At 36.8% G+C, this 115,265-nt stretch overlaps 7 protein-coding genes and 1 non-coding gene across 21 annotated transcripts; 3 read left to right on the forward strand and 5 right to left on the reverse strand.

Moving 5' to 3' along the window:
* Positions 1-15,527: 15,527 nt before the first annotated feature.
* LOC124220348 (E3 ubiquitin-protein ligase RNF34) lies at positions 15,528-19,692 on the reverse strand. 4 transcript variants are annotated; one of them, XM_069136607.1, is made up of 8 exons: positions 19,441-19,692; positions 19,215-19,299; positions 18,510-18,702; positions 18,308-18,404; positions 18,137-18,199; positions 17,676-17,973; positions 17,354-17,534; positions 15,528-17,054 (listed from the first exon to the last, which is right to left on the reverse strand). In XM_069136607.1, the coding sequence occupies exons 1-8, from the start codon at positions 19,464-19,466 to the stop codon at positions 16,879-16,881; spliced, it is 1,119 nt and encodes a 372-aa protein (XP_068992708.1). In that variant the 5' UTR covers positions 19,467-19,692; the 3' UTR covers positions 15,528-16,878. The 4 variants fall into 4 exon arrangements, with proteins under 4 accessions (XP_068992708.1, XP_046485041.1, XP_046485042.2 ...); XM_046629085.2 differs by having other exon boundaries at positions 15,528-15,793; positions 16,866-17,054; positions 18,137-18,404; positions 19,441-19,691; XM_046629086.2 differs by having other exon boundaries at positions 18,137-18,404; positions 19,392-19,684.
* A 1,632-nt stretch (positions 19,693-21,324) lies between these two features.
* Xbp1 (X box binding protein 1) lies at positions 21,325-25,997 on the forward strand. Its single transcript, XM_046629089.2, is given in 4 exon segments — positions 21,325-21,816; positions 22,276-22,486; positions 22,489-22,779; positions 23,385-25,997. Coding segments are annotated over 4 exon segments (1,401 nt in total). The 5' UTR covers positions 21,325-21,562; the 3' UTR covers positions 24,030-25,997.
* On the reverse strand, positions 24,608-72,630 carry Pax (Paxillin). Of its 6 annotated transcripts, none has more exons than XM_046629078.2 (10): positions 72,490-72,630; positions 42,489-42,637; positions 32,322-32,499; positions 31,017-31,149; positions 30,522-30,726; positions 29,013-29,327; positions 28,744-28,917; positions 28,434-28,664; positions 25,922-26,042; positions 24,608-25,842 (listed from the first exon to the last, which is right to left on the reverse strand). In XM_046629078.2, exons 1-10 carry the CDS (start codon positions 72,500-72,502, stop codon positions 25,697-25,699), a joined length of 1,665 nt encoding a protein of 554 aa, XP_046485034.1. In that variant the 5' UTR covers positions 72,503-72,630; the 3' UTR covers positions 24,608-25,696. The 6 variants fall into 6 exon arrangements, with proteins under 6 accessions (XP_046485034.1, XP_046485031.1, XP_046485035.1 ...); XM_046629075.2 differs by lacking the exon at positions 72,490-72,630 and adding an exon at positions 67,535-68,048; XM_046629079.1 differs by lacking the exon at positions 72,490-72,630 and adding an exon at positions 55,116-55,137.
* A 584-nt stretch (positions 72,631-73,214) lies between these two features.
* LOC124220347 (RING-type E3 ubiquitin-protein ligase PPIL2) lies at positions 73,215-77,606 on the reverse strand. Its single transcript, XM_046629082.1, has 9 exons — positions 77,464-77,606; positions 76,389-76,755; positions 75,835-76,000; positions 75,230-75,378; positions 74,886-75,009; positions 74,652-74,800; positions 74,418-74,569; positions 73,986-74,324; positions 73,215-73,502 (listed from the first exon to the last, which is right to left on the reverse strand). The coding sequence occupies exons 1-9, from the start codon at positions 77,493-77,495 to the stop codon at positions 73,415-73,417; spliced, it is 1,566 nt and encodes a 521-aa protein (XP_046485038.1). The 5' UTR covers positions 77,496-77,606; the 3' UTR covers positions 73,215-73,414.
* Positions 77,607-78,362: 756 nt separating this feature from the next.
* Ubc2 (ubiquitin conjugating enzyme 2) lies at positions 78,363-85,499 on the forward strand. 5 transcript variants are annotated; one of them, XM_046625823.2, is made up of 7 exons: positions 78,363-78,801; positions 79,000-79,045; positions 80,953-81,084; positions 81,191-81,241; positions 81,612-81,744; positions 82,175-82,322; positions 82,682-85,499. In XM_046625823.2, the coding sequence occupies exons 3-7, from the start codon at positions 80,954-80,956 to the stop codon at positions 82,777-82,779; spliced, it is 561 nt and encodes a 186-aa protein (XP_046481779.1). In that variant the 5' UTR covers positions 78,363-78,801; positions 79,000-79,045; position 80,953; the 3' UTR covers positions 82,780-85,499. The 5 variants fall into 5 exon arrangements, with proteins under 5 accessions (XP_046481779.1, XP_046481776.1, XP_046481778.1 ...); XM_046625820.2 differs by lacking the exon at positions 79,000-79,045 and having other exon boundaries at positions 78,364-78,801; XM_046625822.2 differs by lacking the exons at positions 78,363-78,801; positions 79,000-79,045 and adding an exon at positions 79,085-79,245.
* On the reverse strand, positions 82,440-94,595 carry LOC124218905 (CD63 antigen). Of its 2 annotated transcripts, none has more exons than XM_046625818.2 (6): positions 94,145-94,595; positions 93,516-93,704; positions 91,502-91,672; positions 88,677-88,895; positions 88,491-88,552; positions 82,440-82,458 (listed from the first exon to the last, which is right to left on the reverse strand). In XM_046625818.2, the coding sequence occupies exons 1-6, from the start codon at positions 94,205-94,207 to the stop codon at positions 82,455-82,457; spliced, it is 708 nt and encodes a 235-aa protein (XP_046481774.1). In that variant the 5' UTR covers positions 94,208-94,595; the 3' UTR covers positions 82,440-82,454. The 2 variants fall into 2 exon arrangements, with proteins under 2 accessions (XP_046481774.1, XP_046481773.1); XM_046625817.2 differs by lacking the exon at positions 82,440-82,458 and adding an exon at positions 84,603-86,974 and having other exon boundaries at positions 94,145-94,594.
* A 9,476-nt stretch (positions 94,596-104,071) lies between these two features.
* On the forward strand, positions 104,072-113,707 carry LOC124220122 (CD63 antigen-like). Its single transcript, XM_046628585.2, has 5 exons — positions 104,072-104,495; positions 109,777-109,965; positions 110,805-110,975; positions 111,881-112,117; positions 113,236-113,707. The coding sequence occupies exons 1-5, from the start codon at positions 104,418-104,420 to the stop codon at positions 113,299-113,301; spliced, it is 741 nt and encodes a 246-aa protein (XP_046484541.1). The 5' UTR covers positions 104,072-104,417; the 3' UTR covers positions 113,302-113,707.
* On the reverse strand, positions 105,726-105,807 carry TRNAS-UGA (transfer RNA serine (anticodon UGA)). Its single transcript has one exon. It is a non-coding gene; the product is annotated as a tRNA-Ser (tRNA).
* Positions 113,708-115,265: the final 1,558 nt, after the last annotated feature.

Genomic DNA, 115,265 nt, shown 5'->3' on the forward strand with positions numbered 1-115,265 from the left:
CAGCAGGTGATTTTTCACTCGCCATTTGTCTCCCGTTCGTCCCACGCTCCTCTCGCTCCATTTTCTGAGTTCCTCTGGGTCCAATTGTTCGAGAGAGGGTCATACAAATCAATTCTAAGACGAAAGATTTTTTGGTCAAAAAAAAAGGAAGGTTAACCCCTTTGTATTTTTGGCAAAAATTTTCGCGATTTCGAAAGGTGCTTGAATAAATTCTTTCTGGCACTATTCCGACGTAATTTTGCGAGAGAAACCGATTGGGCGCAGTCCCAATACGCTGCGATCAACGCATCAAAAGTTACAGCCAAAAAACGTAAACCTGTGTTTTCGACATCTTTCAGCAGGTGCTTTTTCGCTCGCCATTTGTCTCCCGTTGGTCCCACGCTCCTCTCGATCCATTTTCTAAGTTCCTCTGGGTCCAATTGTTCGAGAAAGGGTCATACAAATCAATTCTGAGACGAAATTTTTTTTGGTCAAAAAAAAAGGAAGGTTAACCCCTTTGTATTTTTGACAACAATTTTCGCGAACTCGAAAGGCGCTTGAATAAATTTTTTCTGGCACTATTCCGACGTAATTTTACGAGAGAAACCGATTGGGCGCAGTCCCAATACGCTGCGATCAACGCATCAAAAGTTACAGCCAAAAAACGTTAACCTGTGTTTTCGACATTTTTCAGCAGGTGATTTTTCGCTCGCCATTTGACTCCCGTTGGTCCCACGCTCCTCTCGCTCCATTTTCTGAGTTCCTCTGGGTCTGATTGTTCGAGAAAGGGTCATACAAATCAATTCTGAGACGAAAGATTTTTTGGTCAAAAAAAAAGGAAGGTTAACCCCTTTGTATTTTTGGCGGAAATTTTCGCGAATTCGAAAGGTGCTTGAATAAATTCTTTCTGGCACTATTCCGACGTAATTTTGCGAGAGAAACCGATTGGGCGCAGTCCCAATACGCTGCGATCAACGCATCAAAAGTTACAGCCAAAAAACGTAAGCCTGTGTTTTCGAGATTTTTCAGCAGGTGATTTTTCGCTCGCCATCTGTCTCCCGTTGGTCCCACGCTCTTTTCGCTGGGTTTTCTGAGTTCCTGAGGGTCTAATTAGTCGGGTAAGGGTCAGACAAATCAATTCTAAGACGGCAGATTTTTTGGTCAGAAAAAAGGGAAGGTTAACCCCTTTGTATTTTTGGCGAAAATTTTCGCGAATTCGAAAGGTGCTTGTTTAAATTCTTTCTGGCACTATTCCGACGTAATTTTGCCAGAGAAACCGATTGAGCGCAGTCCCAATACGCTGCGATTAACGCATCAAAAGTTACAGCCAAAAAACGTAAACCCGTGTTTCCGAGATTTTTTTGCAGGTGATTTTTCGCTCGCCATTTGACTCTCGTTGGTTCCACGCACCTCTCGCTCCATTTTCTGAGTTCCTCTGGGTCCAATTGTTCGAGGAAGGGTCATACAAATCAATTCTGAGACGAAATTTTTTTTGGTCAAAAAAAAAGGAAGGTTAACCCCTTTGTATTTTTGGCGGAAATTTTCGCGAACTCAAAAGGTGCTTGAATAAATTCTTTCTGGCACTATTCCGACGTAATTTTGCGAGAGAAATCGATAGGGCGCAGTCCCAATACGCTGCGATGAACGCATCAGAAGTTACAGCCAAAAAACGTAAACCCGTGTTTCCGAGATTTTTTAGCAGGTGATTTTTCGCTCGCCATTTGTCTCCCGTTGGTCCCACGCACCTCTCGCTCCATTTTCTGAGTTCCTCTGGGTCCAATTGTTCGAGAAAGGGTCATACAAATCAATTCTGAGACGAAATTTTTTTTGGTCAAAAAAAAAGGAAGGTTAACCCCTTTGTATTTTTGACAACAATTTTCGCGAACTCGAAAGGCGCTTGAATAAATTTTTTCTGGCACTATTCCGACGTAATTTTACGAGAGAAACCGATTGGGCGCAGTCCCAATACGCTGCGATCAACGCATCAAAAGTTACAGCCAAAAAACGTAAGCCTGTGTTTTCGAGATTTTTCAGCAGGTGATTTTTCGCTCGCCATCTGTCTCCCGTTGGTCCCACGCTCTTTTCGCTGGGTTTTCTGAGTTCCTGAGGGTCTAATTAGTCGGGTAAGGGTCAGACAAATCAATTCTAAGACGGCAGATTTTTTGGTCAGAAAAAAGGGAAGGTTAACCCCTTTGTATTTTTGGCGAAAATTTTCGCGAATTCGAAAGGTGCTTGTTTAAATTCTTTCTGGTACTATTCCGACGTAATTTTGCCAGAGAAACCGATTGAGCGCAGTCCCAATACGCTGCGATTAACGCATCAAAAGTTACAGCCAAAAAACGTAAACCTGTGTTTTCGACATTTTTCAGCAGGTGATTTTTCGCTCGCCATTTGACTCCCGTTGGTCCCACACTCCTCTCGCTCCATTTTCTAAGTTCCTCTGGGTCCAATTGTTCGAGAAAGGGTCATACAAATCAATTCTGAGACGAAATTTTTTTTGGTCAAAAAAAAAGGAAGGTTAACCCCTTTGTATTTTTGACAACAATTTTCGCGAACTCGAAAGGTGCTTGAATAAATTCTTTCTGGCACTATTCCGACGTAATTTTGCGAGAGAAATCGATAGGGCGCAGTCCCAATACGCTGCGATGAACGCATCAGAAGTTACAGCCAAAAAACGTAAGCCCGTGTTTCCGAGATTTTTTAGCAGGTGATTTTTCGCTCGCCATTTGACTCTCGTTGGTCCCACGCACCTCTCGCTCCATTTTCTGAGTTCCTCTGGGTCCAATTGTTCGAGAAAGGGTCATACAAATCAATTCTGAGACGAAATTTTTTTTGGTCAAAAAAAAAGGAAGGTTAACCCCTTTGTATTTTTCGCAAAAATTTTCGCGATTTCGAAAGGTGCTTGAATAAATTCTTTCTGGCACTATTCCGACGGAATTTTGCGAAGGAAACCGATTGGGCGCAGTCTCAATACGCTGCGATCAACGCATCAAAAGTTACAGCCAAAAAACGTAAACCTGTGTTTTCGACATCTTTCAGCAGGTGATTTTTCGCTGGCCATTTGTCTCCCGTTGGTCCCACGCACCTCTCGCTCCATTTTCTGAGTTCCTCTGGGTCCAATTGTTCGAGAAAGGGTCATACAAATCAATTCTGAGACGAAATTTTTTTTGGTCAAAAAAAAAGGAAGGTTAACCCCTTTGTATTTTTGACAACAATTTTCGCGAACTCGAAAGGTGCTTGAATAAATTCTTTCTGGCACTATTCCGACGTAATTTTGCGAGAGAAATCGATAGGGCGCAGTCCCAATACGCTGCGATGAACGCATCAGAAGTTACAGCCAAAAAACGTAAACCCGTGTTTCCGAGATTTTTTTGCAGGTGATTTTTCGCTCGCCATTTGACTCTCGTTGGTTCCACGCACCTCTCGCTCCATTTTCTGAGTTCCTCTGGGTCCAATTGTTCGAGGAAGGGTCATACAAATCAATTCTGAGACGAAATTTTTTTTGGTCAAAAAAAAAGGAAGGTTAACCCCTTTGTATTTTTGGCGGAAATTTTCGCGAACTCAAAAGGTGCTTGAATAAATTCTTTCTGGCACTATTCCGACGTAATTTTGCGAGAGAAATCGATAGGGCGCAGTCCCAATACGCTGCGATGAACGCATCAGAAGTTACAGCCAAAAAACGTAAACCCGTGTTTCCGAGATTTTTTAGCAGGTGATTTTTCGCTCGCCATTTGTCTCCCGTTGGTCCCACGCACCTCTCGCTCCATTTTCTGAGTTCCTCTGGGTCCAATTGTTCGAGAAAGGGTCATACAAATCAATTCTGAGACGAAATTTTTTTTGGTCAAAAAAAAAGGAAGGTTAACCCCTTTGTATTTTTGACAACAATTTTCGCGAACTCGAAAGGCGCTTGAATAAATTTTTTCTGGCACTATTCCGACGTAATTTTACGAGAGAAACCGATTGGGCGCAGTCCCAATACGCTGCGATCAACGCATCAAAAGTTACAGCCAAAAAACGTAAGCCTGTGTTTTCGAGATTTTTCAGCAGGTGATTTTTCGCTCGCCATCTGTCTCCCGTTGGTCCCACGCTCTTTTCGCTGGGTTTTCTGAGTTCCTGAGGGTCTAATTAGTCGGGTAAGGGTCAGACAAATCAATTCTAAGACGGCAGATTTTTTGGTCAGAAAAAAGGGAAGGTTAACCCCTTTGTATTTTTGGCGAAAATTTTCGCGAATTCGAAAGGTGCTTGTTTAAATTCTTTCTGGTACTATTCCGACGTAATTTTGCCAGAGAAACCGATTGAGCGCAGTCCCAATACGCTGCGATTAACGCATCAAAAGTTACAGCCAAAAAACGTAAACCTGTGTTTTCGACATTTTTCAGCAGGTGATTTTTCGCTCGCCATTTGACTCCCGTTGGTCCCACACTCCTCTCGCTCCATTTTCTAAGTTCCTCTGGGTCCAATTGTTCGAGAAAGGGTCATACAAATCAATTCTGAGACGAAATTTTTTTTGGTCAAAAAAAAAGGAAGGTTAACCCCTTTGTATTTTTGACAACAATTTTCGCGAACTCGAAAGGTGCTTGAATAAATTCTTTCTGGCACTATTCCGACGTAATTTTGCGAGAGAAATCGATAGGGCGCAGTCCCAATACGCTGCGATGAACGCATCAGAAGTTACAGCCAAAAAACGTAAGCCCGTGTTTCCGAGATTTTTTAGCAGGTGATTTTTCGCTCGCCATTTGACTCTCGTTGGTCCCACGCACCTCTCGCTCCATTTTCTGAGTTCCTCTGGGTCCAATTGTTCGAGAAAGGGTCATACAAATCAATTCTGAGACGAAATTTTTTTTGGTCAAAAAAAAAGGAAGGTTAACCCCTTTGTATTTTTCGCAAAAATTTTCGCGATTTCGAAAGGTGCTTGAATAAATTCTTTCTGGCACTATTCCGACGGAATTTTGCGAAGGAAACCGATTGGGCGCAGTCTCAATACGCTGCGATCAACGCATCAAAAGTTACAGCCAAAAAACGTAAACCTGTGTTTTCGACATCTTTCAGCAGGTGATTTTTCGCTGGCCATTTGTCTCCCGTTGGTCCCACGCACCTCTCGCTCCATTTTCTGAGTTCCTCTGGGTCCAATTGTTCGAGAAAGGGTCATACAAATCAATTCTGAGACGAAATTTTTTTTGGTCAAAAAAAAAGGAAGGTTAACCCCTTTGTATTTTTGACAACAATTTTCGCGAACTCGAAAGGTGCTTGAATAAATTCTTTCTGGCACTATTCCGACGTAATTTTGCGAGAGAAATCGATAGGGCGCAGTCCCAATACGCTGCGATGAACGCATCAGAAGTTACAGCCAAAAAACGTAAACCCGTGTTTCCGAGATTTTTTTGCAGGTGATTTTTCGCTCGCCATTTGACTCTCGTTGGTTCCACGCACCTCTCGCTCCATTTTCTGAGTTCCTCTGGGTCCAATTGTTCGAGGAAGGGTCATACAAATCAATTCTGAGACGAAATTTTTTTTGGTCAAAAAAAAAGGAAGGTTAACCCCTTTGTATTTTTGGCGGAAATTTTCGCGAACTCGAAAGGTGCTTGAATAAATTTTTTCTGGCACTATTCCGACGTAATTTTACGAGAGAAATCGATTGGGCGCAGTCCCAATACGCTGCGATGAACGCATCAAAAGTTACAGCCAAAAAACGTAAACCTGTGTTTTCGACATCTTTCAGCAGGTGCGTTTTCGCTCGCCATTTGTCTCCCGTTGGTCCCACGCTCCTCTCGCTCCATTTTCTAAGTTTCTCTGGGTACAATTGTTCGAGAAAGGGTCATACAAATCAATTCTAAGACGGAAGACTTTTTGGTCAGAAAAAAGGGAAGGTTAACCCCTTTGTATTTTTGGCGAAAATTTTCGCGAATTTGAAAGGTGCTTGAATAAATTCTTTCTGGCACTATTCCGACGTAATTTTGCGAGAGAAATCGATTGGGCGCAGTCTTAATACGCTGCGATGAACGCATCAAAAGTTACAGCCAAAAAACGTAAACCTGTGTTTTCGACATTTTTCAGCAGGTGATTTTTCGCTCGCCATCTGTCTCCCGTTGGTCCCACGCTCTTTTCGCTGGGTTTTCTGAGTTCCTGAGGGTCTAATTAGTCGGGTAAGGGTCAGACAAATCAATTCTAAGACGGAAAATTTTTTGGTCAGAAAAAAGGGAAGGTTAACCCCTTTGTATTCTTGGCGAAAATTTTCGCGAATTCGAAAGGTGCTTGTTTAAATTCTTTCTGGCACTATTCCGACGTAATTTCGCCAGAGAAACCGATTGAGCGCAGTCCCAATACGCTGCGATTAACGCATCAAAAGTTACAGCCAAAAAACGTAAACCTGTGTTTTCGACATTTTTCAGCAGGTGATTTTTCGCTCGACATTTGACTCCCGTTGGTCCCACACTCCTCTCGCTCCATTTTCTAAGTTCCTCTGGGTCCAATTGTTCGAGAAAGGGTCATACAAATCAATTCTAAGACGAAAGATTTTTTGGTCAAAAAAAAAGGAAGGTTAACCCCTTTGTATTTTTGGCGAAAATTTTCGCGAATTCGAAAGGTGCTTGTTCAAATTCTTTCTGGCACTGTTCCGACGTAATTTTGCGAGAGAAACCGATTGGGCGCAGTCTCAATACGCTGCGATCAACGCATCAAAAGTTACAGCCAAAAAACGTAAACCTGTGTTTTCGACATTTTTCAGCAGGTGATTTTTCGCTCGACATTTGACTCCCGTTGGTCCCACACTCCTCTCGCTCCATTTTCTAAGTTCCTCTGGGTCCAATTGTTCGAGAAAGGGTCATACAAATCAATTCTGAGACGAAATTTTTTTTGGTCAAAAAAAAAGGAAGGTTAACCCCTTTGTATTTTTCGCAAAAATTTTCGCGATTTCGAAAGGTGCTTGAATAAATTCTTTCTGGCACTATTCCGACGTAATTTTGCGAGAGAAACCGATTGGGCGCAGTCTCAATACGCTGCGATCAACGCATCAAAAGTTACAGCCAAAAAACGTAAACCTGTGTTTTCGACATCTTTCAGCAGGTGATTTTTCGCTGGCCATTTGTCTCCCGTTGGTCCCACGCACCTCTCGCTCCATTTTCTGAGTTCCTCTGGGTCCAATTGTTCGAGAAAGGGTCATACAAATCAATTCTGAGACGAAATTTTTTTTGGTCAAAAAAAAAGGAAGGTTAACCCCTTTGTATTTTTGACAACAATTTTCGCGAACTCGAAAGGTGCTTGAATAAATTCTTTCTGGCACTATTCCGACGTAATTTTGCGAGAGAAATCGATTGGGCGCAGTCTTAATACGCTGCGATGAACGCATCAAAAGTTACAGCCAAAAAACGTAAACCTGTGTTTTCGACATTTTTCAGCAGGTGATTTTTCGCTCGCCATTTGTCTCCCGTTGGTCCCACGCTCCTCTCGCTCCATTTTCTAAGTTCCTCTGGGTCCAATTGTTCGAGGAAGGGTCATACAAATCAATTCTAAGACGAAAGATTTTTTGGTCAAAAAAAAAGGAAGGTTAACCCCTCTGTATTTTTAGCGAAAATTTTCGCGAATTTGAAAGGTGCTTGAATAAATTTTTTCTGGCACTATTCCGACGTAATTTTGCGAGAGAAATCGATTGGGCGCAGTCCCAATACGCTGCGATGAACGCATCAAAAGTTACAGCCAAAAAACGTAAACCTGTGTTTTCGACATCTTTCAGCAGGTGCGTTTTCGCTCGCCATTTGTCTCCCGTTGGTCCCACGCTCCTCTCGCTCCATTTTCTAAGTTTCTCTGGGTACAATTGTTCGAGAAAGGGTCATACAAATCAATTCTAAGACGGAAGACTTTTTGGTCAGAAAAAAGGGAAGGTTAACCCCTTTGTATTTTTGGCGAAAATTTTCGCGAATTTGAAAGGTGCTTGAATAAATTCTTTCTGGCACTATTCCGACGTAATTTTGCGAGAGAAATCGATTGGGCGCAGTCTTAATACGCTGCGATGAACGCATCAAAAGTTACAGCCAAAAAACGTAAACCTGTGTTTTCGACATTTTTCAGCAGGTGATTTTTCGCTCGCCATCTGTCTCCCGTTGGTCCCACGCTCTTTTCGCTGGGTTTTCTGAGTTCCTGAGGGTCTAATTAGTCGGGTAAGGGTCAGACAAATCAATTCTAAGACGGAAAATTTTTTGGTCAGAAAAAAGGGAAGGTTAACCCCTTTGTATTCTTGGCGAAAATTTTCGCGAATTCGAAAGGTGCTTGTTTAAATTCTTTCTTGCACTATTCCGACGTAATTTCGCCAGAGAAACCGATTGAGCGCAGTCCCAATACGCTGCGATTAACGCATCAAAAGTTACAGCCAAAAAACGTAAACCTGTGTTTTCGACATTTTTCAGCAGGTGATTTTTCGCTCGACATTTGACTCCCGTTGGTCCCACACTCCTCTCGCTCCATTTTCTAAGTTCCTCTGGGTCCAATTGTTCGAGAAAGGGTCATACAAATCAATTCTAAGACGAAAGATTTTTTGGTCAAAAAAAAAGGAAGAATAACCCCGTTGTATTTTTGGCGAAAATTTTCGCGAATTCGAAAGTCGCTTGTTCAAATTCTTTCTGGCACTGTTCCGACGTAATTTTGCGAGAGAAACCGATTGGGCGCAGTCCCAATACGCTGCGATCAACGCATCAAAAGTTACAGCCAAAAAACGTAAACCTGTGTTTTCGACATCTTTCAGCAGGTGCTTTTTCGCTCGCCATTTGTCTCCCGTTGGTCCCACACTCCTCTCGCTCCATTTTCTAAGTTCCTCTGGGTCCAATTGTTCGAGAAAGGGTCATACAAATCAATTCTAAGACGAAAGATTTTTTGGTCAAAAAAAAAGGAAGGTTTAACCCCTTTGTATTTTTGGCGAAAATTTTCGCGAATTTGAAAGGTGCTTGAATAAATTCTTTCTGGCACTATTCCGACGTAATTTTGCGAGAGAAACCGATTGGGCGCAGTCCCAATACGCTGCGATCAACGCATCAAAAGTTACAGCCAAAAAACGTAAACCTGTGTTTTCGACATTTTTCAGCAGGTGATTTTTCGCTCGCCATTTGTCTACCGTTGGTCCCACGCTCCTCTCGCTCCATTTTCTAAGTTCCTCTGGGTCCAATTGTTCGAGAAAGGGTCATACAAATCAATTCTATGACGAAAGATTTTTTGGTCGAAAAAAAAGGAAGGTTAACCCCTTTGTATTTTTGGCAAAAATTTTCGCGATTTCGAAAGGTGCTTTAATAAATTCTTTCTGGCACTATTCCGACGTAATTTTGCGAGAGAAACCGATCGGGCGCAGTCCTAATACGCTGCGAGCACCGGATCGAAAGTTACAGCTTGAAAACGCCATATTTTCATTGTTGCATCTTTGGCGTTGGTCCCACGCTCCTTCTTGTGTGTTTTTTGAGATCTTACAAGTCCAATTAATCTCAAAAAAATAAAAAAATTACGTTGTACCGTACATCAGTTGCGTTAATTTACTTGCGGCTGCAGTGGCATGATTATTATTTTTACTGTCACTAATATCAATGTTATGCTGACTGTTGTTATTGGAATGTCGGTTCATCCGTGTCGGTAAACACCCGTTTATTTTATTCAACTTTTATATTTAGCATTTCACTGCGAATTCTCACTATGATATAATGTACACATTTAATAACCGTGAATATAGAAAATATAAAATCAATAATAAGAATTGTATCAATGACATATGTATGTGTTACTGCATAATTTATAAACAAATACGTACCACAGTTGAATATAGTCTAGAATATAATTTATATACTATTTATAAACCACATACATTATGACATGGAGTTTGTGAATTAGGCTTAGGAGTATCAATAAAAATACTTGAATTACATATTATGCATGGTTATGATCACCCATAAATTTTTTTACACCTTCGTACTCAACGAGGTGTATCCTTGATTAACAACGAAATCCCTATACTTTCAGTCAGAATTAGGCGAATTGGAGGAATTTCAGCGTGTAACTGCTCCTGGTATCCGGAGAATACCTGTACCGAGGAGGTCGCTTGAAAACCTCCAGTTAGAGTAAGGCAAATCGAAACTATTTAAGCGAAAAATTACTCCTGGTATCAGGGGCGTATCTGAGCCAAGGAGGTCGATAAAAGGCAGGGACAACTTGATTGACAGCATGCGATGTACAAGAAATTCTTTTTAATTGTTTCTTCTTCATTTTTGCGACATGACTGCCGCGACGTTTGAAATACTAATTTCTGGTGTCCCCACAATCTAATTAGTCTTGACCCTACCCTGTCCTGCCCTGCCCTGCCCTACCCTACCCTACCCCACCCTAACCTACCCTACCCTACCCTATCCCGTCCTACCCTACTCCTACTTTTCCTACCTCTATTCCTACTTCTACTCCAACTCCTACCCCTACTCCTACTTCTACATCTCCTAATTCTACTCCTACTTCTACTCCAACTCCTACTGCAACACCTACTGCAACACCTAACACGTCAAATTCTACACCCACTCCTACTCCTACTCCCATTCTTAATCTTACTACTTCTGCCTACCACGCCTTACTACCTTCGACCACCTCCGTCCTCCTCGTATACCTAGTCCTCCTCCTCCTCTTCGTCCTCGTCCTCTTCGTCCTCCTTTACCGCCTTCTCCTACTTCTCCACCCACCTTCTATTACCGCCAGCCACCGCCAACCACCTCCAACGACCATCGATTACCACCTCGGGTTATACCTTAAACAGTAATACATAGTCTCAGTATAAGAACACTTCAAAAGTATTGTGTAAGGATTAATATGAATAATTTAATAATCAATAATATAATAAATTCTATTAGCGCATTCATAGCTACCGAATTTGTGCTTGCGCGAAAAATGAATTGAAATAATTTATTGTAATGATGACAAGTTTCAATAATTTTAGATAAAATATAATAACAGTTGCCATGAAATATTATAAAAATGTTTTACTCACTATGCACACATCCTCTTTCTCCTCGTCTTCCTCGTCCTACTCGTCGTCCTCCTCCTCGTCCGCCTCGATCACACGCAACCACCCCTAACCACCTCCGACGACCTCCAACCACCGCCAACCACCTGAAACGACCATCGCGAACCACCTTGGGTTATACCTCGAATACTGATAAATATTTTCAGTAAAAATTGGAACACATCAAAAATTTCATGTAACGATTAATATAATTTTTTTTATCGACAGATTTGACCAAGAAGATTATGAGAAAATTATAAAAAATTATAGAAATTTTATCAGCGCATCGATAGCTACTGAGTTTGGGCTCGCGCGAAAAATGAATTGAAGTAATTTATTGTAAACATGATAAGTTCAACCAGAACTACGGAAAATTAGTCCGGATGGTCAAAAGTCACCAGGTCAAGGACCTGGACAGCCAGAACTACGGAGCGCCCCTCCTGGAAGTCAAGTTTCACCAGGTAGCGGACCTGGAGCGCAAGAACCACGGAGCGCTTGTCCTGGAAGTCAAATTTCACCAGGTAACGGACCTGGAGCTCAGAAACCACAGAGCGCTCCTCCTGTAAGTCGAGTTTCACCAGGTTGCGGACCTAGAACGCAGAAATCACGAAGCGCTCCTTCTGGAAGTCGAGTTTCGTCAAGTAGCGTACCTTGAGGGCAGAAACTACGCAGCGTTTGTCCTGGAACTTGAGTTGCACCAGAAAGCGGACCCGAAGCGCAGGATCCAGGGCGTAGAGAACCCGGTACTCGAAATTCGCGGAGAGCGATTCTCACCCGTCCGCTCTATTGCGCGGTTGTTTCCAGAATGAGGAATTCGGCTAGCTGATTTTAGATCGATTAAGTCAGGAGAAACAAAAATTTTGGGGGACGTCGCTTTCTGAACATCCGAAAATCCAAACTTTGGTTTCGAACTTTAATACTATGTATGATATATGATGTATGATGTACGATGATACGATATGATGTATAATGATTTTAGTTTTCACATTTCAGACAAGAAATAAATACACACTTCATCTTTCCTGCCGATTCCAGACTCAAGCGGCTAGGCCCTTCGATGGTCAGCCTTTGACTAAGGATATATTCTTCAGTTAACGGGCCAGCTAATAACGCTGCCGTTGTGCGACGGTTGGATGATGAAAATTTTTGCTCGTACTTTTCAAATGTGTGTTAAAATACATTCGAAGTTGTAAGAAGCTTCGTTTCATCTCTCCCTATCAAAAACACAAAAATCGCCGACAATCACCTTTTTCGGTCTTTAAATCAGGACACTGCGTTAAATACTGTCTCATATACGGAGCATCCATTTTATCTCGGTTAAAATTAGCGCATCCGTGATGCATTACAGTCGCTCTGAATTTCTTCAATACGAATACTTTTCGAAAAACGATTCTGCTTCTCTACCCAACGTAGATACTTCACTTGCGACTAGCTAAAACAGCGTTTCAATTTTGTGCCTACGAAAATTCAAGATCGAGAGAGCAAATGAAAAGTCGTTGGAATAATTATGAACATTATTGTTATGTAATGGTGGTCGGAGATAGTAGGAGGTGGTAGGGGGTGGTAGAAGGTGGAAGGGGGTGGTAGGAGTTGCTAGGGGGTTGTAGGAGGTGGTGGGAGGTGGTCGGAGATGGCAGGAGGTAGTAGGGGGTGATAGGAGGCGGTAGAAGGTGGGCGGAGATGGTAGGTGTTTGGAGGTGGTTGGAGGTGATCGGAGATGGTCGAGGACGACCATGATGACGCGGACGACGGGCGGGGGGGGGACACAATCAACTACAAACGATACTGAAGCGACTAGGACGTTTGTCGTGAATTCCCAAGGAACTACAAACGAAAAAATCGGCACTACAAACGATTACAAACGATTCTGAAGCGAGTAGGACGTTTGTAGTTAATTTTTCAGTAACTACAAACGAACAAAATGGTACTACAAAGAACTACAAACGATTCTGAAGCGAGTAGGACGTTTATAGTAAATTTTGCAGGAACTGCAAACGAAAAAATCAGTACTAGAAACGAAAAAAATGGTACTACAAACAACTTCAAACGTTTCCGAAGCGAGTCGGACGTTTGTAGTAAATTTTGGAGGAATTTTAAACGAAAGAAATTGTACTACAAATAACTACAAAAGATTTCGAAACATTAGTTGACAGCAGGGCCACAGAAATTCTAGCTATAAAAAAAAAAAACGCGTGTGTGTCAGCTCCGACGCACGACTGGAGCTTACTCCTTACGAACGATAATTATTATACATATCGAATAGAAAAAGAAAGTAAATGAACGCATCTTCCAAAATGATAAGAGAAACAAAACATATATCTAATTATTCGGATTATTTATATTACTTCAAAAATTTCCCAATTTTGAGTGCATATTCGTAATAAGTGACCGCAAAAACCCCCGAGTACCAACTTTCGTTCCCGTCAACCGACTTTTTACATTTTCGGTCCGCCATATTGGATCCGTCATCTGGAATTTCTAACTTTTGAGTATGGATTCGTAATTAGCGACTCCGAAAACTTTCGAGTGCCAACTTTCGCTTTCGTCAAGCGACTTTTTGCGTTTTGGTCTGCCATATTGGATCCGCCATCTCGAATTTCTAACTTTTAAGTGCAGATCCGTAATTAGCGACCCCGAAAACCCCCGAGTACCAACTTTCGCTTTCGTCAAACGACTTCTGCGTTTTGGTCCGCCATCTTGAATTTTTAACTTTTGAGTGCGGATTCCTAATCAGCGACCCTGAAAGCCTCCGAGTACCAACTTTCGCACTTGTCAAACGACTTTTTGCGTTTTGGTCCGCCATATTGGATCCGCCACCTGCAATTTCTAACAATTGAGTGCGGATTCGTAATCAGCGACCCTGAAAACTCCCGAGTACCAACTTTCGCTCTCGTCAAACGACTTTTTGCGTTTTGGTCCGCCATATTGAATCCGCCATCTTGAATTTTCAAATTTTGAGTGCAGCTTCGTGATCAGCGACCCCAAAAACCCTCGAGTACAAAATTCAAGTTGATAGTAAGTAAGGAAAAATGTGTGCCGCTAAGGGTTAATATAAGTAATATAAAATATTATATAAATATAAAATATGTATATTGAATCAATTAATCAAAAATAATAAAAACACTAAATAAAAGATCTAGTTGTTCGTATTTGAAATGTATATTATTCATAAATGTAAACGATAAGCTTACCAATTAACCGCATCCATGTGTTTTCGGATTCTTCTTCATTATCATCTAAATCAGTTTCTTCCATATTTTCAAATATTTTGATGTGATAACGTCACGTCTTATAAATTCATACGCAGGCACACAACACACACGTACAAATTTACGCACACATTCAACTCTCAGACCAGAGGTAGTGGACTATACAGTGAGACTACGAAGCACCGCACGAAGCGGAGACCCCGAGTATAGGATACGCTGTGTAATGCATTCCATCTCATTCTTTTGCACGTTCAATATATATGTTTGTCTCTTTCTATAACGCCTCAAGTTTTCGTGTTACACTTGATTTTACTCCTCATATAATTTCCGTACCGGGCCCTATAACTCAAATCGTTTCTTAAGGAGTAAACTCCAAAATGTATCCTTTCCTTTTCACTACAAACGAGAATATCTTCACTATAATCAACTACAAACGATTCTGTACGGAAATCTACCGATAAATTCGATTTTTTTCAAAATGGGGTGCTGACATTTTTTCAACCCCATATATTTTATTTTTGGCACTACTACCAACGAAATCATTGCTACTACAAACAACTACGTACAAAAACCTACAAGAATCAACAAAAAATAGTTAGGTTTTTTCAAGTCGGGTGCTAAGTTCACATAGGTGACCTTGAGCGCAGAAACTACGGAGCGCTTGTCCCTGAAGTCGAGTTTTAGCAGGTAGCGAACCAGAAGTGCAGGAACCATGCAACGCTTGTCCCTGAAGCCGTGTTTCTCTAGGTAGTGGACCTTAAGCGCAGAAACTACGCAGCGCTTGTCCTGGAACTCGATTTACACGAGGAAGCGGACCCGGAGCGCAGGATCCAGGAGGTAGAGAACCCGTTACACTAAATCTACGGAGCGCGATTCTCACACGTCTTCTCTACTGCGCGGTTGTTTCCAGACTGAGGAATTCAGCTAGCTGATTTTCGTCGTCGTCGATTACTATAGTCGAGAGAAAAAAATTTGGGTGACGTCACTTTCTGAATATCTGAACATCTAAACTCTAGTTTCGAACTTTAATACAATTAACGTCAGGCCTGAATATGATTGGCTGTAAAACGAGCATCGATCGAAAGACTGGGTACCAAGGCTGTGCTGGCCATCCTGAGTAAAAAAAAAAGATTGAAATTCGATCTGTTTTCGGAACGCCAAAGGTATGGATACCCCTTAGAGCATTTTACTATAGATGGTGTAAATGGATAACCGTAGTTCCAAAACCAGCATTTAATTTTGAATTTTTATCCTCAATTGCTGTCTTTCATCTAACACGTGAGTCAGGATTACAACGATAGCTTATTCAAAATTAATTACATTCATATGCTTATAAGAATATATTTGCATAAGATAATTGAAATCAATACATTTGGTAAAGTGCTTGTACTTGTTCTAAAAAGTAGCCACCGTTTTGTTGGCAATGAATCGGCAGGATTATACGTATTTCATATATTCAGCATAACCATACTCACATTATCGCAAAAATGCTATTTCTAATTACCATGAGCAAAATACTTAATAATTCTTCGAAGTTAGAATTCCATTTGATCCAGAAATATTCCAGATACGGTCAACTGCAAGTACTTTTCTGGAATATATCGAATAAGCATGACACAATCTGTGATACAGATTTTAAGATACATATTTTTTCATTTAACTAACGCCATTCCCTTTGGTCGTAAGTGAATCTCTAGTGCGCAGCTTTTTTATTTAAAAAATCATAAAAACATTCTAAATCCAAGTGAATAATAATAATTAGATGATAGCATAGAGGTTCTGTTCAATCATGAAGAACGTTAAAACTTATTCTAAGACAATTGTAATGTGGGCTTGAAAATTATATTTGCAGTCCCTCGTGTGTTTCTCATAAGAAAATTTTCAACACGACGATTCATAAGATACATTAAATTCATATTTTACGTAAAACCTTTCTCCACAGCGGATAATATCTTACACTTCAAGCTGACAGTAATATTCGGGATACGGTCACTACCCATCGATATTGATTATCTTGGGCACATTGTGATTTATTTTACACTACCTACTTCTGTACAAATATGTAGACTGAATTTGTTAAGATAAAATCGTTGTAAATTTATTAACTCCTATACCAATAAGGTCTCAATAAGGCAAGGAAATTTTAGTGTAAATAATTATTTAAAATATATAACATAGCGAGGTATATGAATCAGCTGTGCTGAATATTCCCATACCTTACCATTGTATGTTAATTTTTCTGATGGAATAATAAAAGATTATCCGTTAATTTTGAGTACGATTTCTCTCTAAATTGAATGGCTCCAAAAGGTAATTTTTGAGTTACAAATATGAAAGGGACAAATAATAAATCATTGCATTGAAACGAACAAAATAAATGCTAGTTTAGACATAGGAATGATGATTTTTTGTTTCCTATACACGTATAAACAGTATAAAGTAAGATATCAAGCACTGCTGATCTGAATGTTGATCAATATTTACGACTTTATCATTATAGCTTGACTAAACACGGATAGATTCTTATTTTCTGTACAAACATTTCTTCTAATGAATTAACAAGTGGCGTTGTAAGCTGATTGGAGACATAGTGATACTCAATAAAAAATTGCTACCGAATCTCTAGTATATGTAGTACTATAAAACGTTTAATAATAAATTACCATCACGTAATTTTCAGGGCATGAAAGTTCGTACAACACGAATCACGTACTGTCTGCAAATTGGACATTCTGACAGCTGTTTTCCACAGTTGAGGCATGTTGCCATATGACCACATTCAAGCATTACACATTCGATGGGAGCATCCATGCATATTTTACATATGTCTTTAAATGGTAATTTTTCCAGATCTGTGAATGAATATTATTCAATTAAAGGATCAATTTTAATTTATTTGCATGATTAGTTTTGATCTACGATTGAGTTATTCTTATGAAAAACCTTATTTATGCAAAACTAAAAGATCACTTTTTAATATGTGTACGTCTGCCCGTAGTGTAAAGTCTGATATACCTTAAAATTAAATTGTCTTGCATTTTTAATGAATTACTAAAAACACATTTCATAACCATACGGGACTGAATTTTTGTTGCTCCATAATTGCCCCTCAGATTTAAGGATAAATCCGAATCTTTAAAGGTTTCCTTACCCTCTCTAGATTTAACGTGGTGATGCCAGAGTCCTGAAGCTTTTTCCAATAATTCACCTCGCTCGATACAGCCTTTGTAATCAACTCTGTTTGTACTTAGCAAGTCTTTCAGTTGCTTTACATTCAAAGCTTCAAGTTCAGCTATGTCAGTTATATCGGATAACTTAACTGCGCCTGTGTGCTAAAGAAAAAAATATAGATATATTATGCGAATACAAATATTGATGGTAAAAACTGCCTAAACTTTCAGTAAACTTAATTCAGACATAATATTTTATTATCGGATAGCAACTAAGTGAAGTTTGGAGAGCGATCAACTTACGCTGTACAATTCCTTGACCATATCAGAGCGTTTCTCAAGATCAGCAGCAGCGTTTTCATCATGTTCAGTAATTAGAGGTTCTGGCCCACTAGCTTGACTATTTTCACTATCAGAGAGCTCTTCAATTTCAATGTTTCTAGGTGATACACCAACGGATGTTGCATTTTCTGTCTCCGGACAGCTAATGATTGGTGTTGCCTCCTCACTTGATGTCTGTGCATTCTGTCTAGTTTGGCTATCATTGCTATTAGATGGACTAGGTCTTGGATTTGGTACAGAATTGGAATGATTGAAGGAACTGTATTGAAGGAAAGAAAGAAAAGTAAAAATGATTAAATAGTGTTAAATATTGTTCGATCAGTTCTGTCCTCTCTCCTGATAAGTTGCTTGGTAATTTTGTCATTGATGCAGCATCAATTAACATTGAGCAGCTAATGAATTTTACTCTAGAGTAGTCTTACCTGCTTAAAGTAGGTTCGTTGTCTCTTTGAGTCTGACTTGGATATTCTTGGGGCCTATTCGTCCTAGAATTAGTTGGTGCATTATTTGTAAAGCTTTGTGGCCTTGATGTACTGCTGAGTAGGTCTGCAGCACCAATAGTTGAAGCGAATTCGCGAAAGATATGCATATACCGATTATCCTCAGGATTGGACCCTGTTCTCTGATTGCTTGAGGCGCTGTCAGTCGCGTTTGCATGCTGTATAATAAGATTAACTAAATCTTCTTTTTCTAAAAGCAAATGACCAAAAACAGAGTGTGTGAACAAAGTTAATGCATTAGTTTTCACAAGCAGTAAAAACATTTTCCAAAGTCATTGAAGATGAATTTTCTCACCAACGCAGCCTCGAGTTGAAATTTTCTTGGCCATTAAATAGCGATGCAAATCTTTCGATCGCATTTCGAGTAAATTACTTCGTATCACAGGCCTTTGGGATAAAAGACGACATTTTTCACAGTTTAATCTCCTGTCCGCGGATCTTGTCATACAATTTGTGCAGTAGTAACGTAAGCAGTCAGTACATTGTTTCTGGAAATCAATTAAAAGGAAATGTAAAAGTCATCCTGGCTGATGTAGAACCCTCAACTTCCTATAAATTATTCAAACTATCGAAATTGACAGTTGTACTTTTTTTATCATGCATGACTTTGACCCGTCGCTGATAATCATTCTTCAGGTGGCCTGAGAATTGCAAATATTTATTGCAAAATTTTCTAGCTTCTACATTGCAGCAGGCGTATGCTTGTGTGGAGTAGATATAAAAGGAAAAAAAACATTTTACATTCGACAGATACCTACACGCAATAACAATTGCCGCTTCGGTAGTATCAAAATTTGGTTGTAAGTTGAAGTTTCGGGAGAAATTGTGCATTAACGAAAATAGCAATTGTTTATATCGACGAATGATATTCTTCTGCATTCGTGTATTCCCGGTATTGAAGTTTATTACATGAATAAGGGATTATAGAAGGTTATGTTTAATCGTTATTATTATTTGATTGGAACAGTATTAATTCAATATTGACGCAATATGTACTTACTTTTCTTTTGAATAAATTGAATTTTGTAGCACACCCTTCACAAGCCATTTTCCAGAAGGTTCCCTTCATATAAAGTACGGAACATCTAACGTAAATTGTAATATTCTAGGTTACGATCAAAGTCCTAACTTCGATGACCGAATGCCAGTTATTTGCACGCATAAAAAAGTTCCTCACTTTAGAATCCGTGTAGTATGAGTATTCAACACAGCTCGTGAACATTTACCTTGTAAATAATTTTGACCATGACATTTCTTTCTTCAATATACTTACGATATACCATACATACTATACAATATGTTTTTTTAATTTTGTTAACGCTATTTCAACAGTCAATATCAAATACGATCCGCCTATGTGACGATGTATATATGTATGTATGCGTATAGCTATCGCATGCGAATGCACCCATCGAGCATACATAGTTATGTTACATACATACGTAAGTACATACTTGTAACAAGGATAAAAAATGTTCGCTAAGAAAATCATACCGTCTTATAATTCTCGAATACACGCTGCTATCGCAGCCGGATGTGTTGAGCACTGATTATATTAGTGGTATGGAGTGAATATACTTATGTAGAGTATATTCGAAAAATGGTTAAAACAAGATTTGTACAGAAATAACGGATCGGTGAAAAAGTTTTTTGTTTTTGACCCACACTTTGATTCGAAAACCTATTACAGTTGATTTATGGAGTATTTGTTTGCTAGTGAAATACACTATTAAAATTGATCAATTAATTGAAGTTTGAACGACAGTAACCCAAATGGTATTGCCAGATGGAACAAGCTTTTGGATTTCCGTACTATTTGAGATATACGCCTTTATACTAACATTTGAAATAGTGATGTGGTTTTTTCAAAATTATTAAGAGGATGCCTTGATCGATTTCGACATTTTCGTATGTATCTCCAAATATCGAAGTCCACGTATCTCAAATGCGAAAAAGGCTTAACAACTCCAATCTATACGCAATTTTGAACAAAAACACTCCAATACATTTACCTTATTTGACGTAGAAATAAAGAAATGGCACGGATACTACGAAATCGCAATAGTAAATTCGTAGAATTCATGCCATTTCTTTATTTCTGTGCTGGATGAAAAGCTTTGAAGTGTTTTTGTAGCTCTTTGTCTCGTTTGAGATGTTACGTGGACTTCGATATTTAGAGATATATACATCAACTTCGAAATTGACCAGGACACTCGTTTAGCAGTCAACGTTATTGAATAAAATGTCTCAAAGGATAACAATTCTGGCTTCTAATTCTCGTCCAATAACGGAAAAAGATTATTTTAATCGACAAGAATCTTAGTTCAAATTTAAATATAGTGACAATTTTTGAATTTTTACTTTTAGAATTGTAGGCCGACAATTATACCTATTTACGCACAAGTCATTTATGTATATTTTTATATCTACACTAATATTATAAAGAGGAAAGATTTGATTTTTTGTTTGTTTGTTTGTTTGTTTGAAATGAATGGACTCCGAAATTACTGGACCGATTTAAAAAATTCTTTCACCGTTAGCAAGCTACACTATTCCCGAGTGACATAGGCTATGTTTCATTTTCAAAAAAATTAGGGATGCTTACTAAAACTTGAATAATCTAACCCAAGTTGTAAAAAAATAAACAAAAAACTTCCTTCAATCGCGTGCGCTGCGAAATGATAGAACAAAATGATGTATTACAATTTTTCAGGACAACTCACTGTAAACATTGTGTATTTTCTTTTATTATATTATTATGTGCCCGTGCGAAGCCGGGATGGGCTGCTAGTGTAGAAATAAATATTCAATTCATGAGCGTGGATAAGTTCGCATTGGTTCCGGAAGAAAACCGTAGAGATATGACCACTGAAATATGGATGTGACAATAGCTGCAAAGCATAGAGTTTGATAGTTTTTGTTGTTTTATAGTTTGTGGGTGGAAGGGGGCACCATGCCAACCATGTCAACCTTACGGTTAGACGATTGGTGGCAGCTTTTGAGTGTGTCCATGACGTCATTGGTTACTCGGTAACGTTCGACGAATCAAAAATGACCACATACGAGTTCCCCGCGCTAAAGCCAATCGGAATCCAACAGTACGTTGATACGTCTTCTCGTACATTCTACCCGCTGGACTCTTGTGCAATCTGTTGCAGATAGTTGAATTTTTGCATCAGCCCGAGAAAGTTTAGCGTAGGTCGTAGCTTTCTTCATCGTATCGTGTAATGTGCGAACGACATTTACCGCCTGACATCACGAGAGTGCTGACACGAAGGTGTGGCGAAGACTGCTGATAATACCGATTTGTCATTATTTTAAACCTTGCTCTCGTATCAATGGCAGAATATGAGCGTGTTGAAAAGTATCATTATAACTGTGCCTAAGGGTCTGTCAAAGACTCCAGGTTTTTCAACGCAAAAATTAAATTTTACAACGTCCCTGCTCACCGAGAATAACGCGAATAAGATCAACAATCGGAAAATGTCTACTACCGAGGATGACGCAGCGTTAGACGGTTCCATTATTGAACAAGAAATTTGTTTTCGTGGAAAGAAACGGCGTCTCGATCATCTTACGTGGGAAGAAAAAATTCAACGAAAGTAAGAAACAAATTTCATTACATTCTAGTAGCGAAAACTTTACTTATCCATGTTGCGTATTTCGAATTTAATTAATTCTTTCCGATTCTCTTTAGCTTCTCTCATAATCTGAAATTGCTGAATTTGTTATTCGTTGAGGATCATTCATACTTTTTATGGAATGGTACTCTTTCCTTTAGAGATCCAATACCATTGAAACATGATGCAGTGGTAAAAGTTATGGTGTGCATCGTCGTATTTAATTATCAGGCTCGTTCGATACCATATGTTGCATTGTAATTTACTCAACGCGATGAAATAAACACCTGATAGCTTGCAAAAATCGTCCGTACATTGATATTTGCACAATTTACCTACAGAGTTGATCCGTTTACTATGTTTTCATTGGCACATTGATAGTTAGTAACATACACTGGCACTAGCATTAACAAAATTCCCATTGTTACTTGTTTATTACAGAAAGTTGAAGAACAGAGTAGCAGCTCAAACATCCCGCGATCGTAAAAGAGCAAAGCTTGATGAGCTTGAAGAAACAGTAAGAGTTCTCAGAGATAGAAACGAAACCCTTGCCCAAGAGTGTTCGGCATTAAAGTCGCAGAATGAGGTGCTTACAGTTGAAAATACTTCACTGAGGAGAGACTTAGAGTCGAGAACAACCACAGGAGAACAGCACTGTTCAAAGTGTCAGAGCAGTGTCAGTTGTGTTGCCCCCATGCAGGGATCTGCAGTATCCCCCGAATACCCTCTGCCGCAGGGTGGGGCAACCGAACTGGCACCAGTTCTGACCCTGACACAACCAGCCGCAACCCTGTGGAGGATTCTGACCCTCTACCTCCTCTCGAAGAATTGTTTGCAGACCTCCAAGGAGACGATTACATCGAGAGACTTGAAGAACTGGCCGAAAGCCTTCTGCGAGAGGTTACCGCCGAAGTGGAAGCAAATGCTAATCAATCAAGTGAACAAGTGAGTAATCGGTTGATTGCTTCAATACTATCAAACGATGATATGCATATAAGTTCAGGCAAATTTTTATTTATTGTCCAGGGCTTATCACTTTTGATAGATAACATGCACTAGTCAGAAATTTTGCTAAACTATTAGTGCCTTGTTTACTGTAGTGAAATCTCATGTAATTCTATATAGCTCCTTAAATTGCTTGTATATGCAACCTTATTGGAGATCCCTGAAAAATGAATGACTAAAATTTATTGCATATCTTACAAATTCAATGTAAAATCCATCGTAATTGCATGCTACTGAATGAAATTTAATTTCAATATTACACAACGATAATAATTTGGATTTGGAGTGAACAAATATATTTTGTGCAATCTTAAAAGCCACATCAAATTCTGTAGTAAAAGTACTGGGACAAAATGAAATCTTAACGTACGTGCGAAATGATACCAAAGTGATTATTCCTGGAGATTGTATTGTTATTTGATAACTCTCTGCCTTGGGGAATGTGAAGCCTACTGGTGAATTTATATGCGTATACATTGAATATGTGTATGTATGAACCCTCAGTGGTTTCTCGACTAATTATATAAAATTAATTTCTCTTGAAGGTCAACCTCGCAAGGGATGCCCCCCAAGAATCTAGCGATACAACAAGAGTGGTGGGGCAGGCATCAGAAAATGTGGAAGCCGATAGAACTGGTCGAAGCATAGATGAAGCCTCTTCCACACCTGTTCAATATTCTGGCCCAAGCACAACTACTACATTTTGTACTCGCACGCATGATGACACTGTCAATCCTACACATTACGAAAATTACGTTAAAGTTAAGGAAGAGCCAAATATAAATGACATGGATACAGTCTACGGTACTTACGACGAATCAACCAATTGCATAACAATTATATATCCAGGAGATGACAAGGATGGTATTGAAATTCAAGAAAGCGTCCAAGAAGTAACATCAGAAGTTATACACCCCGAAAAAGATTCAACATATTTTAGGCCCAGCCATTCGTTTGGTGGTCATTTATCGCCCCCTTACATGTCTGCAGATTCTATGTCTCCAGCAAGTCTTCATTCTGATGATATAGACATGGGGGAACCCTTAAACAAATTAGATCCAAATTTATCAGACGGGGGATATGAGTCTCATGGATCTCCAAATACAGAAACAATTAATTCCAATACTACGGCAGCCCTCACAGACCTCTGGCACGAAAGCTTTTCCGAATTATTTCCAAGTTTAGCATGAAATCGTGTGCTGCAGGCTGCAAGGCACTGAAGTACCGACTGCATCTGACTCATATCTGTGATATAAAATAATTTAATTTGTAGCGCAATTGGGACAAATTATGTTGACTTTGTAGATATTCTCTCATCATGGCATTAATAGTTTTTCTAATATTAATTTTAGTATTAAACTGTACATATGTGTACATCACACAATCGTGTTGCGTGTAAATAACTCAATATTTATCATCTTTGGCATCTTTGTACGCGGTGTGTTTAAAAATGTACCTAGGTATTTAAACCATGTCATTTTTATTAATAGCACTTTATGGTGTCTTAATATTATTATTATTATGTAAATTAAATGTTTATTAACTAATTTTCATTACTTGTAACTTGTCAACTACGCGTATTATGTAAAATGCAATATGTTGAGCAAAGGTGCGCAGAATAAATGCTGATCACGGTCATGTAAGTTTTTTTTGTTATTAAATCTCACATACTATATCAATAGATATCTAATGATGTTACTAAATAGTGTATACTCATAAATATTTGTATAATTACAATTTGGTGGTAAAAAAACGGGTAAAATTCGTATAATGATCTATTACCATACAATTTATTACCACACGATTTATATGGAAGAACTGGAGTATTGGTGCAAACTTTAACGAGTACGGAAAAATGTTTTTTGTGATTGGGTTGCACATAGAAAAAGAAACTTGAGTTATAATCAAAATAACAAAGATCATGTACCGTATCTTATTCCTGAATTTTACGTTTACGATTTGAATTGCTCAAAATGAATCTAGTATACAATTTCTTAAACTATTTATTTCATTCCTTTATCCTAACCTGGATTAGTTAACAAGTTAATGCGATCTCGTAATACCCAACAGTACACAAGATTTTCAGACGAAGTTAATTAGAAAGATTTAATATCTATATGCAGATATATGCTTTTTGCTATAAAAAACAAAGCAAATCAATAAAGATAGAAATAATAATAATTAGTTATAAATCCAAGAAAAGAAATAGAATGCTAATCAAACCGTTCATAAACTTATTAACTGTACATAAATTGACGTAAATATATATACATATATGCCTACAACAGTAATTCATAGTCGTATATGTAATATAAACTTTGAAAAGAAGAGGTTCCGCTGTAATATAATATTAGCAAAAGGAATTAAAATTTACACGTTCTACTGCAGTGGTTGGAGAGAAAAACATGCAGCGCTCTAAATTCAAATACTTTCAGTGACGTGATTAGTAGTATCATAATAATAATATATCAGTTAGTTATTACTACACCAGCCAGAGCTATAATAATGCAGTACCTCTACTTGTATTAAAATGTTACACAATTATTACAATCAGCTACTGCAGGAGTTGCCAAATATAAAAATTGTATATCAAATGGTAAAATTATTCTGAAGGTGAGCCTTGTCTCATGGTTACATATAACTAAATGTTTGAATAAAATTGTGTTATCCTTGTACGTAATGCATATTCGTCCACCTGTATGGCGAATATAAAATATTACGATAGTATACATATCAAAGATAAAAGACAACTCCTTAGTTTGCTTTTTATGTGGGATAGTCTATCCTGTAGAAGAACATAATGTATGCATGCGTACATGTTATGTGTGTATACATTTTGTATGTTATTAAATTATTTTTAACCGAACAACTTATCAAAGCAGCCATGGCAGTATGGTTTGTCATTTTGTTCTTTGAAGGTTCCTTTATTCAATTGCTTCAGGCAAAACGCGCACACAAAGTGTTCAGGATGGAATTTTCGGAACATCGCAGTTATGCAGCGACCTGGAATCGACAGAACAAAAGAAATTAGAATCCTTTTAGATTAGCATGGGCGCTGATATGAAAATAGGGAAAGACCTACCAGTAATGGGCTTATGGCACCCAGCACATAGGGATCCTCGTTTTGCGTGATAATGAGTTTCGCAGTAAGGTAATCCTTCGTGATCGAAAAATGATCCGCCATGAAACGGTTGTCTACAGTCCTGTAACAAGGCAACGAATTATTTGTAACTGATGTTCCGTTTTTTATTGGTGAATGAATCACTCATCAACTAATTATAAAATTTTCATCAATTCAAATGTTACCAGTACAATTTTTTGAGTACCGGTATATATTATTTTTATATATTATAGATGTATTTGCCATCCTGCTAATTACTGCGATAGACTAACTGTGAATCAGCCTCTCTGGGCTTATTCCGGAAGACTGCTATTTGCTAGTCCAAACTAATGAAAGCTCAGATAGAGACAAAAGTTCAATCTACAAGCAGGTATCTCGTGATTATTATAAAGCATCACTTCTGAAATTATTTCGTTTGGATTAATGTTGGCTGAATGGTACACTTTGCTAAACTCCAAACTGAAACGCCTACATAGGTTGAAGTAAAAGCAGTTTTTCCAGGATGTGGATTGCATCAATTTCTGGGAACCTTTGAAATTTTTAAGAATTGTTGAAAATGAAGCTTCTTCAGGAAAAACCATTAGAGATGCATAAAACCAACTTTCTTTTATCTTCTTTGAAGCATAAAATCAATTTTCAGTTTCCAATATTTGTTTCACCGTTTTCTAAAACTGTCAAATTAGATACGAGAAAATTATATTTGAGTGATACTATTAGTTTAGTTTGAAGAGGCATAATACTCGAACCAAATTCTAATACGAATAAATAGAACTGTGTTTGCTTTCAGTGTATCCAACTACGTGAGACAACTTTCCAAAGATTTAGACTTTTTATCTCTTTATAATACTTCAAAAATCCTGAAAATTATTGTTGTAAAATTGCATTTTCGAGAAATTACTGTTATGTTCATCGATATGCCAAAAATGCACCTATTAAAGAAATAAAAAAAACTATTTACAAAGAACGTGTGAATACTTTTTAAGATATAAACTGACGATTCAGAACGATGACAGAGAAAACGTCAGGTGCATGAAATTTTGTACTCTATTAAGCGCATTTCGTTCAGTGTGGACATTGTACTCAGAATTCGTGTAATAAAAATAAATTCTCTTATTTTCCTGAAGCCAACAAAGTATGTAACAGGCGTGTGAAGACGTGACAAAACATAAAAATAGTATGTTCACATTATGAAATACAAACAATTTCCAGACTCATGAATGTATATCCAAGCGATCTAAATATAGCGACAACTCAATATGCTTGGCCAGAGACCAAAAACTATTGGCAGCAAACTACCCAAAGTGTCTTCGCTCTTCAGCCTATATTTTATTCAATCAGTTATCTCCAACAAGTTGACAACGGTCATCTCTGAACAGGTGCATGCACATGGGTAATTTGACTACAGAATCCTTGTAGTTACATGAATTTTGGTCAAATCGTATAAAATACTACAACATGCTTCCTGCTTATGCAGAATTGACCTAGGCATATTTGACATTGCATTGCTGCTTTGCATTTGCAGCTTCATTATCGATTTCGGTGTTCAATCTGTAAAAACAATCCTAATAAGGATTTTCTGTATCTGCCAAAATTCGAAACTTTTGACCTTTCGCAACACATGGCACACTCAAACTTATGATTAGGTCATGTACAGAAATGGACTCTGATGAATTTGGAATTGGACTGAACTCGTGTCGGCGATATATGACACGAGACGTAACGAGAGTCCACTTGGCTGCTCTGACCTCTAGTGTAGTGTGTGCTTGTTTGTTTTTTTTTATTTTTTTTTTATTATGTTTGTTTTAACATTTTTTATGTTTATTCATAGTTTTGTTTTATACAGTACAAACAATCTCATAATGACAATTATTTACCATATAGGATAATTTAAGAGAATGCAGCAAATGAATGTATTATGCAGATTTTTTTCTCAATTACTCAATGCATCAGAGTATCGTTATATAATGATTTTGGCTTATTTGTAAGAATATCCTAAGCTTGAGTTGTGTGTGCATGTGTTGTGATCAGTGACTAGACCAAAGCGGAGGGTGCAACGATGCTGCAGATTGAATCGTACCTAAACGAAGGTCATCACCTATTTTGGCTGTTCAGGGTTTCAGGGGGACTCCGCATTAGTGGAGTCAAGGGCATATGGGGCCATGGGGGGTGAGCATTGCATATCATTTAATTGGTGATGACCAGCGTTAAGGAAAAAGAGCAAATCTGCGCTAGACTTATGCCTCTTCTTCCTCTTCTTCTTCCTCGTCTTCATCTACTCCAACGCACTTTGGGCATACTGGCTTTCCTTCCATCGCATAGAAGGATTTACCAGAAACTGGCTTCTTGCAATCCTGGAATAATCAATTATACAAAACAACGGAACAAACTCATTTCCAAAATACCACCTGATCTTGTACCTGAAATTATGAAAACATTTGCGAGGATAAAAGTTGTCCAGTGAGATCAAACCTACCCTGCAGACAAAGCAGTCTGGATGCCACTGGCTGTTGAGAGCGGAGATATAATTTTCCATTATCGCGCGATTACATCCACCACATTTGGGTGCAAACATGTCGAAGTAATCTTCGCGGCAATAAGGTTTACCGTCGCGTTCATGGAAACCGTCTTCTCCAAACTGTTTGCCACACTGAGCGCAGAAAAAGTGCTCTGTATGCCACGTTTTCTCCAAGGCAGTTACGCATTTCTAGATCAGAGAAATGAAGAAATTATGGTTTGCACTGAACGTATTTAGGAATTTTGTCAGCTATAAGACGAAATCTTACATCAAGAATTGGGCCATTACAGTAAGCACATCGAGGGGAGAATAAGTTGTGATAATCCGGCTCGCAGTAGGGGTGACCATCTCTCTCGAAAAAGTTACGAGTGCCCAACTCCTGGTTGCAATGGGTGCAAGTAAAGTGCTCCGGATGCCACGTCTTTCCAAGAGCAGTGATCACCTGTGCGTCAATACAAAAAAATTGGATAATTCCCGTTATTTTCCGTATTTTTTCCCAAGTTTAAATTTCTTTAAAATTAAGGTAGGCATTTCCACCTGTCCAACAATGGGCTTTTCGCACGCGTTGCAGCAACCCTTCTGAGTTGTATTTACTCCTTGACGACTCATGTCTGCCTGAAGGTTTCCTAGCATAGAATCTAACTGATTCTGTTTTATTTGAGTTGCAGCTTGGGCGTTATGACTCTCCCCGTGCTGTGGTTGGTAATGATGGGTAGTATGAGTCTCCGAAATATGGATCCTGGTCAGCGGTCCTTCTGCTGGCTGCGGACTCGGTGAGCTCTTGGTAGCTTTATTTGGTTTAGCGTACGGGGAGTCAGTCACCGTCTGATGTTGGTGAGTGCTACCATTAATCTGTAAAAACGAAGAAAACAATGTTTATCAGTCGTTTATTTCGAGCCACAAGAAATATCCACAAGTAAATTGCGAGTAACGGTGTTAACCAAATCTAGAGCAGAACGAATCTGGAAACTAGGCTGTTATGTGGGTGGTGGTTATTAATAGATATATGAGTCTTGTTAATGAGGTCAACTCTTCCTGCAGTATTCCAAGATTGTTTATCCGTAAACGTGGGGAATGTCAAACGATGCAATTAGTCTGATACGTCGAAGCCATAAGATAGGTATTGGTGTGATTAGGTAAAAGTGTAACGGAAGAAAAGTGGCAGAGACCCGCAGGAGATGTCGACCGGTGCGGACGAGCTTGCAAACTGGCAGAAAGCTTCGAGGAGATCGGTGGTTGACTACGACCCCCTCCCTCAATATTTTCCCCCACGCATTTGCCGAAAGAACAAGAAGATCAGAATAAGATGGGCAAACGGAGGGAAGAGAGGAGTGCAGACACTGAGCAATGGGGCTGCTTGGTGGATGGCGGAACGAAAGCTATTTCGGTAACCTGGGGAGCCAAGAATGGGCAGAGGCAACCTCCAAAACACAGGTTTCTGGTACCGCAGGGAATAGGCTTCACTGTCACTGCCGTGTTCCAGCAACACTCGGGAGAGAGGCTCTATGATAACACCACATGTGACGCGATATTTTTACGTATTTTGTGCCAAGTTCAACTGTATACCAGAGTGAATCTTTACACATTCAAAGTTTTTTTTGTTCTCTTCTCGCTGTTCTAATTTTTTTGTAATAGCGTACGCACAATGAAATTGCAACGTAACTGTCATCGATCGTTCCAAAAACTAAACGGATTTCAAAGATTTCATGTAATTCAACAGAACTTGATAAGGTTTCGTCAAGTTTCATCGAATTTCATCGAGATTAGACAGCGCTGCATGTTCATCATCAAGTCACAGCGATGTTTCAAAGCAAAAGAGTTTGTTAGTGAAACTACAATATTCCATATTACTAGTGTCAGTTATTTTAGTTTGTTTAGGTGATATTCTTGATGCATATTGTAAAATATTTCTTCAGGGTTCATGGGAATTCTCAATCCTTGTAATGCTTCAAAAGAGTGATGAAGATTGTATTTAATTTTGTCGAATATCGAAGTTGAACGGATTTTATTGGCTGCCATGAATGATAATTATAGATTTCTACTTACTTTAAACTCAGAAAGTGAGGCCATGAGGTCATCCAATTCCTTGGTGGCATTACTGGCTGCGTGTCCATTTGCTAAGCTTGGATTAGTCTCGGTCCTAGTAACCAAGGATTCTCGCTGATTTTGAGCATATCCTTCGTAGACGGGTTGGATCTCAGTTGATGTCTCTTGGATGGTAACGGTTACTTTACCATCTTGCGGATACTCGCTGTAGCAATTATTTAATTTTCGTATTTTCTAACTAGCCAATTCCATTATTTAAGTTGAGTGAGAAAATCATTAACGTAAACTGAATGATCATTTATTCATATAATAATTTTGAAATCAAATAGTATTCGAAGCATCATCCAATCGAACTACACTATGAAAACTATAGATACAGATAATCAGTTTAGGCATGGTAATTGATAACTTGAGACTATTCGAATGTAAGACTGAAAAAGTATTGCAAGCAGAATTCACCAAACAAAATTGTTAGTCATAAATTCAAGAGCATACCCAGCAGGAACTGCAGTGCTTAGTTCTTCGAGAAGAGAATCTACCGTAGGTCGAGTTGTTGACAGGCTACTCGGTGAGCGTAACATTGGACTATTAGCACCTCCATTTAGTCGCCCAGTCGATCCTATGCTGTCTGAAATTATACAATGGAGATGGTGACATTCTCTGAATGCCGATAGAATGACGTTGTGAGAATAATTATTTGAACTGTCACCAAGTCGTTGAACCTGTGTAATTAATTATTTGATCACTAACTGAGTCAGTCTTTCCTCAAGATATATATGAATGTTTAGCAAAGAGTAGATGTAAAGATCTGTAGTGTTTAGACAGAGCGCAATATTAGCTTCCTCAATTTATTGTTAGTAAATTTTCTAATTTGGCATACGTTGATGCCAATCCTGGGAAGAACAGTCTATACTCCAAGGTCGACAGCGAATGACGTTGAAGCTACTTTAGAATAAATTCGACGCGGATAATAATGGTCCCAAAAATAGAGACAAGAGAAGTCACCTGTCACCACCGGATAACAGTTTATTTTACACATCTGACGCTGATTGGCATATGCAGAATATCATTCTGAAAATTTGAACTTCGCAACCAATTCCTAATCAGTAATCAATTCCATTTTATTACTTGTATTGTAAAAAAACTTTCTTCCAAAAAACTCTGTGGTGATTTTTCTTAAAGATGTTTAGATCCATTTTTCTAATTTCTTCTACAACTCGTCTTTTTCTTGAAAAAATCACACCATTCTATATTCTGATTTGATATTGCATATTCTGCATTGTTCTGTAAATTTGTAGCAATACATTACGAACTGGTTTGTAAATTTCTCAACTTTAAATTCACATCCAGTCAAACAGTGTAATAAACAAAAATACATATTTGAACAAAAACTAAGTTATCAATTAATTATTCGATTCAACTACAACTCACTTGATTCAAATAAAGTTCAATTGAATTAGGTGAATTTCATTTTGAGAAATAGGATAACAACATACTCAAGTCGATATTCTTAATAATTGAAATAATTAAGAATGAAAAAACGACTTAAATTAATTTGACATTACAAGAAAGTAGAGTTTTAGAAAAATAAAATCAGTATTAATTCTAATCTCAGATTGCTTCTGAAAAGATATTGCAAAGCGATGCATAAAAACATTTCGCCAGGGCCAATTGATGGTGAAATCTGTTCCGACGTTGATATACAAGTAAATTGTTGTTGCTGGGACTTGAAAATGAGTTGGAGTTGGCAAAGCAAAGGAGAGACGGGGTGTAAACGCAAATTGAGTGTATGCATCATACCTCTTTCTTGAAGATGCGCATTATAGTGTGCATTGCTAAGATCCTGAAGCAGCGTATCCAGCTCTGAGAGATTATTGTTCAGAGATGGCATCTTTCCACCGTGTGCGGTCTGAGAATGAGGAACATTGCCAGATCTGGTTATCGATTCCTCGATCGCTTCGCGGTTCTGGTAAGTAGGCTGCAATGTAACGTGAATAAAATAATTAACAATGAATTTTAGAAAAGCTGTTATCAGTTAGGAAAGTAAGAGAGTAGAAAAGGGCAGTTAACCAACATTTTTCACAACTTCTTCCTTCTTGCCAAAGATGACATCAGAAACTAGCCAAGTAAAACGCAGGTATTGTTTCAAAGACTTGCGGAAGTTTTAAAAAGACCTTGGAATATAATTATGTAAGGACTTTGAGTGCAGGTTGCATAGATGAAGGCATAAGAATAAAGTTGAAAGATAAAATCAGGAAAATATTTGCCAATAGGGAAGTGTTTGTGCATTATAGACGAAAGAACCAACGGATGTGTTTCAATTAGATATGCCAACATAGGTACTATACCTCCATATGACGTAAATGTTTTTCATAGACTTAAAAGTGGAGCTGTGGAAGGTTTCTTTCAGCTGTGAAATAAATTCTCGTAATTTTTACCTAGCTCCAAGTTTTTAATCATATACAAAAATGACGATCAACGATATGATTTCGTTCAGGTAAAAAATTACATCAAACTTGTTGAGCAATTTTTATAACATGAGTAATAACCATTATTTTCATATACGTGACCATTAATATTTTGCTACGAATCCAGACCCTGCATCATCATCATACAGTATGAACCTTGCACCCAAGTTTCTAGTTGTAACGCCATCATGCGATAAAAGTTATGTTTTCACATGGCTTTGAAACGGTTAATGCGGCGTAGATTTATATGGTAGGTATATGATAATTTTATTTTCCGTAATAAAATGGTATAACACTACATCCGGTCGATGGAAACTGGGTTGCTGAGTTGTCAGGCCAAAAATATCCGACGCAAGCAACATGTCAGCAAACTAACCACATCGTTGAAGTATTAAGCCACGACCCGTTACGTGAGAAACGAAAAATTACGCAAAACTTGCAAAGAGAAAGAGTCGCAGTTTCTTTCACAGTTGACCAAAAAGAGTGACGACCATTTTTATTGCACATCTGTTATTTGTGCAGAATTGTACAAAGACGAGGGAACGAGACCTGAATTTATATTTTAATTGTAAATTTTACAAAAAACGATACGAAAATTGAGCAGCCGAATGCTGATCTATGCGAATCAAAATTGAATTATTTACATCACACAAATATCAGATATCGCTGGAAACATATTTTAGACGAAAATTTTTAAATAATTAATAGGAGAGAAACTGCCAACATTATAAAATTTCACAAAATGCTCTGGACCAGAACGAATGAAAACTTGAACGACTGCCAATTTATATAAATTAGGTAAATTATCAGTCACAATTACTTACGATCCATCGAATTTTAAATAGAAGTCAATAAAATTGATAAAAATTATAAACAAAATTGTTGAAAGATCGATTGTGGCTACAATTTTCGATCGAAACGATATACGTCAAATTTTTTACCGCGGTGAGCGTTCGAAAATAAATTTCAATCGCGGCGTTCTGCGAACTTGAATTTTATCGCATAATGTTGAACTTACAGGTATTGTGAAATATAGTGTATCAGATACATAATGTATGTAGATTTACAAATAAGCTTTTGATCAATTGGGACGGATAGCAAATGAAATTACTCCGTAACCTTATGTGCAAATTTTCCTATGTGCCAAGTTCACTCTGCACTACCTGGTTTTTTGAGTATTACAGTTTACATAATAGGGTATGATTTAACTTAAAACTGTGAATTCGATACAAAACATAAAATGTTGTGAAACAAATCCGACATATGCAACTATCCTTTTTTTCAAATATATCACAGAGTTATATAAGAGCTCGATAACCTGAATTACGATATTCTGATGAAATAAAATCGGGAACAGTGACGTCATTAGTTTGGTTTTTTCCACACATTTTTAGACACTTTATATTGGTTGAAACCCAAGCGTGATCGAATTATCCTATTGACCGAGGAAAAAATGATTTTAATTAACCGTAAGGAAGAAAATTCCTGGAATAGATCAGTTTCCCTAGTTTTTGTTATTGTTGTTTTATTATTTGGAAAATTATCGTTCAAACTATAATTAAGACTCAGTTTTTCCGGGCTAAGAAAGACACGCGTTGATAGCAAAAGCCGAGCAAAATATGAGACACTATACATAGGCATAGCTGTGCAGGATCGTGATGATGAACCTAAAATAACATATACTACACATTATAAAGTGTATAAATTTGCAGAAAATACGGGTGAAAAAAAAACTGATATAAATCATTACATATTTCCCTGCATCAACCGCGGATGAAAAATAGATAGACAAACAAAAAGAAATCGGTTTCGATGATGAAAAGTACAAGATCGGGTGCTGCAGTATACTTAGATGTTCGTTTTTCCAGACGTTTATTGGGTCGAGTGTGGAGCTTGTTTTCGGCCCGATACAGTGCGGCATTTATTTATAGATATAATAATAGTTAATTATATCTTGGTGCCGCGTGTCGTGGTGGTGGGTGATCCACGGCACTTCAATCCTACACATTCGCCGCTCATTCCTGTTCTCTCAAACTTTGCACACGTTCAAAACCGTCACCGGGATTCTGATATACGTATATAGATGATACGTAACGCTATGGCTATATCTCTTCGTCTCTCATAAAATTCAAAAGTTTTTCGGCGTATGTTCGCTAATAACTCCAGAACTACTGTACGGATTTTGATTCTTTTTTTTTCTATGGATAGCTACAACGTCCGGCTATATTTTAGGTTACATTACGTTACAACCAGATAAATAGTTTTCGTGATATAACGATATTTGTCAGCAAAGTCGGAAAGCGATTACACACTGATGAGAACGCTCACTAAACTCTTACACGTAGAGGTAAGTTATGTGAAAGAATTTTCAAGGTCGCGATGATTTCTACAAAAAAAAAAATCCCTAGAACATATGGCTATGTCTTATAGTTTCGGCACCAAAAACATTTGAAAACATCAACGAACGGAATCGCGACAGGCTGCGAGTGTATAATACAAATCAGTTTGAAGATTGTAATGTTATTGTAATGATACATCTTTAGAAAAAGTCGTTATTATGCAAATTCAGGATTACATGATATTTAGCAAACCGTTAAAACAGTAACAAGAAACTTAGACTTTATAGATTTAACTTCTTCAGTTATTCTAAAGGTGCCAAATAATAATTTTTTGTTTCAACCTCTCCACACGTTAACGTTACCAACTTCAGTCTATCCGGGTGAAAATTTCTACTACTACGAAATTTTAGGGAAATTCGAACATTTCGTATTATTTCCTACAAAATTGTAAATATGCATAGTTTTTCATAACGAATTGTTAATTCTCTTTAAAAATTGTATTAGCTTGTAGATTTTTTATTGTAAAAATACAAATTTTCATCAAAATCTACAAGTTTTTATGAGAAACTATGCATAATTACAATCACTTGTACGAAAATTGTACGAGGTGTCCCAATTTCCTTGAAAATTCGTAGAAAATCGTAGAAATTATTTTCACCAGGGTCGTTAATACAACACACAACGTATGTAATACTGCACGTGGAATTTTCCCGCTTTTTCAACCCCCCCCGCGCTTCGCGGGATTTATTTTTCGTAATCCTATTTTCTTAGAAATTTTAAAGTCTGCAGTCTCCAGGCCTGACGCCACGTATGAATCGCTCCGAAAAGGCGGCGGCGGCAGTGGCATCAGACGGCGAAAATACACACACCGCCAGCCAAGACCGAAAAGCCTACGATTCGTTCTCATTCCTCGTTCGCGCGTAAATTCGATTTACAATGCCGTTTTTCTTATTCTTCGGACCTTTGTAAATATACTAGAAACACCGGAGTTTTTCGATACATATGTACAGACCTGTCCTCCACAGTTCAACCTATAGTATTTTTATTGATCGCACCTTTCGTTAGAGTTCTTGCATCGAGAGAAATTTCTATAGTTGATATTACTGTAGAGTTGTTAATTATTATCGTTTTTTATCACAAACGAAAAAAATGATTCTGAATACGAAATGAAAATGAGTTTTGTGGCTATAACTAGAAAATCTAGTATACAATGTGTTACTACAATTTTTGATTATCATCACTTGTACTATATTTTACATTCTACTTATACGTTGCGATGATTTGACGTCAATGCAACAATAAATAACGGATGTTGAGGCCTCGTTTGATTGAAAAAATGTAGGAAACTAAATGAACAGATTCAATGTCGCAATAACCAGAAAACTTACACTAGATAGTTACTTGCATACCAAATTTTCTTCTTCTAATTTAAACAATATTCAAACCGTTGTTGTAGCGACACTTATTTTACTCAACTTTCCAGTAATCGTAACAAATAAAATTTTGTTCAGTATGGGTAATTTGAAATTATCAGTACCCAATGATTATTTTTGCAGTGTGTATGACGATGAAACTGTACGGAGATTTGTAGCTTCCGGCGAAAGAATTAACAGGAAAATTGATACATATGATATATATTTTATCTTAAATCGATGCCTGAAGGGAATTCTCAAATAAATAAATTATTTTCAACGCAAGGTGGTTTCATCGCAACACGAATTGGGAAAACAAACAAGTGTCAGTCAATTGATGCGAATGAGTGTCAAGGCTCTGCAGCAGCGAATACATACACGGAGCAACTGCTGCCGGGGTTCCAGTTTCAAAAATCCACACACGTATCTGCGTCTATTAATAATATCGACTTTTGGCCCCTACTCCGCGATACTCGGATATCTCACGTATATCTATGTATACTATGCCAAAGTTATAATATACGCAAAAGTTCGAATTCTAGGCTACTTTTTTGTCGCGTAACTATAATGAAGCTTTGTGCGGATTGCTGTTATTTGCATACATCGGAATGTATGTCTTGTATTACATTTCCTCGAAATCTATGTATAACACGTTCATAGTATAACGTGGCACTAATGGAGCTTTAAATTTACAGACACTTTTGAGTTTTTACAAAAATATTAAAACAGTTATTTTCGAAATAGTTATATGATTCTGCATTTTTATGATGAAGTCAAATCTACCTTTTCTTCACACTTATCTGTTCTTTAAAAAATAAAAACTGATCGTCGAATACTTCAATCTTCAGATAAATTTTTTTTTTTTCAAATATAGTAACTAATGTTACTGATACTGAAGAAAAAATTGTAGTCATGATTCATTTGAGGCAGTATATAATATATTCAACAGGGGCATCATCGATTGGAGGAAAAACACCAAGACATTTCCTTTTCTTCCCTTGACGACTAGGCGACTTATGCGTAGAACTTCAACTATTTCGTGGTTACGTAATTTTTTAGATGATAGTATCTTATCCGTAATATACGATTACTTCAAGTATGAAAATTTTTTTTAAGTATAAAAGAATTCTTATCAAAAATATTCGGATTGCAATCATAAATATAAAGATATTTCGAATAATCTTGGTCTTTTTTTAAATTAACGTTTTTGTGAACGGATGATAAAGTTGGAGCCAAAATTAAATTGAAGCTTCATTCAACATAGCTTCGAATTCGTATTATAATCGTTATTAGTTGATAATTTATAATATGCGTAATTTAGATTATATCGTTGATTACTTTCTGTATGTGCAGGTACTTTAGCAGAGTTCAGCTGTGCGAGTCTCACGTTCGTCAATGTTGTTTTAAATTTTTCACGTCACAGTACCGGTCAAAATATCAACTTACAAACATGCGCATTCTCAACTGTTTTTCGCAAAAACTTCGAAAAGATAGGAGTGTTTGAAAAGAACATGATTTTCTGGAACACAAAGGAAATTTTCATTCGAAAATTTAGCTCACGATCAGTGTTTATAACACAAGTAATCATGGGAGAAAGAACTTGCATGAGATTTTGTGCTTTCAAATTAAACTCAACATGTTACAGCCGAATCAGTAGAGATCATGCTTTTTTTTTTTTACCGCAAAGAGTAAAAATTCATTTCTTTCACCAGTGGGATTTTCGATTATTTACAGAGATTTTTACGCTTATATTCTCCAGAAATGGTACCTCAAGAACTTGACATCCAAAAATGTTTTCTTTGGATGGTTGAATTTCCGAAGCAAATACTGAAGAGGTGTTACAGATATTGTAATAGAGTTCTGGATAAAAAGAACCCTCAAACATTATATACCAGTTTCCCCCTTGAATCTATGTTAACCCGAAGAAAAAAACAATATATAATGCATACGTATACGCTAATGGTAAGAGAGAGTAAAGAGCGTAGGTGAAGAATAGACTCGCGGAGCCAATTTTAGTTCCAAGTTTTCAACCACGGACGTTTCAGTGTCTAGTTCAAGGAGAATAAACGTTTTTCCGTACGTAAGAAGTAATGATAAGAAAGAAAAAAGAAAACGACACCAATAAGCCGTGGATTCCACATTTTATAAATTTTGAAAGATTAATTTCAATTTCGTCGGCATTATTTTCCACTAAAGTTACAAATATTACGTATAAAATACACAGCGTTGAAACTAACGTTTCTCGGTTGCCTTTATACGCAATCTACAACAGAAACTCTTGATAGAATGCAGGTGGTAATTTTGCGCTTTAAATAATCAAGTGACCTGTTATTGGATATAATTATATAATTTGTCGTAAGACATGGACCGCCAAGTCGTGAGACATGGACAGGTGCATAATAAGTCGTCGCTGCAGAGGGTCAGGTTCTATTAACCTGAGGTCGCGGCTGAGGTGAAACAGTCTTTAAAAACCTCGCGCTCCGTGGGAAATTATATTTATAATCTGCAGGAGTCGTGACCGCGCCCTAAGTATCGGAAGAAAACAGATCCCGCCACCTGACGAAGGCCACGTGTACTTGAAATTTCTTTACCGACCGATCCGTCGACCGTCATTTAAAATAATTCGAAAGAGAACTTGATTGTGTTTCTGTTTTATCGGTCGTTAAAATTGATTGATCGAAGTGGGGGAGTTAAAAAATGTGTAGATTTGAGCAGATCACGAAACTTGTAAGTCGAAAGCAACACACCGTCGGTAAAGTATGGCACACGGAACATCATTACCATTTGAAATTTATATTTTGGTTAACAAAGACGTTTGCTCGTCATTCCTAAAAATGTCGGTGATTTCATCGAACCAGGTTTTCCTAAATTAGAACGTCCAACATTCGTGTATTGAATTCACGAATAAATCATATCAGCACTGCTTTGGGTGTAGTCCTTTCCGGCGGGTTTTCATCTCTGAGTAGGGGAATAAAAATTTTAAGGAGCAAATATCATTCGGATTGAAATACACTTATTCCCAATTATGCGTTGAATATACACAAACAACTAAAAAAAAATCTTGCTGTACTTAATTTAAGTAAGTTATAATTCATTTGTTTTAACAATACCGGACCGAGAGAAAAACAGTGAATTTAAGGAGGTTTATTCTCATACTTGCGTAAACCAACGTGAAAAAAAAATCATTCCTTTCGCTGTGTATGAAAATAATTTATGATGCATTAAATTCATTAAAAATTGCTGTTTTTTTCAAGCAATACATTAGAGTGTCTGTCATCCTGTTTTACCGATGTCGATAACGCGTGTTAATATCGGGCGTGACAATATCGGTGGTCCGCGAACCGGATCGTCAGACATTGCCAAAAATTAACGAATATTGGCCCTTTCCGTTCACGTCAATTTTCTGACACAACTTAACACGACTCTAAGTGATTTCATTGGCCTATTCCGTTAGATCCGAACAATGAAATCACTTGGTGTCGATTTTTGTCAGAAAATTGAGCTAAAAGGAAAGTGCCCATTGAAGCCTGCGAAGTGAGGATAACTAATAATAATTGTTATTCTGAGTAAAAATAACATCGAATAGCTGATTTTCTACTATTTGTAGAAGAAAGTTTCTTAAAATTCCTCCAGAGCTTTCAATTCGGCATGAATGATTTTAAATTGCATTTTATTAATGTGCGCTTGAGAAAGAAAGAAAAATATTCCGATACAAGCGGAGTCAAACTTCTGGTACATACATAAAGTACACCTCTGTCATATGGGTGTCATTTTCTCTCCATTTTTGGTTATACATTACACAGACCTCTTCCGATGACAAAACCTCATTTCAGTGAGCGAGAAATCAACCGAGTACATAAACCAGCTACGTTGAAGCAGAGATACGAGAGTAGGTACTTAAGTAAATGGTAAATACCCGACAGGCATAGAGAGAGAAAGAAAATTATTGAGCGATTCGAATACAAATTATAAATGAACACTGCTCGAGTTTCTCTTGCACCGATTCGATGTTAATTCATTTATTCCTGGATAAATGAAGTATTTCTTTCAATACACTATCAAATTAACAATCTATTTCGACTCAAGCTTACGAAAAAAGGCAAATTTATTTAGAAAATACTACGCAATTTGCATTAGTTTAGACAGTTTTCTTCATTATCACTTATATTCTTACTTTGCAATTTTCATATTGCGCATAATATATTTTTGTACCAAAATACTTTTAACAAAATAGGGAGAAAGTGACAACAATTACGAGCATGGCGAGTATTGAGCATGAGCAACTCAATTTCAACATAAGTAAGATCGATTCGGAATAAGTTACTTGAAAATTGTAAGGTCATATGGGAAGACTTTTCAAGCGTGATTTAACGATGAAATGTACATTGACACGTCATTCAACTCGTTGTTTGAAAAGATTGCATACTTCTAATTGAGATTACGGAATGATACTGGTGAAAAAGAGCGTGAACCTATAACTTTGGCCAAATATTTCATTGGGAATACAAATATATTTGCCTCTAAGCAGTTTTCATTTTTAGCCACAATTTTCAATTTCCCTAGATAATATTTCCAAGAATCCTTATTACTCAACCTGCAGAGTGTTCTCCGATTTAAAATATTTATATTATAGGGTAAATTAGTTATCTCTCCATCACAAAGTGGTTTTCCTTTCGTTAAAATAAAGAACTCAACCGCACCAGAGGAATGACAAATTTTGACATCACGCATTCCATTAATTAACTCATAAGTTTCCACGAATGCGATTCATTCTCTGAATCACCGGGGGGATGACAAAATACGTCGTTACCACCTCGCCGTGGATCTGAGTCTTCGACGGAGTTTATACTCGGTATAACGTTGTACCTACTTGAAGACCGCATGACACACGATATGAGAAGTTTCATTATCGTTTCCGGTGGCGTCTGGCGGGAAGACGCATAATGTATAATGTATAACGACAAGAAAAGCGCAAGCCATATGCACCCTCCTTCCGAAATCTCGAGGACGCGTATAAGACGTTCGGGGACAGATAAGGACTTGGAGTATCGAGCACGCGCCTTCGGTTCTAAAAATAAAACATCATGCAATTGCAATCCAGCGATTGAGCATGCAGACGATACGAGAAAGTCGACTCATCAACATTCTTTCAAATATTCAAAAGTCCATTATTGGGGACAGTAGTTAAGTAATAATTTGTATACTACTAGGGTATTGCCAACGACTGGAGCTTGCAACACAACCTTTGAAATTGGTTCAAATGCATGGCAGCAGTGCCGGATACGAGTGATGACTGATGGAAGACCATTAGAATGAATTTAGAATCATATCAGAAGACATGCAGTGTATATGACAAAGCATTTCGATCATACAGCTAACGACTCTTCTAACCCTTCTGTAAGAATTGAAATTATTCGAAAAGCAGTTCGAACGCGACTGATCATAGCGCGGTGTTCTACCCATACGTAGTTTGTCATAAGTATGCAGGGTAGAGGTGAGGAGAAGTATCACACACGGGTTTACAACTGTCAAAGTGTCCATCAAAAAGCGACAAATAGTGATTCAATAAGTCACCAGACTGGCGCTAATAAGCATTAAAGCTTATACAATCTGATTGGCGTTTTCTTTTAAATGTGGAACTTTAGCTGCGGTAACTCCATCTTAATTTCACTATACTTTACGGACACTTTATATACACGGAGATAGTCCTCCTTATCTCTACCCTCCACAGTCACAAGGCCAACTCACCGACTGTGGCGGCAACGGTGACGTTCGATTATCGTAACCCCTGTAATTGCCGGGATGCGATCTTGCCCCATTGAGTGATCCATAGCCAGGTGTTGTCGCGTTGTTACCATCGGGAGATACCGTGTTCTGTAGATCGGCGAGGAGGGCATCTGGAAGCAACCAAGTTAAACTTTATCTTATGCAAGCATGGTCGAAGATCCGGTTACGTATTATCGTATCGTATAATAAATATAGAGGGGATTGGATAAGGCATGGGTAGAAATCGGGTGCAAGCTTGGCTCTAAGTTCGTTGAGTAAAATAGAATATATAATATGTATATCGACATTACCATTCCTGAAATAATATAATACGGAAATGTATTACATTTTTTTTCAATATCAATAAAACACTGCACGATAAACTTTGCTGATTGCCTCTGCTGATGTTTTTACGTAAAAAGAAAGCAATTTACAAAATTTTTATCAGGTTGCATTTAAAAACTTCAACACAATTAGATACAAAGATGAAATTCACCTACTTCAAGTGTGAATGTGTGAGTAACTCGTAGAGTGGAGAAAGTAATATCTATAATACTCAAATAACAAATTTGAATGCTTAGTTTTATTTTCCATGCTGCAAATCTTCATGAATTACAGCGTCCATATTTGTTGCTGTACATTCATCTGTCCATCAACTTTATATTAAAATCAATTTCATTTCGCGTCAAGAAAAAGAAGAAAGGGATCTTAATTTTTTCAGTAGGTTATTAGTAGGTTATTTTGATTTTTTATGTTTAGATCAATCTGAAAAAATAGTTCAACATAATTGTGCTTGTTCGGCATATGTCAGCGAATAATTCCTTGTTATGCATATTCAAAGAATGTCAGCAGATTGCGTTATAGAAAGCAATGCGTCAAGCTGCAAGCCGCTTGAGAAATTGACATATTAAGGATACTTTTATTGTAAGAATATATTAATCAGCTATTGCAAGATCTTTCAAATAAAATAATATGAAAAAGTTCGCATTTTCTCATTATTTTTCGTAAAATTAAGACTAAAATCCCAGTTTGTTACAATTAGAGGTGAAAATATTTCTATCTCTAATTCAGAATCTATCTAATTGTCATTTTGTTTTCTGTGAAGTAATTATTCAAGTTTAACTTGTACCGAAACCGTCGAAAGAATTGAATGATTTTTTCATTGAGTAAATAAAATACTCAATTACTTACTGCGTAAAACGTACCTTTAACAATTACTTAGGTAATCAGAGCATTTATACTTGTATCATCATATCTGAAAATTGGTATTATTCATATATAGAATAAATTGAAGATACGCTTTTTTTAATTCTTGCAGGTTCATTTTTTTGAATCGCTACATTTGCATTGAGGTTTTATTAGCTTTCTCATAATTATCTCAAGAAAATTTGCGTGCGAGCAATGTAGTAAATAACAATTGTTACGAGGTTAAGAATATGTAAATCACAAAAATATGCAATAATACATTGAACGTCGATATAGTAAAACTTCATTTATACGTTTCTCAAGAGGTATATCATATTTTATAAAATATTAGCATGTTTGTACATGTACAAAAATATACGAAATGTACAGATACATGTACGAAATACGTATCAAATTTGTGGTATTTTGTAAAAAAAATGTTGTAATAAAGAAACAATATCATTTAAATGATTAATCAAAAACTTCATAACTCCGAAGCTAGATGTATCGGAATATTCGATTTAGTCTTGACAATTTTGTTTTACATGTATAATCTTGTGTGAAAATTTAATCAGAATTGATTACGGAACTTTTGAGAAAATGTTGATTTTCGATCTTTGGGCGGTAGACATAGAAAATATTAAAAAGCATGCCTCGAACGAAAAACTGACCTGTGATTAAGAGAAAAATGGGCTAAAGGAGTGTAGCGACAAATGTCACCGTCTAAGTGCAAACCTAACGAAGGACGTAGTACGTAATATTCATTTCTGGGTTTCCAGTGGTTGATTATTTTTTGGAATCAAAACCGGAACGAGTTTCCTTTCTAAGTAAATTTTATATGCAAATGACTAACGACGTAAGTAACAGGAAAAACAAACGATACATTGATCAATAGGCACATAAAATTTTTATAAAAAGAAACTTGTTTCGGTTTGATTACAAAAAAAGACACAGTCAACCACTTGGAAACCATTAATGAACATTACTCAAGCGAAATGCTTCTAGATAATTTGTAGGCAAAAACTGTGAAGATCAAAAACATTTGACGTTGGCATACAAGAATGAAAAACATATAAATAAAATCTTAAATCATCATACTTGAAAATGAAGTTTTGCCAGTGAATGGAGTAAATTCATTTCGAGCAACAATAACGCGTTTCAAAAATACTTCTTCCATAATCTTGCGATGTGGAACGATGCAGTCGAGATATGCACAACATTCTATTCTGTTACGCATTTTGTGGCACGCGCGTGGATCGTACATATCGTGTCCGTGGATTCATACGTATAAGTATATATTCTCTCTTGAATTCCTGACTCCTAATGCAACAAAACTACTACAGAGATCCCGTGCACTGCAATCCGTTATACTCGCGAAGAACATCCTGCCTATAAGTCTATGATTTATACTCATCCTCTGCACCGCGGTATAATGTAAATGCGCTGCAAATGATGATATACTCTGCAGGTACCAACGCTTAAGAGATTTAATTTATTTCGTGGATTAAGAAATAGTATTTATCGCAGATTAAACACGCGTGCAGTTTCCATCCTTGGTAAAGTTTGTCTATTCGGTTTATTCGCACTCTAAGTCGGAAAAAGTGACGTCGCATCACGGACTAATCAACATTCAAGAACCTTGAATTTGCTACTTATTCGAGCATGTATCGATGGTTCAAGTTACCCAATAACCCTTGCGACAAACTGTACCTTTAACCTCAACACCAGAGCGTCGATGACGTCAGCCGCAGCGTCAACCGAGTCGCGACTGCCGTGATTTCTGATCGAAACGTAAGGAATCTGATATAATATTGAAGTTAGTCACGTTGTTGTAACGATTGCATGCGATAAGCAAGTCGTTATTTCGAAATTTCGAATTCCGCTTTCCCTCTGAAATTCAAAAAACCGTACTAGCATATGAAAAGATACTAATCTACTTATTTTGAAAACTTGCCTCCTTTCAAATCATTCCAATAGAGTTTTCAATTGACTGCACTGAATGCATCGAGTGTGAATTTCCCCGGATTTCACTTTTACTATTTGTTGAAAACTGAAGAACTGACATGTAGTACACACTGATTGTGAGTGCAGCCCGTAAAAAACCCTATAAGATCGTAAACTAGTGAATTTTTTGTCAAACCAACGTTACCAAATAGCGTTTTTCACTAGCTGTATTCGGTGTGCATTGAGTGCAATATTCCCAGCTTCGAACGAAAAACAGAAGCGAAATCCTAGGAAAATCGCACTCAGTGGGCACTGCATTTAGCTAGTAAAAAACTCTACTACTTCAACCTTGAAAATCACAAATACGAGAGACGAATGGTCGGGGGATCTTGAGACGAATTGGATTCTCACCGAGGCTTACGAGGTTGCTCGAGGCCCCGTTGCGGGCCCTCTGAGGATCGTAGACCTCGTAAAGGTCGTTACTGTCGGTCGACCTCCTGGCGTAGGCGCACTGACTGTCCATTTTTACGAGGTGAAGAAAACGGTACGCACCAACTTATTTCGCGAGTAAATATCACCGGCAAACCACCTTTGCGTTCGAATGGAGAAAAGGGGGGAGGCTGGATTAGGGTCTAGTAACTGGGTCTTTTCGACTGTGCAATTTATATACTCCAAACGTGCGCGGTAATATATTTGTACAATATTCTGCGCCGTTCGTAGACAGCGGAGTTGAGTGGGACCGACCGACCAACTGACTGACTGACTGTGAATTGCTTGCTCTGACGAGAAGGTCGCCGGTCGGCCGTTCGCCGATTGCGTTGGGACTCTATGGGCTTCCGCGAAGCGTTCCCTCGAGGAGGTGGAGGAAAGGCTGTCGCCTTCTCCGTCGCCCGACGCGGTTCACGGGGGGAGGGGGGTGAGCAGAGGGGGGGGGGGGGGGAAGAGGTGGAAACGTGTAAGCGGCGGAGGACTCGTCGCGACATCGCATCGTCTGGAAAAATGAAGGGGGGGGGGGGACTCCAGCGTGACGAAATTTTTCTGTAATCTCCGGTGCACGACGAACGCGCGCCTCCAGAGCTTCGTTATCTCGGGTCTTTCGCCCCACTTCACGCCGGAATCGCGTTGTCAGTTCCAAAAACTGTTTTATACCTAGTATATTGTACGTATGTATGGGGTAGAGTTGGAACGAAGAAAGGCGGGGATTCATGTTTTGTTGAGGATATTGTGAAGATCGAGGAGACGCTTTTGAAATTCAGGATCAGAATTACCCTGTCGGTCAGTTATTTTTATAAACGATTGATGAAAAATGGAGGTCTTGGTAATAAAAGATATAAAAGAACTAAGGTGATGAAAATTTCAGAATTCTCTTAAGTGAGAGTAAACAAAATGGCGGGGGTGAATGCTATCTACATTTTTTTCATACTTTTTCACGGTTTTGATTCTCAGTTTTAATCAATTCCGACGCCCAGATAGATGGAATAACTATAAAATAAACTTGTAAAATGCGAAAAATATCGAAGTCGCATTTTCAAAATTTATTGCTCTCATCGATTATGTCGCTCTGGTTCTCTCTCTTATTTGAACGGAAATTCATGAACTACCAAGTCTGTAAATTTTATTACTGATAATGCACGTGAAAAATAATATACCTAATAATTTTATTTCATCCGCAAGTATCCGCGATTCATCATTGTATAAGACTTCAGTGTGACTATTTTCTGTACATTTGATACGTTCTGCAGAAAAGATTGATGCGTAGCTGTCAAGAGTACGACGTTCCAACGTAGCTTATTGCATACTTTCGGAACGTGAATGAGCTTTAAGCTTTGGCTAAAAGCCCAGAGGTTAATTTTGTTTAATTTTTTTTGTAACGTTTAGTTTGGTTTTTGCGCGCGTTCAAATCTATTTTATGACTCGTGAATCATTGCGTGAATGGTTTCTAAACCAACGCAGCAGCAATATTGATTACATAGATTGATAAACCGAACGAGATAATAAATTTTCGACCTCTCTGCATACAAATATAATGCATTATATAATATTACATGTCACTTTAAATAGAGTTCACGTACATCTCAGATTTCCTACCAATTAACCAATTGTCACTTGACGACGTGAAATCCCATAACGTATAATCAACGTATAACGTTAATTGTGCTATTTTTACTTACTAATATAACGCTCCCAGCGTTTATGCCGCTCCAGAGTGGCCGAACGGGCAGGCGTAATTGGGGACATCGGTCTCACAGAGGTACTCGTCATTTTCACAATCAGTCAATTTATTACAAAAAAATACACTTCACCGTATACCACTTACAGCTCTGTGTCTATAAAAAAGAGATTTCCGGACGTTGAAAAATCTAATCCAGTGATTCCTATAAGGTAATTATTACCCAAAGTTATTCAGTCCATTTATCCAAGCCCGGTGCTTGATGGCGACTCAATAACAATTTCGACCACATAAGATTTACTGATAACTGAACTATGTAACAAGATTTAATTTCGATTCCAGAATGGAGGCACAATTCAAGCCTGAATGGAAAATCAAAATAAAAAAAATGAATGTTCTAATCACTTAAGAGAATTGTGGCTACCATCATTTCGAGAGTCAACGACTATCCAAGATGTATATTTTTTGAACCCTTAAAATCCCTAATTGAGAAACTTGTAAGACCTCTGTTGTCTGTTGTCCGCAAAATCGATACTGTATATGTCGCGTGATAATCAGAATATCAGATCTAAGCGTGACGTTTCAAAAACTTTTTATTTTCATACACTCCTGCGAACTTAGGCGTGGGCTCAAATCGATCAACTCAAAGGTGACAAATTGGTCACTCGAGTTGCGAGATAAATTCCACGCAGGGTCAAAGATAACCAAGTAAATTTCTTCATTCTCTAAAACGTGTTGAAAATACACTTTCAGAACGATTTTTATTTAGTATTTACGCACATTGAATGTTTCGTTTTTTAATGTATCGTTAAAAACAATTTTATACAGCGTTGAAAAAACTGATTTTTGTAAACAACAAAGCTGTTTTAAATGGATACGCAGCCCTAGTTTCACATATTGGAATCCAAATCCAAAATCGACCCTTGTTAGTGGATTCAAAACACCAAAGAAACGACACTGTAGTGATATCTTTATCAGCATTGATGTTACAGGGGTGAAAAACTACAAAATGCGCGTGTCACGATCACAAGCCAACTCGGCCTGACCCACTGCACGAATCTTTGAAGTAAAATGCCGATAATTGAAGGTGTGCCAGAGATAGATGAAACAAGATAACAGGTCCGATCGATTTACGTAACGGAACACTGGGTCAGGAGAAGGCCGACAAGCAGATCCTACTCAAACCTGACGGACGATGAGGTCAGGTACAGTTAAACACGCAAAAAAGTTACCGCTGAAATTCACATTGCTCGAATATTCCATAGTGGTCCGCCTCGTTTGGTGTTGAAACGCAACATGGTTCGGTGATAAGCGATGTAGAATGGCACTATGGAAGGTGTTAATCCACCTTTAACTGCCTCAGATTAGCAGCTACGAAAATCTCATTCTCTGTCGAGTGACATCAAACAGAGTTAAATTGATCACTAAACAGTGTGAATCACTTCAGAATTCGAGCAATGTGGGATTGGTACCGAGATTTTCTTTAAACGGATCACCTAAACGGATATTGAATGTAAAATCCGAGCAAATGATAGCAAGAAGACGAAGAAGAATAGGAAGAAGCAGCGGAAGCACGGAAATGTTGTCTCGTGTTGGCAAAGCAAACCGACAACTGGGCTACGGGTTGGCCCTGCATCTATGAACTATAAGGCTACTACTACGTATATGCGTGTATTTGGAACGACTACCACACTTTCGTCTACAGCCTAGGGTTTTCACCTAGTTACGTCGTCGTAGCTAATCTGCCAAAAATAAACGCGACCACCGCACTCGGCCCACCCGCTCGACCCTACAGCTTTCTCAGTATTGTGAGCTTTATGTAAGAAAACACCTGAGCTCTGCCTCCGATTGGTTTACACCCATCGTCAGGTATACACGCGCACGTGCGATTCCTTTTTATCAAGAGTTCGGCGATCAGCGGATCCTTTCTTGCTATTTACAAATGTGGAAAACGCAGATTCAAGTATTGTTACGAAGTGTCCGAACACGATGATCGCAAAGACCAGAGATTTTTCAGGATCGATGAAAATTATTTCACTTACTAGCCGATCATCTCCAATTAAGGAATGCCATGCGGAAACGAACAATCACCATAGCCGTAAGATTTAGATTTGAAAAGTTAGTCTGACTTCAGTTGTGAGGGTGTCTAGCTATTCAAAAAAGTAGCCTCTATTGTACGATAGGAGCGCAAATTTCAACGACACAATTTGTCCATCACAGATAGAATTATCTCTTAAATTTGTGGCCTCTTTACATTCCAATATATGCAAATCACTTTGCCATTAAAGAAATACTTACAAAAACAAAAAAATGATCACAGAAAATGTGGCGAATAAGATATGCAAGCACACACTGGAAAACAACCTGAAAGTGATTTGGTAATCGGCATGCTGACTCTACTAACCGCGGGAAGAAGAGATGTACTACCTACACAAATTGGCGCGCTCTCCTAGGTCTATACAGAGTGTCCATGTTTATTTACACTCACGTGCCTAATGGCGGATAGTGACCCATATAATACGAATCTATAAAGGCGTGGCTTTAACATGATCCATGCCTGCAGCCTGTGGTTAATGAACCACTTCAGCAGTTTAGTAATACACGATTTGGCAGTTAAAGGCAATGTCGCGACATAACAACCCTCCTTCGAGTTTTATTCGTAATATATGTATCATGACTTTTATTACAACGTTTCAATGACCGTTCATTTGGAACTAAGTTAAGTCAATCTTACGGTGTTTGGTTTACCGTGGTTAAAACCCATGTTATTTTTCCAGAACAACATTTCAACGTATCCGAAAACATCATTCAAGAGTGATAACCTATAACCCTGATTGAACTGATATAATGTCTCGACTTGTCAAATTATATCTTTTCGTGGACAGTATTGGTTACGTAGTGCCTTATAACCACAATGAGTAAATAAAATATTGAAGAAAAATGACAACTCGAATTTAACAAGTAAACTTTCTAGCAATGCACTTGGGTAACATTCATTGACTGGTCCCGTGAAGTCCAGTTTTGTAAAGGTCAGGGTTTCTAAAACGTCTGTCCTCACAACTCGTTTATGTACGGTTAAAAGTAGAAGAGTAGCTCTGTCCATCCTGCTCTGGGATCAGATCAGTTATCGAAATTTGATGTCTTTCATCCTCCACAATTGTTATAGAATTACCAAACGTTTCTTCTTACTTTTACCACTTTCGAAGTGAAAATTCCTCTACTCCACCTTGCCGTACTAAATAATATGAGCGACGTGTTATACCAACATGAAGTATAAAATGCAAGCAATGCCATGATAAAAAAAAACCTTCCAAGCTCTCTTTTGCCTCTCTCTCACTCTCCTTAAGTTTATTTCTCTTGATAGAGAGGGGCTTCGAGTACTAGGAGAGTGAAAAAAATCAAGCAAGTAATAGTGTATCGCGTAGTGTGATGCGTATACGCGTAGAAGGAGGTTCACAGTAACAGTATACATGCCTTTGGCGTAGGCAGTGGTTCTAGCCATGAAGCGAACTAGGCATATATGGGCTGCGGCCTCGCGAGTTCGAGCCTCGATCACGGAACACGCGACGAGGCAAGGTATATGTGTTGGTATCATCACAAGTAAATCTACTCCACCACCTACTGTATCATCCGCGTTCTAGGCTTACGTTTGTGTACTATTACACGTATAGTGGATGTGGAAAGAGACCGCCGCCTAGGCTATTTATTTCCGACTTGCCCTCCAAGCGAAGAAGAACCATCAGCCGCCTGACGTCACCAGAAATTAACAATACGTTACAGTGACGCGCTAATACGCATCATTCCTAATTGTTCATTGTATGTATGTCATATAAAAAATACTCAGTCATAGAAATTTTCAGAATCTGCGCATAGTTTGATAGAAAATTGGTAATCTATTCGTTTCCATGGCGCTATATGAAGAACTCCTGATGGCCAATGGACTTAATTACGATCTGACAAATACAAAATAATGACCTGTTCTTCCTGCCATGGATTGTTGATTCCTATCATCTAAATTAATGACGTCATGACTGAAAAGCTGTTTTTCCCCATTCGTAAAACTACGCGAAGCTTATCATGCTGTAAGTAGTTATGGTCTCAACTATCCTCCATTTTTCTCCACGTTATTCCCGATGCCAGGAATTATTGAGTAACGATCAAATCTCTTGCGTAATCGTGTAATGGAAGAAAAATTTCATCGGGGAAGATGGAGAAAAAAAAAGATCTTGAATGAGGAAACCGGAAGTGGTTTGCACTGCGACACGTTCTGAAGCTTTTACAAGAAAAATAGACCTCAATAATGGTTTGAAATTCTCGTAAGAACGATTCTTCGGAATAGTGAGAGAAGTAAAATGCGTTCCAGAGTTCTTGGAGTACGGGAACTGACGAACCGAATCACTTAGGTATAAGTACAGTCACACTCGGTACTAAACAGTTTAATCACCCTTCATATGTGTATATGCACTTCACTCAGGTTTTTGTCACTGCAGAATGATAAGTAACGAAGACAGTCGATTTTTCGATTTGTTAATTCTCGCACGGTTTTTGATCGACTGAACCTGGCCCCAGCCTTCTCTGCACACATGACTAACGATTTCAATTCCACCATAACACGTACCTATTACTAATTAGGATGCGTGCCTTCTATATGTTCATACAACCACGCACATCCCACAAGTTCCGTAAATTATTGCTCAATATTCTTGCGCGCCTTTACCGTCTATATACTAGGTGTACAGGTTTACCTTGGATTATTTGCACGAAATTGATTACAAGTTACGTAGGTATAATACTTCGTGGCGTATGAGCCCTTCAAATACCAGATTATAATTCTGATTTGGAAAGAGTTCTTGAGCAAATCAAATTAAACATGTCATTTACTCTGGTATTGCAACCGAAGCTTATTTCGCGCATGTTGTCATACTTGGTATTCATTGAGTCGCTCGAGTATTTAGGAATTTGGATTGACCGAAAATGGCAGAGTAGAAATGAATAGTTATTAGGCCATTCCCGCGGTATGGAAAGAGCGAATACCTCAGCGATCATTTTAGGTTTCACTTATAAGTACGAGTCACGGTCTCTCTGTCACTATTTAGAAAATGAAAACCTACATACCAGCTTATCACTGAATTACGTTGAAGTTTGTGCTGTAAGTCAAATTTTTGATACAGTTAAGCTTGATAAAAGTTAGTTGAGTATGCTTTTAAGTTCTACAACGTCGTTGATAAAAACGATAGTCACTTTAGCACTCTAGGACTCGAAATCCGGTAAACTTCAACCTTTTCAGAGTTTGTTTAATTGTAAGTGATAGTCATCGTATACCCGCGAATTATTAAAGGAAACGCGGTAGCCACAATGGATTCATTAAATCAGGAGGTATGTAATAGATTTGGATTGTGTAAATAGTGTGTCTTACATACATAACTCACACAATATAAATGATAGAAACAGTAGAAATGTTTATTTTCACACGATTGCAAGTAAAAAATTTTTTTCCTCGGTACAAAATTGATCTATTTATTGCCTTTGATATTTCTTGTAACGGGAATTAATTTTCACTCGTGAAAAATGGATTTGTTTTTGTGAACGTTATTAAAAAGTGAAAAAAAATGAATTTAGGAGATATTGCTTTGTTCGGTGTTTTTGTTTGATTTTTAATTACAGAAGATTCAAATTTTAATGTTCATTATAAACTATGTGTGCAACATTTTGTTCTGAGAGAGAAAAAAATACTTTTTTTCAACTGTGTCAGATGTACCTACTAAAAATCGGAATTGAGATGAAAACGAAAGGCATTTCATAAGTATTAAATTTGACCTACACTTCATCATTTTTCAGGATCCTCTTTTTCTGAGTATTAAAAATTTCATCCATTTTTTTATTTAAAGGCCAACAAATGTTGTAGTTTCCTGGGTGTATATCCATAATGCATACAATATGCATGCCAAAAATTTACAAATATATTGTACGATTCAATGAGGAAATTTTTTACTCATTATCAGTGCAAAAATTGCGGCATATAAATGTAGATGCGTGACATAAGAGTATGTAGCTATGCAGAATACATGGAAGATTTATTTCCTGTGATATTGTAACACTTCCCTAGCCATATAACAATGAGGGGATATGCGCAAATATCACGATAAGATAAGGAAAAATTGTGAACATTGCATGGCTATATAATCGCGAAGCGAGTACTATGTTGGCATATGTTGCAACTACCACTCAGCCGCGTTGTCGACGATAAAAGAATTTCTACTTAATTCGTCAAACCATCCATGGATTGCAAAATATCGCTTCCACTGATTCCACTTGAGGCATATTTTGACTTCTCGTATTTACCACCGGTTCACAGGCTTTATGACAGACGACATGTAGAAGTACACCTGCGGAGGTTGATTCTGAAACTGAATTAATATCTATCGTGCTGATTTAGGTTGGTACCGTAAATACAAACTGCTAGCGGCAAGCAGGTAGAGGCTTTATTAGTTTTTATTGTGATACCAACCTAAATCAGTACCGTAGACACTATACTTACGTTTTAAAATCAACCTCCGCGGGTGTACATATATACCGAGAGGTTCTCTTGAAAGGACCGGCTCAAAAATCAAGTCAGAAATTGGAACTCATCTAGTTTATAAGCGTAGCCAACTTCGTAAAAATGTTACTAGCACGGTAGGCAGAGTGATCGTGGCGTAGTGGATCGCGACGGCGCCGTGACCAGGCAATTTTTAATACGCGAGAGGTTAGGGTTGATTGTCAGTTGTCAACCGGTCGATTCTAGGGAATTTGTTTTTATCAGGAAAAGTTTACTTCAGACTGCGAGTATGGACGTCAGCCTATCGAAATTCAGCAAGTTGAATCCCGCGCTCTACGAGCAGATCCTTTCAAGAGAACCTCTCGGTATGAGTAACATTGTGTGCCGCATGTATCATCAACTGGGTTGAGTTCGAGGTTGACTTATTTATTTTTATTCTTCTTTGAAGATTTCTTGTTTAAAGCTTACGACTCTTGTTAGATTTTTCTCGTTCGTATTTCAAAATCGACGACAGGAAGTTTCGTATGATGATCATTATTTTTCTTTACTTTTGCAGATTAAAGAGCCAAGGAAACACGGCGACTAGAGGAATCCTAAATGAGGGCTTTCGTGGAAGCTTAAATGATATTAGAATCAATAAGAGGCGGAGCGGAGAACTATACGAGTTTTACCTGAAAATATTTCGAAGAGAACGGAGGGAGGCGGTATATGAAAAATAAATTGCAATCTAGACGACGCATCGGAGTAATAAGGCCACTATATTTAGACTTACCTGTCATGTCTGCGGTATGTGGAAAGAAAACGTACTCTGTAAACACCGAATCAAGTCACAATCAAAGTTATCCAGACTGCACCGTTATTTATAGTAGCACTACGATCGCGGTTAATATAACGATATTAATACGTCGATCGTCAAGGTATAAAAAAAAAAATATCAGAATCTTATTAAACCGCTTGTATTTTCTGAATTTTATGCCAGTTAATGCAATATTGCTTTTATTATAACCGATGGAAAAAAACGAACTCAAAGATATCACTTTATATAAAGTAGAGGAAGAAACTACAAGAACAAAACGGAACGACGTTCAACTCGCAAGGGAATTTTTAACACTTGTATCAAAGTAAGTCTTATCAGCGTCAGAAATCACGCAGTGGGAAAAATGGGGACCGCCGGATGCAAGCGTTCAAAGCGACATCCGCTTTTTGTTTCATTCCAAGAGTGACTAGTACTCGAACAGAACAGCAGGACCGCCCCACTGGCGAATTATGATTCAGAAAATTGCAATTGAAACTACAAGGTAGAAAATAGATGAATTGTGCAACTACTTTGTGCTTGAATTTGTTATTGTGCAAAATTATATTTCGCATCGAAAGAATTTTCATCCCGCCCAATACGCGAATCGTCGGAATAAGAATCTAAAAATAATTGATCGATGAAACACGATTACCGTTATAGCCGTGAAATTTTTCTCTTTTATAATCTGTTGTTTATTCCTCCGCGACGTTCCCACTCTTTCGTTGCTTGCGAAATGGAGTTACAATTGAAAACACAAATACGAAATATTGAGGGGCGTTTTGCGGAGTTGGTGAAGAAAGCAGTGAGACAACTAAGAGAGGATCTAGATCTCAGAGACGGTTATACCAGACCAGAAAAAGCTCTTACGCGTATAACGTGTGGTTTACGCGGGTTAATATTATAGTGACGTCATCGTGCAGCAGGCGTTCTAATCCTAAATCGAGCATCGAGGGGAAATTCTTCTCTCTGTCGTGAGATACGTGCTCTATACAACGTGCGATATATCGGCTCTCTGTTGTATCGACGTTTGCCTTGTGGACTTTGGTACTGTGAGCGTTTCTTCTGTATTGTCCGTGTTCTAGCTTACACTGACCTTTTGTTGTGCGTTATTAAAGTGATGCTTCGTGCTCAACGTTCAATTTCTACGATAGATCTACACTGGATCATAAACTAACTGATATAACTCATATCACCTGTGTGACCATGAGAGCTAATTGTATTGTTTGTATCTCGATACTTACTAAATCTTGGTCCACAAATCTTTCGTCACGTGTACGTAACATTTACACGTGGCTGGGTCACTGAATCTCAATGTCCTCTTAGTGATACTTTCGTTAGGAGTGTTTGATTTGAGACGGGGATAACGCCAACTCATGAGCTGTACGCAAACTGACAAACGTCGCTATGTGACTGCGGAGAACCTTGAGTAACTGTGTAATACCAGCTGAAGAGATCCTATATCTTAGTCCAATCAAAATAGGTCTGAATGAAAAATATTCAGGGTATGGCTGCATATTTGTGTACAGGGATTCTCAACCCTCAGGAACTCTAATAATTTGACGTTTCTTGCGTTTTCCTCAAAAACTACCATGGATACATAAAAAATTACTTGACCATCACGTAGAGCGGAAAATTCTACATCGAATCATGCCCTCACATGTCGGAAACGAAGTCGGATTAACAAATTAAGCAAAAGAAATTATTTCACCGAAATTTCCCAGATACCGTCGATAAGTAGAATTTCTTTTTTCTAAATTTGTTAATCCGACTCCGTTTGCAACATATGAGGACATAATTCGATGTAGAATTTTCCGCTCTACCCGATGGTCAAGTAAATTTTCATCTATCAATAGCAGTTTTTCAGAACGTAAAAACCTAAAATTTTGCGGTTTTCCCGAAACGCCGGCTATGCGATTCAAAAATAACTTCAGATTTGAGTTGCTGAGAGTCGAAAACCCTTATACACAAATATGCAGCCATATCCCGAATATTTTTCATTCAGACCTATTTTGACTGAACTAACTGACCGGTTAAGTCCAATTTGTATTTCGGTCACAAATATTAGCGAGGCTTGACTTTGGGATGGTCGGAGGTCTCGAAAGCGTGTATGCATGTTTCCTAGCGATGGTATGCAATCCGCTCCTACTATCATCACTGATCATTTTCGTAGCGTGGGCTGTAACCAAGGACTGGCAAGACTATCTGCATATCAAGGTATAGCGGTTAGTAAACCGCAGGATTAGATTTATCTTTAATAATGGGAGAGACGATCATATTACTCCCCTTCGGTGCAAATGTGACTGGTTACAAGTATCAAACAGACTACTATACTTCTTCTGTACTCTGACCCACCAAGTTTTAAACATCATCTGAACCCTTGTACCTCCTGTAAACTCTTAGCTGATATAGATCTATCTGTTGGACGCTCACACAGACTTACTAGTAAAACATCTTATACTCATGCGCTTCATATTCCCTTTTCTAGAGCCTCAGCATATCAGAGTTCCCTCGGGATATCTGGTGCACATGCGTGGAATGATCTTCCTAAGGGAATCTCTATCGCATTGTAACCTGAAGAATTCAAACCTAGACTTCTTGCTCACATAAAACAAGTTGAGGCAAAAAAATAATTACTATTCAGATGCAGTAATAAGCAGTAATCTAAGTCAGATTGGTTTTACTATCCCGATTCTTATTATCAAAGTAATTTGTTAGCTTTTATCATACGAGGCGTGTAAAATTTAAATTGTAAATGCACTATGACTGTAACCGCTCGATTGCTACTACTTGAAACCCAATTTCTGTGCGTACGGTATGCGTTTATGGTTCTGTTTATATTTGGGTTGGTTCAATTTATGTTAAAGAATTTCCATGTGATTTTCACTACTGTTTTGTATTTTATTTAACTGCACATTGGTCACTTCACTCTTCCATTTTGTACAAGTTGTAATCAATATTTTATGAGATTTGCATGTTCATATGATTCTGAACGTGTAACACTCGTACGTTTCTGTAGGTACTGTGCTGCTTGCAACAAGCGAAGGTGAATAAATTGAAATCTTCTATCTGTCTGCGTATAGTACGAGTATATTTCCGATAGATCGAGGGTTTAATTAGTTGGGATAAAAATTTCTGCGGCTCTGCTGCAGTGATGTGCATCGAGTTCGATCAATTGTATAAATATATTCAAGAACATCAAACACGAACGGTAATTATTCGAAGTCGACGGTGATATCGAGTGTTCACGTTGTCGTCTATTGCTAGGGTGAATTTTCTACTATTTAATTTTTCATACTTTGGCTTGTAGTGGAAAAGTACAGAAATATTTGGAATTAAGAGAATAAACAAGAAGAAATTATTGTTTCGCAAATTATTTCAATTATTCCAAGCCTTGCAAGTGAATTTAAATGTGGCGCGACGAACGACGGTCTAAATAAAGTCAAAGCCAGTTGACAGCGGTAACAAAAGTGTCAGTAAAGCAAATTTATACCGGCAGTTGGTAAGATAGTTACCGTTCTCTTTATACCTGCTGAATCATCACCGCTCGCGGCGAATAATTACCGTGTGTAGGTATATCAGAATTTTTGTGCGATAAAATAATGCCACCAGCACAGGTATGGTAAAAAAAAAAAAAAAGAAAGTTCAATCGCTTACTGAAAAGATGTGTACTTACATTCGAACAAGATAAAGTGGAAAAAAGAGGGAAGTTTCAACTCGATTCGGAAATTATCGCATGTATAGAACGTCGATAACGCAAGTTTTGCAGATGTTGTAATCGTACCACCAGTTTATTAAAAATTTCAATGTACTAATTAGATACTAACAAGCGACGATTATTGCGTATCAGGTCACGTACGTTATTATAAGACGATAGCTTCTCATAAAATATTTATAAAAACATGTAATTTAAAAATATTATACTTTACACGCATACAACGTGTTTAGTTATTTATTGTCAATGTTGACCCACTGTACTGGTTCTTATGCCGCGTTAATTAATCTGAAAATACCGCGTCATCGAGAGTGGCTATTTATGGACGATATTAAAACTCCGTTTCGTGTAATCCGGTATTTCGCAGAAATATGAGATAGTAAATGTTAACTCGCCAACTTTTTCCACCGAACTCTCGAAGATTCCTTATAATTCACCTTATCCCGATGTGTTGTAATACTTTTGAAAAAAAGTTGCTGCGATTGTTTCAGACTTTCAAAACTAAACGTTTTGGAGATTCATATAAACAGGTGAAACGTTTCCGATAAAAATGGGAAATGTTCATAGCATTTTTATACTATTTGGCGATTGATAGATCCTGATATTTTCCAAGTGTGAAAAATGAAGCAAATGCGCAATTGTAATTGAAATACTTCCTAGCTCACTAGTTTTTGCAGCGATTTTGCAGTTCACAGCGTTCGCTAAGATGCAAAACCGTTGACAAAGACTATAGCCTTAGTTCGTTAAATATCGGAACATGGATAAAAAAATTCATTTAAGAAAGCAAACACAGAAAAGTTTGTGGGAATCGTAATTGTATGACCTAATGATAAAGTTCGATCCCGTATAATCTACTTTATGTTTAATTCCACTAAAACATCACAGTACCAACCTGCATTTTCGTCATTATAACTTCAATTCTTTGACCTCGTATATTTGAAAAGTCACAATTTTCATGTATCATATTATCATGGTTATTCACCAGTGATTTAGAGATAAGAAGTGTAAATGGTCTGCCGGCAAGTTTATAGTGTCAAGGTATATGGGGTAGTAAACGAGCACACGGCGAAGGTTCAATTCCAAACAAGAACATTGGAGCTATGGATGATCAGAGTTGGAGTGTTCCCTTGGTCATGACTCCTCGTGAGTCACGTAAAATATGCTTCCTTTCAGTAAAGCGAATACACACGTCTGTCTGTACGTGTCTAGGTATAATTTCGCAACGATAATCGCAACTCTTTCGAAAAATTTATCCTTATAGGGATGCATCGCGTTATGAGCTCATATACTACGTACATACATACAAATATGGAACGGATTAAAATCCATTGTGAAAGGCCGCGGGTTCACAGTAGGTATTCAACGCTTTATATACCCCGATGACTTGTGTAACTGCGGGTACTTGAGAAATAATCATCGACGAAACTCGTGATGCTGCAGAAAAATTAAATATTAATCTGGGATCCGACGAAGGATATTGGCTGACCAAAAACTGTGATGCTTTTCATACTATTTATTAAGAGATTATAGAGAGTACATTGAGTGATTATTTGAATTTTATTCAGTAGTCAATTTAAAATGAGCATTCATTGGCAGTAATTGGTGTAATATTGTAAAGTTGAAACGTCGTGATGGCAACATGATAAAAAAAAAATGTTCGCATGAATTTGTTAAAAATAGTCTCCTAAACAAGATGAGTCGTGGTATAATAAAATCGAACGAACCTACTATATATTTGACAATTTTCAGGTGATTTGAAATGAAGCATCAATAGCTAAGCTTTTGTTTATAATCCTAGTAATTTATAAAATAAAAAATACTCAACAAAAATTACTGATTTTTGGCGAACCATCCTCCTTGATGGAAAAAAGAAGAAGCAAAAACTATCTTGAAACAGACAAATTCGAATTCAAGTTTTGACAAATATATCATTCGACTTCGTTTTCGTACAGTTTGAATGCTGCGTGAGGAAGATTCGGAGGTAACGAGACGAGCTGCCAAGAGATTTTCACTGTCAGTCATTAGCCGCACGGTATAGCTTCAAAAGTTGGGCAGTTCAAGAGCAAGTTAATTTTGTGAAGAATGTTAACAAGGATCATTGTCAAGTATAGGCGCAGGTGTGACACGTCTGGTGATTGACTAATTATTTCTCAGGTTCGCAAATTATATCATTGTTCGCATTCGAGGTATAGAGAAAAAGAGAGAAAGAGCGGAGAAAATACATGTTTCTAAATATTATAAATAATAAGAAGATTGAAATACGTAAAAAAAATCAATTAATAATGATAGTTCTTTTGATAATTAAATACAAGTTAATCTAGGGTAGCCGCAAATTTTTGGGGAACAAAATTCCATGACGTTTACAGGTTTTCCGGAAGGTAAAACGCAATATTTCTCTGACATTTTTCCAGTGCTAGTAAGTTACTAGATCCTAAATCATACATATATAGTAAAATGCCTCAAGCTTTCGGCTAACTTGTTTTCGGTCCGAAACAAAATGCGACTTCTATTCTATACGAATTATGCGACAACGAATCCCATTTTTTCAGATTAGATGCATCGCCATCAGTCATTAGAAGATAACGCGTATAGAATTGAGCTCAAATTTTGTTTTGGACCGAAACAAGTTAGCCGGAAAGTTAAGGCATTTATGCATTTTACTGTACATTCGGTTCAAATTCAATTCGAATTGAAAAAAATTCTTACCTTCGGAGTAATTAAAGACAACGAGGAGGGCTGTAACGGCGATTTGGTTAGAAGCATAAACGCATACCGGACGACGCAATGATATTGATAAAAAAACGAAAATATCGGTAAACGACAGCTGTATAGGACCACCCACTACTATAACGTACAAAAAAGTTAGTTTAAGCTATTTTTTTCCCCTACGAAAAAAGTAAATTTTTCATCTCAAAAAATCATTTCTATTTCCAATTTATGAAAACTGATACTTGCAGTTTATTCCACGAACAGAAAAAAAAAATTCCCTAACAATTCCACGTTTTCCACGATCCCTTTTAAATCCCTTAAGATTTCCAGGTATTCCACGTTTTTTCAGGTGTGTGACCACCCTGAAGTTGGAACTGAAAACGAGACGGTAAATTACGTCGTTATAATAAACGGAACTGTGGTAAATGGTTTTACATTTCCACATGTAGGTCCTGTATAAATTAATACAGTAAAGTCAGCTTACATAATGCGTATTTAATGAAAGCGTGGGTGTCGACAGATTAATTTGCCCATTTCGTGTTGGCGGTATGGAACAATTGGCACCAATTGGACATTAACGCGCGTAAAGTCTGAGGCCTGTTATAAACGAACGATAAAACATCCTTTGCAGCGTAATGCAGTCGCGAGCGCACAATATAGAGAGTGATTATCTAAGGGTCGAATGGTCCGTCGTCTGCTGGAGTGAAATGCCCATGCGCTAGAATGCAAGTTGTTTGTCAGGGCGACCAACCGTCATGAACGTAACCTCTAAAATTTACACAGTTGTCGCTGGCAGTTGTGCTCAATACCAACAATTTTTAAAAGTTTTGAGGTTATAAACATCGCAGCGACCTGTTATCCGAATTTATGACGGTTGGTCACCCTGACAAACAACTGCTCTCGAATTTTAACGCATGCGCATTATATTGCAGCAGACGACGGACTATTCGGCCGATGGATAATCACTCTGTACAGATTTACTATGTTAAATTGGCATGAGTTGATGACTTACAGAACAGCTGAAAATAAAAACGCATATGTGACGCGTTAAAAAATGTCACTATATCATAATAAGAAGTATCTGTCAGGAAGAAACATTACGAAGATAAGAGTTCCTTAATTTGAAGTATTTTTTTTTTTTTTTTTTTTACTTTGCGTTTCGTTGGGCTAAGAGCTTCTCGAATGATCCGGTATTTATACCAGCTTTTCCTCCATAAATATTTCCGTTTCATGTTAAGAACGTTCATTATACTTCGCGTTAATGGTACCTGCACGCCTGCATTATTATCGACTCTGAAGAACTAGAAAAAAAAAAAAAGACCAACGGAAAACGGAAAGAAAAGCACGACTGTAAGTAGGAACGCTGCTTGAACGTGCGGCAACCGATGATTATTATTTCCGGGAAGGGCTTCAAATCAGGGATGCACAAAATCGAAGCATAATTAACGAACTTCATCCAGCTCATATTTTTCACCACAAAAACTGAGTACACCGATTTTCACGCCATCGTAATTATCAAATTTCTTCCAAATTTCTTTGCAAATACAACACGTATAAGTTCAATTTTTGTTTCCGGATTGTATAATTTTTAATTAATTATCATATAATACTGTTTTACAGTCGAGTATAATATAAGTATAAGAAATATATTACCTAATTTTCTTTTTTTTTTATTTTGTCCTAAGAATATTTAAATTTTTTACGTGTGTTTCTCGGTATAAAACGAATAGAGTTTGTGCATCCCTGCTATGTTGGCAACGGACGGTTTAGATCAACACACGAGCTATACGTAGTGTGCGCGTAGACTAGGTATTTTATTTAACGTTCGAACGAACACCGAAGTAAATAAAGAAGAATAGAAATAACAAGAAGATGAAGAAGACAAAGGGGGGGGATAAGGAAACAAATGAATTTTACGAACTTAATCAACTCACGACCAAGAATACATTCGTTGAGAAGATATTGCAGCTATCGTTCATCATCTCAATTTCGATGGTTAAATTCAGTTTTCAAGCACCTTAAAAGTTCTAGTTGCTATTCGTTTCCTTCGCCATTTCGTTGGATTGCAGTAATTTCTTGCTTTTGTGCCTGCAGTTCCATTTAATCAGACATATCGTTTGTAAGAAATTTGAAAGAACACCTTGTATAAACGTACATTGTTACAGACTTCTTTTGTATTCTTTAAATCATCTTATGCTTGACTGTAAAACACGTTCGTATTTTTTTAAGTTTTGTCTATCGACCTATGCGATAAGCATATTAATTCAGGGGGGAGAGGCAACTGTGAATTAGAAATAGACTTTTAAACGAACAACGGTTTCAGAAGAATGCCCGAAAAAGTAAAAATGCATTTCAGACTCACTATTTACAATGAATGTCGAGTATTAAAATTGTACTTCGTAATTCTTATACATCTTCACAAAGATTTCGATACAATTCGACACATTTTCCAAGTCACTGACTATCACACCCTGTGAATTAATTACCTGCTTATTAGTTTCATTGCTGCTCTCGTATGACAAATTATATATCGATGGGTCCAGGTAAACTAAGCACATACCATTTTCAAATATCCAATGTGACGTATAAAAATGTTTCAGCAACCATTCATAGTAAAATGACTTCCACTTCTAATTGTTTTAACGTTTTTTTTTCGGAAATAGCTTGAAAACAGTAAGATGGAAAAATTGGCCCACCCCGGGTCCAAGCTTGAAAATTTTTATATCTGACACAGGATTTTTCAGAATTTTTTCAAATTTGTAATTTAGGTCAGTCGATACAATCGTTTCAAAAAATTGTAGAAAATTCAAATTTAGTGGGAAAAAAACAACAAATTGAGTACCTTTCAAAGTAAGAACAATCATAGAAAAAATAGCGCGCCAAATCTAAGAGGTCAAGGTTAAAACCCAGGTCGAATTGGCGTGGAATACCCCACATACATACATACACGTAACTGCAGTCCTGATGCCAGAATTGTACGAGGACGTTAACCCTGCACATTGGATCACGTCATTATAGGTAACAACACGTGTTGTGAATGGTACACAACGTTCCGACAACTATATGTATGGAGAATTCCATGCAAAGCCAAGAAACGTCTGATCCTCGTCATTTCTGATTTTGTTGAAAAAAATTTCTGCCATTTGTCCCAACTCTGGATCAGAAGCCTCAATTGTTTACAGATTTTTTATTCAACTGGTGTATTATTTATAAATATTAAGAGTGATTGCAAATTCTCAAAAGACTCATCACAATTTTCCGAATCTCGTGTAAAATTTACATTTATCTACTTTTTTTGTAATAAATGTAAAACGTAAACGAAAATTTCATGTACAGAAGACGAAATAGGGGATAAAAACTTGACGTTCGCAAATTGCGGCAGATGAAAAAAATTAGAACGTTTGGTAAATTGGAACAACAACTTTATGTAACAAAACAATCGAATAATTATAAAATATTCATGTCAAAATAAAAAAATTGTACAATTTAAAAAAAAAAAAAAAAAAAAAGGAAGAAAAATACGAAGAATTATCATAGTTCGATCATTTCACATTTACAAGTAAACATATAAAAACGCAAGTAAAGTGAAACAACCTTAATCTATATAAACGATTGATATGAAACATTTTAAGAATAGAATGGATAGTAAATTTTAGTTCAAAGACGATTTATAAAAATTTTGACAAAGAAACCAAAAAAACTCGAGATTTCTCTGAAAGGTTGTTTTTTATTTTCTCTGCAGTCTCTCTTCCTTTTGAGCGGCGAATAAAGTAAAACTTTTCATTACTTTTTGTACGGTTATCAATTTATTTTTTTTTTCTCACCGATAGAAGTTGACGCGTGAAGCATCGGAAGAAGAAAGTTTGTAAGATTGATCGTCAGAAGTTAGATTGACTCTGACTGATCGTCGCAATGAGGGCTGCGCTACGTATTTCGTAGCTGACTAATTGATCTTCTTTTTCTTCTTCCTCTGCTTCTTCTATTCTCGTTGCAGTGATATACACATACATACAGTGACTATAAATGGTATGTGGAGTGGTCATTTTATATTCACCGAAGCTATTTATCATACGAATTAGCCACGACCTCATCTGGAGAGACTGATCGTCTATTATAATAGATGCGTACAATTATTAATACGCATGATAGAATCGTGACGTAAGGTGTAATCTCTGCAGTATTTATTCAGGCAATGTGCAGATATGTACGTGAATGTACTTATACTTTCAGTTCTTTATTCTAACGGTTCTCGAACATTGTGTAATAAAAACAGTTATAACTATTATTAACCAGATAGTTGATTTGAAAAAATGCACACGCAACGATGAACGTATCTTCGAGAAAATTTCAATGCAGATAAAACGACTGTCGGTAAACAATTTTTTTAGATTTTCATTTGTAAAAAATTTCCAACGAATGACGGTGAAGCGTATTGATTGCGAGCGACGAGATTTCAATTTTTCTTTACAACGAAACGAACATGCTTGATAAGTCCCACGGGATAAACGAATGATTTTTCCTTGCTAGTACAATTGTAATAAATGCAGAGTATTATACCTACAAATAAATTTCATTCAAATATTTAACATGTCAGGATTATACTCGAGATTATGTATTGAAATGAAGATATTAACGCGTTATGGCAAACTATGTAAACACGTGTGAATATTGCCGTATAAGTTGAATGGAACCAGTGAAATGAAGAAAATCACATCTTACGTCAGACCATTTTTACCGAACACGCGTCTTTTTCTTCTACGGAATCGGATCTTCACGTCGCAAACTTTACGACGCGTAGTAAATAGATACGTGTATTCCAAAGGCGACAATAATAATGCAGTGTCGTTCATTCAAAACTAGCTCTATTCTCGACCGACGGAGACTCTATTTCCAGGGTCTTTAAACATATCATATTCCTGTCCACGTGTATTCATATATTTTACGAAAGCTGCATTTCCTTGTAGCTTTGAACGTAGTAAAGAAATACGAGTAAACATACTTTTTTTTTTTTTTTAAATAAAGACATTTACGTAGGCGATATATAATACATGTAGGTAAAATTAAACTTGTCATTTTTATTCTCTTATATACACAAATGTTGGCCGACGGCCAACGGGCTTCTGCTTTAGACTTCCTGAATATCAAATTAGACTATATAACAGTCGTAACTTGTACACAAGGGTGAACATACCGCGGGGTTAATTACCGCAAGCACCGTATTTTATTTTACTGTGTATAAGGATCGATCACTTTTCCTTTTTCTTCAAACTTAACACTCAATCGAATGCCCAAAATTATCATCGGATGTTAAAAATCTTCCTGATCTGTTCGTGACAATTATACGTAGCTATAGTTTCAATGTTGCAAACATGGCATTTGATGATTCGAGATTTAGTAGAAATGAACTGAAATTTAGATATTTTTCCATTTAGAAAGTTTTCAAATTTTCTCACGAATCGGGTTCTCTGATATCTGACCGATGAGAATTACGAACCTGACAAGCAGTAAGAGTATCCATTGAAATCATTCTTATGAACCGCAATAATTTAGTTTCGAGGTAAAAGAGACGAGCAGGTGCTTGCGAAATAGCCAAAATCATTGGAATCTTAAAGGATGCTGCTCACTTATTGTTAGTATGACATTCAATCCACATTGTTCATCCACTTCCAAAAACGAAGGAAGCTGGTGGAACGATTTCGGGAGAACAGTTTCAAGATGAACGTTGAAAGTATTTGAAACAAGGAAACATTGCGATCCCTATATCGAGTAAAACATCACATCGATCCGTCTTGCAAATAATTCGCGATGATTAAATGATACCCTGCACATTTGTATTTTCATAGTTATTTTCACAATAGGTTTCAAGTAAAATCGAACATCTTTATATCGCACCAGCGGACACATCGGATATTCATGCAGCACAATTGAGAGGAAGAGCCAATACAATGTAAACTGAGAACAATGAACGACTTACATCCTGGTGAGGATCCATTTTTTACCGTGATGCGATACGGTTGATAAGTAGCACCCGGTTCCACCTTGCCGTACATCGATCGATCCATGGCCATTATCGGACGATAATATGCGTGTAAAATGACAGAGTCAAAAGCACACAACGCGTGTGATTATCCAGCACACTTTATGAACACCACGAACGCCAACCACTCGTACACTTTATTTCACTATTCAGCTGCACACGCTTTTCGAAAACTGATAAATTGGTTTAAAGTCGTCAAAATATCCGGATGACGCTGCCGTCGGAGGTCCTGGACTCAAACTTTCGGGACAAGGATCAATCAATAAGACATTCTACTCTTGGCGATCGCATTTTGCCGTAAATGGAAAGTGACGATGAAGGAATTGGACTGTCTGGAGAAAGGATTCTCGCTTTGGGAGTGACGCGGTGTCTTCAGCTTCTTCTGTCTAACTTCCAAAGCTTCTTCTCGCGGAATTGGATGGGAAGGATGAGCAGAGCTAGAAGAAGAGTCCGCGTAGGCATGACCAGGTATATTTCAGGCCTACCATCACCCTGTAGCAGATTCCCGCCAACGGTCCAACCCAACGCACGTTGCACCGTGTCACTGGCTACTAGGTATCTCTACTAAAAATACAATCCTTGGCACGTTTGCTACTACGTCCGATGAACGAACGAAACGAACGAAACGAACGAACGAAACGATGGACAAACGAACGGTTTGAGGACTGTCTAGGAATGATAATGCGGAGCTATATATGTATATACTGTTCGTGTTGTTCGGGGTTAGCATGTTACGGTTCTTCATCATTTGCTTCACGTCTCGTTTTGTAGATCGGCGAGCGGATCGATCCGAAAAATGGATCGGCGTGGAGTCGAGGATCGCAATGCTTCTCCTGAAGCTCACGCGACTACGGCCAATGATGATGCCGATGCGGTTCGAGGGGTGGAACTTGTGTCCTGTATGCGGGGCGAGGTTAAAATTCGGAATTTGAAAAATTCGAAAAGTGTGAAAATGAAAAAAATTTAAAAATCTTAAACATCGATATTCTGAAGATTGAAGGTTTTCAGTTCCGTGAATTTCTGGCGTTGTGAAATTTCACCACTTTGATCCGTCTTTGTTTTGGATTTTCGACATTTTTACGTTCGGAATCCTGGGCATTCTGATTTTCGGTTATTCTGATTTTTTACACCCACTCGTTGAGCAAAATTACGCTGTACGAGTATATTTTAATTTTCGGAACTTTTCAAATTTGGAACTTCAAAATCGCCCATATGCGGGTAAGATTTCATAAAAAAAATGTAAAGGTCCAAGTAAATTGCGAAATTCCCGAAATATATTTACCGAAAATAAAAATAATTTAGAGAATAATTTACCAAAAATTATCGAATTGAAATATATTATTCAAATATCTAGTTTCATTTGCCTATATTTAGCGATTGTTTTTTGCAAGCTGATAAAAAAAAATTATGGTCGGGCTCTTGATAGAAATTTTAGAAAAAGATTTTACTCACTCAAATAGTGACCATCTACAATTTCTCATGAAAATTAGTTTGTTGTAAGATCATACGCTTTTCTCTCTCGAAAAAAAAAAAAATTGCCGATGTTCATTTCTCGTTTCTAGAGCGGATATACTAAAATGTCGTGTATTGGACTAAAATATTGAACCTTTATTCGATTGCACAGTCCATATATAGTCGATGAAAATATATGCTAAACGGAATAAAAGGATTCCGCGAAGCTCTATTACAAGGCAATTATGTAAATGAAAAAAGTACTTTTTGTTTTCAACGTGTGTATGTTTTATATTATCTCTATATGTATACGTATTTAAGTGTACTGTATAATAACCTACAGGATTGATATTATCCACTCTATCGTGATAAGAGATGTGAAATTCGCCTATACGTCGAAAAATAAAAATCGATTGTTTTGCGATACATTACATGCAAAAAATCGCGAAAAAAAAACAATATCTATACACATATGGGTGGATGAGGTGTATCAGCCTCCGTTCGTTATTGGTTTTTAGGTTTTGGTACATGCGTTAAAAAAGATTGGTAACACCGGTAGGTGACATTCGTGATCGGTTGTTAAGCTTCCATTTTATGAAGCTGAAGTTGGTAACGTCATTGTAATGGTTCATGTTTCGGATAAAATTATCTCACAATTTCAGGAATATCTGAGATACAGAAAATATATATTTTGGAAATTTGGATACTTCAAAGTCACTATGAAATTGCAAAATAGTGATTTTTCTCCTCTATGTTTCGTTGCGTTAACGTTACTGACTTCAGTCTCTTTCCATTTTTCCCCTATTAAAGATCTCGAGGTGTGAAAGACCGGCGTTTAACATCCCGTGACGAAAAAAATACATCGGTAAGTACATAGGCAGTTCCTCTAACGAATCGGAAACGGTGAAAACTAGGCACGTACGAGTGTATAATTACGTAAAAGTACAATATCGATGAAACTGGTTGATTTTAAAACTGCACACTGCACGTGTTAGGATTTCGGATGCCATGCATGGAAAATAAAGAATAAAGAAATGATTGTGGTATAATCGCCGTTTACGTAACAGAAACTTAAGAGACATTTGGCGTTTTCTCTTGCTTCTTTTCACGTTTTACCGCGGAGATATAAATATACGACGATGCATCGAATACAATGTGATAAATCAAAATATCTGCAATTAAAAGTATCTCACGTCCTTGACAATGACTTTGCAAAACAGCAAATCAAGCGATTTTAACGTAACGGGCAAGAATATGTGATTGCACAAGTAAGCATTGATTATAATCACGATGTGACAAAATTGATACCATATTTTCTGTGTTGGAAAAAAAGCATTCCAATTTATGGAACTGAAAGGATATATAAACGGAAAAATTTAAACCACCGCGTCTGGAAAATATATCACTGAAGACACCGAACTAAAACAATAACGAAGAACTGAAACAAAAATAAGAAAATCCAATCAAGCTGAAGAACGAAGAACGGGCGACGGCAAGAGAAACTTGGTTGAACAACTAAAATTGTTACTTCATGGTTAATGGGGCTTGGATTCCTGGATCGATTTTGTCCTAGATTTCACCGTGAGAGTCCGTTTATCATTTTTAAATATATATATATATATACCTACATAATCGAAACAGTTCGGGATAAGGTACAGATAAGACGCATATAGCCGTGAAAGTATGCGCCGCAGCTATAATGGATTGATTAAAACTTTCAAATTTTAACGATCGGTCAAACGGGTTATATGTGTGCGTCGTCGATGAAAAGTTGTTTAAAATAAAAAGTAAAAACAATCGGATGATACGATTTGAACCTCGCGACGTTATCGACGGTCACTAATTACGTCACGCTAACATTTTCATGTTTATACGCACAAGTACTCGTCGGATTTAAAGATCACGCGCGATTGACAGCTAGCTTCAGAGAAGTCGGGATAAGACTGACGCGAGACCCGCGATGCCATGACCACCCAGATAATAGTTAAGCACTTGATTCCTCCCTCCCTCGGCGATATTTCGTTTGTGTACGTACATACATACACATTAGGTGCGTGTGTCATGTCAGAACGTCCTCGCGTTCGAAAACGATTCTCCTAGCAGGTGGGATACCTCTGCGCGTCCATGGGTATGTATGTTATACACATGTCGAATAAATCATCACGCATGTTTTCATGCCGATCGAGACGCCGAGGAGGCGTTTCGCGATTGTCACTTGTCATCTGTTATTTTCTCATTTACGATACATCACCTGCGAATGACTAATTTTGTTTATTGCGAATTTCTCAAATTCGCATTGTCAAAATGATTGCGGCAAATTGTGCACGTTTCATTATTCCTCATAATAAAACGCCTGCGTTGGGCACTCAGAGTACTGCCGAATCATTGACGGTTATCGAATAATTTTTAAAAACAAATGAGTTGATAAAACAGAAGTCTATAGTATCCCTTGATGAAATGCATCAACTTGCTGTTAGTTTTCGAAGTCCGATCGTATTTTATTTTTACAGAAAACATCATTCGTGTGTGTAAATAAAAAAATCTTCGACATTTTAATTTGTCCAAAAATCCAAAGTAATAAACTTAAATGCGATTACCATCACGATGTATTTCTATGAAAACTCGCTTTTTCGAAACTTTAGGATTATCTGCAATTTAGTAAATCATAATACAAAAGTGGAAGACTCGTATTTTGGAAATTCAACTCCTTAAAAATTATTCTGATATTGAAATATAGTAATGTTTCTTTCAACGCATTGTTGCAGCAACGTTATTAAGTTGAACCTTATAAATTCAACAAAAATGTCATCAATCATTCATCAGGCTGAAGTTAGTAACGTTAACGTTACGAAAGCTTGTGCTAAAAAATCATATAATTATTGGGAAATGTTTAAATTACTTTCAAGGAGTTGGCTTTTCAAAATTAAAGTATTTTTTGTTTATAATGGTTTACTATATCTCGGATATTCCTAAAGATGCGAAGTAACGATTTTTCTTAGACATGCATCGTTACAGTAACGTAAGTAACTTCATACTCATAATCATTCTACAAAAATATTTACAGAGCATAGCTTGCTGTAGCTTACATACTCGTTACGTTGAATTATACTCCAGCAATTTCATGAATCGCTTCTGCATGCTCAACACTAGTAACAGTTCGAAAATTCCCGCCGTATTTAACGAGACGGAGACGCATCAATCAAAATGCGCACTGTAAGGCGATAATGGAATATTTGGTTACATTATGCAATATCGTTTGAATTGCAAACGAGAGAATGTACGAACGTATGTAAATGTTCGTTCGTGTTTAAGGTACCTGGTACAGGACGAATGTAATGAACTCTCGCAAAAACAGAACATGCACACTCCTAAAAATCAGCAAGTGCGACATTTGAGGTTATCTCTGTCACTGTTTATTATTTAAATTAATAAGTACTTACCTAAGTCATCCATAGCTTTGACCAGTTGCCTCGAGGAAATTCCGGGCCACTATTTCACAGGCACTGTTATTAAAAAACTGATTGCAAAAGGCCACAATCCGAAGACGGTACGTCACCGATGACAATATGGAAGGATTTCGATAAGAGACTAGCGGCGAAACATCAAACATGGAGGAGCCCAGCTCTGCCTTTGCCTAATATACATACATAATTGTTTTCTGAGAACGAATTACTCGACTTATGATACTATTATAGAAAATGATGAATGCCGATTTAATGACGCTTGTATGCGATACATGTATTTTACTTCTCCATCCTGATTTATGTGCTTCATCAATTATTACGTATAATAAAAGCATATCTGATTGTATTTTACCAATTGTAGTTTATATTATAAATTAATTCACCGTAATTGGTATACATTTTTTTTCCATCTTTCAATAATGTAGCATGTATAAAACTTGTTTTCAACTATTTCCGTTGGTTATGAAGTGTTTGCAATCAAAAAAAATCCAGACCCCTGAAACAGCATATGCAAACACAGATGACAAAACTGCCTTGAAGCAATCCGAAATACAATACTTCATTTTTGAAAATTTTATTATTTATGAAAATAATCTTCTCGCAAATTTAAAGATGTTAATATGGCCGACAAATATTTTTTGGTGACTATTTTCGATTCAGAAGATTATTTTTGGTTTCAGTTATATTGCAATGTAACAGACTTAGGCAAGCTAACATAACGGATAAATTTCTAGTATTAGAATAAAGCGTTGAGTTTTTTTTTTTTTAATATTATATTTAGTGAGTGGAAAAAAAAATATTTAAAAAATTTGAATATTTTCAACTTTGTGGGCAATATTCAACACTGATAAAACTATACAATTCATGAATATAATTACAATGTATTTTTAAGGATATTCTTTCACCACGCAGAAAAATTTTTAAACGTATAAGATGCATCTTTAATCTTCTTAGGTTTTGGCTCACTGCTCGTGTCTACCTTTTCAGTCCTGCAAAAACCGTACAATTGTAAAGTTCAATAATTACTAGTAAAGATATTTCGATATTATTTGTCAAATGTATTATTTATTATTAGTTATATTAGTATAAGCAAAGAAATTCATTAAATAAAACCGATTGAGAATGATTGTAGGATTTTATAACGCCAGGATATTTTAAGGTTTTCTAAGACTGTTCACCACTATGATTTGATACTGTCAAGAAATTTTAAATTCATATGAAAAATATGTACGATATGGAATAAGTGAAGTATATTGGGTTAATGATATTATTAGTGATCCCTGCTCTATTGCATATTTTGATTTGGTCGGACAAAAGATGCAAAGAAAACTATTGAAACGTAATGAAAACAATAGAAGTTTCTTAGACTTTTATAATTTCCAATATATATTTTTGTACTTTTATCAGTCGATAAATAACATTAAATATGTAGATGAGTTCCTGGTTTTTTAAACACAGGACAAAATACTTACTTTGTTTGTTCGTCATTGAATTGCACATACTTGCCAACACCACTACGATACACTTTGAGTACATTGCCTCCTTCATTTTTGTTTTTAGATTTTTTATTTGATTCTTCTAGTGCTAATCTTTGGATTTCAGCGGCCCGTTCAGCTGCTAATTGTTCATCAGCTTCCTGAAAAGGATCAACAAAGACTTGGGCACGCTGTACGATTATATCTTCAATCGGCCTGTCTTTGTTATCAACTTCAATTTTTTCAATCGCATTCAGCGTGTCTAACCCTCCAACAATTTTACCAAATACTGTGTGCTTCCGATCTAAATGACGGCACGATCGGTAAGTTATGAAACTGTAAAAAAATAAATTTGTTCAAGGTAAATACGTTCGGTGAGTCCAGTGAGTGAAGTACTGAACATTTTGTACTCTTTATCAACAGACTTACAATTGAGATCCATTGGTATTGGGACCAGAATTTGCCATTGACAAAATACCTCGTCCCTGGTGAACTAAATTTGGTTTGAATTCATCTTCGAACGGCTTGCTCCAAATTGACGTCCCGCCATTGCCAGTGTTTGTGGGATCCCCTCCTTGTATCTGCACCGAAAATGAAGCTCCATACATCAATGCTCGTATTATAACTTGAATTTTGCGATGAATATGCATTGTAAAATCATACCATAAAGTTTCGAATAGACCTGTGCAGTTTGGTGCCATCGTAATACCCATCTTGACAATGTTTCATAAAGTTTTCACAAGTTTTCGGAACCACATCGCAGTACAACTCCAAATTTAGGGATCCAAAGTTTGTAATGAACCGTACGTAGCCTGAAAATACCGGCGGAAAAATGTTTGCATGTAAATTGCATTAATTGAAAACTACTACAATATATTCATGTGCACTAAAACTTACCTTTTTTTTTTACCCGTTCATATCGTACTAAATCTTCTTCTACGATCGCTGCTTCATGTGTCGTTTCTCTTGGCATTACAGTCGATGTAAAGCCTGCAGCCACAGCTCCCGTAGAATAATGTGCCTGAAGTAACACAACAATGCAGCCATAAGTATGTTTTCGGCCTTTGAAGATATCTACGTGGTCATGTCAGTCATTACAGCTCCGTATATATTGGTTAACAATTCATCACTGAATAAAGACTTCGAGATGAATTTTGGCCAGGTAAACAAGCTGATATATCGAAAGGTACGTAACGTATGCTATGTAATCGACAAAGGATCATCACTGTCTTCTCTCTTACAGCATTGAACTTGTCCGCTTTATCTTTAGTGGACGTATCTTTAGGCTCCACAGGCTTGAATTCTCTGTTCAACTCCTCCAATATTTCTCTGGTTTCAGAAGATACAGTTTTTAGTTTAGCATTGGGATCCTTGCGCTCCTTTGTTATCTCTGCAGTATATAAAAATAGTATTTATGAGCATCGTCATAAAATTGGCATATCTAAATGATAAAGTATAGAAACTAGAAGCAAATTCACGTGACAAAAAAATTAATTTATGGTCAATTCTGGATTCCACAAACTGTCTTCCAATTATTTTCTTTTTGAGTTCAATATTAAACACATAAATTCTATTAAGCCTATTCTATTTCTATTTGGTAAATACCTATGTCCTTTAATTATTTTGAACAATTGACGTCTCACTGTACAATAAATTAAATTATTACTGAATACAGCAATGCTCTTAATAGTTTGCTGTAAGATCATAAATGTTACAACCGAAGATACCTAGATCATTTGAGCAGTGCTTTCAGTATGCATCAAGTTTTTTGTTCTTTTCATGCTTTACTTATTTCCCATGAGATGGTGTAATATAGTAAGAATTTTTCCACAAAAGAAAATCAAACCTTCGTCTTCCACTCGCAGATTGTTTTTAATATGATGAAAGGTAGACAAATTGAACTTGTTTGCGTTGCTAGGGTCGTGAATAGTGATTAGATCCTTCCGTTCAAAAGGCTGGTCGTTTATCAAGTCCTTCCAATTTCGTGTCTTTATGTTCAACTGCTCAACTGCCTGGAATTAAGAATTCAAGTTACAGACGAAACTTTGCTACCTAGACTAGATAGAACCACATCTGGCAGATATACATTTTTATTTTCATCTCGAACACATTCGTAACGTATTTTGACCTCTTAGGAAGATTTCCATAAAAAATCTTACAAACGTTTAGTGAAATTCTATAATTTTGGTTGATAACAAAATTGATTAACTTAGATATTTCTTTGAAAATCAGTAACTACAACTCGTCGCAATATTCTCAACTGCTGATGGCGGGCATAAACGGATAATTCGCCACCAGCAACATCTGCAACCGACTAATTGAGATTCTATTACACTCATACCTTCAAATAATATTTACAAAGCATATTGCACTGGAAAAATTCCAGTTAGCCTGACATACCTCATAGGAATAAACATTTCCCGTTGTTTTGACGGCCACAATGTGAGAATGTTTAGTGAATACTTTGAAAAGAACAGGGCAGTGATACTCGCCCTCAGCATTTTTATAGAAATTTAATTTAGTCAAAGATTTGGCATCTAGAGGTTTTCCTGTCACTGGATTATGTTTGAACCTCTTAATATAATCCACGATCGCCTGCAGCTCAAACACATTTCCATCCACATCGCAGTACGGATGTTCAAAGGGTTGCAGGCTCACGCAGCAATGATTGTACGGCAAACGACGGAATGTTGTGTCCTCTGTTGATTCTAATGTTCCCGCTTTCTTGCCACCGTACAATGTTGTCCATTCCGTATAGGTCAGGTACCTAAAGTGAACAATTAGATTTAACTTATTCATGTTGCCATGTAAACCCAATATGATTTTTAAACATTTTACATTTATACTATGTCCTTGATTAATTTGACTACCAAATTAAATATAGATGCTAAGATTGTTAGAATCCCCTAAATAATTCAATAGTTTCAGTATTGACTGAATTCCTGCAAGCATTTATGTAAAGGCTTTCTTGTTTTCTGGAAAACCCGACTTGATATCATTCAAATTGCATTAAATTGCATGCAGGACGAAAGTATTAAAATATAGTTGAAAAATTAATAGTCTCCAACTTTATAGTGAAATTTGAATCGGAATTCTTCGGGAGTGTAGATCAAATCCTGCCAGATTTAAGTTGATTGTATATTTTGGTAAGAATGTACGGAAAATGAAGTAATACATTTGTAAAAGGTAGATAACTAGAAATTGAATGAAAGTTCATGTTACGGTGAAGGTTTTGTCAATTTTTGCATATTCATCATCTCTGAAATAAATATAATCAAGTGTTCATAACAATGAGACAAGGTCGTCTCATAAGTTAGGCAGTTTAAGTGAACATCGGGATTGTGAGATCTTTATTACGATGTTAAACTTTAACATGGCCCAAATATTGATTCGACCATAACCTCAAAATTTTAATAGAAGATTATACAATTCACTGCTGATGAAGAAGGTTTTAAAGGGCTTCATAAATACTTACATTTTATCTTTTTGATGCTGTCGCTTCCCCATGGTGATAGTTTCCTTGTTATTCGATCAAAGGGAAAAAGTTTATTATATGTTAACTTGTCAAAATAAAGTCCAATAAGCACACGCGTTCGAAGCGCTCTCTACGACTGTGTCACTTGCTGGAAGCAAAGTCACTCTAGGAACGCTAGTGAAGCGCTTCAAAATTTGGGAAGTGTTTCCGGCAGTGATGTTCAATCCTGGCACTCGATGACTTTGAGAATGGATGGTCGGTAACTGGGAATATAGTTTCCCGAATAAATTGAGAAGGAAAATACTGAATATATTTTCCTTCTCATATTTGATAACTTGATAGGAGTAGCGTAAGTGCTGCCAGACTTAAGGTATAAATATTCAACAGAATTGCCAAAGAAATTAGTTATTATTGGTCAGATACCGACGATTAACAATTTCGCGAACAACACCATCATTTCGGTGTCAAGTGAAACAAAATTGATGTTTAAATTTTTAACGATTCACTTGAAACTGCGGAGCATCCATACTGTCATAGTTTTATGAGCGTGGTCTGTTTTTATATGCAAAATATGCAAAGTCCGTAAATGGAACCGCCATATTTGAGCACGAAGTAGCGCCGATATTCCCGTCGTAGTAAATTTTCTCCCCAAATTTAACGAATAGCTCGATGCTCGATGATTATATTCTTTCCCAATCAACTCGTTGCGAGAGTAAAAATCGGTTTGATAACTCTCCTAAGGAGTAATTGGTAGAATTGTAGAAAGGGCAAGCTCGGTCGGTCAAGAAGAATCATCAAGCCGCGTGTAAGCGACAATAAGCCGTTCGGTTGAGAACAACTGGGCAGCAGCAGTCTTCCGGGGGTCAGTCAGGAGAGGGCGATTCAAATTCTTCCCTTTGTGCGCTTGTGTTTTCTTTGGTTGGTTACAGCAACAGCCAGCAGCAGCAGCGGAGCTTCCGATGAAAATAAAAAATAGTCCATTAGCAAAAACGGGGTAAAGGAGGGTATCGGCGTATGTTTTAGGCTCGTGGTATCTTATGGCAGTGAGCAAATGAGAGCGTGAATTAAATCAGTGATTAATAAAGGTTCAGGACGCCGCGTTGGGTTCGCAGTCGGGTTATTGGGGCGGCCTCCAAGGCCTCAGCCAGAGGAGTCTGAAGACCCGAGCTGCACGTCGCGGCGGTGCAGCACCTCCATTATCCAAATCCGGCGAGCTCTCGCCGTTGTGTTTAACGTTTACCTCGACACCCGGCAAGCATACCGGCGATCAGCCGCCAGTTCCGACCGCCGCTATTTGCTTGTTTGCAAACACGCTGTCCTACGCGTTTCATACACAAGGTACATACTTATTACATATTCCAATGTGATTGTCTCCCCGTGGCTACTGGTCACAGGTTCCCTCGCGTTTGACACCGCGGTTAAAAACACAGTCACCTCTTTTTCGCTCTATGTCTCGATTCCTCTGTTCAGTGGTTTTTGTAATTTATCTTATTTTCTCCTACTCATCATTCTTCATTTTATATATCATTTTTTCAGACTAACTGCAACTGAAAACAAGTCTGTACTGTGTGAGTGCGTTTAGGTAATACATGCACAAATTCGCTCCTGCCTTAATTCCCTTTCGCTAACTTATTTATCTAGTTGGCTTGTCGTTTCTCATGTCAACGTGCTCGATCGCCCGCTCGCAATCAGTGTTGTCCGTTTACTTTGCATTTTGCCATATCTACGATATCTACAATCTGCAGACGTTTTCGATCACCGGACGAACAGCACCGCAAATTCGTGAGCTCACCTCCTAGACGTAGATACATACGTACATACCTAGCATGGGCTTGAATAAAATATTTCCAAGCAGACACACACACGCACGTAATTTCACGATACCTACGGATACCTCGTCCCATTGATATTTGATGTTTTTTTTTTTTTTTTTACGTTGCTCTCACAATTTTGTTATTCGGCTTTTAATTTTCTCAACGTATGTATAGTTCGCTAATCTGCCACTCATCATTCCACCTTGATCCGTTTTGTTACTTTTTATTTACTTAGCTCTCAACACAGAGAACAAGCGAACATTTCATTCACATAATTCTGATTCAAAACTGCCGTCACAATTTACATGCCGCTATTAGCTCCTAGTTTGTGGTTAGAATCTAAAGATCATGTAAGTCTTCCCAACTTTCGTACATCGTTTTTGCTGTTTATATACATTCTTTTTCCTTACGCATTGCATTCTATATATCGCATTAGCAAGTACAGGTGCTCTATATTTCCATGTGCTAAATTTGCATCGTTACGTCTCAAAACAGTTGTTTGCACAATTCGCTCAGTGGTCGTAATATACGCTTCTTAATACTTGATATGTATCAAGGCAACGGCAAGCACAGGTTATCCGAATACTTGTCAAACAATTAACGACCTGCAACACTTTTATCAATGACATACAACATGTTTGGCACCTGCTTTAGAATTAGTCATGAATTGTATATAGTATGTACATTATTTCCTTTATTTTTAAAAGAATCTACCATCGGTATATTCCTGAAGCTCTATTGAATCGCTGTAGGACTAATGTACCCAGCAATATTGGAAATTTCACCCATTTTCTCTAGAAACTTTGTCTAATTTTTCTGAAAAAACGTTTTAATCTTGTTTCAATTTTTTTGCTTGTAGCAATACTTTGATATTGTAATCGCACTTAATTGGTGAGGCTTTATTTCCACGAGCGATCTCATTCTCGATCGATTAAAATGAATTCAATGTTACATTTCTGTGGAATATAAAATGATGGTATTGTATTTAGATTACTTTGGTTGAACTTCGTCTGTCAGACTCCTCAAATGAAGAATAAAAATCCAGCCGATCCAACAGTACTACGAACTGATTCAATTGGACACTTATTTCAAAACTTTGCATTTTTGTAAGGAAGCTGTTCGTCACTCCTTATAAAAAAAATGGATACAATCGTTTGTTTTTAAGTAGAAACTGATTTTCTTAAGTTGGTTCACATATCGATAATTCTAGACTTATTGTTATAATAAAAATAATAATAATAATTAATAAATTTTTACATATATTTAATCACAAATAAAGTATTGTATAAATTAGATATTGAGGCTACTCTCAATTTCTACTTGTAATGACGTTTATCAAATTGTCAAGCTTAATATTGAGTGTTTATCGTACATCATTCACCGTTTACATTATTACTTCTTATAGTCTAAGTAACTTCCTACGTTTGTTATTTCCAATGTTCAATCCTGGCGTATGATAATTGGAGAAAGATCTTATTCTTCGTCATGCTAATACTCTGTGACATATTTCATCGAACTAATCATCAGAAGATGGTAGGCAAGTGAAGAGTAATCAAGTGCTAATTAAGTTCAACAAAAAGTAACTGTTCAATCAGTACCTGCTACGTATATATTTCATGTGCTACATCGATTGATTGATGTGAATATTATTTTATATGTTTATGTTTCGTTTAAGTATGTCATCCGGGGCTGGATCAAGTGGCACAGGACGAGGCCGTGGTTCCTCTCTGGCAGATAACAAACCAGAAAACAAGGAGGCAAAACCGAATCCAAAAATGTCTAAGGCACTAGGAACTTCTGCGAAAAGGTATTGATCGTGTAGAGAATAATGATTTCTCATATTTTCTGATGAATAAATCCATTGTTTGCTAATTATTTGGGTGCAAAACTTACAATTTTAATCCATGTTTCAGGATACAAAAGGAACTAGCTGAAATCACTTTGGATCCTCCACCTAATTGCAGGTTTGTAGTATATGTAATAATTAGTCTGTATAAATAATATGTTCAAAAACTGGGGCCATCTATTCTTTTTGAATATAATTTCTGCGCTTGGGCCGATTTTTTTTTTATTCTTCCAAATGGTAGAAATGTTGGAATTCTAAAAACTATTTCATTGAATTATTTGATAAAAATTCCATTTAAAAAATTATCTTCCTCATCTTCTTCACAAAACTCTTAATTGAAAGACTAGAATCAGAGTTTTTTTAATGCAATCTCATTAATAGTAACTATGTATGGGTGAAATATATTTTTTCTTAACAAATTAATGAACATATGAGCTTCTAACTATTTGTAAGATGTGATTTTTACACAACTCTGTATTTCTCCACAGTGCCGGGCCTAAGGGAGACAACTTGTACGAATGGGTATCCACTATATTAGGACCACCTGGTTCGGTCTACGAAGGAGGAGTATTTTTTCTGGATATTCACTTTTCTCCCGAATATCCCTTCAAACCTCCTAAGGTATGCAAAAGATTGCAATCATCTCAGTGGCAGCTGAAAATTAGTACAAAATTTCCAGTATTATAACTGATAATGAATACGAATTGAAACACTAAGAAAAGTGTATGAGAAATTCAGTTGTTCATAGTTTCAAATAAAATTTATGTATCAGATTTTTAGAGGACTACATACAGAGGAACTTTGCACTTTTTGTATGGAAAACCTCTTTTATTACTGCTGCTAAATAAATTCATAGTAACATTCTGTGGCTAACATACCATTTCCACACTTTTTATGTGAAAACTGCTCATCAAGGCGCGCACGAAAAAATCATGATTCATAAACTTCCATACATATGAAGTCATAGATGTAGATGCAACTAATGCAACAATATGCATACGTATTACGACTGTTATTGCGTGGGTATCTTGAATTTATTGTATATTTTCAGGTCACGTTTCGAACACGCATTTATCACTGTAATATAAATAGCCAAGGAGTAATATGCCTGGATATTCTGAAGGACAACTGGTCGCCTGCCCTCACCATTTCTAAGGTTCTACTCTCCATCTGTTCCCTCCTCACAGACTGCAATCCAGGTGTGTTGCCTCGTTTTTCACTTAGTTATCGTCTATCGCGTTTACTTCGGACGAACAAAAGACTGAGCAATAAATGTGTACGGGGATTACAGTCACTTCTCGCAATTGAATTTTACACATTCCAAATTTCGTTTACCTGGAAAAAATGTTTGCTAAAGTCAATTCAGACTGAATCAACAAATAAGTCACATTCCTTTTTGAATTTTAATTTTTTTTCGGTGCTTTGTTTGATGAGATAAGTGCATTTCATCTGTGTTGAATTTATACCAACAATTTCCGATTTTTTCGGTGAAAATTATTCAAGTTTACTTTAACGCTGTTAGAAAGGTGATAATAATGTGTGATGTGATAAATTTCAGCTGATCCCTTGGTCGGTAGTATAGCAACGCAATATCTGCAAAACAGGGAAGAACACGACCGTATAGCACGACTCTGGACCAAGCGCTACGCCACATGAACATTTATTCAACTCTTGAATTTGTCTCCTATTAGCCTCATGCCAATGTATCACCAGCTGTGAGCTCTCGTTGTTACCTGGCTGATGTAATCCTTAAAATGTTTTAACTAGAACTGCTTAATCGGGGCAGCTTTGAACAACAGCTGAGGTGTACAAACTTGAGAACAGCTATCGGCGTAAATGTGTTGTGCTTTTATGTTGAATTGAGTATGTCATGTGCCTAAGACGAATGAGTGTGAAAATGAACGAACAAACGAAGTAATAAGAGTGATCGAGTGTATGTGTGATTAAACTATGAATCGGCATGAGCTTGGAGAATTTCAACCCAAACTATGACAAGCTAGTATTTAAATTGATCGTATTGGCAAACGAACAATACTGTCCGATTATACTGATACTTTAAGGATAGGAGAGGTCACGAACTATAATAATATTAAATGATAAACTGTAAGTAAATACCTAGGTACTTAGATATTAAGATGCGAATATAGAGGCCCAACTCTCTCACACCCCGATGATCATACCTTTCGCCACCACCCATCCAATATTTTTGTATACGCTCAACTTTAATATTATCATCATATTTTTTAATTATTAAGGTAATTTTAGATTTTTCCATCACTCATCACTTAATTGGTATTATTAATCGTTGTGTAAAGACATTGATTTTACAAAAATTACTTTATCTAAGAAAAAAAAAAAAAAAAAACTGCCTGCCTGAATTCATATGAGTTGTATGTCATCAGTGTAACACAGTGTCGTCTTCATCGCGTAGTTAACAGTGATATTCGTAAACCGTTCAAGTGTTTGGGGCCACTTGCTAAAATCATTGTAATTGTAAATAAATATTATTTCCTGTATATTCAAGTTAGTATAATCAATATCATTGTAACTTTGACCTGAATTTTTATCCAGCTGCGGGTAGAATAATCGTTGAAGATTAGTCAATGTGTCTGGCTAAAATAATGTTTTTGTTTATTACATTTTCATTTAAAAAAGTATATTAGTTATCGATTTAATGCGTGAAACAATGGGATGAAGTTATAAGCTTAAAATCAGAAGAGTAATAGTTATGATTAATTAATTGTTGTAGTATCTGCAACGGCAGCCATTACTATTAAATGTGTTCAGCCAAAAATTAGCAGTTTTAGGTGAGAGAAATTAGTCTTCAATTTAAAAAAGTATAAATGAAACTTTTGTTCATTCCTTGGTTTTTTTTTTTTTTTTTTTTTTTTTTTTTTATTGTATTTTTTAAATATATGTATTTCTATATAAGCTAATTCGAAATTATCAACTGTCAGAGATCTCTCAATTTAATAATTATTTATTGATTTCGTAATTAATGTGAATCTCTCTGATTTCCTTGTGCATTGAAGATTCCCTCATCATTATCATTTATATAATTATTATTGAACATTATCATTATTATGATTTCACGAGCGATGCAGTAATGGAAGTTGTGGAAAATTGTTACAGAGTTATTTCACGCGTAAAACTATTATGTGGACATTTTAAATACAAATGTGGGCTGTGGTACTAAGTGCAATTACTGCAACTTCCTATTCTGAATGACTCTGTGTAGAAGAAACGTTCAAGTTTCGTTTAATATTCAATATGGTAAATGTTAGTCTGCTAGTTAGTGGCATTGATATCAAGATTAAATAAACTACATTATACATAATCGTGTCACTTATTTCTTTCCATAACCAGTGGTCTCTGATTTTTTGTAACATCTTCGTACAATTATAAGAAAATGGTAAACCAGTAAAATCAAATATTTCAAAAGTAGACATTAAATAACAGGTTTGAAATAAACGAATACGTAATTATAGTTTATTTATTTTAATGAGTTATAATAGCTAGACAAATATGTGCTAAGGATAGACAGTATTAGATCCTTATAAATGAGTAGCCAAAAAGTTATAAAGTACGAGTAAACAAAATATTACATTCAATGTGTACACTGAGTAATAATTTCAATGGATAGAGAACATTTTCCTTCCTTCGTTATTTTTTATAATTTTTATTATTTTTTTTTCGGAATTTACCACGAGCGATCAAAATTTTATGTCGTATAAATTTATGTATACAATATCTCGCATGGAAAAATATTTTAAGTTGTTAATACTGATTATCGTAATAATTGTCAGTCTCATCTGAAGTCTGATTGTAAATGTCGTTCTGATACACGTGCACCGGGGATGGATCTAAATCATTGATGAAGCGATCATGATTTAATTAATAGGTAATACAAATTTTAAAGGAGGAAACTTAGAGCTATAGTGCTGTAAACAATCTTAAATAAGCGAAATTATGTGTACCATATTGTACCCATGACTAAAAAACTCTCAAGAAACTATTCTAACATATACTATATGTAGATTTATATTGTAATTCTTCTCTTGCAACATATGTATCACTTCATAGACATGACTGACTACTTTCACTATGATGTGTGAACAGATTATTTTACTGCTTATGTGTTGACGAAGAATGAAATTTTAATTTTGACGAAAGTAAAAAACAGTGTTCATCATGGCTTAATCGGATGTTCGAGTAATTAATGTTTTACACAATTGTTCCATATAATTATCCCCAATAAATTTCATTCAAAGACCAAAAGTACGTATCTCATTGTGATATCGAAATTTATCTCTCAATAAATCAGGGTATGCTTCCATTACAGTCGAGTGAAACATTCACTAATTTTTACTGTTTAGGCAATCGAGGAAAAATCGAACATCCGTAGTCTGCTTCAATAATTGTCAAACTTTCTAAATTCTTAATGACTTAGATCAGTAACGTTAGTTGTTATTTTCTTTAGCTTTAGTAACATAAAATGACGTAAATAAAACTAGGATATGAAGCGTTATACTAATATAAAGAAATAAGACCATGAATTGCAACTTTGAGTCTCTTTTGAGTTTACGGTTCAACGAATTTACAGATGGCACGGTAATATTACGCATATATTGATCGAAATTCAATTCTTTCCCGTACTACGTTACTATGACTTTAGTGCATGTAATTACTAAAATTGTTCCGTTACTGTGAAAATTGCATGTACTGCATAGGTTTCATAATTAAGTTGGAGAATGAAACATAAAATGATTACTTTGAAATATGTGGAAAAGGGGGTTCAAAATTTTAATTACAACTCGCTACTTCTAGTTCGAGAACAAGTAGCCAGTGCCAACCTATCTAAGGAAACAAAGAGAATCAATATATGAGGAGAGTTCACTGACACAGATACTGAATTATTGACAAGAGTGATGTTACCATATGCATCATACTGTTCCATTTCTTTTACATACGGTATGTATGTACTGTACATACATGCGCCACAAATCCGAGTACCTAGAAGTACTGAATTTTTTTATATCGATATCATCAATGTTTCTTGCAGCAATGATTCACATAACATTTTGGCAAAGATTTTACTTGTATTTTCTGCCGTATTTTTTTTTTTCTTTTATTTATATCAAACTACATATACAGATGTAGTAAAATACAAAATTACTCATGTATACTTATACGTATCACACTATCGTGCAAGTTGTGTGGACGTTGTATGCTCTTTCCTTAAATTATCATTTTTTGCTTGTTTCATATCTGACATTAAATTTGCAATAAAGTATACTCGTTGTCAGTCAATTAACTACGGCATTGAGAATTTATCGAGGTTTAGTCACATTGAAAATATTATTCAAGCTGTAAGAACTTTAAACTTATTTTACGGCAATAATTCAAGCCGACAATTTAATATCCAATTATGGAAGAAATCGCACTGATAGCCGTTACATATTTTTTACTCGTGAGTATGATAGATAAAGAGTATAAAGAGGAATAATGGTATTTTACCATAATCATTCCACATTCAACGTTGCAGAGAGGCAAAAGACTCATGTACGGTAATACTCCGTATACTTGTGTACATCCGTAAGAGTAACATATGAAACATTTGTAAGGCAGGAGCTCGGCATTTTTATCTTCTACTGATTTCTGGAATATTGTTGTCTCTGATTATTTTTTCACTCCGTTTAATGCTCCACTATTCCTCTTTTGTTACACGTTCGTAAGCACAAGAAAACTACAATCGTAATGAACCGTATGAATAATCAGCCAACAATGTATGATGAACAATATAATGAAATGTGCCTCCTAAGTGGTGGCGGATCAGTGTGCTGTGGTTTCACTGTAATTAAAAATGTTATGGTATCATTTGAAGTTTTTTTGCTGGTTAAAAGATGAAACTTCATATATATTTCGTTTTAAAGATGAAACGACACATAAAAGTGCACTGAACAACGAATAAGCGACACACACTATAGCTGAAAAATCTACCCAAGTATTCCCTAAAACATTTCACTCGAGACCGAAGTTTTCGGAGAACACTAAGTTATTCATTTGACGTAACATAATTATCAATATATTTCATAGCCAAGATTCGCCATTAACGTGAGAATGATTCAAAAACCTCAATAGTTATTGAGAGACTGTTAGATAACTCCACGTTATTTGTAGCACATCGGTACCATCTTTTTATATTTATTATTATTCTCTTTCAACACTACGTAGACTTTACAATGTAGAAAACAATAGAATATCATCTTAATGTTATATAAATATGTAGTTTAATCTTATTAATATCAGTATTATTATTATTATTATTATTATTATTTAAACTTTAGACTTCACGTAGCGTTTCCATATTATATATATATATAGCATAGGTAGTAGTATATACTATATGTTGTCAGTGTACTGTAATACAGATTCAAATAGTTAGTCTGCATTTTCATTATTTTGCTAATAAAATTATTTTTTAATATATATATTATATGTTTACACTATATCGGTTGCATGTTAATTTGACATTTTTTAGAAGAATTTTTAGAAATGAAATTGGTCAAGAGAAAAATACAGCACATGCTACAACGTTCAATATAATTTTAGATCACAGTTTCCCTTTAAATTGTATATTTTGGACTTACACCGCGCGACAAGATACTTATCATTGTAAAACGGTGGATAAGATACATATCAATGTTGTAGCGTAGCATTATTATCTTTCATGTCCTACGCAAATTTTTACGGTAACATGTAATCCCAACATCCAAAAAGTAATTTGCAAAATGCAGTCGTAAATATTTTACTGCGGCCTAAGATAGTAGAAATTGGTAATAGATAACTATTTTTATGGGAGTTAAACACGTCTCAACCTTAACGGCGTGACACAACATTTGTTAGGCAATCCATTTAAGCGTTGCATGTAAAATATCTCAACTAGTCGCGATAAATGACATGGACCAATTTGAAACAGAAAAAAAATCACCCGAAATTTAACGCAAATAATATGCAGAATATGTTACGAGAGGAATTAAATTAAATAATTGACCTTAGAATTTCTACAAACAGTATAAAAGACTACCCTATCTTTTGATGAAAAAATTATACTTCAGCTTTGCGTATGCTATAAAAATTAAAATTAAAATTAAGACATGAGTAGGAAAATAAGAATTTTCGATTTAAAAAAAAACTGTAATGTTTGTGAGAAATTGTGCAAAACTCATCTGACAAGTAACTATACATATCAAATGGCAATCAATCTTACAGATAGGAACACGGTGTAGACAGTGTGACAGAACAGAATTTGTAGAAAGTGCATGGTAGGCAGATTACAGTGAAAATTCATATCTGTAAACGCTTACACAGTCTCATACTCGCGCCGGATGGAGCGAGCCAAGCAGCACGCAAAGATTACTCCGATCAGCTGGAATAAAGAATAAAATACGTTCAGTCACCTACTAGATCTACAGATGCATTACACTGAGTTCTAACATGAAAATATTGAAGAAAAGAAAGATAAAGATAATTTTGAAACATTATAGACTTACTTGAACCAGAGCAATTCCAATACCCACACCACCGATGATCACAGCATTATCTTCAATTGCGTTTTGTAATTTCATACTACAGCCCTCATGACGAATCTCAATTAAGTTTTCATCACATTTCTTATCCATATCAAGTTCGGTGCAGCATGTCTCTGGTAAATCGGTGGTTTTAAATACCTTCTCCCAGTCCTTTGGGCCATCCATACCGCAGCAGTCCAACTAAAACAAAAAATTAATTTAGAAAACGGACCAATCAAAGCCTGACTCAATTTACAACTGCTCTTGACAAGAGGACAACAATTTCGTGAGGATAGAAGTATTGATACTGGACTTCATCGTTTTGTTTTTACTAAACCTCCGGGTTCTCGCATGAACTAAGCTATTGATTTGAAGTAATTTCCAATTTCGGTTTCTACAGTTCTCAGTATATCGGAATTTACTGATCGGGACTGCAGACAAACACTTGTATGCTTATGGGGAATTTTATATGAAACAGAACTTTTCTCCTTCATGAAAAAATAGATAAATTGTTTTATTTAGTATCTGGGGCGGGCTCTCGTTTTTTCGTAGATCAGCTATGTCCACAAGCAAGACTAGTTGAAATTGATATTAAAAGTTACTTTGTTGGTGCAAAACGCTTCACTGGTCATTTAGTTCGCATTGATATTGCATCAAAATGGTTATTCTAAATAACAAGATCATTGAATTATTTAAGTACTTCAAGTAAATTGCTGGTCAATGTTGTTGTTTTTTTTGCACCTATCACAGGCCTTGACATTTATGACAAATGGAACAATCTGCCAACTTCATCATCAATACTGAAAGTATCTTTTTATATTTCTCAATGTTGTAGTCCGAGCAAAGATTTTCAACTTACTCGGAATCCACATATCTCATCAATTGAGTAATTATTCCAGATCTCTGTGTAAGCAATAATTTTGCACATCTCGATCATTGTACATTATTTCATAATGTTTTGGTTCGTGCATAAAGATGATGAGAAGTACATAGTGATATGAATGGTATAGTTAAAACGTGAATCAACATCTGGTAAATTGATCCGTACAGTTTGTCTTATGCAATAGTTTTCCTTTCACCCAAGCCGTGCACGTAGACCAGAATGACTGGCGACTGGAAGTTATAGGTGATAATAAAAACCTACCATCTATAGCTCGTTGATAGAGTTCTATCAAATGCAGTCACCGAATCAACTAGTCTTATGGCACTCTCACCTTGAGTACAACAATTATTTTCTCTCAACTCCTAACACAGCAGGTGTAACTTTGACCGTTGCCAGTGGTTTGAATATTCTATGAGATTCTACAATAAATTCAATCTAAACTGAATAATTTTTCCAAGAAGTTTCTTTTTCATGAAATTCTTTGTTGCCAAAGTGACAAGTAAAAGGGATAATTCAAGGTTACGCTAATCTTCAAGACTAACTACAAATAACAAGCTTCCTTGATATTAGTTTAGAAAAAAGCTCAGACTTTTTTTTAACCATAAGTCAATTGTGAAATAATAGAATTTTGGAGTGTATTGAAAAACAGATGTTTAAGCTTTTCAACAAAGATTTTATAAGATTACCGTTCGTTCATTCTTCTTCTTATTCCTATACGGATACGTTACAAAAAGAAACAGTCGCCTTGACGACACTAACTGTGATAGAAACTTACGCAGACTATGTGGGTCAATAATATTTTTACATATTTCTTCTACAAATATTTCCTGACCCATGACGAACTTCTTTGATATTTTTATAACTTTCAGAAGCTAAAAAATTTTCTTAACAGTTCCGGTCTTTATTGGCACCCTAATATGTCAATGTTTATTTGCTCATAATAGCTATATGTAAAAGACATAATGGGAATACTTTATATCATGAATAATTGGAAAAAAGCACCGTAAAACATTTTTGATATTTTCAGTATCAAGTTAAAAATAATTTTCTACATATCAGAAATCTTGGTGATCACTGTCCATGTAGATTACCAGCATCGCCGTTAAGAGAAGCGATTTTCTGATATATTATATGCTAGATGCTATACTAAAGACTATAATACAAGACTTGGCAAAAGGAAATTCAAACTGATAGAAATATTGATTGACACAGAGAAAGAGGCTCTTGCTCAAGTAGTTTGTATGTGTTTTACATTTTAAAACAGTCATAGTCCACCCAAGTGTCGTAACATAAAGCCTGAATTATTTAAGTGGTAAAAATCAATTAGGTATTAATAAAATGCCAAATAGGTCAGTATCTGACACACTGATGGCAAATACCAAGAATTAAAAAACATGGTGCAGATGAAAAATTACGTACCTATGCCTAGACACAATTATGCTTACAAAAATAGTTGCCAGTTTGTTAAAAATCAAAATTCTTATAATGCTCAGATTGTATATTCCTACGATTTCCTGTTTTAATCACACAAGATTTCAATAGTTGGAATTCTTTTCTTCTTCTTTTCGTTGGCATGAGAGATTATAAAAATTGGTATAAAATAAAATCTAGCAGTAAATAAAAGGAAAATCGCAAATTAGCAACAATATGAATTTGATAACTTGTATGGAGAAATCTACATCTCACGGTAAAAGATGTGTAAGGAAAAATGGTAAAATAAAAAGAGCAGAATCTTATAGAAAGCTTCCTGTAGGGATAATGCCTCTAATTAATTATGGCAGTCAATAATCAAGCAATTGCTTAAAAATTTCGTAGGATTTGATTAACTTTATGAACAGACGAAAAGTTTTATAGGATTCGTTTTCTTAAGTTTTTAGTTAGAGCGGGTAATCCGGAGGTGAAAATTATAGTTAAAATTTCGTACGTCATGCTGCATGATGTCCCACGAACTCTTGGCTTCTTTGTTAGTTAAATACTCCGACATGGTAGTATTCAGATGATTGTCAAGCATCGTTCCGACTTCGTTCCGCATCATGTATCCAGAGATGCCGGCACCAATTTCCAGTGCAAATATCAAGAGCAATAGAAGAGAGAACTAACAAATCACAAAATGATTAGGCTAGAATAGGATTATTATTAATCTATGAGTACACAGGGATTTGGCACAGTGAAATAAGATATATCAGTTGGATTTGCTATTTATATGCTACACTTTCAGTATTTTGACACAACAGAGGAAAATTAAAAAGTTCTAATAAAATTCGTGAATTGTAAACTGAAATTGAGAAAAATGTTCCTGCACTTGAATGACTTATACAAATTTTCCTCTTTGTTTTACACATGTTTAAATTCAGCTCTACTCAATATTTCAAATTGTTTCAATTTTTAAGTGAACTTCTTGATCTATGTGAAAAGTTCATTTTGGGTTGTAAGTAAAAAATTTAAAAAGAAAATGACTCTAATCTGTTGGCTGGTTATGAAGAACATTGCAGCCTGACAGAGAATTTATTGGTCACAATTTATAGTGAAAATACATTTGTGAAAAAAATTAACAGGCTCATTTTTGGCCGAAGAAGATCTAACTCTGAAACGCTTTAACTTTGCGTAAATTGCAAGTAGAAAGTTGAAGCAAAAACGATTTTGATGCTGAAAATCTGGCTTCAAGCTTCATTTTCTAGATTTAGTCTATACGCATTTTTCTGTAAGTCACACTTGTATTTCGGAAGTGAACCTTCAACTTCGTATAATCAAACGCGATGAAGAGAATTTATTTTATATTTTCAAGATAGCCATTTTGTAACATGTAGTTTTCCCTTCAGAATAGTTTTTGCAAATTTTCTCTGAGCCTTTTTGTAGACAAGTTATCCAATATCAAATTAAAAAGTGTCCGAAAAATTTTGATCCTATATAACAAGTGCCAGAGGTAAACGTACAGTCGCTGTTTTATTGGAACTTCAATATCTTTGGTATTAAGGAAGGTACGAAAAATTTAAAAACAGGGTAATGAAGAGGTATCTCTAATTCTTCAAAATGGTAAGACGGGAAGACATGATCGCCATTTTTATGGAAGCTATTCCGCGGTAAAGTTCAAATTTTGATTACTGAATTTCAAAGGCCATCTTTGGAAAGTTGTCAAATCTGCTATTGCCGTTGAGAAAATTTTTTAAATGATTCAGAGAGGCGATATTTGAAGGTTCAAAAATTAAAAAAAAAAAAAAAAAAAACCATTTCAAAGTTAAAACTTCAAGCCGAAAAGTGGCTGTCTTGATAAACTACTATAAATTCTCTTAATCGCGTCCGAACACGCGAAGTCGAAGGTTCACTTTAGAAATTTGACATCAGTGACTTAAAGACGGGACTACTCGCGAAGAAATGCGTACATACTAAATCTAGAAAATGGAGCTTAAAACCAACATTTTCAGCTCCAAAATAGTTTTTGATTCAACTTTCTATTTGCAATTTATGCAAAGTTACAGTGTTTCAAAGTCGAACTTTTTTCGAATTTAATCTCTGGTTATCTTTAACCTGAGTTTAGACAATCGTGGTTTAATCAAGAAGTTGTGGAACTGGGCCTTAGCTATCAAAGAAAAATATTGGTATAATTCCCAAAATTATTTCTCAAGGATATCCAGTACAGTAGTCATATGAGGAAAGAAATAATTTAGAAGGTTTAAAGTCTTGAAAATAATAGCGGGAATTTTCGTTCTTAGTCATAATTTGAATTGCAAATATCAATTTCAGAAAATTTTGCGGTTACAAAAAAAAAAAAAATAGGAAAAATGATGTTCTCAAAGAAGGGGGGGGATGAAACGGAACAAATGCCGAGCTGCTCGGTAAGGTTGCGGGGTTACAAGCGTGGGTCGGTACGTTATTCAGGTGAGATACGCATACCTACGTATACGTATAAACATCGTATTTCAGTCATATGTCAAGCATACCGTTATGATCATGCAGTGGTTCTCCTTGACAGCTCCGCAGCAGCCGAAAAACGATACTAGGAATACGATGATTCCAACGACAATCATGAGAACGGGAGCGGCGAAGAACCACGGATCCACAAAGTTACTGTACCCCTTATACAAGCCGAGTATAACGGCGCCGACCGAAATGAAAACGATTCCGGTTATCTGAAAGTGAAATAAACGTCCGTTAGGTGATTAAAAATAAGCAATCCTATTCTCCAGCAGGCTTGGCTGAAAATAACTTCTAGATCCGTATCATCGGTGCATAATGTGCACGCTTATCGTTGCGGTTATTCACGGGACGCCTGTGCCTGCACGTCCTTTCTTTCCATTGCTCGCGTTTATTGTCGTACGCCTGTAAATCGGACGTACAGAATAATAGAGCCGAAGACACGTGGTAGTCAATGTGTGAAAAAAATAAACGACAAGAATATCAATAAGATTGACGTTTTATGCAGCTTCTTTCCGCCCTGCGATGCATTGTCGAAGCCGTTCGGTATATTATTTAGCACTGACTCGTCTCTGTCGGCTTATACACAACTCGCAAGAGATATTACACGAACTGAAAACTATACTCTTGTAATTTATTAGCGTAATATACTTACGGCGAATACGAGATTGAAGAGAAATAGCAGGTACTTGACGCACGTCATACCACCGGACACCATCTTCACGGTTTAATTTATGTCAAACTTCACCGGTTAATCAACAACAGAGACTTCCGCCGCACTAACGATACTCGACTGACACCGGGATCGATTATCCGTAACACGTAAAGCGTATAGACTCCTCACTTCTACTACTAGCAGAGGGCCTGGAACAATTAATTGTCTGGCAGGCTGTCGACTCCTCGAAGGCTCGGTCTGCTATGAAGTACGCACGGATATTTTTGTTGTCTGTCGTAGCACACCGTTGCGCGCGCATTTGCTTGTCTCCGAACGGGGAACTACTTTCTATTAGTCTCGCAATAATTGTATTGTATTGAATTTGTATTTTATCCACAAGAAAAAACTCCTCGATGTACACGTATGTGTACACAAAGTGGCGCTAAAAAAGCATTGCTACTGTTGCAGCCGACTTTTGACATCCCGTCCACCCCGTCGACTCTTTATTTCTTCCCCCACGCCAGTTGAACTCGCTTCGCACCTGTCGCTATTTGGCGTCGTATCCAAGGGGACTACATACAATAGTTTCGATCGACACTTTTTACAAAAAGTTAGTCATACGTTGTACCTGCGGCAGCTATCCGTATGACGCGCGTCTGAAAACGGAAACCACATAGTGGATTTTCTCTGGTAAAACTTCATGGAAAGATTCGAAAATTTTATGCCACATGGTCATAGAACCAAATGTTCGAGACATTATTTGAAACTGATTTCAAAGTTGTAAGATATTTTTCAAGCATGTGCAGGTTCCGCATTTTTCTTCAATTAGGAACTTTGAGATCCCGGTTAAGGTACGCGTCAAAAATGTAGACATCTTTTAGGCATTTCACCATTTCTATCTGAACATGCTGTAAGAAATGATGTAGTGTAGAATGCATTTCTTGTATTCTGAGTCAATATACATATACCTATGTTACGGACTGTTGTAAAGTAACCGGCGTAAGTCTGATACTGATGTCGAAAATCTTAGAATACCACACGTATTTGTTCAGGATATACCTGCCGCACCCGATACTGGGACCCGGACCCCATTTTCTATTGTAACTCCGAGTAAAATGGTCGTATTCGATATTTGATTTTTTTTTCTGTTACTTACGATAGCCAATTGAACAGGAAATTTATCTAAGCAATCACAAAGTTGGAAAAATTAAATACTTATAAGGTATGGTCGGTTAAGCAGTATACTTATTGTGTTACGAGTGCATAAGGTGGGCGATTTCCGAACAATGTGAAATTTGCTGCGAGCCGCAAAGGCTAGTGCTACGTTTTTTTTATACAGCGCGAGCTGTAATATTCCTTCATTCCATACATCGAGCATGTTTTACGCGTATTTTCATGCTTGTTTTCCGTACACAAAGTACCCGTTTCTATGATGGTTGAGTGAGCCTGCAAATGCGCATGCGCGGAGTACTGAAACGACCACATTCAAGTCCTAGGAGTCAATTAAGTATCGAAAAAATAAACCCAGCTATCATAATGAAGCGATTAAAGACGGTGATAGAGGTACCTCTCTGGCTGTTTTCGAATGAATCCAGTACACTACGACTGTACGTACGGATCATAACAAACACGAGAACGAAACTAATCAAACGTAGCAAAATAGTATGGATAAAAACACGACTTTCAATGGAGTTGATAACAAGTAAAACGATACATTGTGTTACAAATGTGGAAAATGGGCGATTTCCGAGGAGTGTGAAGTTTGCGACGTAAGCGGCAAAGGCGAGTGTTAACACGAACATCAGTGCTGCAATCGTACGCGCATTAGTATGAACGCAGAATGAGCCGAGCAAGAGCTGTAATCACACAAGTCAAATATTGCACATCCGTACGTGTTATTACACGCTATTTTTTCCAACACCTGTGCAGGAAGGCTTGATATGAGAAGCAAAGAAGCGTTGACCGAAGATATAGGTACTTATATTCATAGACGCCGACTTTCATAAAATCCTGGGGCTGCTTTATAGTACGTAGTTTTGTACGCTACAAAAATATTAACCATCTTGAAAACAGAAATCTTAATTTCAGAACTGGATAACTCATGTTATAAATAAACCAACTAATGGAAAAATTTCAAAAAATCCATGAAGTATGATCACCCATCAACTTTTATTGCATCAGTTTTTTATGTTATTCATTACTTAATACAAACGACAAACAATATATGTACTTATAAATCGACATTTCTGGGAGGGATTACAAAGTAAGCCCTGAGTCGCAGCCTATGTACATACCTTACAATCAGTATATCCTGTCAACGACAAAGGTGTCACTGACAACGCGTATAATTGGGGTTAAGTAACCTTCGCTCAATAACGCAGTCCGTAAAATTAAGTTGTTTGAAAGTGCGCATGCGACAAAAAAGGCCCTAGCGGTGTTTAAAACAGAACACTTCAATTTTCGGCACGCGCCAAGGTGTTTTACTGCACGGTTCGGAAAAAGGGCACCTCAACTACGATCGACAAGCTTTTAAAATCGATCTCTCCAAGCAGATGTTGGGAAAACAAATTTTCACAAGTTATATACATTTTCGTTGTATAAGAAGTTTGACTCACAATCAGAGTGATATCTCACTGAGAATTCATTGACGATAACAATTAATCAAACTGCAGTAATGAACTTTTCATCATTTAGGAAATGATTCAATAATGCGACATCCTTCAATTCATCAACAATATTATGATATCGTAGTGAAAATTTGTGATTTTCGCATTTTATTCTGAATTTGAGAGACTATTCGTTCAACGAAATTCAACATGATTAACTTATCAGATGCACTTCTGAATCTGTTATTTCGTCAGATTTTAATCTCGGTGGCTTTTTGACCGGACCGTACGTATCAGGACTAGACCAAGATGTCAGAAATTTTCCATACCGCTATGAAGGGCGATCTCGGGCTAGACCAAAGTCTATTAAATTATTGTCTGCACCCTAAACTACCGTATACCGTGAATGTCGCTTGAAACGGCTTCTTCCGATCAGCCACACGGTCACCGTCTGCGCCAACCCATATATCTACAATTTTTCGTTTGTACAGCATTTTTCCGCTACGCTTGGTTCAGGTAAAAGTTATGCAAGTTGGGCGCCAATATTTCGACAAATAAAAATTTCAAGCAACGGAATCGTAGAAATGTATCTTCGGAATGTCTATGTTTTGAAAACTGAAAATCCTAAAGGCGTAAAGCTCACACGCGTTGAGATGCGAAATACAAAATCCCGAAGATTTAGAGTTCCAATTGCTCAACATTAGGATAGTGCAGGGAAAAATACAAGAACCAGGGCTCGGCAACTTTCAAATTTTCTACCTGGTCAAGGCCCTTAGATTTTCATTTTCACTCCTCACGTAGTCGTATGTTGGGCTTTTTCACCCGTACAATTACATACCACACAAGTATGTATATACTAGCCTTGGCTGACTAGTGTTATTCAAATTGCGCGTCTGCAGATTTGATATTGAATAAAGAGGCCATTCAAATAATATAGGTACGTAACGTAAAATTTCGGGATTTTAAGCTCCCTCTTCTTAACAGATTGCAACGATCATCAACTCCGCCGGAAAAAAATACGTAACAAACATAAACCTTTTTCCCCCCATTTTTCGCAAGATATCTCAGATCAAAACATTCAATGTATGGATAAATTCAAAAAACGTTACGTACATCTCCCTCCCCTTCATTTTTGGTAACGTAACCATATTTTTGTGTCTATATTTTTATAATTTACGTTTATACAAAGCTGTTTACAAGGATGTATCGGGGACAAAAAGAATGTTCACTACTGAAATCCTTCTAAATTATCATATGCAAATACCGTCAACTTGATCGCAGGCGAATTAACATTTATACATAGATAATAGGCCATCAATATTCGCAAGTAGCATTTTTTTCAAAACGGATATCTAACCTGTTTTGCATTATAATTATCCGGCCTGCGATTTGTGCGTAACAATATATAACACAACGATAAGTACAACGCTTGAGCGTTATTCAAAGACAAAAGCAGCTGGGAGTGCTTTTCAAGCCTATCTAACTTTTACAGTGCTATTTCAGCTGACAACGAGCATTATGGCGGTTGCACGTCCAAGGGGCCCGGGCCGGTCTTTCCTCACAATTAGCGATAAGAGAGACTGAAAGGAACGGTAATTACACGCGTAAGCCGTAAGCCATGCATGTGACGCACCGCCTTTGCAGTATTATTTATACACATACTTCATTCTACACGAATGAATGAATTTAAACTCCAACAATATGTCAGTACATTTTTTGCAACGTTCTATAGAGAACTTTATCGAAATTTTATTAAATGCATGTAATCTCTGCAACTTGTTTATGCATAATTCGAATTCGCAGAGTCCTGCAATGATATTTTGCCGAATTAAGTGGAGAAAAAAATGTAACGTTAGGGATCATAGCCGCGATCGAATCTTGGCGAAATTGACATCATAAGAATGCATAATCGCATTGAAATCATGCGATAAAATTTGAATGCAAAGAGCATAATTTCACTTTCAATTCGTGCAAGGGAGACGAATTTCACTCTCGGGTAAGTCAGACTCACATACGTTCTTATTTCATACGGTTCATTATTTAAGTGATGCTAGTTCCGACGCGAACGTAGGTGGTGGCTGAGTGGTCATTCAAGTGACCCTTTTGCTCCAAACAGCGGTGCACACGAACAGTAATTGCGTTTCAAGACCCGTAGCGTGATGTAAACCGTAAGCGGCATGCCCGTTGCAGATCCCACGTATTTATTTTTCACATATAGCCCATACGTGCATGCGCGCGACTTTTATGGATTGCGTACGTATAGAAACCATACTGCGATCTATATTATGCTACCGTGAAAACACTAATACAGAAATCAATCGCATTCGTTGGACTGCACTATTTCAATTTATACCGAGGAACACGGCTATAGTTTAGTAATATTCAAGCTCCTGCACTGTACCAGAATCGAGAATAATCCACCATGCACGTTTACCCGACCCAATACTATAAAATACAATATTGAATCTGTTTATTTACTATATAATTACAAGGAAAAAATGAAAAAAATCCGTAGTAATTTTGATTCATAATATCATTTGTTTTTAATATCCATAAATATGAATTCAGAACTCCAATATCTGGACAAATTTACGTTTGAAAGGGAATTTGAAGGTATAGTTGGTTGACCTTACGGAAGGAAAATAATAGTTACACGGCTATGGAAGCGGATTATCAAGGGACGAACTATCGGAGAACAAGGAAACGCGAGGGAGACATTACACGCGCGTATGACCAACATGGGGTAATGTTATGTCCAGATCAACGCAACATCGATCGGGACTCGAAGAGGTTTAGACGGGTTATTCACCTTTGCACAAAGCGTGCGAAGCGCCGGACTCGCCCACGAAGCCTTACCCGCTTGCTCGATAAACAGATGAAAATAGTTCTACTTTTACGCGGTCATTATACTGTGTATAATACCCACGATATTTGACCGAATTCTCGTTCGTGCTGTACGCACGCATACGTGGTGGATACCGATGTGGATACGCTGCAACCTGAGCTTCCCAACATCATAATATACAATGTATACATGTTCGAGAGTTAGCAATGAAATCGAATTTCATATCGATTAGGCATTGTTTAAAAGTTCAACTCCCGCCTAAGTTACAATAAGCGTATGGAGTAATATAGCCATCAGGTGCGCTTGAACTGAAGAGAAGATATCACATGATGGCAAATATTTTTTGACATTTTCATAAAATTGGCGATCGATTTGCGATTCAAATTCAAAATCGCATCTGCAACCATATATCTTCATCACACGTTTATACGTTACACCAGCTGTGTTTATTTTTCAAGACTTAATGTAGAGTTTAATCTATCGAACGAGGGTATATATGGGTATGATATGCGCAAGTCCATAAGTAGGCAAATGTGCAGTATATCAGCCGTACGATTCCTTTTGTTATTGATTTTTATTGTTGAAGTGAAGTACGTCGTTGAGACATCTTCAGATAAGAAGTTGGTATGTCTATATCTAACTGCTGCGCAGTAATCGTAGTCCAGTTTGATAAATAACTCTCACTATCGTACCTAAGCGGCGAGAAGTATAAATTATGCGTGCATTTTCTCAATTTTTCTAATTAGAAGATAACATTGCGCTGTTGTTCCTGAGGACCTTAATTTTAGTTACTAATTCCGTTTCGGGATGAGTTAAAAATCTAACATGATAAACTTTCGATGCGCCTCGACGTTCGACGATGGAGATGTCTCCTTATGCAATATTCAAACGCATACATCATACTTGGCGCTAAATTATTCGTTGCACTTTCTTCAGCGGCAATCATAGTGGCCGCCATTTTTTTTACACGACGGCAGAGTCAACTGGTGGCCAATGTAGGAACCTGCTTGGTCAGGAGCGTACATAGATGCAAAATCATTGAAGGTGCCTATGGGGTCACAAATTGCTGCAATTTCGTTTTAACGAGAACATGTGCAGAACAACTCTCATTTGGTAGCAAAGACACTGGTCATAAATTGTCAGTCGAAATAAAGTAATTTTTTGCTTTTATTCCTGTGGTGTATTCCGGAACAGAAAACTACTTCACATCTAATTAACGCATGCATGGCAACAGCACGATTAATACAAAAGTAAAAGTCAATAACAAACTTGTTGATCATTCATAGTAATATTTTCTTACATAGAGATGTGTTATTATTAGGTATAATAACGTAGCCTTACGATGGTCTGTAGAAGGAACAGGATTATAATAGTTAATAGATCCATCAATATTTTGAAATAGGACAGAAGTACCCACTTATGTTTGTATCGAAGTATAGAGGATAATTGCTTGTTAATTTTTTTATTCCACTACATTTCTTGCAGAGATCACAGCCTTTTCGTAACTTATGATCATAAATAAATTGTTGCCACATCATGGTTACAAAAATTTGCGAAAAATTTTTTCAAAAATAGTTCAATAAAAATATCATATATTATTAGGGTGGTTCTCAAAAAGGTTTCTCTCCAGATTGGTTCCCAAAAAAAAATTAGAAAAATGCTTCGAATATTGGAGATAAACAAAAACACTCGGCGACGATGATCGATCACCAACTTCAAGCAGTGACTAATAAATGCGAATTGGGAATAATGACTGATTGATTTGTAATTGAATTAAAAATGATTTATCTTTTTTTCATCTTCAATATTCAAAGAATTTTTCTGCCAAAGTTTAAATTGTTTAGTGGTGTCAAACCCATGTGTCAAACAGTCTGCAGTGCTGCCCCCGTACGGAGAAGGGTCGAAGCTTTGAAAGGTCCTTATGCTTAATTGCTTACTCTGCAAGAAAAACTGCAATCTTTCTAGCACGATCCATGATCAAATTAAACCATGTTCGATTTTTGGGCGATGCCATGAACGGTGCTGTGAATGCCACCAACAAACATTATTCTCTCTGTGGATCATCGATAAATGACAAAGAGAGAGACTGCCATAATTGTTTCAAGTTGACAATTTTTATATCTGTTATGCCAGTTAACATGCGAGGAAGATTATCTCTAGGCCACAGTCGCCACAGTTATTCATAATTTTGTGTCGTTTGCGGTTTCCTCAAACTTTTCTATCCGGCAACTTCCTGTTATGCTTTCGTTACGCAGGAACGATTTTCTCGGGCGCTTCAGAAGGGCCCCGTATCTCTGACTAGTACTTATTACTCACAAGTTACGCTGCAACAGGAGTTATAGGTTTCTTCGACGAAAATTTTAAAGACTTCAGGGACAACAATTAACAGCGATCCAGCAAATAACCGATAAAGTTAACGCAATGGAAAAATTCCGAGTCTTTGAGACAGAATTAAGAATTCAAATAGAAACCTCGGATTTTGGGGAAATTTTTTACAATTTATTTCCCAATATTTTCACCAAATGAATTCGTTGCAAAACTTCAGAATTCATCCGTATAAAATCACCAAATTCTAAAAAATTATACTCATCTAACTTTTGACACGGTTCGATTGCAGCGAAGCTGCAAAACAAGACTCCGACCACGTGCTGACACACATAGAAATTTGCTCGATGTATGCATGTGTGTCGCATCCACAGTCTTACATACAGGTCTGAAAACTCCGGTAATGGGGTATGTACTCTTATCGAAGCACCGATCGCTTCGCCTAGTGACCACGAGTGTCGCTGCGATAGAGGGATGCAGGCTGTGTTTAACCTGTTTCCGTCTCTCTCACACAGCCTGCATCGTGGCCTGCATCCCTCTATCGCAGCAACACTCGTGGTCACTAGGCGAAACGATCGGTGCTTCAATAATAGCTAGGGAGCTGGGTGCCATTTTGGTCAATGATTTGTACGTCTCTCGTATCGATAGAGATGAAAGTTCAGATCAATACAAATCGATTTGGTCCAGTTAATTAAGGTCCTACGTCCCTGCGTTTTTGAGTTACAGTGCTTCAAAAATGTAAAAAAAAAGGCTGAAATAAAACATGTTTACAATTTGAACTTCGTTGTATAGTTATTTTTCAATAAAAAAAAGCAAATGGATATGTTGAAAGCACGAAGCAAGAATTTTTTTAAAAATATTCATTATATAATTATGATTATAATCAATTAACTTATTGATAAGTCAAATAAACAATCATTTGAAGAAAAAAAGTATAAAAAAAGGAAAAAAAAAATCAGGTGCGGAGGGTTTAAACACGGAACCTTCGGCGTGCTACGCTTGCCAGCCATCAATAGGCCACCGGGCCGATTGATCAACAGCGAATGCTTTTAGGTACATACCGTAGGAACGAAACTTTTGGAGCATTTTTCTCGTAAATGGCTGGCCATCTAGCTCTATGGCTTGGGCATTGTAACACTATGGGGTGGTACTGCAACCACGCACCGCCCCACCCCAAACTTCATTTCCAACCTTGGCGTTCCCCTTGTAAGAAAGACAACCTATACAGTTCATTTTATACCCACGGGACGGCAGGTAACAGATTTATAACCCGAATTTTTGAAATATGTTTTTAAAATTGTTCCTATCGATTGCTTGTATGTAACATTAATTATTTTTATTAACCTTTTGTAGGCGGAGAATTTTTTACTTGTGGCTTGGCGAGAGCGTAGAGTTGAAAAAAAAAAAATTTTATTCAAATGGTCTGCCTTTGGAAAATCAGGGGTCTGGATGTCTGCCTCTGGATTTTCAACGTTTTGAGGACGATTCTGAGCATCAGTCCAAGAGGCAGACACGAAGAAATGATTTAGCACACCTTTTTTTTTTACATTTTTGAAGCGCTGTCAATTGACAACTCAGCGCTACCATGGTGACAGACCATTTCTCTGTGGCCCTTCACATTGTTTTTAATCGAACAATTCAGGTCTGCCGAGCGAACATTCCATATACACGTTTTTAAATCACAAAGAAAACTTAAAAAATTTACTACTACAAAAGTCAGAGGTCTGGATGCCTGCCTCTGGATTTTAATCGTTTTCAGGATGATTCTGACCATCAGTCCAAGAGGCAGACACGAACAAATGATTTAGTACACCCTTTTTTTTTAAATTTTTCGAGCGCTGACAATTGACAACACAGGCCTGTCATGGTGGCAGACGCAGTCCTTAATGCTTCTTATGGTACAAAATTTGATATCAATAATGTCTGCCAGACGAATAAATCATTTAGAAATTTTGGCACCCAGCTCCCTAGCTATAAGAGGACACTCCCACCACTGAAATTTTGACCAAGTTTCCAGACCTGTGAGTAAGACCGTGGTCGCATCGCAGAGCCACGTCAGGGAACCCCCGACCCCCCGTGGCTGAACAGCCGGATTTCACGGCCTTGGTGTCTCGAACACATTGACGGAAAACGCGTCTGCCTCGAGATAGCGCGTCGCAACAGCTGCAGGGTCGAGACTCGAGCCGAGACTGTCGTGGTGTTTGTGACCGGCAGTAGTGTGGAAATTTGAGTCGAGTTAGAGGGACAGTCAGGAAGTCTCGTTGGCGAACTACGGATCGTTCGTATCTCTGTTCAGTTAACAATTGACCCCTCGGCAGAACTTTGCGTCCTTAAACTGACTCACGTCCTGTAAAATAACAGTCGATCGGGTTATTCGAACAGTTTCGTGTGCAGTTATAACGATTCCATTTAGTGCGGTTGACCGGAGAGAGTAAAGTCTCGCCGAAATAAACTTACTGTTTTTATTTTACCCCTCGTGGTATTATTCGCAGATATAATGGTGGTCGGTGTCCAACTTTCGATGGGTTCGCGCTGCGTCAAGTACCTTATGTTTATATTTAACCTGCTCTTTGTGGTAAGCATAAACTTTTTTATGGTGGTAACTCGGCGTTTTTTTGTTCACCCGTTACGGCCCGTACTTATTGAAAAACGTTCGATATTCGAAATTGAAAATTTATCGGTTATCCGACGCGCATTCGGCACCGCTTTTTTTTCTCGTGCGACGTAATTAATTGCAAATTGCGTCTTGCGTAGTATTCATGTGCAACTGAACAAATCAAAGGCGACATCTAATATCACCGCACATTCACGGAAAGGAAATGTAACTCACTTATTGAAATATCTATAATTATCTTGTAACGGTACGTCCCAATTCTTCTTATCAAACTTCACGGAAGTCAGTAACATGGCGTTATTCCAACGAACGCGATGCGCTTTTATCTTTGCTGTCGTTCTACATTTCATGCAACTTTATTCAACATACTTCGAACGAAAACGTTTGATTCGAATATATAAATTTGTATTTCTAAAAATATGCAGACTAGCTAAGTGTAACAGTGCGAGTTGAAATATCTGAATACTTCGTCACTCGTGTCCGAGGGGAACTTTAATCCAGTTTGTTGATAGACAGAAGCCTAGCAAAGGACGATCTCTGCAGTGATTTTCTTTAGCTTTTGTTTTTTAGCGTTATAGCTTAACCGTAACAGATACTTCGACTGCTGTTCGCGGTTATATCAGGTATAAGAATTTCCATCGAATTTATGTATATCATGTTGCGTAAATATGAAAGTTATACGTATCGCAAACCGCCTCCGGCAATTTATCGCGTGGAACAGGTGAAAGAACGTTTCGTACACCTTGTACTCATTGAGGAAATTCAAAACACCGAGACAAAATTCAGCGACGCTTTATATTATAGATTCATCAGAACGTATATAATATACTTATTGTTAGTGTGCGCGTTAAACCGAGACTGAAAATATTTCACCCATAATTTAAGTATGCACCAGAAAAATGATACCGATTATCGTTTATTTGTTTGTATAATTTTATCATTCATGGGCGTTGTTGAAATGACTATAAATAATACCGCATTTATCTGTTTAGGATTGCAGCGGTTTTGCAATCAAATAATATGCGTTGCATCTTATATGCGCATGATGCGAACAAAGAAGGCTGCCATTGCATATTTATTCCTTTAGAATATAGGTAGACGAAATATTGCCATAAATTAGATGCGAAATTAATTGAGTAGTGTATTAATATCGAATTGAATTCGATGAAAGAAATGAGAAAAAAAAAAATTCGCTGCGGACAGGATTCGAACCTGTGCGGGAAGATCCCAATGGATTTCAAGTCCATCTCCTTAACCGCTCGGACACCGCAGCTTGTAAATGTCGGAACTATTTTACTGTATATACTCTGCGATTGGTGTAGTAATACGTGTTTATTTTTAAACATATGTACATCAACTGTCAATAAACGCTTCTGCGTATGATCCAATTCTTACAATCATATACATGAAGTGAAATGACGATTATTCTTGCTGATAGCGTTCATTTTATGATTACTAATTAATCATTGTGTATTCTTCAATATTCAGTCCAAGGTTGAAAAAATTTAAATGGATTAATGGCCAGCGTAGATTTCCATATGTAGTTATAGGAACTTTTTTTTTTTTTTTTAAGTTTTTGGAAAAGTTATACTTCTGCTTATGTGCAAATATCTTTGATCTTTTCCCCCTATATATGATCTTCGAAGAGAACAAAGGAAAACGGTTATTTAAAAAATAACGATAAGGTCTTCCGCGTCTGGTTGAAATTGTGATTGCAGATGAATTTCTCGGTTACTAGTCAGCGTTCTGATTAACCCTTTGAGTCACACATCATTGTGCCGAGTCAACTTTTATAATAACACTTTTGGAATAATAAGATTACATGAATTATAAGTTTTGGGGTCGCTAATTACGGATCTGAAAACAGGTTCTGAAAATTCAAGATGGCCGATCCAATATGGCGTACGAAAATTGCTAATCTAATCAGATTCGGTGAAAGAACCATGCAGTGGCTTTCGAGGTCGCTGATTGGATTCACCATACTGAATTTTCAAAATCTGATTCCAGATTCCTAATCAGTGACCCCAAAAACCTCTGGACAGAGTTTTTCTCCGGGTTCGATCAGATTTTAAATTTTCGTCGGCCATATTCGATCAGTCATCTTGAATTTTCAAAATCCGATTTCAGATTCGTAGTCAGCTACCCCAAAAGATTATAATTTATGTAAAACATGTACATGCGTAGAGGCGTAACTTTCTCGAAAATGAATTATTCCTTCAATTTTCACGATTTTTTTCAATCAATTGCTTGCTAACAATAACAATTTACATTATATCGTAACAATTACTCCCGAGTATTGAATAGCTATTAGTATAATATCAGAAATAGCAAAAAACCGCAAAGAAGGATGTTGAAAAGTTCTGTAAATATACAAAAAATGGAAATAAAATAGATGGTAAGAAATACTTACCACTATGACTCAAAGGATTAAGGCACTTGTCGGAAAGATAAATTTTATACTTATTACAAGCAGAAGTCGTGCCTTAATTCTAAGTCCATAAGATAGAAGCGTTTACAATTATGCTCGCATGTCTTCGACATTATATGCAGGGGTCAAGCCCTACTGATAACTGCAAAATCATGGCAATATCGGTTCCACGTGTTAGGGAAAAGCAGAGAGAAATAAAGATGATGAAGCGGAAAAAACTGGTAATAACTGCAATGTGTGGAAATATAACAAACTGCGTGTGATTTAGTATATACTTTTTTTCAACTACGCCGTCGATGTCGGAACGACTCGTAGCACAGGGGGCGGATCGATTTTACAGAAATCAGTTCTACAGCGTAAATTTTCCACAGAATCGTTTCTACAGGAATATTTTTCTATAGAATATATAAATTAAATTAAATGAAATGAAAATGTAAGAAACTGACGATTAAATGCTTTTGAGAGTTTATGTGTCAAACACAATTTGTAGAAAAGTATTCTGTAGAACAATTCTCCTGTAGAATAATTCATGCAGGTTTATTTTTGTGATGTGAATCTCGAATTCCTTTCTGTAGTAAAATATTCCGTAGAACAATATTTTTTTAGAAACGATTCTGTAGTACATATTCTGTAAAATATTTTCTCTGTAGAACTGATTTATGTAGAATCGAACACCGTCCGTGGCGTAACATCGGGGTAATATTGTATTTCATAGCTTGTCTTTGACCTATTAATAACATCGAGTAAATTTGTACACACGTATAACGTCGTAGATAACGGTAGCGGGGAAAAATATCGTTATTGATGTTTATTTTAGGAATATATAATTATTATTATCTGATAATTTCTTTTGAAATTTATCTACGTTATACATACTTTTCCTTATCGAGTACGAATATTTTATGCGAAAAATTTCTTTCGTAGTTCAGTATGCTTTAAAATGTATAACGCGTACTCCAGCGGCGGGAAAGTAATCGCATTACAAAGGGGGAATTATAGCGACGTTATTTATCGATAAGTATACGTATATGTATTAATATGTATATGAGGATTGTATTCTTCTCGGTGACGCTAATGATTAAGTATAACGTACCGACGTAGTTATAACGTATGAATTTTAAAGTGTTGTAAATGCACTGCGACATTTCGGAAAGTAGACGATATAGTTATACGCCCATTGTCGGAAAAGAATCTTCAAACAAGCCTCAGATTGTGAAATTACGGAAGACATGAAAGAAAATACCGTTTTTGACCTCCTAAACGAAGTCCTCCATCGATATCTCGGTAAACGGTTGTCTGAAAATAGAAAACAAAATTTTGTCAACATCTATACAAATGTAGCTATCGTTGTACACGGCCGTTTTTTTTTTTTTTTTTGTTGATCATTTCCAAAATCACGATGGCTTGAAGTAAAAAAAGGGGTGATGAGAAAAAATTTTTATCCTTCACCATTTAGTAAATAATCGAAAAAAAAACCAGCCGCGTGGCGATAAACAATTAATAATATATACGAATGTTAACGACCAAAACTGAAATACTTTCGTCCAAGTTTTGCGCGATTGATATAATATTCCTGGTTATATTATACCTGAAATATTATGGTCTCCTCATACCGTGAATGTTTACTCTCGTTATGGAATTTGTTTGGAGAGGTTTGCGTAATTATTGATAGAGATGTGTTACATTATCGTTGTTTAGATCAAAATGAAACCTGGCAGTCGACAACAGGTTTGAGCATATAAATTTATTCGCCATTTCGACTGTCATTTTGAAAGAAAAAATAATTGGCGCTTTTTGAAGAGATTATCCGAAGAGTTTGCATACGAAAATTTAAACGTCAATTCAATGAAAGTACGGAAATTCGGAAAAAATTTAGCTTGCGAATTAAAAGTTGGTCTTATTTGCGTGTTTCGTTTCCTTATCTCGTAAAACTTCACGTTATGCTTATGCAATCGTATAATGTAATTTCGTTTACTGTAATTAATGTAAAGCGGGGATTAACAGAATACAGATTACGGGAATCAAACGAGTTCTCAATTTCATCAATCTCATTCGACGAATTTCAAGGGAAATTATAACTCTCGGAAAAAAAAAACTATTCTGGCAGGGATTTTATCAGTGTGATCGCTTTTTAATAAATAATGTGATAAATTGTGAAATATACTAAACTGAAAACGGATATAATTCAGTGTTGAATACAGCGACCAGTCGACTCATTGTTTACAAATGTACATACATTATTTACTGTACGTATGACCAAGTCTTCTTCTTACCTCAAACAGAAGTCTCTTAGAAAAAACTTGGAAGTGGTTTTCATATACCGAAAGCTCGAGAATATTTTTTTTCTTCTTAATTTCCTTTCTACTTAACTTCGCTGAAAGTTCAAATATAATTCAAGGAATTTACTATCGTTCAGAATATTTTTTTTCTCTGCATATTCATTTGAAGGATATTTTGCGACATCGAAAGTTGAACGCTGCCATTCGGAGGTGGAATAAAAATTTTTAAACTATGACTTGGTGATTTTTGGCAAAGTTGTATCTAAAATTGTTGAAATTCCAACAGTCTGGCTGGAAAAATTTTTGAAAGAATGGCTTCTCATATTTCATATTCATTCAATTCTATAACTTTACCTTACGTATGAATTAAAAATAAACTCTCGAAATATCTAATCCACTTTTCAACACGTTACACAGGACAATACATCTTCATTTCAAAATTGTCATCTCATTTTTCATGTAATCAGTATTGAATTTGACGTAATTGTTTATAAAAATAACCGGCTTTATGTACGTAAAATTTGTTTGTTAACAGATTAGCGGAATCCTGCTGATCTCGCTTGGATCGGTGATTTTTGCCATTTTCCATGAATACCGCCATTTCCTTGACAAGGAATTCCTCTCGGTACCATCGCTGCTGATAGCGATTGGTGTGATAATTTTCCTCATCGCATTTTTCGGCTGTTGTGGAGCTGTTCGGGAGAATTACTGTATGCTTGTTACGGTAAGCAAATGATGACGCGATAAATGATTGTCTATAAGATGTAAACTTTTCTTGTATACAGTGTTAAAAGTTTCTCTATGGAATTTCTTACACTGTATTAAAAGTTTTATTCGAATACACTGAGAGAAATTTTTAGTTCCGGTTACCGCTCAGTCCTTAACTATTTTCATTTTTTACCACAATCGAAAAATATGGTTCTAGGTACAAAATGAAAATTAGTTTTCTAGCTCTTACCGGAAAGTCTAGTATCCGTTACTATTCTTCCTCATTACGATCACTGTTGCTATATTTTCTTGTAATTGTTGCGAAAATTTAATGATCGTGCAATAATAAATTGACGTTAAAGCCTTGTTTAACTAAAAAAGTAGAGTAAACCGAAGAAATTGATTTTGCGTTGCAATTACCAAAAAAGGATCGACTATAGCGCAAAATGGTTACGCATACCTCGTTTTTTGTAATCCCAACAATATTCAAACAGTTTTTTTTAACGATACCTGTTTTACTGAATTTTTCTAGTTACAATAACAAATGAAATTTTTCTCAGTTTACAGAACAGTGTATTCACCATACATTTAATGTTCGTTCAAATAACTTTTTTGTGTTTTTCCTATAAATTTTATCACAATCAAAAATTTTCATTATAAATTTAAGACAAATATATAGTAATTTACGTCTTTGCATCTAATATGTAAATTTGCAACGTGTTTCTTAAATTGACAAATCTTTTGTACAGTAAATGTGCAGTAAATTCGCAATCATTTTTTACGGTGTAATTGATTCCGCATTTTTTACTCTGCATTTGAATTGAATTGTAGCTATTTTTCTTGAAATTCCCACAGTTTGCCACGTTGATGATACTCGTATTCATCCTCGAACTTGCCGGTGGAATTTCTGGATACGTACTGAGGGCACAAGCGTCCGACATCGTTACTGAAAAAATGAACAGCTCGATGGCCGAATACAAGGACAATACCGAGATCACTTTCCTCTGGGATGGGATTCAGAAGAAAGTAAGACCGGATGTTCTACCTGTTTATAACTGCAAAAAAATGTCCATCTATCGAACGAAAGTTTTATCCTATATCGCGTTACACGAGCCAATCAAGCACCATGCATACGCTGATGGAGGATATCTTTATAGCCTATCTCTATCGTGCATGTCTGTATGACCTTGTGTCCTTCGATTTGGAACGGGTTGTGTACGGTTTTAACGACAATAGCAAAGGCTCGCGAAGATCAGTGTTTCTCAGTCACCTTGTTATAATACCGTTTTTCGTCAGTCTTGGCGAATTACAACAGTATTTTACACGGAAAAAAACTGTTTTAAAGCAAAATAGTTTACTCATGGGCTGACTGACAATAAGATAAACAAATATAGGATCGATTACTTGCTGTCTTATCGAAGAACTATCAGTTAGTTACATGCTGTCTGTTTCATTTTTCTGATTTCAGTAATTAAACTTTTGGTAGTTAATAAAATCATTTTTAAATGGCTTAAAATTGGTCGTAGGTCATTAACCATTGCATACTTAAACCGTTCAAAACCGCAAGCCCACGTTTTTTTCTTGTTCCCCGTTCTTCCGACTATTCGCACTGCGTTATTTGCAATGAAAACCCATAACATTGAATGTTGGATGTATAATAAGCTATAATCGATTTATCGTGATTAAGTATAAATTCGGACTATTCAAAATTTAGTTAGACGCATTGTCTCGGTATGAATTAGTAGCCTCCTGTAGTGACATTGTCCACGGCAAAATGTGAAGTAATTTTTTCAGTGAAAAAATTTACAAAGCGTCTAAAAAATAATTGGCCATTGTATTTACCTGAAATTATACAGTGTTATGGTCCGAGGTAAAATTGAAAATTCAAATCCTTTACCCCAGCTTCATAACTGACATGGTTTTCAAAACAGCTCCGATGCTGCGGCACAAATGAGCCGAAGGATTGGCAGCTATACTTCGACAACGATTCTCTCCCAATGACTTGCTGTGATCCACAAGCTGGTGCCGCTGGAACTGTGTCCTGCAAACTCAATTCAACATCAGAGCTGCACGTCCACGATGTAGGCTGCGCTCCCGCTTTTCTTGACTTCGTCAAAGTGCACGCTCTGCAACTCGGCGGAGTCGGTTTCGGCGTCGCTTTTCTACAGGTAATTGAAAAACAAATTTGAATGTGTTTCCTTTTTTACATTGTATCGTTTGTCTTACACGGTGTGTGCGTTTTTGTAACTGTAATATTCCTTTATGTAACGCGAGCATCTTTTTTACACGGTCTTTCATGCGCGTTTTCCGTACATAATGTTCGCGTTTCTGTGACGGTTGAGTGAGTCTGCGAATGCGCATGCGCGGAGCACCGAAAATACCACTTTTAAGTTCTAGGAGTTAAGAGTGGTTTTTTCTGTACCGCATGCACGCGCTATCGCAAAAAAATCCGACATTAGGCCACCCTAACCTCAATTTTGTGCTTCGTGAAAAAACGCGTAACATACTCTTGTTATATCAAGAATTATGGGCAACAAGTAGGCAATGGTCTTTTCGCCGCGCGTATATGCAATATTCGTTTTCAGTTCACTTAAGACTCTTACGCTCGATCTGAAAGAACAAATTTGCGCCCTTGTTGCACAATGTACCATTTCTTTTGCCTTCTACATTTCATCTCTTACCGTTGATAGGTTTATTCATTCAGGCTTATACACGTCAATTAAGTATCGAAAGAATAAACCTAGCTCTCATTCGGTAGAGATCTGTTTTCGTATGATTACAGTAGACTACGAGTATATACGTACGGATCGTAATAAACACGAGAAACAAATCAAACGTAGCAAGATTGTACGAATGAGAACACGACTTTCAACGGAGTTGAAAATATGTAAAATGATACATTGTGTTACAAATGTGGCGAATGGGCGATTTCCGATGAGTGTGAAGTTTGCGGCGTAATCGGCAAAGACGAGTGCTGCGTTTGCACACGAATACGAATGTAGCAATTGTACGCGCACTAGTGTGAACGCAGCATGAGACAAGGCGAGCGCTTTATCACACGAGTCAGATGTCGACCATCCGTACGCGTCACACGGTTTTTTTTCCAACACTTGGGATGGAAAGTTTGAATTCAGAAGCAATGAAGGTTGCATTGGAAGTGCGCTGACTTGCGGTTAGGTTACTTACGCTTAATGCTACTGCATGTAGATGATGATATTTACTGAGTGATATGTGGCGCATTAATTATTTATTTATTTTCATCTCTTTTTTTTTCTGCTCCCTACAGTTCGCCGGTATCTGGTTTGCGATATCCCTGGCAAAGTCCATCAGAAATACTTACGAGTCGGTTTAATTATCACGGAAAAAGCGCACCGTCTTTGAGATGGAGGAAAACTAAAAGAAAATCTCATTCCAAGAATTAAACGTTATTATCACTATATGTATAATGACTTAAATTTGTACATATAGCTGTGTATGCTTTTATACTTCCAACTTACTAATATTGAAATACTTTGTTGTTATATTATACTCGTGCCTGTACTTATACGATGTGAAAAGTGGTGCCATATAATTATATAAGTATATTATTTTGTTTGATACATTATTCATATGATTCAAAAAGAATTTAGAAAATGCGAAAGATAGGTACTTGGCACTAGTTCTACCGTTTATACGATTAATGAAGAAATTCTGAGATAAAAATAACTATTGTACTGACAAAAGTGTTATTTCAAATGAATGTCAAATTTATATGTGAATTGCATTAAGTATCTCTTTAACAACCAAAAACCTTCACCTTCTGTACATATTACCTCGACTTTCACAGTTTAGTCCAATATTATTTGATATGTCAATGCCGTCAGAGATCTTAATGAGTTAGCTACCACGAAATGCGGCAGGAGAGCGATCGGAAAAGTGTATAAGACAAATTTCCAGACAATACAAGTACGACGAAGCGAAGCACGCTTTTAACACGATGGTTTTTATAAATCTCATTTGAAATACTAGCTCTAAGTAAAAAGGTGTTATGTACTTTCATTTTGTAAGCAAATATGTGATATCAATTTGATCGGTTGCATTGGAAATTGTTTGAATAATATATTGACGAGATGTCTGCATCGTTTTTTATTTCAAATCTTTTTCTAACTAGCTGAATTTAGGTTTGCTACGGTTTTCAGTTAGTACTGTTGAATATTGAATAAAGTGCCTGTTACCGAACGAAACACTTTATCAAAATTTCGATTTTATGATCGTGTCGTGTCCAAAAGCAACACAAAAACACAAAGAAAAAGGCCCGTTTGAACAACCAACAAAATCCGAAGTTGTATTGGAAACCATATTAAGTGGACACAGAGATTTATCGGACACAGCCTGATTGGACAGTAACGATGTTGGATGCTGCATATTGAATAAACTCCGACGGACCAAGAATTTAAATAAATATTCGAGCACTCGGTTGAAACCAAAATTTGTCAGATGTCTAAAAGTATTTCTAAAGTCTCATTTCCAGCCGATTGCGGCAAACGGAAGCCCCGGTATATATAAATTTATACGGCAGTACACGTTCAACTTAAAGAAAACGGGATTCAAGGTCAAGGGGATTACATAGAATTTTTTTCTCCGCTGTAGAATCAGTAATCACTCGATTTTATGTCATGAAAAGTCTTTATAGCGTGGTTGACCGGATACACAACACAAAAAAAATATTCACGCTTAAAAACATTTTTCTTTAAATCGTATCTTTCAGCGACGGTTTGATGGTGACAAATTATTTTTGTCCAAAAGTTGACAGTTTGATAAACGAAGGATATGTGTCGAAAAATTGTTTTTCAGACGCCAAGTACAGTGTAAGGAAAAAAAAAATCACGCCGCGGTAAATGCTCGTTTCCAACTATTTGAACAATTTTAAGATAATGTTCTTTATTCAATCTAAGATATTCCCAAAGTTGGAGATATCAAAAAACTGTCTTCGGAATTCAAAGGATGACTCATTTATAATGCTCGCAGTTCCACGATGACAATGATTATACCACTACATGATACAGTAAGATGGGATGGCCGAAATGTAATGACATGCATAAAGATATGCATCGTATATATAATTTATTGTTAACGAAAAACCAAATGATAAATTCGTCGATTCTTGATCAGCCCTACTAAACACAAATAGACTTTCCGGAACGTATATAATCCTGTGATAAACGTGACAAGTTAGTGATTGGTTGCGAAATCATATACTGGTGCTATCTCGCATGTGTATTTAATTGTAAGAGGGGTCTGAAAAAGAGGGATTCCTGGTCCAACAGAGTAATATAA

This window comes from Neodiprion pinetum, chromosome 5 (genome assembly GCF_021155775.2).
Source record: "Neodiprion pinetum isolate iyNeoPine1 chromosome 5, iyNeoPine1.2, whole genome shotgun sequence".
NCBI lineage: Eukaryota > Metazoa > Arthropoda > Insecta > Hymenoptera > Diprionidae > Neodiprion > Neodiprion pinetum.

Coding starts and splice junctions, on each gene's coding strand:
- LOC124220122 (XM_046628585.2), top strand. CDS start 104,418: ATGGTGGTCGGTGTCCAACTTTCGATGGGTTCGCGCTGCGTCAAGTAC. Junction 110,976..111,880: donor GGGATGGGATTCAGAAGAAA/GTAAGACCGGAT, acceptor TTTTCAAAACAG/CTCCGATGCTGCGGCACAAA. Junction 112,118..113,235: donor TCGGCGTCGCTTTTCTACAG/GTAATTGAAAAA, acceptor TGCTCCCTACAG/TTCGCCGGTATCTGGTTTGC.
- LOC124218905 (XM_046625817.2), bottom strand. CDS start 94,207: ATGGTGTCCGGTGGTATGACGTGCGTCAAGTACCTGCTATTTCTCTTC. Junction 93,705..94,144: donor TCTTCAATCTCGTATTCGCC/GTAAGTATATTA, acceptor TTTCACTTTCAG/ATAACCGGAATCGTTTTCAT. Junction 91,673..93,515: donor ACCACTGCATGATCATAACG/GTATGCTTGACA, acceptor GTGATTTGTTAG/TTCTCTCTTCTATTGCTCTT.
- LOC124220348 (XM_046629085.2), bottom strand. CDS start 19,466: ATGTCATGGTCAAAATTATTTACAAG. Junction 19,300..19,440: donor TGGTCAAAATTATTTACAAG/GTAAATGTTCAC, acceptor AATTTACGTTAG/ATGTTCCGTACTTTATATGA. Junction 18,405..18,509: donor TTCAACTCGAGGCTGCGTTG/GTGAGAAAATTC, acceptor ATTTGCTTTTAG/AAAAAGAAGATTTAGTTAAT.
- Ubc2 (XM_046625823.2), top strand. CDS start 80,954: ATGTCATCCGGGGCTGGATCAAGTGGCACAGGACGAGGCCGTGGTTCC. Junction 81,242..81,611: donor GATCCTCCACCTAATTGCAG/GTTTGTAGTATA, acceptor ATTTCTCCACAG/TGCCGGGCCTAAGGGAGACA. Junction 82,323..82,681: donor CCTCACAGACTGCAATCCAG/GTGTGTTGCCTC, acceptor GATAAATTTCAG/CTGATCCCTTGGTCGGTAGT.
- LOC124220347 (XM_046629082.1), bottom strand. CDS start 77,495: ATGGGGAAGCGACAGCATCAAAAAGATAAAAT. Junction 75,379..75,834: donor TCTGCGAGTGGAAGACGAAG/GTTTGATTTTCT, acceptor TATATACTGCAG/AGATAACAAAGGAGCGCAAG. Junction 73,503..73,985: donor TTCAATGACGAACAAACAAA/GTAAGTATTTTG, acceptor CGGTTTTTGCAG/GACTGAAAAGGTAGACACGA.
- Pax (XM_046629074.2), bottom strand. CDS start 46,158: ATGGACAGTCAGTGCGCCTACGCCAGGAGGTCGACCGACAGTAACGAC. Junction 42,638..46,046: donor GAGCAACCTCGTAAGCCTCG/GTGAGAATCCAA, acceptor GGTTGCTTCCAG/ATGCCCTCCTCGCCGATCTA. Junction 29,328..30,521: donor CCTCACTTTCTGAGTTTAAA/GTAAGTAGAAAT, acceptor TCGTTTTTACAG/ATTAATGGTAGCACTCACCA.